General features: G+C 42.7%; 2 protein-coding genes and 1 long non-coding RNA gene across 3 annotated transcripts; 1 reads left to right on the top strand and 2 right to left on the bottom strand.

Annotated features, from left to right (window-relative positions):
• Positions 1–7,652: 7,652 nt before the first annotated feature.
• ANKRD13C (ankyrin repeat domain 13C) lies at positions 7,653–54,435 on the bottom strand. The gene is made up of 13 exons (XM_084637116.1): positions 53,917–54,435; positions 41,140–41,181; positions 37,628–37,732; positions 35,691–35,776; positions 29,766–29,811; positions 28,672–28,738; positions 24,654–24,798; positions 22,553–22,684; positions 19,989–20,150; positions 16,266–16,345; positions 14,547–14,645; positions 13,498–13,598; positions 7,653–11,970 (listed from the first exon to the last, which is right to left on the bottom strand). The coding sequence occupies exons 1-13, from the start codon at positions 54,269–54,271 to the stop codon at positions 11,840–11,842; spliced, it is 1,551 nt and encodes a 516-aa protein (XP_084493242.1). The 5' UTR covers positions 54,272–54,435; the 3' UTR covers positions 7,653–11,839.
• A 9,158-nt stretch (positions 54,436–63,593) lies between these two features.
• Positions 63,594–104,840, top strand: CTH (cystathionine gamma-lyase). The gene is made up of 12 exons (XM_084637117.1): positions 63,594–63,916; positions 68,288–68,369; positions 68,827–68,922; positions 77,514–77,623; positions 78,333–78,464; positions 80,679–80,736; positions 82,392–82,469; positions 85,140–85,292; positions 85,551–85,672; positions 87,475–87,527; positions 96,725–96,863; positions 103,936–104,840. Exons 1-12 carry the CDS (start codon positions 63,749–63,751, stop codon positions 103,960–103,962), a joined length of 1,218 nt encoding a protein of 405 aa, XP_084493243.1. The 5' UTR covers positions 63,594–63,748; the 3' UTR covers positions 103,963–104,840.
• Positions 65,469–68,344, bottom strand: LOC311525205. The gene is made up of 3 exons (XR_014712716.1): positions 68,258–68,344; positions 66,758–66,822; positions 65,469–66,179 (listed from the first exon to the last, which is right to left on the bottom strand). It is a non-coding gene; the product is annotated as an uncharacterized lncRNA (long non-coding RNA).
• Positions 104,841–105,183: the final 343 nt, after the last annotated feature.

Raw genomic sequence — 105,183 nt, 5'->3', positions numbered from 1 at the left:
TGTGGTGGATACCCCTTCATCAGCTGGGGCCAAATATAAATGAGATGTGGCCTAGCAAGCTTTTAATGTCCCCATGCATTCAGGTACACTAGGTCTATGATTGGTGGCAGCTACTCCTGAGCCTTCACTGGTAGCTCCGCCACATGTGAATTGCCCCCACTCCTCTTGATGGAGTGTCAGCTTTGAAGCCTGAGAAATGCTAACATTCAGCATTTTACCAAAATCACTAACTGTGCTTATGTTAATCAGAAAACATACATTCTTCAAGTATATGTCCATATGAGTGCTCCAATGTAGGATGGATAGGCATCCATGCTTTCTCAGGCCTGTGCAGAGCAGCACCTCAAGCCTTCAGATGAGGCATGGACCCACCACCACTCAGTTCCTTCTTTACTGCCTGTGACTTGAGATGAAGCAATTGCTTGTCTAGTGCTTCTCAACTTCCTGCCTTGCTTTGTATTCTGATTTTTGTCCTTATTTCTTTAATGTTATATGGTTGTGTTTAGAAAGGGTTACTCCCATCCCCACCCCCATCTTCCCTTCAGTCCTCTACCATTCTGGTTTGTGCCAAAGACCCAGGGTTCAAGCCCTGACAGACCTGCCCAGAGTGATGGGAATTCAAGCTTGCCTTGTAGTGATGGGAATTCAAGCTCTCCCCTGCCTCAGAGGCACCCATATCCCATCTGCAACTAATGTATGTATGGAGTTTAAAGATGGGTCTCAGAAAGAGGCTAGACTGAAGCATCTTCTACTAGAGTGCTCACTAGCCTCAGGAGGGCTCCACTTTCCACTTGTGTACATCAACCTTAAATTCCTGCACTACCCCATGGCAGCAGCACCTTCAAAGGCTAGAATGTCTAAGAAGACTACTTTCTCCTTCCAGGGTATCCAAGAGGGAGAGGTCACCTCATAAACCCCCCTCTAAGACCTCATATCCCCCAAGGGGTGCAACTAAGGCTCCATCTGAGCCTGGGTACCAAGCCCCTAGTATTGCACAAGAAGCAGCATGGTACTGACATTTCCAGGCACTAAGATCAGGCACAGGCCTCCTCTACATGACACAGGAGAGTTATGTCCCTTACATCAGGGCTTCAAGATCAGAGAAGCTCTTCTACAAGCCTCACCAGTACTGTGCTCACCATCTTTGCAAGGCCAGGTCCCAGCACCAACTCAGTCTTCTGGACATCATAGGCCTCCAGATTTCTTTTCCCAGGGGACTTGTTTATACCAGTGGTACCAGAATCTCTCCTGCTATGGTCCTTTACCATGACCCCTTCCCTGGTACTGCTTAGATTGAACGTTGGCCAGACCTCCAGCCTTCAATACCCATGTCTGATGCTCCCTCCTTCAGCCCAGGGGATGATACTTCTCAGAGTCTGAAGGCCTCCATAGAGGGCTCTTTTTCATCACCTTGCTACTACACCCTAACGAGCCTAATTCAGATCCCCCCCAGACATCCTGGAGACAGCTTATGACTATCCGTGGGGACCCTTCCCCTCTCTATCCCCTCAGTGGGTTTACTAGAATTCCTAGGTCACCTTAGGGAACAATTTTATAAGGGTTCCAACCAGAAAGAGATCCCCAGTACCAGCTGGTACTGTATCATTCACAGGCATTGACTGATAAACCTTGGGTACCCTAGGATCACCATTTGGTACTCCAGTACCTTATGCACCTCAGCACTAGGAGACACCCAGGAGCAGTTTTCCCCCCTCCAAAGGAGGGAAACTCACCCCCATCAGCTAAATCGTTTTCATCCCTGGATGAGGCAGTAATGCCTCCACAACTTTCTTACACCAATGACTCTGGGGCTTTCCAAGACCTCATAAAACATCTGACAGAATCCCTCCGGATCCTATTAGAGGAAGTCTAGGACTCTCACCTGCTCACAGAGACTAGTAAACAAGTGCCATGGTCCAAGCCCTAGCTGTAGGCAGATAAAAAGTACTACATTCCAGCCAAGAAAAGGGAGCATTTATTTTCCCACCCTACTTCTAATTCACTGGCGGGTGGATGTGGCTAATAAAGGGTAGAGGCAGGTCTATTCCAGACCCTCTCCTTATAAGGAGTCCAAAAGTTTAGACTTCCAGGGTAGGACAAGGTACTCCTCAGAAGCTGTCCTATTTTGTGTTGCAAACTACCAGGCCTTGTTGGCAAAATGACTTCAACACATTCTCCTTTTATTTGACATCTGCCAGAGGACCAGATGGAACAATTTCAGGCCATGATTTCAAAGGGCCAGTTATAGCCAGAAACTCCCTCCAAGCTGTTGTAGATATCCCAGACAGCTTCTAGATCCTTAGCCACAGCACTGTGGAGAGCATCCTATTGTCTGGTCTCCCAAGAGGTGCAGATTATAGTTGAAGGTCCTCTTCTCCCCCTCTCCCCTTCGAAGAGCCCAGCTCTTCAACTCTGACATGGATGCCTCCCTACACATACTGAAGGATTTGAGAGCTACCTTACAGTCACTGGATATCTGAGTTACTGCAACAAAAAGATGGTTTGGTAACTATAAATATAACAGCCATTTAGGCCATTCCAGTACACCAAGCAACAGGCTTTCTGAGACCTTCCTACTTTCAAAGGAGGAGATCTGTTCCTCAGAATAGGGGACTACCACTTTCTACAGCAATACCTGCACCTCCCTCTAAGAAATAATTTTGATGTCTCGGTTGAGGGCCTCAACCAAATGTACCTACCTGGATCCTGTGTTGAATGATTCCATTCATCTCCCCTTCGCTCCCCCCCTGAGATCAGCTATCCTACTTCCTCCCTGCCTGAGCACAAAGTACCTCAGACAGATGGATTTTGGAGGTGATCAATGTGGGATACTCCATCCACACTGTCCCTTCATCCGTATTCCTCTTCAGGAACTCCTCTCACAAAGATCTCTTGAAACAAGAGGTCCAGTCTCACGGTTGGGGATGATTGAGCCAATTGCCCCAGAGTTTATCAGAAGAAAGTTCTATTCCAACTATTTCCTAGTTCTCAAAAGGGGTGGAGGATGGAGACTAATCCTCAACCTAAGAAACCTGAACCTCCTTTCCCAGCACTTCAGGATGGTGACGCTAGGCACTATAATCCTGTTCCTAGATTCAGGAGACTTGTTGGTCACCGTCAACCTCTGTGATGCCTGCTTTTGTGTAGCTATCCACCCATCCCACAAACAGTTCCTACGGTTCAATTTAGGTTTAAAAGACTTACCAGTAACAAGTCCTTTCTTTCAGGCTCTTCACAGCATCTATGGTCTTTACAAAGCTTTCAGCAGAGCGGCCCATCTACATCAGTGGGGCATAGAAATCCTCACCTGGATGCTTGGCTCCTCAGGGGTTGATCAGCTGTAGAGATCCAGTCTGCAACCTCCAGGACTCCCTCTTTCAATCTCTAGGCCTCAGCATCAATAAAAAGAATTCTACACTGACACCTGGAGACTAGACTTTATTGGAGCCATTCTAGGCTCCCTAACTGCCAGTGCCTCTTGCCAAAGAGAGATTCTCTATCAGGTTTAATCTTGCCAATACAACATAGCTTGCAAACAATGGCAAGAACCTGCCTACAACTTGTATGCCTCCACATTTGTCATGCCTCATGCAAGACTGCCCCTCAGGTGCCTTCAGATATGACGTAAGGTCAGAGCAAGATCCCAGTCTTTATGTGCAGCATTGCTTAAGCTTTGAAATTGGTGCATGTTCTGTTAGATAGCCAGTTGAGATTTCTATCTTCCAGGATGCCAGAATACACATTCTGACTAGACGCTTCCTTCAGGACCACAAATGGGAGCTCAACAATGCTGTCTTCCTTAGCATCTGCCAGACTTGGGGGTCCCCAGAAGCAGACCTCTGCCACCTAAACAACATGAAATTCTGTCCTGCTCCAAGGGAAAATGTCTGCAACTCATTGGAAGATACCCTCAACACTGGCCATACCCCTGTATCCTAGTACATACTCACCTGAAGATCTTACTCAGATTGCATCAGGAAAGAGCAAGGGTTTATCCTCGTAGCATCATCCTGTCCAAGACTTGAACCTCCAGCTCAGGCTTCTTCTCCGGAAGGATCTCCTGTCACAGAACTCAGGGACCATGATCCATCCCAACATTCTCTTTAAATCTGAGAGCATGGAACTAACCTGTTCGGAGTTCAGTCAATTATCCTATCTAGCAGGAAACATAGCACTTGCAAAACTTACATTCAACAGAGGAAATGCTTCTACGACTGGTCTTCCATTCACTCTTCTGAAGCCTTAATGGTTCTGCTTTCCAAAATCCTGAACTACCTCTTAGATAAGCCTTGTCTTTAAATCCATGAGCCCAGAGCACATCTGGCTGCTATAACAGCTTTCTTCTCCCCCATTAAAGGCTTCAGTCTTTGCCCATCCTATTACAGCTAGATTCCTACAGTTTGCCTCCTGTACAGAAAGCAGCACCTCCCATGGGACCTCAGTTTGGTTCTCAATGCCCTGAGAAAATCTCCATTTTAACCAGTGGCTACCTGTTCTCTTTCCTGCCTCTCCTATATGGCAGCTCAGCCCTAAGAGCACTGAGCTCTTTCTTCTAGCTGAAGTGATAGCTAGAAGAAAGAGCTCAGTGCTCTTAGGGCTGAGCTGCCATATACCACTTTTTATAAAGACATGGTTACACTGCATCCCCATCCTCATTTGCTCTCAAAGTTCTTTTCAGAATCGCACATCGATAAAGAGATTCATCTGCCAGCGTTCTACCCAAAACCTCAGTCCTCTAGAGAGGAGACCAGCCTACATAAAATAGATGCCAGAAGGGCCGTTGCCTTCTACCTTGACAGGACTAAGACCTGACAGGCACCTCCTATGCTATTTGTGTTGTTGCGGGGAAGGATGAAGGGTTAACCTATTTCCACTCAGATTGTCAAATTGGATTTCAGGTTGCATCTTAACCTGCTATGAATCAACTGGGATACAGACCTCCCTCACAGAGTGACAGCACGTTCCACTCTAGCTCAGTCCACATCTATCTCTCTCCTGAAGGTGTTTCCATAACTTAAATTTGTAGGCCTGCAACTTCGTTTCCCATTTTTACCTTTGCTAAGAATTACATGATCTTACCTGCGTCCAGGGATACTACCATCTTTGGTGATGCAGTCCTCCAAACTGTCTTGGACTTACCTCCTCAGCAAGATACTGCTTGGGTATCTTCTGTGGTAAAGCAGCCACAGGGACATATACTCAGAGGAGAGTTACATACCTTACAATAACTTGAGTTCTTTGAAATGAGTCCTCCTCCTCCTCCTGCCCTCTTTCCCTTTTAGCTCTGGAGGCTCTGCTTTGCGGTAGTGAAGAAACTGAATGGAAGCAGGTCTGTGCCTCCTTATATGCCCTTGTTTGGAGGCACAAAGTGCTGCTCTGCAAATGTGCAAGCCTGTGGCCACTGCTTTGCATTCTCTGGTTGAGCGTGCCTGGGTGCACATATAGCCTACTGCAGAGCACCCATATAGGGACAAAAATCTCAACGAACTGTTACTTTAAAAGTAAGTAACCTCTCCTTCCCTTCCCCCTAAATCCCTTCTATTCCTGTCCACAAATGAGGACTGAAGAAGAGATGTATTCTTTGTGGTGCCAAAAGTCATGTGCCATTGCATTGAGTAAAGAGCTGTCTTCTGCTTAAAAGAAAGCATAAAGTATACATAAGTGTGTGCAGTGATTCCTCGCGGTAGCTCTGCAAAATTCTCCAGTTGTAATAAAGAGTTAGATTAAAGGCAGGCCTTCATGTCACTTTGACACCTTTGCAGTCCTTATCTGGATAGCATGGAGATTATATTTCGGAATTGCTGCTTGCAATTAAATTGGATGCACCTCAGTATAAGAAAATGGTGTAAGGAGATTATTTCTTGACCTCAAGTGTATATACTTAGTGATATAAAAATTGCAGTAATAACATCCTTAACTTATATTTAATACAATCAACTTGTTCTGTGCATACCTGAGACATTCTGAATAGCACTGATTGAATTTTCCATTAGAACATCTGTAAGAAAATGCCATTTCATTGAAAACAAAACTTGGAACGCTTTGATTTCAGCAGTTTTGTTCGGGGAGGGAGGGTGGGAAGCATTAGCCAATCCAAATGTTTCAAACTCTTGAAATGAAACACTTGCTTTTGTGGGAAATTGTTTCCACTCACATTTGGCTTTGTTTTGAATCCGAAATAGTTCTTGCACAGCTCTAATTCTGAATTAAATATAATTCACCACCAGGAACTGATGTGTAACTGACATTTCCCACATTCTCATTAAGGTAAGAGTATCTCCAACTTGTTCTGCCCTGCCCCTCCCAATAATCAACTCTGTTTATTCAGTGCTGTGCTGAAAAATTGTAAATGGAGTCACTAGTTAATAAAAATGCGTATTACAGATAGCCAACATGCAAGGGAGCTATTTACTAACCTTGCACTAACTAGTAAAATATTCAGATTAAGGTCCAACTTTAAGCATTTCAGAATAGTTATAGTTGCACTTTTCACTGCTATTTTAAAAAATACTTCTCATAATTAACATACCTAGGGTTACCATACGTCCGTATTTTCCCAGACATGTCTGGCTTTTTGGGTCTTAAATTGCCATCTGGGAGGAATTTTTAAATATCTAAAAGCGTCCGGGAGTTTGCCATTATTATTTTTCCCCAAAGAAGAGTTGATCATTCAAGAAAGAGAGTGAATGTTGATCACTCAAGAGAGTGCCCGCTTTTTCCCCCTAGCTCCCAGCGTTCATGCCACAAAACAGTTGTTTCACCTGGCTGGGAGGGAGCAGGATCGCAGCATGCTCAGGGGAGGAGGTGGGGATTTGGGGGAAGGGGTTGGAATGGGGGCAGGGCAGGGGTAGAACTGGGGGCAGGGCATGAGCAAATACCCCCCCCCCCATGGAGTGTCCTCTTTTTTGAATGTTCAAATATGGTAACCTTAAACATTCCAGCATTTTACCGTAGTGTTTGGCTTGCAAAGGATCATCTTGGTCCCTGCTTTTGCTGCTTTGATGTAAAGCTTGTAAATTGCCTGCTCTGTATGTGTGTGAGGTAACGCCTCTGGCTCCTTTAAGATGTTAAGGAATCAGATAGCCTTTCTCCAAAGTGGTGTTGAAATTTACATCTATAAAGTTTTAAGCAGTGTGACTAAAAATCATTTTTCCTCCTCCGGCACTGTCGCTCTAGTCTTGCAATAAAATGGTTTCCCCTCGACATTCTAGGGTTAAGCTCTACACATTTTTAATGTGGGTTTTGAAAAGACCCATTTATAGGCTTCATGTCTTGAAGGCAAAAAATCAAAGGAGAGGTGAGGGGGGACACAAGTCCATGTTCTCTTTCATCCAGATCCATTTTAAATGACATGCTTCCAGTCATTTGTGGGGGCGACACAATTGCATACACCTAATCAGGCTCTGAAAAAAAAATCTGAAAAAATAATGGGAGGCCAGGGTTTCACGTATTAGACTTCACTTTCCATTCACCTACTGTTAAGTGCAGTGGGTTGGACGCAGATCCTACAAACAAACTGACTTTGAGTGGAATTATATCTGCTCAAACTAATACAGGTATTTTCAGGATCTGAACCTTACTTGTGAAGGTAACTTTTATTCTGAATACAGTATAGCAACAAAATTCCACATGAGAGATGGGAAGGAACAGGGTTATATTGAAAACTTCATATTTTATTTAAAAACTGACCAATAAAACATCCTTACAGAATGAGCTGAAGCACTCCAGCTTTTCAACTCAATCCTTGCTCAAACATGTACAAAGTGCCTACAATGTACATATTATGTAAAGTACTGTACAGAGTTATAGTTAAAGTTTTCACATGTTCAGTTTCAGAATCAAACAGCATCTTTTGGTCTTTATTCTAACAGATGATACAACCTAAAAATTACTATTAGTGAAGGTGAGTTAAGAACACAGACCACACAAATAGTAAAATGCAAAAAAGTGACCTTAAGTTTCCATGATAATTACAAATATCTAAAGAAAATAAATGACTCTGCAGCATTACAGGAGATTTGTTAATAAAGTTTAAATAATGTAATCATCCTTGCATGAATTAAAAAATCAAGAACAAGTACATTTAAAAATTGACAGTTGCTTTGAATATATTACCAAACTTAAGGAGGGTTTCCAGGAAAATATCAAGTTTTGTAACCATCTGTTGATAAGTACATATATCAAGAACTGCAGCTATAAAAGTGAATAGAGTGACTGGAACAGCAGCTACTTAAAAATAAAATAAAATGCATTCCCTTTTACCACAAATTAAAGTGGTGTTTTGGAAGACCAGTAAAACTGAGTTTGGTTAAGGAACAGTTCTAGGACTTTGCAAACATTCTGTTTCAGTTTGAGACTTAATGGCTTTTTTTTTAATATTCTGAATCAAACATTTCGATCCAGATCCAGATCCAACTGCTAATTTTTAAAAAGTACCTAACATTTAGGCTTTCTTCAGTCTTGCTGTGAGATGCCTCCTCCCCACGCAGTGAGGAATCTTGAAAATTTAAAAGCTTGACTTTCAAATGGACATGGAATTATTCATAACTTGCATCTCTAAATCTTGTGTGTTTTAGAATGTCCATGATAGTGGAAGATGAACATTTTTGTTGTTTTCCCAGCAGTATTAAGCTCTAGTTGATATTATACTAGAAATAGCGTACTTCCAGAAATGTCATGCTTTTTCAAACAATCAGGTAACGGCCTTTTACATTCCAGTGTATCTTTTTGTAACAAATCCCTTTACATGCATATGTAAAGTTTTCAAACTATTACATGACATGTTCATTGTTATGCTGCAGAAGCAAGCTGTGCTGTATGCGTTCTGTAAAAGTATTGTGGCTGCATACTCAAGAGGGGACAAAATTATCCTTTACAGAGCAGGATGGAAACGAAAGAAAGCTATGCCTGTTTACTCCTGCTACACTATAGATGCTGGTCTACAACACCGATCTCCTGTACTCACACATCATCCCTCATTTGCTAAGACTTATGTCTGTGTATTGTTTAGGAAGCCACTCTTCAAAGTGCACATTTCACTAGCTGCGTTTTGAAATTCATCACTGGGAATGTTGAGACAGATTATAGTATCCCCAAAGGATTTGAGATGCAAGCAACTCTGCTAATTCTTACTTAAAATTTGATTGAGGCTGTCACTGGAATCTAATAGCAACTGGTCTGAAACAAAAGCTGGTTACAGTCAAATGATTCCTAATTGTGTATCAGGAAACATATTAATGAATGTAAGGCTTGATCCAAAGCGCATTGATATCATGTTTCCATAGACCGCAATGAGTTTTAAATCAAACAGTTCATTAGAGGAAAAGGTAGTCCTCTCTTCAGGCCCACTACTGATCTCACCACAGGTGGATTGTACCCTCTATTTTGTCTCAAGGCTTATTTAATGCCCCTGCACCCACCCCAAATAATCCAATTATATTGCCTTTAATATAAAACTCAGCTTCCAGCATCTCTTCCTATGGATGCAGCTTTTATGATACAGGTTTGTGCATGGGTTTGGTTTTTTACATCAAAGTACTAATTCCTTTCTTGTAATACTAAGAAAGATTTGATCAACTATTGATGTCTGTCATTGAGAAATATCCCAATTTGTCTTTGCAGAAATTGCCACACAGTTAAGTTCTGAGGTGTATCCATTAGTTTCAGAAATACAAATATTGTAGGAACAGATTTAGGATTTGTCACCCATGCTGGACTGACAGTACTGGATACTGAAGCCCTCTCACCATTATCCTTAGAACAGTTATAGCTAGGGTAGCAGTGTAAGTTCCTACAGTAGGCCCTATGGAAGCTTAACCTTGACCTACAGCACTGACAAGATAATTCTGTCTCCATCTACATAATTGTGTCTCTCTCACTGCTAAGGATTTCAGCTGATGCCAAGGGAGGATGCAAGGTAGGTACCAATTCATGTAATCAATGTCAAACCTGAGGGACTCATAATTAGCTGGAAGAACAATTCACTCCTACTAAATGTTCAACAGCTGTGACTGGTTAGGTACTTTGGGAATAACTACAACAATTTTACAATTCACTAGTGCTTTTTATTTTCATTCAGAACTGATTGATTTTTCTCTCGTGTATCGGTCACCAATCTGCAATGTAGACAGGCAAGTGTTAACCTTTTACAGGTTTAAAACACTACTGGAATGAAGCAACCATCCTTCTTTCCTCCTGTCAGTCCATTTAGGCAACTGCTGTTGAGGGTGAGACGATGGATAAACTGTGGATATTGTAATTCCCTAGGGCAGCCTCTTTAGATTTTATATAGACAGGGGCCAATGCCCTTTGAAAGAATTCTACTTTAACCATTTCGCAATAAAATCAATGTGGTTGACAAGTCTGCTTTTACTGTATCATGATTTAGCTATCTTATTTCATCATCCACCTGATTAGTAAGATTGGTTACCTTTACTAAGCACTGATGGTTCATTATAGATATTAAAGTTTAACATTTACTGTGTTGATTTCTACTAAAAGTAGTTTAGCTCAGGTGCACAAAACAATTTTGAAAATTTACATTTCTGTACACTTGCACCACAGCACATACAAACAAACAGCCAGCTGCACACATTCTTTCTAGCAAAATAAAGCTAGATTACCTTCAAATTTAGGACAGTGGAATGAATACGTTAAAGAAGCCAAAACAATTCCTGATTTTAAAGCCTATTTTAAAAAATAAACAAACATACTCCATTATATGGCAAGGGAAGTTACACCCTTAGTAGTGGAAAAGTGCACGTTTTAAATTTTTCCATTGTGAGTCCTATTAAATGTGCCCTACAATTACACTAGGTTTTCAAGAAATAAGTTTTATTTCACTTAGCCTCTTTAACGTCTGAGATTGTGTCTTAATGCATCCAGTATGTTCCAGTGTGCTGCTCCACATCAATATAAGATAGGTGCACATCAACCAGGGTATTATGGAGCAAGTCTCCTAACCAAGAGTAAAATAATGCAAGTGATGCAATTTCTAGGTAGATAAAGAATCTCCAAGAATGCTAATCAACACCATACCCATGAACACAGCAACGATTTTTAAACCAGTAGAGGAGTGAGAGGGAGGGAGTATTTGCAAATTCTTTGAAAGGAAAATTAGTAAACAACTTGCAGTGAAAAAATTAACAGTTCAGATAAAAACACAAATAGCACCACAATGGATTGCACTAAGGTGCTAAAGGAGGTACCTTATTCCCTGCAGAGTGAATGCTATTTCTGAAGTGTATTGCAATCTGTAAATGCAATTGTGTAACGGTTACCATTTGGTTCATTCATCTACAGAAAATGCATTCCTTCTAATATACGTTCAACTAACATTCAAATTACTGAACTATACATAATGTTACATAGTTTACAATTTATGGAAACAGCTTGAAAGAATATTATAAGGTCACCTTGTATAAAATGGGATGTTTAAAGGGCTAATATCCAGCTAAGACATTTCAGTTTTTGCGCTAATGGTCCAAGAGTGCTTTTTGTATCACCAAGAACAAACGTAAAAAATTTATAAACAAGTGACAGTCCTCACAGCTGTTAAAATATCCTTAGAGTCACTGAGGTGTCAAACTATTTCACTTGCAGCACTGTATGTATAAAAGTGTAAATGACACATCAGGAGACTTGCTGTAATTCAGATACTAGATTAGATGACCATTATAGTCAATTTCAGTACATCAGTCATACGTGTGTTCCCTTTTCTTCTGGATCATTTAAAAAAAGTTTCTCTCTTCCATTTTGACCCATTTCTATATCTGTGGGCTATTTGCATACACTTGCTTTCTCTGGGGTATGCTGGTATTGTTATTAACTTTCCAGTAAATCAGAGATCAGGAAAACGGCTGGGGTCCTCCTTATAGTCATCAGGAATAGTGAAGATGGATTCGTCAAACTCATCATAGCGAAACTCCTGAAACGTCACAGTGGCCGTGATGGTGGGAAACACAGGTATATCTGGAGAGAGCAGAGTGGCACAGTAAAGAGCAAAGAGACAAAGGGTTACACAGTTATTACATTATCAACTGGTTTAATAAAGTGTATCATATTCTTGTGATTAGGGAATCTAGTTTTATGTTTCTGAATTTATTAAATATTTCGAACACATTACTGGCTTGTCTAATGAAAATTAATCCAGAATAAGGCAGAGTGTGAACTGAAAGCAGATTAACTATTCCTGATAAAATAGAGTAGATTAATCTGAAATATTGCACTCTTACTGCAGAATAAGAACATCCCACACATGGAGTCAATCAGGAATAGCCACTCCTTGTGTAGAAAAGCCCTGAATGACTTGCAAAGCTCTAGAGGTTTGGTTCAGATGACAACCAAATTCCCAGTGCTTTGAATAAACATCTGAATTTATTAGATGAGCAAAATTGTGCTGGAAATCTCAATAAGAGGCTCTTGCAATATTCAGGTTCTGGTCTCAGGTGGACAAAATGAGTGCACAGGTGCCAGAATGGTTAAAGAAAATTTCAAACATCAAGATGACTCTGCCCAAAATTTAAACTAAGTCTTAGAGATGGGCAAATCAGTCTGGATTAAAACAAAAAAAAAACCTAAATAGTATTTAAAAGCTATGGACAAATTGGCACAAGCAGTTCCCAATGAATACTGTGGGGTTGTGATGTATAACAGAAGGTAGGATTTGGTGTATTAAAAAAAAAAGTTCAAATACACCACCACCCGGGTTTATAACAAATAACCCTAGAGCACCAGAGACCGTTTATTCTTGGATCTTTGCTGCTATTTGCGTGGGTGGGTTTGCTTCTTTATGGCCTAAGGTTTTGCTGTGGTTATCTGTCCATGCAAATTAGCAAATATGTTTTATCCCTCTGTTGCCAGAAACTGGAAACCTGCATGTAGTTTCTCATAGCTGATTTACAGCAATCACTGGGTGCAAGAAATAGTAAATGTGGAATATATTCTGAACAATCCTTGAAGAGAAAAAAAAATTAGCCATATGAGGATGTAGGGTTAGGGGTCCTGGCAACAGTCCTGATTAGAATCAGAATTTTCACAGGACGAACATTAACAAAAGTGTATTCCTTTACTCAAGGACAAGGTCATCCCTCAATTCAAGTGATCTGCAGCTTCCCTGGGAGCACCACACCATGCAGTCTTCACTTCAGAATGAGCCCCAGCACTAGGAAAGGGTAATTTTTTATAATCTGGAGCTTCCACTATTTGATCAAGCCCTTTAGTGACTAGTAAAGCAAGTGACTTCTTTGTTGTTGACTCTTCTAATCCCAGCTATAAATATTCCTCAGTCTTTCACTAATCTAATAGGATTCTGTTTCTTCCATTCACCAAGGACTAGACTATACTCCTCTAAACGCTGTGGCAGCCTATTGTAGCAGAGAATTAAGTTTACTTTATATAACCAAAAATCAACAGTTTTACACAAATTTAGTCATTTCAATTAAACACCTCCACTTCTTGGGAATGGAGGATCTTAATAGAAGCTGAAAGTCACCTTACCTAGCTTTACAGGAAAGCCTGGTGGAAGCTTCATCTGAACGAATTCTCTAAGTTTGTTAAAGTGCTTGAAGGGTGCAATTACTTCTAAAACATTCAATAATCTGAAAAGAAAAGTGCATTTTTATTAGAAGCTCTTCACTTTTGCCAGCTTCATTTTTGTTCCAAGAAAATTTAAACTGATGCAATGGATAAGTAACTAAAAGTTAAGGGACTGAAAATTAGTGCTCTAAGTTCTGTTATATATACACACGCACCACACACCCATCACTCCTGTGATGAGAGCATTGGTGCTTTGACTTAAGTCTTAGTGACAGTTTTAAAGTCCAATTTCTAGTAATCCACATCTTAACATATGGCATGTAATAAAGTGGGTATGAACGCTTTTGTTTCTAGCCTTGGTGAATCATGAGAAATTGGATCTTAAAATCATGTTGCCAATTACTATTCTTCCCTTCTCCCAACACTTCAAAAGTTGAATTCTAACATTAATCTGGCATCATTTATATGGAGACCTAGAACTAGGAACCTAAGCTTTAAACTATCACAAAGCTTAAATACTTAGCTTTCACCCATTATTGTCTCACTCACTACCTGTATTCAATATCAGCTGCTAAAAAAACCTGAAGCTGCAGAAAGTGGGGAGAAGTGAGGGGCGGCGTGTGGGCAGTATGGACCAATCTGGAAAAGGTAAAGGCTATTTACAGATTGGGTTTCATCCCATTAATATTTTTCCATATTCACTGATCATTGCTTTGTACAAATATCTGTCGTTTTAGAAGAGCTAACTCACTCCACTGTGGATTTCTGAGCGAAAGTTTGAGAGAATGAGTCAAACTGCTGTTGATAGCATAAACCATTCCTGTTTTCTTGTCCAAGAGGCAGTACAAGAAGTCAATGACGTTAAGGGGGAAAGAATCAGAAAAATAAACATGCATACACCTAAGTGGAATACATGTCTGCATCCACATCTCAAAAAAACAGTTGCAGTACAAGTAACGTAACTGTTTAATTCCACCACATATGAATGTTTACAGACAACTCTGACTTACGATTCAATTCCCAAGGGAAATTCCTGGCTCATGGCTATTGTGGCTTTAAATGTTTTCTTGCTTTCTTTGCACACCAGCTCTCTACCCAAGTGAGGAGCTCTTTAAACAAATAAACAAATAGTTAAAAACACTTGTCAATGGGATGTTTGTTTTTATGAAATAAATAAGTCAGACCTTAAAAAGAGTTAAGATGTGAAAAACATTATTTATGTTTAAGAGAATTAATATGAAATAAGAGCTGCACCTAGGAGAGAAAAGGACAGCATCTTAATTTACCTTACCATAAGTTCTGGGGAATTCACAGAAAAGCAACAAAAACAATTAAGTAGCTGACATGAAAAAAAAAATTAAAATAGCTGAATACGGATAGGTTGTGCTAAATGAGAACTATGGGGGAAGACATGAAAACCAGCCAAGATCGTATGGGAAAGTGTTTAGGGTTGTCCATGGGAGTATAAACAAGAAATGCCATAATGAACTTGGACAGGAAGAGTTTAGATAGAATATAAGATTCCTGCTACGAGATCCATCAGACAGTACAATGGGCTCACAAGAGAAGCCATGGAAGTTCTTTTGCGGTAGTCGTTTAAAAACAGAATGGATGAAACACTGGAGAACACAACATAGAACACAATTTTGTACTGGAACAGGACAGATAGAAAATAACAGGCCTTTTCTATCTTTAAGTTATATTCATTGGAAATACAGATTAGACATTCATATCCTCTCATGTTTGTACTTTTGAACATGATTTATGTTTGGAATATGCAAAAAAAAATCTAACGTTTAATCATTTTCTTTCCCCATATTAATAGATAAGTGTGTGTGCGCAATTATTCATATCCTTCCTTATATACTTACTTCTGCTACACCTCTAAATGTAGTTAATACCTAAACAAAATCAAGATGTTCATGTCTTATTGAATAATCACATATTGTAAACCTTGCTCTGTATATCACCCTTACTGTTCTTCTTCTAACATCTGAATATGTATTGTGAACTCTTTGGAACAAGGTCTGTATCTTTACTAGTTTTTGTGAAGCAACTAGGACACTTTTGGGTGCTCAAACATCAAATTACGGAAAGTCTAATCCTAGGAAAAACCATTTTTACTCAGCTGCTGAATTTACACAATCTAAAACTACAGTTAACTAGTATAAGAGGCAACAAGTAGCTAACTATGGTGTTAGATGAGGACTGCATTTTACACAAAACATGGCTGCTACTGAGCAGTTTCACACATGGTTTCAGAAAATGTGTGCTTCTGGATGTAAATAATGCGTTTGGTCATAAGCTATTTATTACATCTTGCCTGAAGTCAAAACTGAGGTCTATTAATTGGTGCTAGCAATTAATTTGATACTACCTTAAGCATAAATAGGATTGTTGTACATAGAAAGCTTTACTAAAATGTGTTAAACACAGAGCTTAATCTTTTAAGTGTTTAAAGTTTAGGCTTCAGATATCAAGTAGACCACAATCTTACAAAATATTGCTGTATTTTCAGTTAATTGCAGTGCAAGATTATATTGTCAAATTATTTATATCTTTACTGCTACACAACCCCTTTTTTACTCACGCCAGCCTTGTGAAAAGTGTGTTTTACAGGCCAAGGCAAGAAAAATACAGATGCTATGGAGCTGTAAAAACATAAGCTAAAGAAGTAAAGTATCTACAGCTAAAGACTCCTTGTCTTTAAAAGAAACTGATATACTTACTTTCCATTTTCAGCAGATATGTATTCTTCCCATGTAATTGTGTTGGGTGGAGGTGGAGTAAGGGACTGTCGTCTGACAGGCTGTTAAGGAAAAACAAGTGGTCACTAGCTGTAAAATATTAAGTTATTGCATGGTACTATATTGCTTAAAAGATAAAATTTCACTTTTCAGTCTATAAAACGCATCACTTCACCCCATCCAGTATGAAGCTAGCCAAGTTTAACCGTTTCACCTAATATCTCCACTTCCTTCTCTTCTCTCCCATGATTTTGAACTTTGCATGTGGACACTTGGCTCCAAGCACTAATTCACACAGAAGTCTGCTATTTTAGTGCTGCAATAATCACGAACATCAGGATGACAAGTGACAGGAAAGAAGAGACTGATGGAAATTATGGCTAATGTATACTACAAATAAAATCTTTATGCTGATTGTTCTCATAATACACCTTTTCCTCTTTAAAATAAAAAGTACCCTTTAAACTAGATGTTTGGACAATGCTATCATAGGATATTCTTAAAAATAATCCAAAGACTTTAACTTTAAAAAACGACATTGAGGAGAGACTCCTGTACGTCAAGAATATACTGCATAAAGAATTATTTGGGATTCCAAGAGCTGGTAAAACAAGGAGATATGTTCCCTCTCCGACACTGATCCCTGGCGCTAGCAGAGGACCAGCACTGACCCGTGGCACCGGGCCTTCATCCTCAATAACCGGCACCAGATACCCACTACCGGTCCCCATTGCCTGATCCCAGGCACAGGTCCCCAGTGAGATTGTCCCAGCACCAGTCCCCCACCTTGTCACGGCACCAGCCGTCGGTGCATGGGCTCTCTGCACTGCCGTGGTCCTCACAATTGGGATCTGCTTCCTCCGAGTCTGATGCCGACTTGTACTAATCGAGGCGCATTCGACATAGGTCCGAGAGGCAATGAAGGAGGGAACCACCGGCCTGGCAGCCACAGTGGCCCCCTGTGCTTATCATCAGGCCCAGGGTACCTTTTAAAGGGGGTCAAGATCAGTAGCATCGGAACACCGGCCACCTGACACTCTTAGGGACAGGCCTATGCCTCAGGGATCCGAGGCCATTCTGTCCCAACCATCCCTTCAGGCTCCAGTCCTGGCAGAGGCGACCCCAACACAGAACCAGCCACAGAGTCAGGCTACAGCGTCCCAGGCTGTAATCGTCACAGGGGCTTGCACCGACCAAGAGGAGGTCAGGGACCTGAAGGAGCAGGAAGACCCAATACCCCCTCTGGCCACCTCATCATCTTCCCCTGATGAAGCTGTTGCAGGGGCATCAGCTTCGGGCCCTCCTCCGATTGACCATAGGGCACATTAGGACCTTCTTAGGTCGACTGCCCGCAACTTGGGGTTGCAAACAGAGGAGGTGGTCGAGCTGAGGACCCCATGGTGGATACTCTCACTCCCGAACATCCATCACGGGTAGCTCTGCCTTTGATCAAAACTGCTCAAAACAATATAAAGACCCTATGGCAGACCCCGGCCTAAATTCCACTGACTGCCAAAAGTGTGGAGCACAAATACTTTGTCACTTCAGGGCTATGAATACTTATTCTCACACCTACAGCCATGCTCTTTGGTTGTGTCAGAGGTTAATGAGAAAGAGCGTCAGGGATAGCAAGGACCAGCCCCCAAATCTAAGGAGGCAAAAAGGATGGACCTATTTGGTAGAAAGGTCTACGCCACTTTGGGCCTCCAGCTGAGGATAGCTAACCAGCAAGCTATCCTCAGTAGCCGACCCCTATCCACACCCCTGCCCTCTATCCACCCCCCCCCCCCCCGAGCACCGGTGGCTGGCAGCACAGTTGCACCAGGAGGAGCAGCTGCGCCATGCAGCACAGAGCCCCGGGTCAGGCCAGGCTCTGCAGCTGTGCTGCCCAGGAGCTCGCCCCTCCTGCTGCCCAGAGCGTTGCGCTGGCAGCGTGGCGAGGTGAGGCTACGGGGGAGGGGCCGGGGGCGACCTTCCAGGGCCAGGAGCTCAGGGGCCGGGCAGGACAATCCCATAGGCCAGATGTGGCCCCCGGGCCGTAGTTTGCCTTAGATGGATTACTGTCTGGCTGATTTTAGAAGGTAAATCTATTCCGAGATCAGTTCTACTGTGTTTATGTTTTAAAAATCACCTATTCTCACCAATGTAAGTGCCTGTTAAAGCAATAGAAAACTAGTGAAAATGTAAAAGTGTCATTAATTCCAAATAAATAAATTACCACATTTATTGTAGGATTTGAGAGCTTTCTATCTACTGAAGTTAATCTCTTCCAATGGAAACTGGACATGCCTGAAGCTTGCTAAAACATTGCTTGTGGATCCCTGTTCCAGGATGATGGTGGAGGGATGCTACTCTCCATTACCATATGTATTCAGAAACTGAATGTACAATTAGTAAGTTAGGGAAAGGTTTTAAAATTGGTAGTAAATTCTCAAAACCCAGTATTTATATATCTACTGGCAAGATTTTCAGAAACAGGTGTCTGATGTTAAACATTTAAAAAAAAAAATCCTGGCTCTATATTCTTAGCACACAAGTCAAAATGTACTAGCATCCTATTCTCTGAAACACTGTGGTGCAGAAAGACAACCTGGCACAACTGCACAGTCCTTCCTTACTAAGATTGAACTCACTATCCGTGTAAAAATAGTAAGTTGCTTGGCTGCTCTAATAAATCCCCCAAGCAGCAAGTCCACTGTGACGAGTTACACATTAGTAACATCAAGTAATTCCAATGCTCCCCCACCTCCACTGCCTCCCCACAAGCATAACATCCCTGCAGTCATTTTATGCTGGATGATTTTAACACACAAAAAACTCGACAAAGAGAAAATATTAAATCAATTCACCACATAGTTGAACTCCTCATGCTTTGACTTCATGTAGCAGTTTGCTTTCTTTACATTATGATCACTGAAATATTTGCTATCTATTGAAAGTAACCACAATTAACTCAAAGATAGTAAAGTGATATCCATGCCTTCCTTATATTACCACATTTTACCAAAGAGTGTAGGCCACAAAAGTTGGAATGCATAAAGTTTACCTGAAAATTATGAGACAAAGACTAAAAACAAAAAAGTACATTCAAACATTTAGGATAGTGCAAAGACAGTAAGTCAGTGGTTCTAACTATTTGGTGAATCGTTTCCCAGTTCATGAAGGAAAGAGGAAAACTACATCCGATGAAGTGAGCTGTAGCTCACCAAAGCTCATGCTCAAATAAACTGGTTAGTCTCTAAGGTGCCACAAGTACTCCTTTTCTTTTTGCAAAGAGACTAACACGGCTGTTACTCTGAAACCTACATTTTAAGGCTAATCCGGCCCAAAGCTCTAACCAATTGGCCCGATAAGGTACTTAAAAAAGGAACCACCCAGAAACCAGGTCTTGGATAAAATCTGCCTGCCACCTCTATAAAGTGCTCTAGAGGGGAACAGCACTAACAAAAAGATGACCTTCAAAGCAACATTCTAAACTAGAACCAAAAAATCCTGCCAAATAGAAAATGAAAATATTCTGATTCAGTCAGCTAGAAAGAACTCCACCTTATTGTAAAAGCCATCATGAAAGATCAAGGGATCACTCACTGAAATATTCAGTATAATCAGAAGGAATTTTACAGGGGAAAGACCATACTGATTAGAGTTATAAACCAGTTCAGATGTTTTAAACTAAGATTTATACAGATAACAAGCTAACTATACCTCAAAATTTTGTTCCATCAAGTTACCACCTTTACTCAGGCTTTCCATGATGGCCTTATTTCGAAGAATATCCTCCTCACTGAGATGTTCTCTTCTTTTCCTAGATTCTAAAACAAGTCCATTGACCAAGTAGAAGTCTGCCAAGAAGTTTCCTACTCTTTCCTGTAAGATAGATATTTGAATTAATGAACTCAAAAGCTATGGTAAAATAACTTAAAACAGGAATATTCAAAGACTAAAACGAGTAATACATGAAAGGAAATAAATGTAAGTACATAAGAATGAATGTTATTCTTTAAGTCACCTGTACTGACAGAGGACTTGCATTAACACTGAATATCTCCAACAATGTAAATGCAAGTGCAGCAGAAACACTGATTGCCCTTGCAAGGATTTCTTTGGGGATAAAAACTTACGTTAGCAAGAAACATCTATTTATGTCAGCATTTCCCAAAGAGCAAATCTGAAGATGGCAAGGGGAAACATGGTTTTTCTTCTGTGCCTGGTACGTTCTAGAACAGCTGACTGTGTCAATTGATATTTTATACAGAACTTATTTTTTGCATATAAAATGGAAAAAAGTAAGTTATAAGAACGTGTTCAGATAGGAGCTAATTTTTGAGTGACATCACCTAATGCTTCAAAAGAAGGCAAAAATCTTACCCCACACAGGAAGACAACTGGCAGTATATCTATACCTAAGGAGGAAAAACATTCCTTTCATTCCCTTACAAGTGAGCACTAGTACCTCACAGACAGGTTGGATTCTCCATGTGTCTAGGTTGAATAGCAGGAAGTGTTAGTTTATTTAATCCTTTAAAAAAACACTGCTAAATTATTTGCCATTACTCTTGGTATTACTGTATACAGCTTGGTAATTTAAAATTATAAATGGCATTACTTTCTACTTTACAGCTTTGAATGTCTCTACTCTTATAGAATGAGATAAGAAATAGTAGCCCCACACAATTTTTGTTAACTCCTTTAATTGTTTATAATTCCTCAGGGCCTGATCTTAGGAAATGCTAAGTACCACCTCCTGTGTTCAATGGAACATAAAGCAGCTTGTAGAATCAGGGCCTCATTTCCCATATTTTAGCCTCATCCCTCCCAAACTGCCTTTCTGCACTAAATAATCCTAGAGTAGGTCATCTCCAATATCACAGGTAAATCCCCAACCCCATCTCTCTGACCACTGTTGATATTTTGTGGGCCTAATCTATCTCTGCTTTATCCTCTTGGAGATGACCAAACCTGAACAAGTATAAGGTACTGGCATTCTGTATTTTCACAGGGTCTACAGCTGTAAGAGCAATAACAATTGTAGAGAGTTTGGGGTTTTTCCTCCTGGTTAATTCAAATTAATGTAGATTTCTGCAAGCTCTAAATGTATCTTGGCAAAGTGCAAATACAGTGAGCTGTATTTTGTGTTTGTACCTGACAATGGTGCAGTCTAGTGTAGATTTTGGTGGAATCAGAAGACACAGGGGCATAAAGTGTATTGAGCTCAATTTCTACCCAGAGTTCCAAATTAGCAGGTGTTTCTTCAAAAATGATCAGCCAGAGCACAGTTAAAGTTGGTGCACCAAAGAGCACTAGGTGTCTGAAGTGCCTACTAACTAAGCTGACTTTTAACTGTTGCATTTTGCAGGTGAATCCCATGGGATTTTTACACTGTATGCTTTAAAAAAAAATTAATTAAGTTCTATTCTTGCATAATCTTTGTATCTGCCTTTGCTGTCTGGGATCTGGAATGTCAGAGGCATGGGCAGAGCACCTAGGTCAGCTGATTATTGCCTCACCTTTCATCTTGCCTGCCCTGAATGGGGAGCTGGTAGGAGAACTAGATGAAGCAAAGACTGGCTGAAAACTGCATGCTGGCAAGAGGGGAGTGGTTTGACAAGGGACCTAGCAAATGCTGTCAGCTATCAGAAATGGCCCTTGGGAGTTTTTAAGTTGAAGTGTTTTCGTTAGCCAAAGATAATAAAAGGAGTGCCTGAACAATAACCACTATGACTTCTCTTCATCCCATCCTCTGAAAAGGAATTAATATACTTTCTGCCATTGTTTTGGTTTCTATCTAATGTTTTAATATGTCAACTATTACTGTGGCATCTATAAACTGATTCTGTCCAAGCTATAGCAACATGTTTAAACATCTTCATTCTCAAGTCTTCATTACAAGATCTTGAATTTGCCTACTCCTCTACTTCCGACTTCAGGTCTTCATAATCTCTTGTTCACTCCCTACTTCTACTGTGGAATACTGCACTTTTCTGTCTCCTTTCCTGTCTCTTCACAATGAGTCCAAGATCCTTTTACTACGTTTCTTACACTGCCTGCACTGTCTGGCACAGACTCTGCTTCAACCACGAACGTAAAAAACCCTCTTCCTCCCTGGCTTACAACTCAAAGAGAGGTGAGATTTAACATGATAAAAATGTTGAAGACAAATAAACACTCCTTACTCTCCTCTTTTGCATTAACACCGTCTGCCAGTGCTATTTTGAGCACAGTATCAAAGAAAGGGCTGGATAAGACAGAGAGGCTCTGTTCAGACTTACTGTTTTGTCTTCTCTGAAAAGCCATCCTGTTTGGGCACGCGTGAAGGTAATTGATTTGGTTGATAATGTTGCTGAATAAATATCACTGCTCATTAAAATGTCAACTTCCTCCTCCGTTTCCATCTCAGATTCCTGGAACAAAAGAAATCCTAAAATACTGAACAGTACTTACTGATTATTTTAAACTTTCTCATTTTTACAAGCAGACTGTACATGAATAAGCCTTATACTTTAATTGGACAAATTTTTCTCCCCCAGAAAATTACGGATGCTTCAAGAACTAGTTATTTTATTAGAATAATTCAAAAAATGTCTTATAACATTGGCATTGTAGTACCTTATACAACTAGTATTACGGAAGGAGGCACATGGTCTAAAACTGTGCCAGCCAAATGTACTAATAATTCAGTGTACGTGTACAGTCTCAACTAGTTTAACATTACTATACCACCAATGGAAAAACAGATTCGAACATAGTTTGTCTGGTACTGGGGGGGGGGGGGGAGGAAACCCCAAACAGCATCACTGGTCCCTAACTTCAGTGGTTGATGTTGCGATACGTTTACAACTCTGCTCCAATTTTTCCCTGTTTCTGTGGAAAGGGACAGATAGCTGTCTAAAATCAGTTAAGAAGCTTTAAAGTTATTATTTGAAAGCACCTTGCCCCATTTTGTTGATTTTCAATCACTATCCATGTAAACAGTAGCTTAAAGTCTTTGCTTCAAGAGGCTTCAAAGTATCCAGTATTTCGCATACTTTGTGCTGATGCAGATTGTTTGCTACATACAGTGCCTAAACAGGTTCATAGGTTATAAAAGCCAGAAGATACCATTGTGATCATCTAGTCCAGGGGTTCTCAAACTGGGGCTTGGGACCCCTCAGGGGATCACGTTATTACATTGGGGGGGGGGGGGGGTCACGAACGGTCAGCCTCCAACCCAAACCCCGCTTTGCCTCCAGCATTTATAATGATATTAAATATATTTAAAAGTGTTTTTAATTTATAAGGGGGGGGTCACACTCAGAGGCTTGCTATGTGAAAGGGGTCAAAACTTAAGGGGTATAAAACTTTGAGAACCACTGATCTACCTAGTTGGACACATGACCGCCTGCATAACACAAGCCATAGGACTTCCTGAATTAATTCCAATTTAAATAAAAGCATGTATTTTAGAAAAAAACATCCAGTCTTGATTTAAAAAGGACAGTGTAATGATGGAGATCCACCATCTTGGTAAATTGTTCCAACAGTTAAATTACATTCACTGTTAAAAATCTACCCCTTATTTCTACTCTGATTTTTTCTAGCTTCAACTTCCAGCCATTGTATCTTGTTTGTCTGCTAGACTTAAGAGTCCCATTATCATATCTTGGTTCCCCATGTAGATACTTATAGACTGCTCAAGTCACCCTTTAACCTTCTATTTGTTTAGCTAAACAGATTGAGTGCTTTGAGTCTATAATTATAAGGCATGTTTTCTAATTCTTTAATCATTCTCGTGGCCCTTCTCCAAACCCTCTTCAATTTATCAACATCCTTCTTGAACTGGGAACACCAGAACTGGACACAGTATTCCAGCAGCAGTTGCACCTGTGCCAAAAACAGAGGCAATATAACCTCTATTCCCACTTGAGAGTCCCCTGTTTATATTTCTAAGGATCCCACTCACTCTTTTGACCAGTGTCACATTGAGAGCTCATGGCATGTCTGGCTGATTATTCACCACAATCCTCATATCTTTCAGATAGCATGTCCCCATCCTGTAAACATGGCCTATATTCTTTGTTCCTGCATGTATGACCTTACATTTGGCTATATTAAAAATGCATTGTTTGCTTGGGCCCAGCTTCCCAAGCAATGCAGCTCACTCTGTCAGTGACCTGTCCTCCTGATTATTTACCATCCCCCCAACCATTGTGTCATCAGCAAGATTTCCTTGTAGAACGCTTACCTCATTGCTAAGTATTACTTAAACCCTAGTTGGGTACAGACCCTGACTTTTTAGGAGAATACCCATTTAATATAAGTATTTCATGAGTGCTGAAAACACATAGGTATAAGGTAACATGTTTAATGTCATCTATATATGCAGTTGCTCACCTCATGATGTATTCGCTGGTAAACTTTTTGTTCATTGTCTAAAACTACAAAAGATTCAGAGGGTGCTGCATCACCATTGAAAATGAAGCTTAAATCCCCTCGTTGGCACTTCATGTCAGTAAAGTCTATGAGAGTTGTGTCAAGCCTGTGGAAATATACCCATGGTAAAGCACCTTTGCAAAAGGAATTATCCAGAAATGTTCAAATATACAAATGAGTTCTATTAGCATCCAAAAGCATTGCTTTTCCCCCCCAAAGTGGTATAGTAAAATCTACATTTTCATTGTTTTAATACAGTTATTATTGCAAATTTCACTTCTACAAATAGGCAACAAACTACTACTTTTTGCTTATACAATAAATTCCAATGTAATAAAGATATCTGTATAAATGCAAACTAACAGGTTGTGGCACAAATGCATAGGAAAATCTATAGCATTCAATTATATGAATGTGGTGAAATGTACAGAATTCAATGTGACTTAGTCCTACATTACAAATATGGTTCGGGGATATTTGTGTTACTTTTATGGCAAAAGATAATGCTTTCCCTTCATATTGTAGGAATACAATAGAATTACAAATGGAAAACATTTTAAGAAAAGCTGCCACTTCATCCTTTTGCCCTCAAAACTGCATTGTATCAGGATACTGACTGATTTTACCTGGCAAATACACAGAGAGGAATTTCCCTAAACATAAGTGGCCACATTCTGATACATGTTACTCAATGTGAGTGAGGATTACTGAACAGTTCACTGATTGCAGCAAGGTTGCAAGTAATGGAATCAGGATCTGGCCCAAATTGAGAAAAGGACCAGCGTGAACTTTGCACTGTCTTGTTTTTGTCATATTTAGCTAGACTATTTCTAGCCTTTTAATTTTTTTTTTTGTACTTTCAGCAGCATAGGCACAGGGAATACTTCTACTGACCTGTCAAATTAAGAGTTGAGTGGAGCATGAAGTGTTTCCTGATATAAGTCCTGAGGGCTGCCTCCAAAATACATGTTTTTATAGACAGCTAAAGCCACCAGATTTGTTTGGTCTAACAGCCACTAGATCTTAAGTTATATTTTTAAACTCAGTTATGCCATTTATTCATCTTTTTAAGTCAAGACAATATAGGGTATTCTCGTGTAGATTCACTCTCAGCTCCCATTACCATTAATGCAATTAGAATCTGCGCAAAGAGACGAGACTTAGGCCGGTCTCAGAGAGATCTGACCTAAAAAGGCAGAACATATTTCTGTGTTAAAAGCTTTAAAGAAAGCAGCAGTTTCTCTGAATAATTTATTATTCTGATTTTTTTTATTTTGGAGCTTAAAAGGAAGAGACACTTGAATCCAACAAAGAATACTACAGCTAATTAAAGAGCTGTCCTGGAAAAGTTGTAGAAACAAAACGGTTTATAATTCTTGCCTCTCAGAATTTGAATATTTGTTCTCTGAAATTATAGTAATGTTTGCCACTGATGTTTTATAGAGCAGTCACTTTTTAAATATCTGAAATCAGCTTTAATTCAAATAATGTTTAATAATATATTTAACTCACTGAGACATGAATGTGTTACATGACAAATAGTTGGGTACAATTGAACTATTTGTTCCTGGAACTGACTCAGTAAGAAATTAACCAAAATTCATTCTCCAACCATTTGAATTTAAGTTAGTTATCACTGTCTAGTTAAGTTTTAGAAGCACTTCAGTAATTACAACACATGTTAGTCAAGAGCATCATCTGAGCTGACTTCTAAGAAAACCAACTTTAACACCTAGGAGAGCAGAAAGCTGCATTCCAATGGACAAGAATATCAGAAAACACTTATTCCAAAGATTTTAAAAACACACTATGCCCTGGTCTACACTAGGACTTTAGGTCAAAATTAGCAGCGTTAAATCAATGTAAACCTGCACCTGTCCACACGATGAAACCCTTTATTTTGACTTAAAGGGCTCTTAAAATCGATTTCCTTAGTCCACCCCTGACAAGTGGATTAGCGCTTAAATCGGCCTTGCCGGGTCGAATTTGGGGTACTGTGGACACAATTCGACGGTATTGGCCTCCGGGAGCTATCCCAGAGTGCTCCATTGTGACTGCTCTGGACAGCACTCTCAACTCAGATGCACGATTGTTTGCCATTGCTCTGACGCAGGGAGGGGCAACTGACGACGCGGCTTACAGGGTTGGCTTACAGGGAGCTAAAATCAACAAAGGAGGTGGCTTTACATTAAGGAGTATTTCAGGCACGACTTCACGGAGGGTTCCAATAAGAAATGGTGCACCTAAGTTATTGTTCTTATTGGAACAAGGAGGTTAGTCTGGCCTCTGATTGATACATGGCTAGATTTACCTCGCTGCACCTTCTCTGTGAGTGATTGCAGTGTGACTTAGAGGAATGAGTCCCCTAGACGGGGGGGGGGGGGGGGTGTTTGCAAATGAGTACAAAACAAATCTGGTCTATTTCTTGTTTTGATACACTCCATCTATCTTTTACATCTTTGGCTGGCAGCAGACGGTGCAGAAGGACTGCATGCCATCCACATCTCATGGCTGCTCGGCAGAAGATGGTACAATAGGACTGCTAGCAATCCATATCACCTGCCCGTTCACCATAAGATGGTTCAATAGGACTGACTGCAGGACTAAAGAGAATGACTTGATCAAGTCACTCCAAATTTAGTCCCTGCGCCCATGTTTGCCCAGGCGCTCCTGATCGACCTCACACAGGAGCACCTCGGACATCACAATGACGGCTACCAGTCCTATTGCACCGTCTGCTGCCACAAGGCAATGGGTTGCTGCTGCTGTGTAGCAATGCAGTACCGCGTCTGCCAGCACCCAGGAGACATACGGTGACAGTGAGCTGAGCGGGCTCCATGCTTGCCGTGGTATGGCATCTGCATAGGTAACTCAGGAAAAAAGGCGCAAAATGATTGTCTGCCCTTGCTTTCACGGAGGGAGGGAATGGGGGCCTGACGATATGTACCCAGAACCACCCACGACAATATTTTAGCCCCATCAGGCATTGGGATCTCAACCCAGAATTCCAATGGGCAGCGGAGACTGCGGGAACTGTGGGATAGCTACCCATAGTGCAATGCTCCAGAAGTCGACTCTAGCCTCGGTACTGTGCAAGCACTCTGCAGAGTTAATGCACTTAATGAACTTAGAGCATTTTCTGTGGGGAGACACACACTCGAAAATATAAAACCAATTTCTAAAAAACTGACTTCTATAAATTCGACCTAATTTCGTAGTGTAGACATACCCTAAGCTGCCTTTGGAAGTATTTACAGAATTGAATCAAATAAGAATTTAGATTTGGCCCCAAAGAATCTAAAAGGCAATAAATGGAGACGATTTATTCAGATATCTGTGTCAAAAGAGATTTTTTTCATTAGAGTGTTCTTTGATGCTTGGTCACTTGAAACTGGATAAGTTATAATGCACTTCACCCACATCCTACAAAACACTGTTATGCAACAGGTCTCTCTATTTACAGATTTTCCTTGACTAAATTTCTTCCCTTAATTTTACCTTATTACTCCTAATTATACCCCTAAGATAGAGTTAAGTACAGTCAACAATAATAGCCCACTCCTGTTTGATATTCGAATAATTGTAAATGCTTGTTTGATTCACTTCCATACAGACCCCCGAAACCTAACCATTACATAAAGAAATTTTTAATTTAAACAGAACTAAACCTTTACAACTAGCTCAGAATGCAGATCTCAGTTATTTGCAAGGCAGTTCTATTCTGTTAAATAAACAACAGGTTTTTATTGTTTTTAAAAAGGACAATGTGCAACTTAAACTCCTTCTACCTCCCACGCCCTTTTAAACAAAATCATGCAAGCATAACACTGTTTCAGAAAGCTCTACAGGCTGGAGCCATTATAGCCTTCAAACCGCTACCAAAAGTGATATTTCAGTTGCACTGCTGGAGTTCTGTAATAAACACTTAGTTTTATAACTTAAGTTTACAATAGTACAAACCAGTACTGATATTACTTACCTGATATTTATACCTTGTTTGTATATTTTACACGCATCGGAAGGCAGAATTCGGGAAAGTAAAGGCACTATATGTGTAAAAGAAAAGTATTAATACTGAACAAGACATAAGAAATATAACTAAGTACTTTTGTGCAACCGTCTCTCAGCAATATACATTTAATAAAACACTGCAAATTTCACCCATCTTCAGATATTGCTGTATTTTAAGTATAGAACTATGCCCATTAGTTACACTTATATCTAAAACCGCAAGTGAACATTAAACCAGCAGTGAAACTGGGCATCAGGACAGTCTTATAATATTAATATGTGAGAAGACAGATATAACACAACTGACTGCATTTTTAAAAGCATCATTTGTTTTACAGCCGTAAAAAAGTTAATGGTTAAAAATGCCCCAGAATGTTCTGAGTGGTGTTATAAAGGCACAAAACAAATTGCAGAGTCAATTGAACCTACTGAGAAGAGGAATAATTGCTCTGAAATGCACTGTCCAGGATGTTGTTCTTCTGAAACTGGATTTACACAAAGAGGGGCTCAACCATAGATCAACAGAATGGGATGGTTTAGGGAAAGTCATTAGAGGATGCACTCCACTCAAGGCTGTGCTGCTCACCATTGTGGGAGATTGGTGGTGGAACCACAATACAGTTCTTGCTATACTCCTGGTTCCTATTTTCCCTGGCAAAGGCTGACTACCATATCAAGGCATAGTGAACCAGGCCTCAGCATCACCACACCAAGAAGGCCCAGTTCCCTCCCTGTCTGGCCCTTTCTGATATTGCACACCTATACAGAAAGGTGCAGTGCCAGCTCGACAGACAGAGCACAATTTACTTTGTAACATACCAAGTTGTTGCTACATGTACATCTGCTCAACAAATTTTCGTAGCTCAGCAGATGCTTATTTTTCCATGCTTCAATTCCAAATTGGCTTTGAAATTCTGCACACAACATCTAAAAGGAAGGAGGGGTCTCCATGGGGTTTAATTTTTTTCTTTCAGCAATGCTGAAGTCTAATTTTAGGGGGATACTACAGATTCCCTTTCTGTGCACCTACCAGAACATAAAGATAGGTAGTATAGCTCTTACCCCAACTTTGAAAATCCCAGTGAAGTTCTAGATAGAAGTCACCTAGCTGTGAAAAAAATATGAATGTATCATTAGCTTGACAGCTGTTTAACATTTCTGGGAAGACACGCAAAATGCAAATTTCATCTTGGGAAAGGCTAGATAAAACGAAGACAGGGTATCAGTGAAAAAAAAAAAAATCTAGCGTTCGTTCCTTCAATGTTATCATCTGAAAAACAATTAAATTAACATTTCTTAATTCCAACTAGAGCAGAGTGAATATGATGAAATTACAAATTGAGAGGCTAAACTGCCCATTAGTACCTTTATTTCTGAATTTCTTTATTTGCAATCATTCAAGCTTTTCTTGGCCTGGGGACAAGCAATTTGTTGTAAATATCCAATATTAAAAATTCAGGCTATGTCAGCTACTTTGACTGAACACCCCAGTCAGGAAGCACTGCTTGTCCCATAATTAGGGAAGTATAACTCTATTATGGTGAGAAATATAACTCTATTATAAACATTCATATTTACAAGTTCAAAATTGTGCTTTCTTCAAATTTCTGCATCAGAATAGTTGCAGAAAGCAAAAACAAAAAGGGATAGGAGTAAAGTACTTTTTCAAGCATTTTTTTTAAATAACGACTTGAGATATTCATCCATTTCTAATCTCAACATGGAGATTAGAAAAATGATCTTGTGTTAGCGTGAAAGAGGAATACCCCATGTGACAGGGTCGGGCCGGATGGCTACAGGAGAGTAATTTTTTTTTTTTTAAAGCAGAAAAGAATTTTATTTGTGTAACACTTACAAAAAATCACCAAAAGGGATAAAGCAAAACTATGCAACAAAACAAAAGCAAATGCAAGGTATGACACAGCAGCCTTCAGGAGGGAGAAGTGTTCAGGCTAGCCTGGGCCCAGAGTGGGGGGGCTTCCTCGACACTCATGGTCTTCCACTCACCTGAGTTACCTAGTGCCACGCCCAGTGTCACCAATTATTCCTCTCCTGAGAGTTCCTAACAAGATGGGCATGGCTGCGGGGTGGGCGGTTTGGGGGTGGGGAGACGTACACCCACATGTGATAGGACCCCTCCTAGGTGACAGTGATGATGGTATCCACAGCGGCAACGGCTGGGGCTGGGGTCTCTCGCTCTTCCCCTCAATCAAAGGGTCAGATGGAGGGAACTGGACGGGATCACCAAGCAAAAAGCCTCAGACAGCGCCCACCGCTCCTCGAAGGCGTCAAGGGAGTCAGTGGACGCTGCCCAGAGGAACCCCGCCCGGATACTTGAATGTACTGAGGATTGGAAAATGGCCCTACAGTCACAGGACGCTTCATTGGCCAGCCTCCCCTCTCTGGTTTTATAAATGGCTGTTTTAGCTAGGGCTAGGAGGAGGTTAACCAGGAGATCCTGCGACTTTGTGGGGACCACGGATGGGGAGTGTGTAAATAAAAAGGTGAGGGGAAAAGTGTAGCCAAAAGCGTAATAAAATATTCATGAGGAGCCGGAAAAGGGGCTGCAGCCTGGCACATTCTAAATATACGTGTGCCGGGATTTCCCTCACGTTGCAAAAAGGGCAAGTATCCGGGATGGGGGTGAACCGCGTCAAAAACACGCCTGTGCTCACAGCTCTGTGAAGGAGCCACCAACTAATGTCCCCGATGGGCCTCGGGACCAAGGTGGAATACAGGCTGGCCCACCGGGGCTGCTCACCCTCCAAAGGTGGCAGGAGGTCCCTCCACTTTGTATCGGGGCTGCACACCAGGGTGTGGGCGTGAAGGGTGTGATGCGTGAGTGTGTATAGATGTTTCCGTGGCACAATTTGGAAGCTGACCGGCTGCAGTTCATGCAGCCGGCTCGCAGTGAAAGGGTGAGGGGTTTGTTGGGATCTACGGGGTAGGGGCCCAATTGAAAGCTCCAGCGGGCCTGGGGTAGAGGGTGGGCGGGGTTCGCCCTCACGCCCGGCTCGATTGAGATAAGCCCGAGCAGCGGGCGTCAAGGCGGCCTTCACCTCCTGAAGTATGAGCCGGGGGGTACAAGGTCTGGAGAGCCCCATGCGCCAAGCGAGCGTCAAGGGATCCAGCCAGTCTCCCCGGTCATAGTCCAGGAGGTCTCAGACTCTCGTGACTTCTGCCAGGTCCAAACTCTGGCGCATCGAGCGGGACTCCGCCACCTGCAGACGAAGCTGGGTGTTGTATAGCAGGGGCTCCGCGAGGAGATCTGCTCCCACGGTGGCCGCCACGGACCAGGTCGTTGAAAACAGTTTCCAGGTCCAGAGGAGGTCCTGGTAGAAGACCGGCAGCCTGGAGAGGTCTCGCGGAAAACCTCTCGGACAGAGATAAAAGAGCTGCCGGTCGTATCGGAGCCCTTGGAAGCGGTGCAGGAAGGCGTGCGCCAGTATGCTCCACGTCGAACTACTTGCACTATAAAGGAGCCTCTGCAGGGCCTGGAGGCGGAAGACACAGACCTGAGTGTGCAGACACTTCAGGCCCTGCCCTCCTTCCTTCAGGGGTAAATGAAGAACTCCAACAGGGGCCCAGTGCATTCCTGACCAAAAGAACTCTAGAATCGATGTCCGGAGGTTGGTCAGGAAACCCGGGGCCGGGACCAGGGTGTTGAGCCGGTACCAGAGCGTGGAGAGGACTAGTTAGTTAAGCACCAATGCTCTCCCTCGGAGGGAGAGACATTGGAGTAGCCTCGTCCCATTCCGGAGCCGCTCTATCACCCCGCCTTCTAAATTTTGCCAGTTCTCTGGCAGAGAAGGGTGCGTGGCAGAAAGGTAAACGCCTAGGTAGAGCAGTGGACCCGCGCTCCACCGGATGGTCTGAAGCGCGGGCGGGAGGGAGTTCACCCGCCGCCAGTCCCCCACCGCCAAGCCAGAGCTCTTAACCCAGCTGACTTGGATGGAGGAGGCTGCCGAATAGATGGCCTGGCAAGCCTCCACCTGTGCCAAGTCGCCCGGGTCCTGGACCATGAGGAGCACGTCATCGGCGTACGCCAACAGGACCAGCCGCAGCTTCGGCTCCCGCAGCACCAACCCTGTCAACCTCCTTCGGAGGAGACAGAGGAAGGGCTCGATCGCCAGAGTGTACAGCTGGCCTGAGGGGGGGGCACCCCGCCATACTCCTCGCCCGAAGCTGACCGGTTCGGTCAGGGTCCAGTTGAGTCTAACCAGACACTCCGCGGAAGCATACAGCACCCAGAGAAAACTCACAAACTGAGGTCCGAATCCAAACACCTGCAGAGTGCCCAGGAGGTACCCATGGTCCACTCTATCAAACGCCTTTTCCTGATCAAGAGACAGGAGGGCAAACGACAGACCGTCTCTATGCCTGAGTTCCCAAAGGTCTCGGACTAGAAATAGGTTGTCAAAAATGCTGCGGCCCAGGACAGCGTAGGTCTGGTCTGGGTGGATCACGTCCGCCATCACGGACCCTAGCCGCAGCAAGATTGCTTTCGCTACGATTTTGTAGTCCATGCTTAGGAGCGAGACGGGACGCCAGTTTCGTAAATCGCAGAGGTCCCCCTTCTTCGGCAACAAGGCGAGCACCGCTCGCCTGCACGAAAGAGGGAGGACCCCGCCCTGCAAAGACTCGGCCCAGACAGTGGCTAGGTCTGGGCCAAGGATGTCCCAGAAAGCGTGGTAGAACTCCACGGTCAGCCCGTCCATGCCCGGAGATTTATTGGTGGGCATGCGACGGAGGGCTTCCGAGAACTCGGCCAGGGTGAGAGGCAGCTCTAGTCGGTCTCGGATGCCCACGCTGACCGTGGGGAGTTCCTCCCAGAGCACCCTGCAAGCGCCAGGATCGGTCGGATCCGGGGAGAAAAGGCTTGTGTAGAAGTCACAGGCCCTCCCACACATCTCCACCAGATCCGTGAGGGAGGTGCCATCTTCTGCTAGAAGGCAGGTGACGTGTTTCTTGGCCCCCCTCGTTTTCTCCAGGGCGTAGAAGAAACGGGAGCCGCAATCCATCTCCCGAAGGAGGCGGATGCGGGATCGAACAAAGGCACCTCGGGCCCGATGGTCCTCGAGGGCCCGGAGCTCCTCCCGCTTCTCCCGGCACACTCCGCAGAAGAACGGGTCCTCGGGGCTGGCGGCCCGACGCCTCTCCATCTCTAAGACCTCCCATTCCAACTGCTCTATCGCAGCATTTCTCCGTCGGCTGGTGCCCCAGATGTAGTCATGGCAGAAGAGCTTGGCGCACACCTTCCCTAGATCCCACCATCGCCACGCCGAGGAAAAGGCATGCCGCTGCTCTCGCTAGGCCAGCCAGAACTCCCGGAAGGACGTCATGAAGCCCTCATCCTCCAACAGGCTGTTGTTAAAGTGCCAATAGGCCGGCCCCGGCCTCTCTGCACGGAGGGAGGCTGTTATGGTGGCTACATGGTGGTCGGAAAAAGGGGCCAGCCGAATGTTGGAGGAGCGGGCTTGTGAAAGATGGAAACGGGATAAATAAATACGGTCCAACCGAGAGTAGTGTGACCGATGGGCCTCCACCCGGACAAAGGTGAACGTGGAAGTGTCATCTGGGTGGTGGTCACGCCAGACGTCCACTAGGGAGTGATGTTCAACTATTCCTCGGAGAATGTTCAGCTCGGCCCCTGAGCGGTCCTGCTCCTCGAGGGTGGTGTTAAAGTCCCCTCCCGGGACTAGGCACTCGTGAGAATCTAGGGTGCCGAGGAAGTTGGACACCTGCTGATAGAATTGCGGCCGCTTCGGGCTCGTCGTCGGGGCATAGATGTTAACGAGGTTGACCACGAGCCCCTCCATACGGACTCGGAGATGCAGCAGGTGGCCCGGCATGGCCTCAGTGACCCCTAGCACCTCAGGCCGTAGGTTGGGGGAGAACAGGGTTGCCACTCCAGCTTGTCAAATTGCGAAGTGGCTAAAGTAGACCCCGTCCCCCAAGCTGTCCTCGGCGGTTGGATCCGTATGGGTCTCCTGCAGGAAAACCACAGAGTACCCCCCCTCCTGAAGGTAAGAGAGCACCTGGGACCTGCGGAGAGCCATCCTACAGCCCCTAGTGTTCAAAGTTGCGATAATGAGAGGCGTCATGCAGAGGGCTGGGGGGTGGGGGTTCCTTGTTGGCGGGGGTGTTCGCGGCCCCCAGCAGGTCGCGCAACAATCCATGACCCATCCCGTAAGTGAGTAAATCATCACGGAAGCTGCAGGCCTGCCCGTAGGCCGCGGCACCGTGCCTTCCTTTCCCTCTACCCTCCTTTATAAGGCCCCTTGTGGCCTGGAGGATTTGATCAAAGTCCCCCCATAACTGGAGAGCTAGCTGAACCCTGTTGCGGGAGCCATGGATGTCTTCTAAAAACTCCCACAATGCTTTTCGTAGCTCATGGGGGGTGGGGTTGCGATTTCCCGGTTATTCCCTGGTGGGGCTCTTGGTACAGCCTCGTGGTCCACTGAGGCGGGCAGGCAGGGTGCGGACCACCGACGGGGCGTCTGACAGGCTAAAGATATTAGGTCCATCTCAAGCCTTGGGGTAGAAGGGGACGGCGGAGGGAAGATTGCAGCTCCTAATGGACTGCGGCAGGAAAATGCAAAGGCTGCTCCTTGGGGGGAATCCGCAAAAAAAGGGAAAGAAATAACCCCGGGGCAGCAATAGCATTGCAGGAGGAGGTGGATTGGGCAGGGACAGGGGTGGGGGCGGGGGCAGAGGCGAGGCTCTGGGCTTCAGGAGGCAAGCAGCTGAAAGGTGGCACCTCCCGAGCAGATTCGAGGATTAAGGGGGGAGAAGGGGGCTCCCAGCTAGGCGCAGGCTCTGTGGTGAATTTGGCAGCCACTGCATCAGGTGGTGGACCACCTTTTGTACCGGGTTACGTGGTTTGAAATGGGCTCTGCTGCAGAGTGGCAGGGACACGATAGTGTGGCTCAGTGTCAACATCATAAAAGAATAATTGTCATTTATCAATAGTTTCCTTAAGCTTACCTCTTTGAGGGCTTTTAATAATCGAGGTCGCTTTTCTTCAACACTTTCCCTGGACTGCTGCTTCAGCTTCCTTAGGAGTGCTGTAACTAAACAGAAGTGTACCGTAAATCAAATATTTTGCTCAGATTGTGAACCCCTCAGGGCAGGGACTCATCTTCCAGAGCTTTTCAAATACTGAAAAATGTAAGCAAGTGTCTGTTTCATCAGACATTTTAAATATCTCATTTTTATATATATATATTATTTGAATCACAACAGCAAGAAAGCCTCAGTAATACTGCTTTGCAACAAAATCGGTATCTGTAAATTCATGGTAACATTTCTAGCTGCATCCCATTTTTGCTGGCACGCTACTGGACATGTGTCAGTGGAAGACATTAACATTTACTTCTGTGGGGAGACTCCCTCAGCACAGAGGAATGCCTTGTGTTTAAAATGCTGGTAGTATTTACAAACAAGCAGCAAAACATTAAGGGCATGGTTACACTGGAAACTTCAAAGCACTGTCACGGGAGCGCTCCCGTGTTTGAAGTGCGAGTGTGGTCACGTGTGAGCGCTGGGAGACAGCTCTCCCACCGCTCCTGGTAATCCTGGTGATTTTTCACCCCCCTGAGCCAGCAAGTTAGAGCGCTATAAAATGGAAGTATAGCCAAGCCTTAAGTTGTGTGCTATGAGAAGCAGTAAAAAAAGCAAATAGTGCAGTACTTAACTGCTATCTACTAACAGGTGGCAATGGGCTAATTTTGACCCTTACTGCTTCACTTGAGAGCAGAATGGATAAGTAACTCACTCAACACAGTTTGTGACTTAGAACTTGTCTACACTGGCACTTTACAGCGCTGCAACTTTCTCCCTTTGGGGTGTGAAAAAACACCCCGTGAGCGCAGCAAATTTCAGCACTGAAAAGCACCAGTGTAGACAGGGCACCAGCGCTGGTAGCTAGGCCCCTCATGGAGGTGGTTTTTTGAGAGCGCTACATCAACCAAGTAATCAGCTAAGGTTTCTTACTCATTTGTCTCTCTCCCAGCGCTGTGCCGCGATTAAACAGCACTTTAACGTTGCCAGTGTAGACAAGCCCTTAGTGTGTCATAGTCCTCCCCCCCCCCCCCCCCGGGTCAGCAGAGAACCAATGACAAAAGTAGTATCCCACTGCCAGTGGTTACATGTTATCTGCACACACATTCCCCCTCATTAATCACAACTAGAAACTGCACTTGATGTATTTAACACATAGCTGGTTGATTATTAACTTTTAAGAGGCATTAAAATGTCCCAATGGTCCACACTGAAGGAATAGCAGAATGTGAGTGAATCACATTGCTACCTTGGTTTATGATTTCACTCTTATTTAGAAAAGGTCAGTTTGTGGTTTTCACATTCACTGAAAAACAAGGTCTTAAACATACTTAATTTCGGTCTTCATTTCAATACAGTTTATCTTACTACCATTCTGGTGCTATCAGGACTAGGAAAACTGTTTAGCAGAGATATTAATTAACAGGGCTTTTAATAATCGAACAAAGGACAGAAAATGCATTTTAAAACACCACAGTGTCCAGGGTAGACAAAGGCAGTAGCATTTTAAATAAATGTTAACTAGTTGCAGTCAACCTTAGAGGGAGCCTTAACAACCAATTAACACTGTTTTTGTCCACAGGAGGTGCCAAGTAATACACTTCATGACAGCTAAACAGACTTCATTTCCTAGGCTAAGTAAGGTTTCAGAGTAACAGCAATGTTAGTCTGTATTCGCAAAAAGAAAAGGAGTACTTGTGGCACCTTAGAGAGTAACCAATTTGATGAAGTGAGCTGTAGCTCACAAAAGCTTATGCTCAAATAAATTGGTTAGTCTCTAAGGTGCCACAAGTACTCCTTTTCTTTTAGGCTAAGACCGACCTTTGTTTACATCAACCAAGTAATCAGCTAAGGTTTCTTACTCATTTGTCTGTCTCCATAGCTGATGGCTTCTGCAAGAGGACTCCATCCCTGAGCATTTTTCACCTTTACTGGAGCATTGTGGGCCAAAAGTAAGTGTGCACATTCTGTAACAGAACAAGTTTATTTATTTAGAGCAAACACTATAGTTTCCTTTAACTATTCTGTAAGGGGTCTTTAAAAATAACCCTTATTCCTCTTCCCTTCAGCTGTCAGGTTTTATAGGGAAAAAAGCTTGTGACAGTCTTTAGATGGTAATAATTAATTGTCCTTTCCGGAGAAAAGCAGTTGAGATGGGCTGGAACTGTTGCTGTTAAAGTCTGATCCAGATTTCCCCCCCCTCCCTTCTCTCTCTCGCGCGCACACACACACAAAATAACAGCAAGGACAGAAAATGCAGCTTCTGTCTCTGGTACTGACTTGTAAATGTTTCTTATTTGCAATCTCACTGCTAGAGAAACACGGGCACAGCACCGATCTTATCAGCTACTCTGAGACTTGGCAAACTTGTACTAGTGTCAGGCTGGCTGTTTAAAACATTGCTGTTAACTGCCCCCTAGTCACAGGCTCACTGCAGTGCTGAGAGACAGACAGACTTGGCCAGCTAAAACTTTTATTAAACAGAAGGCACAAAATAGAATAGAAAAGAAAAGGTGGGAAAGAAAAATGACATGAGAGTGTGGGGTGACAGCGGGAACCAAAGTCTCATATTCCAGGTGGTGTTCAGAATGCAGACAGAGCCACTGGAGGTGAATGTCATTTAAGTCCCCCTTTCTCTCTCTGACCAGATCTGATCAGATCATCTCAGAATTACGCTGACGGAGACCTAATGGTGTCAAAGTGCATCCCAGGGTACCAGGAGATGGTGAGGGTGGCAGCCATAATGGTACAGATCACTCCTTTCAGTTCAACCTCCTCTCCCCATCTGCAAGTAGGAGCAATGGGTGAAACAGCCAATCGCTAATTTTGTTCACAAATCAGACCTAGTTTCCAATGCATCAGTTTCACAAAAACAGTGTGTCACCCTTGATGACCAGGAATTGTCAAGACTATAGCTTTCTCTCGCCTCAAAAGCTATAAAAAGGGCATTGGTTAAGAGAGAACTTTGCAATCTACTGAATTACCCAGACCACTTTCTCTAGACCCCTGAGGTTTTCTTTGTCCCATTCAAGTACTGACCAGGCTCAACCCTGTCTAGCTATAGAGATTTGAAATCACATCTCATGATTGAGAGCATACCCAATTTAATTTAAAACCAAAACAGCTAGTTTCTTCAAACTGATGTTGTTCAAACCATCATTTTACATTTACTCAAGATGAAGAGACTGTACACAAACAGAAAGATTAACTGCATTGTGCCTCTAATGTCTATTGATCTAAAACCCAGATTCCCAATGGGCATACTATCATGTTCTTGATGGTTATGCTTCTAAAGACATCTGTCACTTCTGATGATAGAGATTTCTCTGAGTTCACTTCGCTGATGTGTTGAGCACATCCTCTTGCCTTAAAAGCAGTCTTAGGAGATAAGAATCACAGGTACCCACCTCTTACATATAAGCTTCCAGTTTAACTGGTACACCAGCAAAAGCCTGCCAAAATAACTATGATAAATGTTTCAATGGAAAATTTCCAGGGTGTCTTAGTGACAGCACAATGCTAACGTCATTTGAACCATATTTTTAGTCTTATGCTCCAAAAGGAGCATCCTGAAAAGGAATTCTTTCCAGTTCTACTACAATGCCCCTACTGTCCAAAATAAAAGGGAAGCAGAAATGCTCTTAAAATGGGTCTGGTTTCACTTTGGTTGGAACTATGATAGCTATCATGCAATATATACTTTAAAATGGACAAAGGCTAATTGTGTTATGTTTGCCATTTCTCATTATTTACAACAGACACTTTGGGGTCATTTACAGGCAGTATATATATTGAGAAGAGCTACTAGACACATATATAAAAATGAAATTGAGAAACTAATTTTGCCCTTGGTTTTCAGAAGCTGAAAAAATATTTTTAAAAGCATTCACACTTCAATAGCATGGTCACACAGTTCATACAGCCTCCTCCTTCTACTTTCTACCCTTAATTTTGCTTTCATTATTTACTCAAACCTATGTTTGAGGCTTCTCTCCCATTAGCATTCCATGTGCTTAAATGATTAAATACCACAAACAGGTGCAATTATGATGTGTTATACAAACACCAAACAAAGAAGATTAAAGTTATGCAGTCACCTGGTATATGAGAGCCTAGAAATCATGATCTAATGGACAGAGCACAAGGCTATGAGCAAAGCATTCTTGAGTTTAATTCATGCTATGATTTGCTATGTGGCCCAGGGCAAGTCACAAACTTTAAAACGGTGACAATACCTACCTACACAGGGATCTTGTGAGGATGAGTCAACATTCATGGAGCATTGATTATTAACAATGCAACCCAGTGTTCAACTACCAAAAAAAATCTTCTTTAAAGACATAACCAGATCAAACTTTAGAAATTGATTTAATTTTAAAATTGCCAAACTGCACTGATATTTACTCAAATAATGGTAGAGGACATAACTATCTAGAAACAGGCTGGGTTAATACCCATTTATCCCACTGAGATTATCTTAGTATACAGTGTACTATTTATGGGGGAAACTTTGATAAAAAGCTTCCCTAAGAAATTTTGGGCTACCTGTCACATACAACATCTTCAGATGTTGGTATCAACAATTAGTACACATGTATAATGGGATTTTAAAGCAACTAAAAGGTTAATTTCACCCAACCTACCTAAAAATGATCAAAAGCATTAATCTCAGCTGGTCCTTGATTTTTTTCCCCTAGTTTTGTTTTGTTTTTTTTTAAACAAGAGTTTCCCCTCTCCTGATTTCTGATATACAAGTAGACAGCTGGGAAAAACACCCTGGCGTCTGTTGCTTAGCTAACTCATGTGAAGCAGCCCACCTGTTTCAACAGCCCTTCCTCTTCCTGTTCCCCTGGAGAGGTTTAACTATGCAAGAAGAAATGGCAGCACCTTTTCCCACCTGCTAGGAGGACTACTTCCTGTCTTAGTTCAGGGTGAAGATGGAAAAGCACCTCTGGTCATGCCTTTTTTCCTCTCACCTTTCTAATTCTATGACCCTCCAAGTCTTACTGTTTTCTGATAGCTCTGTAAGAAGAGGAAAGCCTTCTCCACCTATTCTCTAACTAGACTCTCAGAAGAGTGCCCAGTGAATGCCCACCTATTATAGCTCATTTTCCTGTTTCCAAAGACCTCCAACCTGCTCCCATTCATCCCTCAGCTCCCTCCTACAACCGTGGTTTCGGCATCTTTACCCCCAGTCTCTCAAGTTTTTTTCTATTCTCATGTATCCTCTTTTTTTCCTGAAAGCCTCCTCAACTTGTAACTGAACACATTCAATTAAAATCGTTTTTTTAAGTCAACTTTTTGAACCATTTCTCTTCCCTAAAATCTTGAGAGAAATCTGAGAACATATGATACTTAAAGTAGTTTTACCAACCTTTATGTCCCAACATCACAGCAAGATGTAACGGAGTGTTTCCTGCAGTGGAAAAAAATGGAAATCATTAGATTCACAGTACGAGAATCCATGAGAGACTTTCTTCAGGAGTTGGCTCTTGTGTCTCAAGGAAGGCTCATAAGTAACTTAATTTTAACAATGTGAAAATGTAACCTATGATACCATAAATATATAAAAGTTATAAGGTTATTCTTTTTTAATGAATGATTCCTTTGATACAAAAACTGTAAGGTGTTAATATACATCAACATCAAAAGTGTTTCAAGAAGAGAGTTTTCTGTGTCATTTACACCTTGAAATTTACTTCTAGCAATTCAAACAGGAAAAAAAAGTCTGATTCTATTTTTAGGAAAGTAAGAACTATAGCCCAAACCAAAGAACTATAGCCCAAACTTATTTGTTGAAAAGTCTCAAATCTTATCAAGAATAGCAGATCTAGGGCAACAACTACACAAAGTTATTCTGATAAAATTTTAAAGAGTATGTGTGATGCTGCCAAACAAGGTGCCAGATCATGCCAAAGCCCCTAGGCCTCCCTGAACGCTGACAAATGCATAGCTGGAAATCAGTCTGGTTCACCTGTGTGTTAGTACTGTTACAATAGACGTTAAGTTTATAAGAATGTGTTTAGACTTTATGAAATGCTTGTAGGAGGCTGCATCTAAAAATTTGGTACTCCATGTTAAAGGTTACATTAAGTGTTTGCACTGTAATTGTGTCAGTCATCTAACAGGAAAGGAGCATTAATTAATATCGGAATGCTGGCTTGCTACAAAGGTGTTCGGTCCTGCCCATGAAGAAGGCCCATTGAAACCAAATGAGATACTGTGAAACGTTAAAGAACAGAGGCTTTGTTGATTGCTCCCCCAAATACCCATAAAGAGGAGACTGCAGGTGGACAAGTCCCATCAACTTGAACTCTGGGGGAAGGGAATAAAAATTCCTGGCAAGAAGGAATTGTATCTCTATGGTGCTTGAACTCTGAGGGAAGAAGATTTCTAAGCACAAGCCAGGGTTAGCCCTAAAGAACATATAGGGCTTGCATATTACAGCAACTTCTATTACCCTTTTGGAAACTTAGACTAAATCATTTGTGTATTTTTACTGCATTAAGCTTGTAAATAACTTTTTTCTTAGTTAATAACTTTAGTTAATTTATGATAGGATTGGCTACAAGCATTGTCTTTGGTATAGGATCTAAGGTACAATTGACCTGGGGTAATAAACAGCAAGTAACCTGAATATTGTTGTGATTTTTGGGGTAAGGGACCATCTATCACAAAGGAAAGCTTGCTTGGATAGCAAAATAGACCAGAGTACCCAAAAGAACTCTCTGTGACTCCATGTTAAGCCTGTTATAGCGCTTGAGGAGTTCACACTTGATTGGTGAAATCTACATATAGAACTCAGTTTGGGGTTTGTGCACTGCTTCTTCAGTCTGTCCTGAGATTGGTACTCACTCTTGTGAGCAACTTTAGACAGTCTGAGAGCATGTTTTATTTTTTTTTTCCAGACATGAAGCAATACTAAACCAGTTTTACTAGTATGGAATTAGACAGCTAGTGAAATGTAATACTCCACCCTTCAGTATAAAGGCCATGCGACTGGTTAGAGCAGAGGTCCCCAAACTACGGGGCACACCCCCATGGGGGCACAGAGAAACATTTGGGGTGTGCAAGGAAGGAGCACCACCCAGCTCCACTCCTGGTCTGTGCCTGGAGTCTTAGCTGCCCTGGCCCTCTTACCACGTCCCCTCCCCTCCCCGAGCCTCGGTGGGGGGAGGGGCACGACAGGATAATGGGGGGGGGGAGGTAAAAAGCTTTGGGACCACTGGGTTAGAGCAATATCTGTTATTTTTAAATTATATATATTAAACCTCCTTTAACATGCAACAAAAAAAGTCTCTGTGGTCAAACAAACATAGTTAGACCATCAACAACACTTGATAAGTCTCAAATCCGCATAACTTCCTACTTTGGGATGAGGGGAGGGGAGGGCAGGGGAGACAGTATTGCTAAAGGCAGTCAATCCTTCAGGTTACTTAAAAGGCTTAAAATAGACTCGTCACTAGATACTTTACAAGAAAGCATAAGAATAAACTGCTACTAAAGAACTGGAATAGCAAGTACAACATTTCCAAAGAAAAAGGGAAGAGAGAACTGTAATTAGACCTCTGGACAGTTCCAACAACAAAATAAACACAATTGTAATTTTAAGTATTAAAAATTCCCAGTTCTAAATTTACACTTTGACAGGGATTTCTTAAGTATTGAAAAATACCAGGGTAAGGAAGATACATTATCTTGAGTGCCTCTAAATATGCCACTATATACATTATTATACATACAAAATTTCCCCTACTATGTTGCAGAGTGTAGATTCTAAGTGCAGGCACTGGAAATGTTTACCTTCTAGAAAGGCAATGATCTTTATAACCCTTTGAGACACTCTACACCCCAAGGGAATGCCCCGTAACCCCCAAATTCATCATTTGTATATAACTGTGATATTGCATATAAAGCATGCCTTGTAAGGTATCACGGGAAAAGTTACAATCTGCTGAAACCCACTGTTCCATCTAAATATGTACATCATTAATGCATATGAAGTTATGAGATTGTGTTGTATGGTTCTCACTAAAATATGCTGTGGGTCTGCAAAGCGCCCAGATACTAGCTCCCCAAAAACAAAACTAGGGGGATAACCAATGACTGGACAGGTGTTCAACAGCCATTATCCACCAAGGGAGCTACAATGCAATGAGTCACTTGCACAAGGCCACACCAGGAGAATCACTCAACCTTGCCTAGTGGTGACTCAGTAATGCCCACCAGACATGCCTGGATTTGTGTTCTCCAAGCACATGTAGTAAGGGTATAAAACAGAACACAGGGGCCTCATGCTTGGCCTTTTTTCCTCCCCCGATCTATGCTGCAAGCAACAAGGACTCTCAGAAGACTAAAGACTCCAAGAGAGGAGACTAGCCCAGGTCTGAAATATGAACTGCAATACCAGTGGGCTGAAAAAAACCCGCTTAATCTAGATGTTGCCCAGTCTCATAGGGTTGAGAGTTTAGACGAGGGGTCTCAAACACGTGGCCTGCGGGGCTATTTCCTTCAGGCCACCAAGCTCCCCGCCCCCCACCTACCTCCGGGCTGGGGTGGGCAAACTGCAGCCCACGGGCCAAGATTGCCCCCCCCGGCGCTGCAAGCCCCGCACTGCTCCCAGCACCATGTCCGTACGGGGCGGGGCAGGGGGAGGGGCACACAGAGGGCTCCATGCATTGCTTCCAGGCACTGCCCCCTGCAGCTCCCATTGGCCGGGAACAGGGAACCGCAGCCAATGGAAGCTTCGGGGGAGGTACCTGGAGGAGCAGCATACGGAGCCCTTTCCGCGCCCCCCGCCAGAGCAGCAGGGACATGGTTCTGGCTGCTTCCTGGAGTGGAGCAGAGTGGAGCGGGGCCAGGGCAGGCCTCAACTCCCTGCCCTGAGCCCCCTTCCACATCCCACACCTCTCCTGCACCCCAATCCCCTGCTGCACTCCACACCCCTCCCTGGGGGTAGGGAGAGGGCGGAGTTCAGGTGGGAACTTCGGGGAAGGGGTTGGGGTGGGGGCATGGAAGGGGTGGGGGCGGGGCCGGAGGCAGCGAGGGGAGGGTGTCAGTAATGCAGCCCTCGGGCCAATGCACTAGTCTTCATATGGTCATTTGAGTTTGAGACCCTGGTTTAGACTATGTGCTTATATTTTATTTTGGTAACCACTCTGACTTTTTGCCCATCACTTATAATCACTTAAAACCTATCAATAAACTTGATTAACTCTTTATCTTTAACGGCGAGTTTGTCTGAAGTGCTTGGTAAATCTGCTCAGGTTTTCAAAAGCTGGTGTATATCCACTTTCCACTGACGAAGTGGTAAACCAATTAATAAACTTGCATTGCTCGAGAAAGAAAATACTTCCCTATTTTTCTTATTGCTATACACATTTTAGTGAGAGTAGAATTATACTATCTGCTCAAGAAAGGGTCTTGAGCAGCGCAAGACGGTATATTCCTAGGGTACAAGGCTGGGAGAATTTGGCTGGTGACTCTCTCTGAGATTCATGAGTGACTCTGGGAGCATTCATTCAATCTAGCTGGGTGTGGGGCTCCACATGCAGTTGTACTGAACAGTAACCGCACCTGGATGGGTTTGTGCTTGTTACTAGCAAAGCATTGAGAGAGACAACCCAGGCTGGAGAGTTAAGGGGTCACAGCGCTCTCACAGTCCCAGGCTGCACCCCGGAGATCCTGTCACACCCTTAACCTCCCATACTCCATCACCCTAGCTCTATATAGCTAATTCGGATTGTAGTATCCTCTGGGTAGGTGCCTCACAACTTTTTTTTTGGGGGGGGGTGGGGGGGGCTGTCAAGTATCACACTCACCTATGAAGCTGTATAACCAATACTCTAAATACACTGTGTTGATCTAACAGGCTCCTGGAATCTCAAATAGCTGAATAGTATTTATAAAGCTTTGCAGAATGATCAAGATGATTACACCAATGAGTGCCAGCAAAATGCCTATTAAAAAAAGGGATGCAACAATAGTTCAGGTCTCAAATGTAGATTCTAAGTAGTTTATAAAACTTAATAATAATAGAAATTTTCCACTAATTCGAAGTCAACACTTTTTTTCATTGAAATTTAATGTCCTCCAACAGTGTTTGCTACCCAAATATCGCACCTTTGTTAGTGCATAAGAACTAGAAAGGGAGACCAAGAAAAAAATACTTCCCTATTTTTCTTATTGCTATACACATTTTAGTGCCAGTAGGTCTCAGCACTTTGCCAAGCTATAACAAAATGAAAACTAACCAGAGTCTTACTACTTTACATAAGTCCTATTCAGAACTCTGACCAATTTCATTCTATCCATGACTGAGAAAGCTCTCAGCAACAGATGCAGTCACTGGACATAGTCAGCAGGGAAATGGACTTAAAAAATAAATTAAAAGATCATGGAAGAGTAGAGTAGAGCCTCAGTCAGGGACCAGGATTGTGCTAGGCACTGTACAAGAACATAACAAGTGGGGTCCCTGCCCCAAAGCTCTTGCAGACCAACTATAAGACAACAGAACAGGTTGATAGGACAGATGAGGGACAACAAGGAAAAAATGAGATATACACATTACATTAGCCAGGAAGCTAGAGGAGTGGTAAAGTAACAGATTCTCAACGGTAATTTCAAAAGTCAGAAGGTTCTAGTGTGAGGAAAGTCTGGAGTAAGAAAAGAGAAGGTTCTCCTTTTTCCCCAGCAGCCAGTTTATCAGACAGAGGCTGAAGTTCCTTAAGCAAAATCCAGGAACAGTACTCTAATAGGAATCCCAGCACCCTCACCTTTGACAGCAATTTGTTCAGAAAAATATCTTTGCTTCTCACCTGGGCATTGCCTTTGAACAATAAGGCCACCATTCTTTCACATTGGTCCTTAGTCTTCTTTCCATTAGCTGCCTGGCCTATGTTTCTGTGAGTAGAGGAGCATGGAGGGAGAGAACGCTGATGGGATAAGTTAGAAAAAGTTTGGTAGAGGGGGAGAGTTATGAAGGAGAGAAGTAAGGGGAAAATGGGGAAACAGTACAAAGCACAACATAGGAAGACACAGAAGGTAATGAAGAAACATTGTGATCTATTATGAGAAGAGTGAAAGCAAATGGAAAGGTAGTATAAAAGCAAGAAATGCAAGTTACATTGTAAAAAAATTATATCCATACCTAACAATGTAGAACATTAAATGAAGTGCACAAACAGGACATTATTTTACTACTGTAAAGTGAAAAGGGGTTGCTCGAAGATGGGATAGGAGTCTGCTGGCACAGGAATCTTCCACACTGAACAACAGTTGAGAATTTGTTTTTAAAAGCCATGGTACTAACACCTTAACATTCAAAAGTATGTTGATATATGGCCAAATATTGAGGGCCTTAACTCACCCTCCCATCTTTTATTTTTTAAATCAAGCCCATTAAGTTAGATTGTTAGTTTCCTAAACTTATTTAAGAATGTGAACATACTGCTTAAAAGTGCAAGGAATATTTACTTGAAAAATGCTTTAGTTTGGAATTAAGCATTCATAATACTATATTATGCACACAGCACTAGTAAATGAATTAAATCAGACAAAAGTGCTTTTTTAAATGTTAAAAATACTGAAGCATCTTCTACACAATTATCACAGGATAAGACACTCTCAAAAGGGGCTGTGGTGATGAATCGGTTTGAAGAGGGCACAAGGGAAGAGGCTGTGGAGTAGAGTAGTATTTCAAGACTATAATATCAAAAAAGACATGGCTGGCCCTGGACCGGATTACGCCAGTAGGGGCACTGAGGTTGAGACAGCTTGAAAAGATAGCAAGAAATTTTTATACTCGTTTGCCATTTCAAATGCAAGCTCAATCATATGACTAATGGAATGATATGAAAAACAAACTGACTTATTAAAATTGAGTCATGGGTCCTGAATAAGCTATAAACATTGTAGAAACAGCCAAGAGAGCACTGAAGACCAAAAATAAAACAAAAGCGCATGCATGTTGTAAGGTTTTACTTAGAAAAATGCTTTACATAACAGCAAGAAGGTGTGTAAAATTGTTCACTTGTTATTGCCTGAATGTAAGTGTTCATGCAAGGTTCTGGGTGGTAGTCCTAAGAGCTGAAGTCTTCTATTTTGTTCACCACAACACAAGTTCAGTACAGGAAATGGCAAACTTTTCCCATGCTTCCCAGTCAGTGTTCTGACCTGGAAAGACCTCACCTAGTGTTGAAAGGAGATGTCAACCAACAACATGATTAAAACATTTATATTGTGGTAGCACCTGAAGGCCACAGCTAGGTTTGGCCCTATTTTACACGACACTGTACAAACACAAAAGTGACTGTCCCTGCCCCAAAGAACTTAATTAATCCAAGAGATCCTGTTTCTCCCTCCCTTACCCCAAATATGGATTTCTTAAGTAAACTTAAGCCTAAAGGATCTGAAAACAAAATTAGAAGCAGAGGATAACTCAGCAATCAATGGATCCTAAGACTCAGCAGATACAGATGAGATAAGTTTCCCACTAGGGAATGAAAAAAAAAAGCAAGAAGCAAGTTTTGAGTCCCAGAAACTAAAATACTTCAGCTCTGTATCAAAAAGAGTGAATACATGTAAATTATGACCTGATCGAAACAGAACAAGGTGTGACCAATAACCTGAAAGAAACTAAGAATTCGGTTTGATTTCAGCACGAACAGTGGAAAGATGATACAAAAATCCTTAATTGTAGTAACAACCCATAGAAGAACTAAAGAAAGTAAAGTTCAAGACAGAAACTTGCACCCAGTGACAATACACACTTACAACAATGTTTTAACGGAAGGGCGTCTAACAAATATTCCCTCCGCCCTAAAAAAGGAGAATAACTATTTCAATACGAACTACGAGTGACTAGTTTGTAACAGATTATCACTGAAAACCAATCATGGCACAACTTTTTGCAGAGCACCTCCACTAGCCAGTTTAGCCTAATCTAAGAAACCTACAGGGCCTGACTTTGGCTTGTCAGCAATCCTAGCATACAACAGTCTTATTGAACTCCATATTAAATGTGCGAGTCACCTTAGGCTTATTAATTATGGCACTGAAAATAAGGCTTCTCAAGAGTACTATCAAATATTATGTCTAGGGAAGCTATAATATAGATTTTTAAAAAAATAGTGTTAGGATTGCTACAATCTAATTACAACTAAATTAAATTACAACTACAGTTGACAACTAAAAGTCTAAAATTTTACCCATTTTTAGAAATTCTAATGCAAAATTAGTAGCAATCAGAAACCATCTGTAACAGCCATGTAGTAAGATTAACTTTTCTTACTCTTACTTTTTGTACACCGTAAATTATGACACGACTAAAACCAGCTTTTTATGATACTTTACTGTAAGGAATTTTGATTTAATGCTATTAGAGCACTAACATATGCAACACTATTGTAAAATCTGTGTTATAAGAGAACCCCTTTTATAATAGAATCCATTCTACAACAGAAGCACCACGCAAGTCACTTATGAAATAGGAAGTTACTGTAAAAGGCTGTAAGACCTTGCTTTTTACAGTGCTTGATATCACATACACGAAAGGACAGAGATTAAGCAGCCTATTACTGGAGTAATACAAAAAGAGGAAATGGAAGTAGTACAATGTAGTATATATAAATGAAGGAGGAGCCTCATGCAACATCCTTGGACTTGATGCAATTTAGAAGAAGCAGGAGGTATGTTTGGAAGAGAATGAAATACCGAACCCGTGACAACGTCATAGTATGGAGTATTGTTGTAACTGTATTGATACCACAATATTAGAGAGAAAGGTGGGTGAGGTAATATCTTTTATTGGACCAACTTCGGTTGGTGAGTCAAACAAGCTTTTAAGCTTACAGAGCTCTTCTTCAGGGTCAGTTACTTATGGAAAATACAGACTATCAATGATCAGGTTCATTCTCATTCCACACTTTACTTTTGCAGCCACCACCTTAGTTTGTCCTAAAAACTGTCATGTATACCATGCATCTGATGCCACAAGTTCTAATTAATATTGCCAGCTTTGGAAAATAAGCCACTGGATCATTATAGTTTTGCAACTATTAAGGGTCTGACATGCATAAGAAGTCAATTTGTACTAACAGCTATTTAAATGATTATGAAAACGTCAAGTGGCTGTTGTGCGTATTAGTGCAAGAGTTTGGAAAGAGAGAAAATCAAATTAGTTTGCAACCTGTCACCATAAAACAACTGATGACAGACCAGATTAAGAGACTGAAGTTCACTAGATATTGAGTTTTTGCACATTTAGGATCCGACTTTCACTGGGGGCTCATCCAAGCTAGCACTAGTGCACATGCATGTTTTAAACGTGTTTTAGGTTCCAGGGTTTACATGCACAAAACATTTTTATAAGCACATATGCAAAATCCAGCACCTGTACAAGCAGAGATTCAAAGGCTCTAGCTGCAAGTGTTTGTACACTTTTGATTCACTATTATGAAGATGATGGAGTCTAAAAACCAAATTAATGGTTTTCATGGAACAGTTAGTACAAAAATCCAACTTTTCCCTTAACATGATGCCACAATGCATATACAAACAGCCATAAAGCGAGTGTGGACAACAAGCTTCTGACAACAAATGAAGCTCTTTTGGTATAGTAAAACCTATTTTACACAACTATCCAAGGAACCAGAAAGAAAGTTACTTAGAGTCTGTAAGGCTGAATAAAGTTGTAGATTAAAATTTGTATATATAGAGTCATCCTCCCTAGAGGCACGTGCAGATCTTGTAAGTGCAGGCAGATCCCTTCCCCTTCTTCCCTGCCATTTTTCCAGATTTATCCTCTATTTGTTTAATCGGAAAACTTCAGGTTTAAGATAATACTGGTATTTTAGGGACCTTGATCAGGCTTTATGAATTAGGGAAGGAGGCAAGTCTTTGCCATTGCTCTTGTACATCTAGAAACTGTATTCTTTTAGGCTACATCAGTAGGGCAGTAGTACATTTGTTTACATTATGATAGCTGTATCATAGCAAAGGAAAGATTTTTTATTTAAAAACAAAATGAAGAATTTGCAAAGTGTACATCACAAGTTACAGGCCCTACACTTGCATTAAAAAAGAAATCCTCATATTTCCCCCCACATATCCTATTTTTTCCTATCCACAACTTTACAGAATCTTTTTGGAAGATTTTTGTTTGCAAGAGTTTACATTACAATCACTCATCCAGAGTGTCCTTCAGCTGGGAAAAAACTCTGCTCAAATCCTTCCACTCAAGTCTTAGAGCATGCGTGGAAGTGATTTTTCAATCACTTCTGTCTATTTTAAAGTTTTTTCCCAGCCAAAACTGATGAATGTCCAGAGGTGAATTTGCACAAACATAGATCGTCGGCAAGTTATGAGCATGTGAAAAGATGTTACATATTGGAAGCTTTTACAGCCTTACACTACAATGCAGCTCACTAACCTGTGGTTTACATCAATAGTTTCAGGATGAAAGGCTTCAATCTCTGCTGTTGTGGGGCAGAAGGAGGGAAAGAATGAATTCTACTTTTGCAAAGAGATAGAAAAATCATAGTAAGCAAGTCTATCGCTAACTGCCAGGTTCCACACAAGACTACCACAAATAGAGATAGCAGAAGAATAGTGTCAGGGAATCCACTTGGATAAGAAGTAGGAAAGAATCTGGCCCCAAAGGATCTATCCTGACAAACCGTAATAGGAAAGCTTGAAAGGAATTCACTATAAAGGGGATAGGCAAGATGATGAGGGCCTCACCACAATGGAAGGGAGATTGGTTCAGTAAGAAGAACTGGCCGTAATTATTCTTCTACTCAACCCCATGGCTTCTGGCTAATCCAGTGCTTCTGGATGAGAGGAAGGCCTCCTAGGGAAGCAATATCCCCAGGATTCTCCTCCAAATTCTGAACTGTCCCAATCCCACCAGTCCTTAAAGTGGGCATGCAGTAGCTGTACTCTTATGTTCACCTCTTTTACAGGATTATAATAAATTTGGTGCAAAGTATGCCTTGTGAGGTATCATTTGAAAACTCATAACTTGCTGATCATTATTGTCCAGGTAAAGTATGTGTGGTAACTTTGCATGTAAAGTTACAGGATTCCTCTGTATGCTATTACTCGACATGTTCCAAGTCTGGGGGGAGCACCCAAAACCAGTTCCCCAGAGACAAAAGGCTATCCAGTGCCTCAGCCAGGTATCATCAAAACCAAATGGACCATCATCTGGTTAAGTGGCAATACTTTGGCAGGAAAGAGGATGTGGGTGAAAATCTACATCTTGACAAACGAACAGCTGGGGGTTCCAATCCACATAGGCTGTCTCCTGAACCACAGCAGGAGATGATTCGCAAACAAGAGAAAGAGCTAGAGAGAGGAGATGAACCAAATTATTTCTCCTTTCTCTCTACCCACGGCATCCAAAACACCTAAAGAATAAAGGAAACAGCTTTGGACTTGGGGAGGGATCCTGAATGAAAGGTTCAGCCAGTAAGAATGCTAAAACATGTGGTGAGAGAGACCTTTGCTTTGATTTCCTCTAGCTTGTTAAGTTAGGCATTAGTTGAGATTTACTTTTATTTTCTTTTAACCAATTCTGACTTTTATATTTCATTACTTATAATCACTTAAAATCTATCTTTCTCTAGTTAATGAACTCGTTTTATTGTTTTATCGAGACAAGCGTGTTTGGATTGAAGTGTTTGGGAAGCTCCATTTGGGATAACAGGATTTGTGCACATCGTTTTCTGTTAATAAAATGATGGACTTTATATGAGCTTGTATTATCCAGAACAGTGCTGGGCAGTACAAGAGGTACATTTCTGGGGGAAAGTCTGGGGCTGGGAATTTGCTGGTGTTGCTCTGCAGTGTGATGCAAGGGTTACTGGCTGTAGCACTTTTGCAGTATAATTTATTGAGGGAGACTGTGGCTTTGTCAACACTGGACTGAATAATAAAGACATTTATTGTTCGGGGTGTGAAAAAAACCACCCACCTGAAAGAGAAAAGTTTTGCTGACGAAAAGCTTTGAAGTGGTTTGTCAAAACTACCACCGCTTGTTGGGGGTGGAAGTTTTCTGTCTGCGGGAGAGCTCTCTTGCCAACAGTGGCTACACTGCATGCCTTTTAGCAACACAGCTGTAGCGGCACAGCCATGTCGCTAAAATGTGTGCAGTATAGACAAACCCTTAGTGTGACCAGACCAGGACTGGTAGCTCTCACAGCAAAGCAGTGTAAAAGGCAAGTTAGACAACTGAGAGGGGACAGCTGTTCATCAGTCCAGATTGTAATGTAATGTCACAGGGTGTCTGAATAAAGAGTCTTCCCCCCAGAGTATATGGGGAAGAAAATTAAGAAACTCACTGTCATCTTTCTGACTGATTCTGTAGTTTCATATATGGGAAGGTTTTTTCCCCCAGAGAGGGGAACGGAAGCCAAGATAATGTATCACATAGGTAAATGGGAAGGAATGGGGGACTCTCTCTACAAGCAGAGTGGGGTGGAAATATCTCCCCACCAATCCATCTGATGCATCCCATGGATGCAGATCAATGCTGAGAGCCTCATCCAATGGAGAATGGGATAGTGGGGAACCTTCCCAAGACCTTACCAGGGTTTATCATATAAACCTTTGCCCTGGGTGCAGATCACTGTGGAAAATTTCCTCCTAGAAAGTACTGGTAGTTGGGCAGGGGAGAAAATGGAAGGGAAATGTCTCTCCCTGGCACTGTGGTTATCATTCTGCACTATGCTCCCAGCTGTGGACCACCGTTTGGGGGAGCTTCAAAGAAGAATCACCCACTATGACTGCTTTTCTGAGGTGCAACCCCAAGAAATAGGAAACGTGGCTGTCCTTCTGACCAAATGTCTGGGGTCTGGATAAGGGGGTTCCTGAAAGTAACTTGGGAAGCAACCTATGTCCCACTGCTCATGGCCATCTTTCTGGGAGATGCCCTGGCTGTAGATGACAGATGGGTGGGTTCGGGAGGGTGCACCCACTGGGCTAGCGGGGAATTCCCAAAGAAAGTGGTCAGCCAGCCTGTCCTTCTGGCAGCTCGAGGGCGGAGCACAGGGACGGCGGCGGTGGGCTCTCTCCTGGGAGCGGAGGGTGAGGAGAAGTCTCTGCGAGGCCCTGGCTGCTGTCCGCAGGCGCGGGTCGGGGCAACACTCACCATGACTGTCCTTCTGGCCGATGCCCTGCGTGCGGATCAGTGCCGAGAGCCGCCTCACGTCCCCCTTGAAGACGCACTCGTGAACCGGGAAGTGTCCCGGGCACTTGTCGGGCTCCGCGGCGGGGCTGACTCCCCCCGGGGGGGCGGGGGCCCCCTTCAGCTGCAGCCGGTGGTGGTGGCTGCTGAAGATGCGGTGGCCCCCCGCGCGGCCGCCCTTGCCGCTGCTCCCACGGCCCCCCGTGAAGACGCCTCCGGGCGCGGGCGCCGCCTCCTCCTCGCCAGGCTCCAGCAGGTCCCCGTCCTCCTTGCTGGGCTTGTGGTCCCTGCGCAGCGAGCGCAGCTTCTCTCCGGTCATCGCCAGCGGCGGCCCCGGGGACCGGGGGGCCCCGCCGGGGAGACTCGCCGGAGGCGCTGCTGGGGGGACGAGGCACTCAGAGCCGCGGCGGCGAGTCCCGTCCCGTCAGCATCCCCTACGGGAAACAGCCCGGACGCAGCAGGCTCAGGGGAGCCGACAGTCTGCCTCCCCCCTCCCCCCTCCCCCCTCCGGCCGCTCCGCTCAGCGGCTCGACCGCGCCGCCATCTTGTCGAAGCGATCTCGCGAGAGCCCCGCGGCCCGGCTGGGCGCGGAGAAGTTGGCGTGAAAGGAGGAGCAGCGGCAGCCGGCGAGGGGCGGCTGAGTCGTCGCCGCCGCCGCCGCCGCAGGGAGCGGGTTGGGCGGGGCGTTGAGCGGTATGGGGGCTCCCGCGGAGATAGGCAGGACGCACGCTGCCGGCTGCGGCCCCCGTCATGGCTACGGTAGTCACGGCTCAGCCGAGCGGCCATGGCCCTTGTAACCCTGGGTGGCGCCCCCGCGGTCAGCCTTGTTACAGCGCCAGCCTTCCGCAGCTCCGGCTGTCCCGGCTTCAGTCCGGGAGGCCCCGCGGGCAGTGGGACTCCGTCGGCCTTGGGATCGCTGCGGGGCTCAGACCCGAGACAGCTCGCAAGGCCCTGGTAAGGGGTGATCCAGGGAGCCCCGTGCCCGCTCCACACGGCCACCGGCTCCTTAGGTAAAGCCGCTGATGCTCTTAGTCCAGGCTGTTGCCAGGTCAGTCCCTGCTGTGGTAACCTAACTGGTCACACTCCTACTAAAAAAAAGGTCCTACCTCGTAGTTAGGCCTGGTAACCTACTTTGCCTACAGTAGGAGTTTAACACACTTATTAATACAGCTTCTCCCTCCTCTAGGCATGACCTGTGGGGAGAGAAATAGAAGTGTAGGACTGTAAGGGACCTCAGTACGTCAGCCAGTCCAGTTTCCTGCGCTCAGCAAGGCCTGATCTACTTATACATAGTCCCTCCTGAGCAGTGTTCCCTCTAATTTTTGACAGGCCATGTGTGCAAAAAATTTCTTCTATGCAAATTTTTGAAGCAGAGTTCAAATTTGTGCGCCATGCGGCAAATGCACCCAAGCAAATAAAATGCTTATACATTTAAAAAGTTTTGATTTGCAATTTGTGATAATAGTTTTACACCATGTTATTTTATGTCATTTTTAAATACTTAGAAAAAGGAAATTTAACTTCCTTTCCCCCTCTTGCCAGGTAGTAGAATCTGGCTGTGTTGATAGATGGCGGGCAAACAATCTCAAAAGTCACCCGTAAATGATATTTTGGCCTGGCTCCGATGTAGTATTTCATTTTTTGTGCGTGCGGTGTTTCTTTCTGTGTGTGGGGTTTAGGATCTGTGTGCGTGCACATATGTGCACAGCTTAAAGGGAACAGTGCTCCTGAGAGGTGTTTGTCTAACCTCTTCTGAAAAACCTTGGTTTGGCTCCCTTTTTCTTGCTACATTTGCAGAACAACAAGGAGTCTGGTGGCACCTTAAAGACTAATCTGTTGTCTTTTGTGGATATAGACTAACACGGCTACCCCCTTATACTTGACATTTGCAGAACATAACTGTCCGCATTCCCCTCAGCCAAGAGAGGGGGGCACACTGTGTTCCACTTCAACAACCACACCACTGGTTTGGGGCTGATTTAGAGCCAGTGATTGGAAGCTATGCTAAATTACGTTTTTTCCCTTTAAGGTTTTTCCTCTTCTTTTTAATTATCAGATCCATTCTTTTATAAAAAAAAATTCGGTAAAACTTGTTTTACAACTTAGATAGAGATAAATTTAGTATATGCATAAATGCATAATTATAAGCTGACCTATGGAAGTCCCTAGAGCAAGTTTATAAAAAACATAAACCACATGCACCCAGGGAAAAGCAGCCACCACTGGGGTGCTCTTCAGCAGTAGGCTAGACAATAGCAGATGTGTCTGCCTCAGTTTCCTCTGCTGTTTGCCAATGAAAAGAACATAGTTTCCCATAGTGCCTGTTACAAAGCCCATCTAAGGACATTATTTATATATACCAGTACAAAAATTACCCAAAGACCTTGTAATAAAACCATTTTCTAATTTCCACAACAAATATTCAAAGATACAACAGTTGTCTTTTTCTGTCCCTTCTGTAGGTCATCCACTTGAGAGTCAATAACAGCACTTTGGTCCCAGTTTCTTTTGTCCCTGATCCAGGGACCCAGTATCTAGGTCTCCCTGTCCTCTCACTTTTCCTACAGCCCTTCACTCAGATCTGCACCCAGAGGGCTCCCCCTGCTGCAGTGTGACATTCCTCCAGCCCTCCCTGCCTGGGAATCCACCCTCCTGCAACAAAAAGAAAAGGAGTACTTGTGGCACCTTAGAGACTAACCAATTTATTTGAGCATGAGCTTTCGTGAGCTACAGCTCACTTCATCGGATGCATCTGTAGCTCACGAAAGCTCATGCTCAAATAAATTGGTTAGTCTCTAAGGTGCCACAAGTACTCCTTTTCTTTTTGCGAATACAGACTAACACAGCTGTTACTCTGAAACCTCCTGCAACAATAATCTTGCTTCTAGGCTCAGCTTTTCCTGACTGTAGCGGGGTAATTACCCCGCTCCTGCCCTGAACGGTTAAAAGCAGCCCCAGGGGAGGGCTGTGGCTGGGGAAGGCTGAATGGAGAAGCAGCCTCAGCTGTGGCCACAGCCCAAGCAGGGCCCAGCTGGCCCTTAAAAGAGGGCAGTGGACCAGGAGCAGACAGTCTCTGTCAAAGGGCTTGGCTGTTGGGAAGCTGAACAGAGTACCTGAGGAAAAGCCCCAGGTTGTAGCCTTGTCAAAGGCCAGAAAGGTGCAAGGGTGCAGCCCAGGGTAGGCAGAGGCACCCAGTCGAAACCCCCCTTGCCTGTGATGATTAGCTTATACAAACTGCAGTTAGCTCCAGTGAAAGGGGGCTAGATGGTGACTGGCAGTAGTCAGTGAGGCAAGATGGGGATAGTGGGTGGGGGTTCCCCTGGGTGGGGAGACCCTGAGAGCAGGTGTACTGCCAGGGGGCAGCGCCTGAGGACAAGGGGCATGGGTCCAGGAGGGACATGGGGGCCAGCAGCAGCGAGGCACTAGCCTGCAGAGGGCACTCCAGGTGAAAAAAGCTAATTCCCAGGATGACTGACAGGGGGGAGTCTTGCCAAGACCAAGCTGGATCTTTCCCTTTTCCTAGTGGGCCACTTCTTGAGGGGACCTAGCTTTGGTCAGTTCTCACAACAGCTTTTCTCTAAGCTCCTCACTAGCAGCTCATAGTTACTGTTCTCCTTCAGACAGTTCTCCACTAGCCTTTCCTTTGGGGTCCAAGTGCCATCTGTTAAGCCTAATTGAGGTTCAAGTGACCAGTCATAGGTGCACTGGCTTCTTCCCTCTAAAAGGGCCACTGTCAACCTGTGACACACCCTAAGCAGGAATTTAAATTTATCAGTCATACGTTTTCCTATATGTCAGAGCCCCCACCTCCCTTCAACAATTGCATTTATTTTTAAAACAGTGCTTCCCAACCAGAGTTCCCAACAGGAGCAGCAGCAATAATAAATCCTAAAATACAAAGGTGGATTAGGGGCTTGTGGGGCCCTGGGCCACAGCAAGTGGGGGCCCCTCCCCACCTCTTGCGCCTGCAGTCCCCTCCCACACCTCTCTCTGGCACTCCTGCTGGGGAAATGGCATCAGGGCACAGGGGCTTGCCCCACCCTCATGCTTGGCACTCCTGCTGGGGAGTGGGGTTGGGGCACAGGGACTTCCCCGGCCTGCCTGGCACTCCTGCTGCGGGTGGGGTTGGGGAGAGCGGGGGAAGCCCCTGTGCCCCGACCATGCACCTTGGCAGGAGCGCGATGCACTGGGGTGCCCCAATTGGCTGGGACCCCTGGGCATGGGCCCCATTGGCCCAGTGGCTAATCTATCATGGCTAAAATCAGACTGAGGAAGATAAACTAAACAAGGGGGTAAGGTGGGGAGAGAGACACACAATTAGACTACAGAGAGAAGACTGACAAAAGGACAGGGAGCTGCACTGGTCATCAGTGTTTTTGCATATTCATTTGGGACCAAGCTCTAAAGGGACAGTACACCAAGCCGTAAGGGAGAGAGTACCTCGTGGCTTTCTTAAAGAGCTCCTCTAGCTGACTCAAGGAGTAGCATCCAGCTCTTTTTGACTGGTAGGATGGTAGTGATAATGCAAGGCCCATAAGATGGAGGAAGAAAGTAAGACGATATGGAATTTTGGAAGATACTCTGTATCACAGCAACCGTCTCTCTGGCCAAAGAGCTGGATGGGGGAGATGGTAGAAAAGTTTGAAAGTAAGAGCCAGTAGGGAAATGTGAAAATAATTGAAGAGATCTGGGGAAATGCACCAAAACAAGGTAGGAAGCGAAAGGCAGGCAAGAATAAAGAGGTAAAAGAAAAATTGCACAAAATCCAAAGCAAGAGAAGAACAACTAAATTATTTCATTAGTGTATCTGGATTTCTTTTTATTACCAATCCAATTAATAATAATATTTACGCTCAAAAATAAAACCTTCCTACTGAAATATTGGAAGCCTCCTTATCTGAAAATATGTAAAGAGATATGCTACCCTCCCACCTGCTTCCTCCCAGGCACAGAAAAACACAAAACTAACCCCCTGAGGATAGTAAATGGAACTAGCTAGACCAGCCTGATCTAAAAAATTTAATTATATTTTGTCTTAATGTTCACAGTGATTGACTTGATACAGATGAGACATATTTCTCAAGAGGAGAAAGAATAACAGCTGGAGAAAATTAAGCTTGAGCAAAATCAGGTAATAAAGAAATTAGAACTGACAAAACTCCAGGATCCTTCTTAATAAGAAGTGTTATATAACTCTCTCCTTTCCTTTGGGGCTGTCACTGTTTCTGAAGCTGTTTGTTTATAAATATTTGTATTTGCTAAGAATTCTCCTTGTTCTGAGGTTGCTCAAACTGTAGTCCATGGAACCAGGACAGAGCCTCTTCTGGTGTACCATAGAATGAAAAATGTTGAGAACCAAATATTAGGTTATTGGAGTCTGAAAGGAGTTACCACACTAAAGGTGATCCTGTATATTTCGAGAAAGCCCTACGGAATCCCTCCAAGAACAGAAACAAAATAATGTGATATGGTGATGTGTCAAACTGGAGGTAGGGAACGAGATTCTACATGGAAGAAATGGAACTTTATTTTCTCCTTGACCTCAGTCTACCCACCCAGGCCTCTCACAATATAAGAGTGACCGTAAAGGAACAAATGAAAGGTCTGCCTATGATCTAATGAAATTAGTAGGAGTTTCGCATGTTCAAGAAATGTGGAATCAATCGCTTCTTCTGGTGTCCTATTCATAAAAGTAACCATGCAAAGCGTGTTTTTTTAACTCTGAGATTTTGACAAAATGTAAAAAGATTTTCTGCTGACCACTGAAAAACATATTTGTGACCTAGGTACTACCTAAGTCCTTCCTACATCTCAAGTTCCTACCATCTGCTGCTGAGGTGGGCGGGGGTGAGAAGGAAATGTTTATAATGACAAATGTGTGGCGGCAGTTGTCTCCCACTCTTTTCAAACTTCACCAAGAAATATTGAGACCAAAGATTGAAAATTCATTGTGAAAAATAAAAACTGGAGAAAGTTCTAAGTACTCGAAAAGGGTCTTGGAATAGAAACCCTTGTGTAACCTTCAATATAAATGTTCTGATGTGATCCACCTATAATAATAGATCAGCTGCAGTATGAAATAGTTTCATTTTTCTGAGTCACACAAAGAGAAGAAGACTGACTCTGTAGCAAGCTGAGGCATTCGTTAGAAAGGTGAGCCAGCTGCTAATGCCGTAAAACAAAAACAGCCTCCTTCTAAGCTCTGGCAGTGAGTTGCATAGCAGCCTGGGAAAGAGAAGCTCACTCAAATGAATGCTTCATATTTTACTTGGTTCGTAAGCTCATTCTTCTGCAGTTGTAGAGCATTTGTGTATGTATGGGCCTATGCTTGGTTTATGGACCTAGAATATTAAAATAATATGAAACCACTTCCTAGGAACTCTGTGTTTGGTAGGATCTCATATCCTCCCCCATTAATGAGGCATATTCCCAGTGCACTTGTATAGTTTATCTTCTATATTGTACCATGCTATGTGGAAGATGTACTGTCTGTTGGGGAGGGGAATTCATTGGGCACCCTGCTTACCTTTGGAGTGGAGCAGAGAGATACACTTCAGACCACCTAAGCATCTTTCTTCCTCTCCCTTGCTAACCTGTGAAACTGAACTGCTAGCTTTCAAGCAGGAAGTGCCCAATAAGTTTGGTCATGGCTCCTTCAAATTTCTTCCTCAAATAACTGATATTCAGTCAGTGAAGGAAAGCATAGTCTCACAGTAGGACATTAGGGGGCTCACTGAACATGTTTGGGGAGGACTTCAGTGTCATCCTAGGGGCCAGATTGCCATATACAATGATAGGATTAAGGGGCATCACAGGCTGAACCTGGGGATGTGGCCTGGGCTAGAAAGGTACACATTCTTCCTAGAGCCAGTAGTCGTTCAACCTCATTTTAGCTGGAAAGGGCCCAGTATTTAAAAGGGTAATGCTACTCAGAATTGTCAGCCATGACAATAAACAGCAACTCTACCAATACAGAGCTCTACTGCATCTTTTTTTACAATTCAGCGGCAAAACCATCCTGCACATTACTGTACAAACTAGCTGAGTGAGTTTTTTCTCTAAGAACCCCTATTCACAGAAATAAGGTCATGACTATTAATGTCAGAGAAAAGTCCGCTCATTTCCCCCAACCTTGTTAAAAACACAAGCCAGAATTTCCTTTTGCATTTGTTCTACACCATGGATTTACTCCAGTGTAAGTGAGAGGAGAATCAAGACAATGGTCCTCATTTGCACTTTAGATTGGCCCAGAGCCATGTTTTGTAACTAGGTTAAAAGTTTGGTGACAAACCCCTTTCAAGGATAAAAAAGATATTTAGGGAAATGGATACAATGAAAACAAGCAGTAATATATTCTTACTGGTAAAAGTACCTTTTGCGCTCTGTGTGTGTGTGTGTGTGAATTAAATGATACAAAGGGATATTAATATTCCATTTGTCCCATCCCCCACTCTCAAGTTTTGCCTTTTTCCTGACTATGATTCTATATCCTCATTGCTGTATCTCTTTCTTTTATTGTTTATATTGCAGGCACCCAGTTTAGACTGTAAACTCTTTAAGTCAATCCCATATCTAAGTTACATGTTATATAAATCATTACGTACATCTTTGATGCTGTGGAATTAATAAATACTGATTAAAAGATGTCTACTTGCTAAAGGTGCAAGGAAACCTAAAAAGCAGGAAAAATAGAGTGGAGGCTAAATGATGAGGAAGGAAGATTTTCAGATCCCAGTAGAAACACTGGAACTGTACAAAGTATGACAGGTTTCAGAGTAACAGCCGTGTTAGTCTGTATTCGCAAAAATAAAAGGAGTACTTGTGGCACCTTAGAGACTAACCAATTTATTTGAGCATAAGCTTTCATGAGCTACAGCTCACTTCATCGGATGCATACTCTGATGTAGCTCATGAAAGCTTATGCTCAAATAAATTGGTTAGTCTCTAAGGTGCCACAAGTACTCCTTTTGTACAAAGTATATTGTCAATGCTCAATGAGAAACAACTACCATCTAGAATCATAGGTTCAAATTACAGAAGGACTTATTCATCCCTTCCTTCTCCTGCAATAGTTACATTGCGTTGCATGCTGTGTGAATGCAAAGGGTGGGGTTAGATTTCTTACAAGAGATCAGGGCTTTTATTTATTTTTTTTTAAATGAGACACTATGAATAAATAGGGTCTGTTCTGCATAGTCACCAAAAAGATCACATGCTTTTTCCTAAGCACAGTATTTTACCCTGGTGTCTTTGGCCACAATCCTCCCCAATTATTATTTATATGATCATGGTGCCCATAACCCCTACTCATGGACCAAGATCCAAATGTGCTAGGCACTGTACAAACATGGAACGGAAGCAGAGTCCCTACCCCAAAAAGCTTACAATCTAAATATAAGACGAGACAACTGCTGGATAAAAACAGATGGGAAAGTACAAGGAAACAATAAAACAGTATTAGTCAGCATGACTGGCAATTGGGTCAGCATGCCAACAGCCGAACTGCTATAAAGTTTGTTTGTAGGCACCACAGAAAAGGCACATTTTAAGGAGGGATTTAGAAGAGGACAATGAGGAAGCTTTATGGATATTCATGGGAAGTTCTCTTAAGTGTAGCAGCATGGAAAGAAGCACAAAGGTGCTTGTGTGAAAATGTAACTGGTGGGTGATGGAGGCTGGCATCATTGGCCAGTTGGAGGCAAGGAGTTGCCATCTCAGTGGTGAAGGAGAGAGAGGCTGTGAAGGGCACTGAAGGTGAAGACAAGTAGTTCTGTTTGACACACGGAGGAGGGGGAGCTAGTGGACAGATGCAAAGAGAGGGGTGATATATTCAAAGCAGCAAGTCTGCAGAATGATCTTTGCAGCAGCAGCATGCTGACTGGATACAAGTGGGGCAACACTGCATTTGTCAAGGCTAGAGAAAAGGCTGCTGTAGCGATAACCACACAAGATGATGAGAATCTGGCCAAGAATTTTAGCTATGGATAGGAAAGACTGTGTATTAGAGATGTTGTGCAGAAAGAAACGTGTTGAGGATTGCTATGGTCAGTTGGATGGCCGCCTTCTGCCCCAGAGCCAGCTGCACTTCAAGGGTGCTGTAGATACAGAGTGGTTAAAATAAACCGAAAGAGGGCAAACTCTGAGAGCACCAAGCCAGGAGGAAGGAGCGCTCTGCTTCACCAAGCCAGGGCCAGGTGCGGACTTTGTGCATTAGCAGAGCCAGGGGAGTTCTGCACTTCACTCCCCTTTCTACCCAGGTTATAGTGTGGGTAAGGTGCTTTGGGATCCCTCAAGTGGTATGGAACAGTAAGAGGGTGCAATGGACCCGACAGCGACTATTACTGTGTTATCCCCAGGGAGTGTCTGTGGCCTGGGCCTACACTGCTGTCTCCCTGGCAAGTTCTCGTTTTATGCATGCAAACGCCTGTTCATGGGCCGCGAATGCCAGTGGAGCAGCAATGCTTCCTTGGGCAGCTTTAGAGGCACGTCAGCTCCCGCCCGGCTCCCCAGAGGCCGGGGCCTCCCAGGATCAGCAGCCGGGGCGGGGGTACGCCACAACGCCCTCCATCCTGCGCCAATGAGGGACAAGGCTCAGGCGGCGGCGCCCGGCCTGGTCTCCTCCCCCAGCCGCTTTGTGCAATGCAAGGCGGGGTTGCTGGCTTGCAGGCAGTCGCGGCTGCTGGCACGGTATATTACAGCGGCCGGCTGCACCTACCGCTGAGCCAGCCCTGCTTCCTATCCTCGCAGACGCCAACACCAGCCGCTTTCCTCGGTCCTCCTGCCACCACAGCTCCCCATGGAGAAGGCTGAGGACGGGTCCCAGGGCTTCCTGCCGCCCTTCGAGCACTTCGCCACTCAGGCCATCCACGTTGGGCAGGAGCCGGAGCAATGGACCTCCATGGCCGTGGTGCCCCCCATTTCTCTCTCCACCACCTTCAAGCAGCAGGCGCCCGGCCAGCACTGCGTGAGTGGGGACTCCTGCGAGGGAGGAGTGGAAGGGGTGATGCGGAGCGAAGGGAAACGTGGGGAGTGAGCGAGCGGGTCACGGATGCTTTGTTTTAGATGAGAGGAATGGAACAGATGGTTTCAAAGGCTCTCTTCGCCTGTACGGAAATGAGGTGGGGTAGAAGGTTTACTCCCCTCTAAAGCAGAAACGTGCGTCCCTGTAGGTCCAGCTCTGACCCTTACACAAATTATGCACATGTAAACACACGCACATTTGTAAGGGAAACCAGTTTGTTTCCTGTCCATTCAGACTGGAAATAGTGTTTTTTTAAAATCCAGTTTCGGGGCACAAAAAGGATGTAAAGCAGCAAACTATTGACATCTGAAGAGTTTTTAAAAAGTCCCAACAATTTTTTATTTTGCAAAACAAACTTATTTTCCCTGGAGAAGGCGCTTTCCAGTATGCCAAGTTTCAGCCAAAAACAAAAATTCTCTATGATTGGCGTAAATAATCCTCCTCTCTATCACAAAAAGGTTGAGGGTGGAAATGCAGACTCATTTTTAACTCTAGAGATTCCAGGGGATATCACAGAACAGAAATCCTTTGTCACTGCACTTTATATAAAACACAGCTTGGAAGTTTCATAAACCAGGTGGCAGCTGCCCAAATAGCACCTGTCCAAAGCAGTATATCCATCATTAAATACTCAGTGCAGAGACATGTTATGCATTTAAAAATCAACATTTATAATGTTTAATAAAGTTTTTAACTCTTTAACCATTTAATGCATGAAAGTCTAGCAATGTCAGAATGATGAAAGAAGGGGCTTGGCTGCCCGAGGGAGGTAGTGTGCAGTAAGTTAGTGTAGAGTAGGTAGTGTACTCTACATTCTTACCCTGTCTCTCTGTGTGGACACCCTTACTGTGCATTAAGTGTACCCTTAAGTAGTTTAGCTTAACTTAATTCAGATTGGAAGTATGTTAATAGGCACAGGGGCACTTTCAGTGCTCAGTAAGGGTATCCACTTGGGGGGGTGGAGTTAACGCAGAATAGCTAGTGCACAACGGCTACTTTAGACTTTCTCCCTGTGTAGAGAAGCCCTAAGTAAAAATGCAAAACAGGCTGGAAGAAAAACATAATTCCCTCCCTTGTTTCTGCTTCGTTAGCGTAGAATTGTAGCATGAGTCAAGAGAAGGCAAACTTGTTTTCCTCTGAGACTAGTCAGCTTGGAGCCTTAATTTCTCCCACAATTAGCTGAATGTGGATCAGAATCAGGTCATTAGACTGTATTTCTGCCTTCAGTCTGATTTCCCGGTAGTATTAGTATGGGAGAAGAGTAATAGAAAAAGTTCCTTGATAGTTTGTAGGCATGGATATATGGTCCTTACAGGTTTCAGAGTAGCAGCCGTGTTAGTCTGTATTCGCAAAAAGAAAAGGAGTACTTGTGGCACCTTAGAGACTAACATTTATTTGAGCATAAGCTTTCGTGAGCTACAGCTCACTTCGTCGGATGCATCCGACGAAGTGAGCTGTAGCTCACGAAAGCTTATGCTCAAATAAATTTGTTAGTCTCTATGGTCCTTACAGTTTCTCTTAACTGTAATACTACTAAAAAGTGGTCATACTGCAGAGCAGAGCAAAAAGCAATGCAATACACCATAAACTACAAATTATGCTAGAGAACGGGTTGTACTATAGGCTGAAAGGAAACAATGCTTGCTGGCAGAGTTCAGAGACTGAAATGCCATTGATTAGGATCCAAGATCTTTACCTGATTAGTGATGTTTTGGATGCCCAGCTTGAGACATATTGAAGGGACCTGACTTTAAACAAGTGCTGAGTACCTGCCTCCTGAAAATCAGAGCCCTCTAAGATGTCTCAAATTAAGCACCCTAAATCAATAGTCATTTTAAAAAAATGACCCATGTGTGCAGGTCCAAATATTACTATCCCTCCCTAGTACTAACTTAAGTAAACAAATGAAGCCAGCAACATCAATCTTTTCCCTCCACGTAGAGATTTCCCCATGATCTGAAAAAACATACAGCCTCTGAGGGAAATTTTCCAAGACAAACTAAAAGTCAGTTGGAGTTGAGTACCTAACTCCTCCTCTTTGTGCCTTTGACTCTCTGTTGATACGTTGGTGTAGATTCCATGAAGTGCTTTTGACATCAGGAAACTGAAAGCCAGATGAATGTTCTGTCATTTATCACGTGGTCTGTGGGCAAGCAGAATACTACTTCAGCTGAAATCTGATAGCAGAATGTAATCTGGGTCCATACTGTAATAAACAACAACCACAGAAAAACCTCCTCAGTATTGTTAAATTAATTTGTTTCAATTAGAATATAAGAATGGCCCTACTGGGTCAGACCACAGGTCCATCTAGCCCAGTATCCTGTCTTCCAACAATGTTAGCAAACATTTGCTGCTCGCTTTCCATAAATATAAAAGAGAATACTGGCAGAAATTTTTGTGGAAACTAAGAATTAAGCAGACTTTGGGCAATAATTGTGAAAAATAAACTTTTGAATTCATAAATGTGATATCCTCCCTGCCGCTCCCCACCAAAACCCTGATTCTAAGCATTACACTTATTTAACTAAGGAATGGAAACGTACCATGTGATCAGTGTGTCCTCTCACTGTCCTCCTGACAGAATTTAAATTTAAATATCAAATACTTGTGAATGAGTGATAGACCAATAATTATTTGCCAAATTTGAGTTAAAATAGGAAATAATCACAAGCTGTTTACAGTCAATTGGAGAAGAGAAATACAGGAGAGCTAATGGAATATACTTTTTATCCAACTTTCTGAGCCACATTCTTACTGCAAGTTCAAAGATAACTTCTTTACCTTGTGTGAGCTTGTATCAGAATCCAGAACAGGATGAAGAATCTCTTTATACAGGGATTCTGAAACTAGAAAGACATCAGAATAGTTAGCCAGACTCTTCCCCACCCCCACTTCTTCTTCTTTTTTTTTTTTCCTTTTCCCTGTTGAGTTTCTTTAGACAGAGCTCCAATGCCCCTTTCAGGGCTATTGGGCTTATTGCACCAGTGAAGGTCTTCCCAACATGCCAGTTGGAATTTAGGATGACTTGTGCCAAGAAAATACTTGTTCTTCTGAGGATCATAATTTTTCAGACTGACTTGGTGGCTTTCAAAATCTACTGACAAGCTTTCTGCAGCACCTGCCTTGCAACTGGCAGAGTGTTGTGTGTGTTAAAAGGGAAGCTCATCTTTCCCTTTGATTAGCCCTGGAGGTTTTGGATTCAGTTCAGTTTATTATTGCAGATAGGTAAACATTTGTTCTGAGGCAGCTCATGTGACTACCAATTATACATTTTGGCATCCCTGTGTGACACTCATGCATTGCTGAAGACTTGAGACAGCACTGCATTCCAGAATTGTGGAACAGGATTCAGGACCTGGTCTTTCACCATTTGAAGCCAGTAGGATCTTTACCATTAATTTCAATGGATGCAGGATCAAGCCCCAATTACGCAATATTTGAGCCTGGGCCTGAAATACTGATTAACTCCAGTTGACCTCAATGGGAGGCAAAGTGCATGGACACTTTGCAAAGTACCAGAGATTATTATATCCTATTTGAATGTCCATGAGGGAGTCTCATAAAATTATTGCTAGAATAAGATGATTAAAATCAGCTGGTGCCAAAAATGGAGTTATTTTTAAAATGGTAGCAAATTAATTTATTGTAAAATTTTATCTTCATTATAATACAGCCTGTACTTTAATGAGCACACACTGCATCCAGATTTCCCATACTAACCCTTAAGTTTTAAAAGTTGTATGTGACTTAGACGTACAGGCTAGATTCTTAGTTGATGTAAATTAGCATAGCTACATGAAATCTGTGGAGCTGTACAAATTTACACAGCTGAAGCTCTAGCTTCAGTTCCCAAAATGGAGGGATAAATGTTAATGCTTGGAATTGAACTATAGAAGCCCCTTTTAGTAAAAGTAGTCTTTCAATGTGAGACTAATTATCAACAAAATATAACAGGACATATTAAAACCTTACCAGCGAAATTTAGGTTATGACTCAGAGAAAAGACTTACTAGAGCATATGAGAGTGCTTAGTTTGACTGCAAATAGGTTGTCTTCTGTTCTGACAAGCAACAGGTATTGGATCCCTGTGGGGGGGGGGGGTGTCCACAACAACTTGTGATAGCAGGTGGCTATTTTTTTTGGATGCATAACTTAGTGTTAGGAATATGGATCTCTTGGATGGTCTAGGATTTTACCAAATTTTAAGACAGGTGATTGTCAGTACAAGTTTAGCTAACTATATTATTGTACAGCACCTCCTCCAAAATCCCCAGCACTTACTGTTGTTTTTGTATCTTATTTTCATCACAGGGTTTCGAATATAGCCGTAGTGGAAATCCTACTCGGAATTGCCTGGAAAAGGCTGTAGCAGCACTGGATGGAGCCAAGTACTGTAAGCTCTCAGCATTTTCATTAAGAAATATGTCAGCATGTGTATCTTCAGAGTGGACTACAATAAAAGTATCCTAAGAGGGTTGGAGCACTGGAGTTTGACCACTAACAGTAAATCATTTAACTCAGCTTTTGCTGTCAGCATTTACTTCAAGTGTCAGCTTCTTCACTGGTGTGATCTTTTTTTCTTAGAATATACCTGAATTAATATTCTTTAATCAAAAGTGCTAACAATGGTTAGTACATAAATATCAACTCCACTCTGCAGTTCAGTGGACCTACTCATGCAGTAACTATTCAGTTTAAGTAAGAGTCTGGCCCTTTATAAAACATTGACACTAAACAGGAAAATGGGGGTGACAGAAATTTTATGTTCATAACATGATGTAAAGACATCTCTCTATAAAATATAAATGTGTCTTTGTTCTCTGCCACAGTGATTCTTTTTTCTGTTCTAGGTTTAGCTTATGCTTCAGGCTTAGCAGCTACTGTGAATATTGCACATTTGTTAAAGGTGGGAGACACTGTTATCTGTATGGATGATGTTTATGGAGGTAAGTTAGCACCAATATATGTTAGGTCTTAACTGTGTTAGCTGTACACCTCTTAAATATATTAAATAATTGGAAAGAATACTTCATGCAATGAAAAGTCTTCTGTGATAACAGACCACTGTTTTGTGACTTCATTGGCCAAAGGTGGAGATGTGAATGTTTGTAGAATGGTTGCACTCATTTAAGCTGGAGAACTCAAAAGGTGTGGCTAACTGGTGATGTCTGCTTCTGAGAGGAAAAGTCCCAGCCTCCTAGCTGTGCACAGATAAATGTTGATTCTACTTAGGAATCCAGTAGCTGCTAAAGATCCAAAATGGCCCCAGATTGCCAGTGTTCCAAAAAAACAAAACAAAAAAACATCATCTCTGTCATTTCCTCTAGATTACCTGTTCTACTCACCAGCATCACCTCAATCCTGTCTGGATTGAGTTTCAGACAACTCTCATTCCAAACTATTATCTTTACCAGGGACTGTGGAAGCCTTGTCTGAGTCTGAGCTGTGAGTTCTCCATATATTGATAACATTGCAGCCCATGTTCTCTTGTGATCTTCTCTAGAGGCCTCACAAATGTGAACAGGAGTGGTGATGCATCCTTATGGAGCCTTACATGGGGGAGGGGTGACATAACCTTATTGAGCCTCCATATGGTAGAGAATTGTTCATATTACTCTGGGAACTTTTAGAGGAAAGAATGTATTAATGGAAGTGTGACCTTGTACACTTCTACCAGAGTCTTTGAGAAAGTAAATACTATCTCAAGATTCCTGTTTCTTGGTCTGCAGAGAGAGCTAGAATAATCAGCATGGTCAACAGCTGACCTTTGGTTGTTCATCACTACAAGGAGATAATCAATCTAGCTAATATAGCCTCCAGATCATATACAGGTCTTGAACTAAATTGAAAAAAAGCAGAGGAGTCCAGATGCCACCAGAGTTGATTAGCTACCTCTTCAGCAAAGGAAAGGTTAGGGAAAGGCCAACCACTGGCAATATTTGTTAAGATGTTTTCTTGAGCAAGAGCTGGACAGTATGTTTGAAGGAATTCAGCACCTTGCCCTCCATTATCCACAAAGCAGTTTCTCGTAGTAAAATAAAATGTTGACTTATTTTCCAAGCCACTTAGGTTTACCTGGCTGGCCAGTACATGAAACAGTGTTGCTGACTTAAATTTACAGAGGAAGTGGTGGCATTTACTTCTCCACTACCAAAACCAGCATTGCCCGAGACTTAAATGCTCCACACTACCATCTTTCAGGCTCTAGCCTTTCAACAGTGACCACTGGAGACTGGGGATACTGACCCCTGCCATCTAGCCTCTATTGGCTGCTGTTACAAGTGGGTCATCCATATACCAGGATGACCTGTGGGAATAGCTTAAAAAGGGGGGGTTACTAAGGAACCAGTGTGTCAGAAGGTGATAAATCATCATAATGTCCTAACCGGCCATCAGTAAAGTAGGCTGCTGGCTGTAGAGTATTTCTCCACAGAAGTATACAATCCAACCTGGTCCATTACTTTCCCAGACAGAATAAATAGAAAAAAGTCTTCTACCCTGATGAGAACAAAAATGAGCCTTGATCTCCACCTGAAAAACATAACGATAGCATGACAAGGGTATGATCCTCACATTCCCAACCCAGAAATAAGATCTAAAGAGAGTCTATTTATGTGTATCGAGCCACAAGGTATCCAAGAGTTAAATGTCAGATGCTTATGTGATCCCAAGTTGACTCAGAAAACCCATTCTCTACATGGACATCAAAATTGCCTTTGTGAGATTGACATCTCTCTTTAAATTGGTTATTTCCAGTGTTTAAAAAAAAATAAATAAAAAATTACACTGGATATGCCAACAGCACTTGGTCATCGCTGTAGGCTTTGTGGCTATACCTCCGAGTTAATGAGCTCATACACTGGTAAATGAACCCTAATTAAGGTAGAATAGTAGACTAGAATAAAAATTTGGTGGGGCCACTCTGGAAGAAAATCTAGGCCTTTTTTTAGGAGGTGCTCAGCTGCAATGCACTTTAGTGGAAATTGTTTGCATGCAGCGCCTTTGAGTATCAGGCCATAAACCTTTTTGTACTGATGCAGCTTTCTTAAAGAGAGGCATCAATGTAAAAATGGCATTTGTCAGATTTTTTTTTTTAACCCCACTGTTATTACAAGGGATGCCTAAGATTACCTCAGAAAGTTCAGAAAAGTAATTTCTCTGTTTTCAGTTTTTCTCTGTGCATTGGACTGCACTCTGTATGGGCCTTTTGCACAGCAATGGGAAAAGAAATTTTTTTTTGAAAAACAGATAAATGATCAGATAAATATAATCAAAAATTGTCCCCACTGGGGATTCAGGGCCAGGTGCAGTATCTGTAATGTCCTTTTAGGTGATTTAAAGAAAAACAAAACAAAAACTAGATTTCAAACTGAGTGTGCCTCTTTCATGCTGTTGGTGGCTAAATAAGTTAGTGCTTCAAGGGAATGAGATCCATATGGTTATCCATGCATTTATTTTTAATTCAGACAGTAGATTATCATGGCTTGGTGTTTTCAGATGCATGTTGTAAGGATAACATAATTACTTTTGTTTTCTGTTCTCTCTCAACATTTCCTGTGAAAGAATTATAGAAGAGCTTAACTGAAACATACCAAAGAAAGAAGCTTAGGGGAATATCCGTCTCCTTGCTTTTGTCACCACCGACTAATGGAATAGACAAGAAATATAATAATTGTAATCTCTCTTCCTGCTTCTTCCTTTCCCTCCTAAATTCTTAGTTAAGCCTACTAAATAGACTCTGAAACGGGTGGCCACTCTGAGGCTGCATGGTAGAAACACATGACTGTGAGGAGAATTAGGACAGGTGGGGGTATGGAAAGATGATGTGGAGAGTAGAACTGCCAGGGGCTGTAGGGAAGGGAGGAAACAGGCAAACTCAGGGCATGGCTACACTTGCAGATGTAGAGTGCTTTGAGTTAAACCAGCCTTCATAGAGCGCAGTAGGGAAAGTGCTGCAATCTGTCCACACTGGCGTGGCCACATTAGCTGCTCTTGCAACCGCCACAGAGAGCAGTGCATTGTGGAAGCTATCCCAGCATGCAAGTGGCTCAACGTGCTTTTCAAATGCGGGTGGGGTGGAGTGTGACAGGGAGTGTGTTGTGTATGTGGGGAGAGAGAGTGGTATTCTAGCCTTCTGGTTTTTTTTTTTTCCCCTCCTCTCTTCAGGTCTCAAGTTGGAAACCACTATGGGTGTCCACGTTGGGACCAGTATAAAGATTTACTTTTAATCCTGACTTTCATCTTCCTTTAGGAGAGACCAATGTAATATTACAAAATAAAAAGTACTTAAGAAATTTATATGAAACAATAGCCCTAATGGTCTCCCATTACGTCTAGAGCACTGTTTGAAAATACAACACTCTGCAGCCCAGCATCTCCCATAATTTTGCTGTGCATGAGCTAGTCACCTCCTGTGTGCAGTTCCAGAGGCCGTTCAAAGCGGCAGCACTCCCCCCCCCCCCCCCCCATTCTCTGGCTGCCACCAGATTTTCTGCTTCCCTGGTAGCAGTCAGTTGTGGTTCTCTTTTCTCCTGCCTTTCCTCTGCCTTTTTATTTTCTTCATTTTCAGGTAGCAGTGAACAGCCTTCTTTGTTTTTCTTCTCCTTCTCTTGGACCAGGTATTCAGCAGTGCAACAGCAAAGCTGCACAGAGTCTCAGCTTCGGTGTCTCCCTGCAGAGCTCTTCTGCCCCCTTTCAGAGATGGCAGAGCAGCCATGCAAATACAGTGCTAGGTCCAGATGTTGCTCCATCTGGGAGGCAACTTTAGCAGACTCCATGGAGGGTGAATTATGCACTGCCTAATCTACCAGTGCAAGGGTCAGCCAGCTGAGGGCACAGAGCATTTAGCCAGCCAGACATGTTGGGACCTGATCTCCCCAGGAAGCCGTGACTATACCACAGAAAAGCCTTATGAGGCGACCTAGAGCAGAACTGGGAGAGGCTCTAAGGACCAGGAGGACTTCATTCAGCCAGCCCAGTGGGGTAAATCCTGGGGCAATTCAAAATCATGAGGATAAGTCTGTAGCGGGGCTACCGTTGCCCACCCCACCCCCCCACCTCAGTCCTGAAATGGGTCCAGAATACTCTGGGGAAAGAATCTGGGCTCACAATTCAGCCCCCTTCCCTTTCAGCTTGAGTCAGGAAACTCTGGCAATGAGTCCCCATCCCCCAACGTGGGGGAGTGGGAGCCTGTGGGGGAGGACTCCCAAGGGAGAAGTTTCCAGCACTGTCAAGAGCCTATGCAAGGCTAGCCGCAAAAGACTCTGCCCAGGGCATAGCTGGCTGGTCAAGCCTGAAAAGCACGTGCCCCACTGCTCTTCTCCCCTCCCATCTCTTGAAAAAGTAAAGAACAAAAAGAATAAGAGAGCCCCAAAAGTATTTTGTCCTCCTTCTCTACCAAGGAAAGAGAACTATCAGACTTTGTTTCTGAGCAAGACACTGATAAAATGCAACAAAAGTGTGGGGGTTTTTCTGTGTTGTCCGTTCCCACCCCATCCCCGGGAAGTTTTGAAGACGTGGAAAAAGTTGTCTCCACTATACAGATCCAACCTAAGCAGGCCCATGAGGACAAAGCTTCAGAGCAAATACTGCCTGCTAAATCCTCTCTATTCTTCTGTATGTATCCTTGAGGAAATAATGAGGAAGGAGTGGGAAGCTCCTGAAAAGGATAATCACTTAAACAAGTACATGCTCAGATTCTACAAGCTCCAGGAGTCAAAAAATGCCATCACTGACATGCCTAACGTCAATGCTGCAGTAACATCTCTAGCAAGGGATATGGTTATTCCAACCAAAGAAGACTTCTTTCCCAAAGATCCAATGGATAGGAAGGTGGAAGCCATCCTTAGAAGGGACTTCAGTGCTTCCTCAGACACCCTTGGAGCATCTCTGGCAGCCACTTGCTTTGCTAGAGCCACAATGTCATGGCTGGAATAATGTAAAGCTCTTAAGGGCAGAAACCAAACCAACTTTAATTCTATACTTATGAAAATCTCCATAGCAACAGCATTTGTGTCAATTGATGCTATGCAGTTTTGTGCCATGGCATCTAGCTCTGTGGCCAGGAGGCATGGCTTTATCCCTATAAAGTAATTACTCTCTTCAAACAAGCCCTTTGCTTCTCTAAATTCACAGGATCTCTCTTCATTGGAGAAAAGTTGGATAAGATAGTGGCTGAAAATGCAGGTAAAATCAATCAATCCCTTCCTTCTCCACTTAATGCTCTTAAGAAGGGACTACAAACTCACATGGAGACAGACACTCCTTTCATCCATTTTCTTTATGGAGGTTCCAGAGAAAAGACAACAGATATGTAAGGAAAAACCTTGGAACTGAGGAGTGAGGGGAAAACCTCCATCTTTGGTATCACAATGAGCAAATGTACCTTGGCCCAGACCTGAGCTTTGGAGACAGGATGTACTATTTTCAAGACCAATGGATTAGTTCAACTGTAAACAAGTGGATTTGAGAGAGAACATGCCAGAGTTACTCTCTTGAGGTAAGGGCTCCACCACACCCCTTCCTCTAGTTTCCAGTCACCTTGGATCCTGCCAAGCGCAGGTTGTTCCAGAATGAGATCTTCTACCTATGAACATGGGAGTGATAGGATTTCCCCAAATGAATGCTTTTCGGGTTTTACTCTGTTTTCGTCACTGTTCAGAAGGGCAGAGGAAGAATTAGAGCCATCCTTGACTTCAAAAGGCTCAACAAATGGATGAAGAAAACAAAGTTTCAGATGGAGAGCCTAGCTTTGATAATGACGTCTGTCTCAAGGGAACTTCCAGACCTCAGTGGATTTGGCAGACTCATACCTCCGCGTTCTAGTGTGCCCATTCCAGGCTTCTGAGATTTGCTTATGGCACAGGTCACAACCAGTGTCAAACATTTCCATTTGGTATCTCATCAGAATCTGATATCCACACTGGTCAAGTGCAGGTGCCCAACTATTGCTCAGTGCCTTCAGCCACTGGGCCTCCTGGTCACATGCATAGGGATCACCCCAATGGGTGAGATCACATATCCACTGTCTTCAGGCTTTTCTTCTGAAAGGATGGAACCACTCCTCAGAGTGCATTCAACTTGAGGTACATGTCATCGACGTCTTGAAGCGGAGGACAGTCTGGGAAAATGTCAGCTGGAGTCATTCCATGTGCTTTTCAAACCCTCAGATCCTCACCACCAGTGCCTGCATAGCGGAATGGGGATCACATCTAGGACCCAGAACAGTAAAGGACATCTGGAGCTCTAGGGGAAAAAAACCACAGATCAGTCTCTTGGAACTCAGGGCAATCAAATTAGCTCTTCTTGGTAGCTCTGGAATCTCAGAAGGAAATCACATCCTGGTCCAGTCCAACAATATGACCGTGAATGCATACATTAAGAACCAAGGAGGAACCAGATGCAATGCTTTACAAGTGGAAGTGATAGAGAAAATGGAGTGGGCAGAAGCAACTCTCCTTTCTTCAAGGCAAATCACATAAGAGGGAACTAAACCAAAAGGTAGACTCGCTCAGCAGGCCCATTGTTAGCAACTCGAAATGTTGCGTAAGCCAGAAAATCTTAAACCTCCTCTCACAGTTCAGTCTCCCTCCAGCTGACTTGTTTGCCAATCACAAGAATGCAATGTGGCTGAAATACTTCACCAGGGAAGCAGATCCCAAGGCTATGGGGATAGATGCTTTGTCACACAGATGGCTTTAAGGCCTGCTATACACTTTCCACCCTTTCCTCTCCTAAGGAAAGTGATCCATAAGATAAGGCAAGAAGAAGAAAGTGATAAGTGTTAACTCCACACTGACCAAGGAGACTCTGGTTCTCTGACCTGATAGAATTACAGCCGGAACCACTATTGCACCTACCATTGAGGCCCAACATCCTTTATGAAGGACCATTCCTTCATCTGGACCCAGACTGTCTTCATCTAGCAGCCTGGCTACTGAAAGGGAAGTGTTAGCTGTGCTCGGCCTATCTTCAGAAGAGATAGGAGACTTAGCTCTCCTCTAGGAGAGCTTGCATTCCAAAAGCCTAATTTGGACTAATTCAGCCTTTGATGTTGAGCACAGAGCAAACCCAAAAGATCAGGGGATTGCAGTTATTCTAGACTTCTTCAAGGGGTGGATAAGGAATTAGCCCTCTGTAGTGTACTGTTCCCAGAATCTTCAGGTTCCCTGGCTGAGAACCTTCAGGTTTCCAGGCTTCTCAGAGCAGTCAGACTGGCGGTCGGACTGATCTTCTCTAAATGGGATCCAACAAAGCCCTAACAACTCATCCTTGTTGAACCCCTGACTTCTGCGTCCTCATACTATCTTTCCATCAAAACCTATTTTCTGGTGGCCATCACATCTGCTCTATGAGTTTCAGAACTGGCAGCTTTATCTATGCAGAAACCTTACTGCATGTTTCACGATGACAAGGTGGTGCTAAAAGCTCCAGATATTTTCTTGCCAAAGATGAACTTTCCTTTCCATGCCTCGCGGAAGATTGCCCTCCCTTCATTCTGTCGAAAGCCACAGCACCTCACTGTGAAGCTGTGGCACACTTTGGATGTTAGAGCACAAAAGATTCACATCAAGCATACGAAGTCCATGAGGAGTCAGGCATCCTGTTTGTCTCCTTCCAGCTAAACTCTAGGACTCAGAGTCACCAAGCTCTCCCTTGCTAGATGGATCAGATTATGTATTGTTGAGGTATACAATGCAGCCAATGTTCTGTACCAGAAGGAATCAAGGAGCTCTCCACAACATCTATGGTGACCTCATGGGCCAAAAGAGCATGTGCTTGCACCACAGAGATCTGCAAAGCAGCAATATGATCATTGACTAAAACCTTTGTCAGATGCTACAGAGTGGACTTTGTCTTCTGCAGAATGCTCCTTTGGCAGGAAGGTCTTAAAGGTGGTGGTCCAGTAATAAACATGTTGTTTGAGCAATCTTGTAAAAGGCAGAGGTCTTTTTGTTTCCTGTGTGTGTTCTGTTATCCCTTTCTGGTCCTGGTCACTGCTTTGCATGCATAGCAGAACTGTGGGAGACAGTGGGCTGCAGAACAGAAAATTTCTTACCCAATGATTTCCTTTCTGCTAGCACAGTCTCCCACAATTCTGCCCACCCTGGATGGCATGTCAGTCAAGGGTCAACATGTGCTTTGGATAAGTTATCATATAATCAAGGTCTTCTGTACATAGTTACTTGGTTGGCATTGGAATTATTGTTAACTATATTTTTTTCTACAAGTTTTTACTCAGCTGTGGCACAAATCATCTGATGGCAAGTCAAGAGAAAAGGGGGAAATGGCAGCTTGAATTGCATACAGGAAGGGAATAGCCCATCCAGTCACTAAAACATACTTTAAAAATACAAAATTACTAGTCTAACTTTTGCGTAAAGCATCCTGCCTTGTCTTCCTTCCACCCTCCCAAGCCTTTCTTACCCATAAAATGAAAATAAGTGAGTGTGCTCTAGTGTTCATGAAAAATTTCTCCCCTCTTATAAGTGTAAAGCAGAAGCATATCTTTCATAGTACAATGTTCCTCCTGTCTTAGGTACAAACAGATATTTCAGGAAGGTAGCCTCCAAAATGGGTCTGAAGATTACTTTTGTTGACTGTAGCAAATTGGAATGCCTGGAGTCTGCAATCACACCAGATACAAAGGTAATGGAAGAATACTCCTGAATTCCATTTGCAGTGTGTCTTGAATGATTTTATTTTGTTCCTTTTACAAACTGTGTAGCAATTCTTAGGACAGGTTTTTATTTATGGCAGAAAACATAAACACAGATCTTAAAAGTTCTGAAGTCTCTTCTTGGGAACACTCTGCATTTGGATGGCAAATTCGGAACACTTCAGGGGCCATGCAGAAAGGGATATTTTTTTACTGGGCTAGTAATAAATGTTTGTTCAGAGGTGAATGTTGTAAAGGGGCTTCTGAGTTGAGGAGGGAAGGTTTTGCTGTTGACTCTGTTAATGGTTAAAAGCTGCTTTTTCATGGGTTTTTTTTTTTTTTTTTTTTAGTAATGACACTTTTCACAGCTGGATGGGAACATGGCATTTGGCAAACTAATATTAAATACAGCTAATGATTTTTAAGAGCTTTTCTTCAAAATAAGAAAAATTCACTATTATATTGGTAAAGTTGTTGCTAAAGGAATTCTAAGAAAGGAGTGTGTGTGTGAGTGAGATCCATAGCATCAGGCCCAGATCTAAGAATGTGAGGCTGTCATTCTGGTGCTCTCTTCAGAATATATGCAAAAGAAGAAAAGGAAAAAGTGTCCTTTTAAAAAAAGAAAGTTATAGGTGATGGTACCTGTAAAATACACAATTTATCTAAAACTAATGATTTCTGTTCATTGAAAAATTACAGCTTGTTTGGCTTGAAACTCCCACAAATCCCACCCTGAAGATAATTGATATTCAAGGCTGTGCAGATGTCATCCATAAACATAAAGACATTATTTTAGTAGTAGACAACACTTTTATGTCAGCATATTTCCAGGTAAGCTGACTGGGTGTCTGAAATCATGGGAATGTTGGTACACAGTGATTTATTTATCTTTTTTAATGACTTCTAATGGCAGAAGGGATGACCAGTGAAGCAGTGCTCTTGGCCTCCGGTTTGTTTTAAAGCTTTCACGCTGAAAAGAGGATGCACAATTGGCTCTTTAACTAATACAGATCTCATCCAAAGCACTTTACACCATTTAAAGAATGAATTGGAAAAAGAACCAGCTAGCCATATAAAGATGTGAGATCTATTAAAACAGAGGCAAATTAGTTAATGGTTGCACTAAATCAAAACAATTATCTAAGGCACTAGCATAGTGGTGAAGCTAATTTTCTACCTTCTTTAACTGTGACTTAACATGACCTTTAAATGGATTTTCTGATTTGGTTGCTTTTATAGTTAACTCCTCTTTATAAAACTGAATTCTTCTCCTGTCTTGTTTGTTTTTTAATCTAGGACACCTTTCTGGGCCTTGCACTGTGTTTTTAATTGTTTTCTTTTAAAAAATGTAAATCTTTAATCTCATTTGATTTTGGAGAACAAGTTAACAAAATATTTTAACACTATAACCTCAATGTATTTGAACACAGTATCTTGGAAATATAGAAAAAACTGTTTAGCCTCTCAGCTACACAATCTTTAGTTATTATTTGTGGTAATTTTGGTGCTTATTATTTTGGCCACAGAAAGCTCCCCTATTTTTTCCATGTGTGCAGTAGAAACATATGCAGCAGGAAATAATATTTCAAGTTTAAAAAATCCTGAGGTATAGTGAATAAAATTCAGACAAAGTATAGTTTCCAGTTCATGCAAAGCCACACACATGCACTTATCGGATTTAATGAAAATTAGATTAATTTACTGCATTTGGGGAACCGGAATTGTCATGTTTGGTTTGCTTTTTACTTTCTTCATAAATTTAGGAGGCGCTACAAAATAAAAGATTTGTATGTGATTAAAGTAGATCTGCACAAATACAAAGCTGTAAGATTTGGCATTGTCAAGGTAATACCTCATATTCTTCCTAAAGGCACTAGTTCATCAAAGAATATAAGCAAGTACTTAAGGTTTAAGTGTGTGCTTTTGAGTTGGGGCCCTAGTTTGAAAAAAGTTTAGTGATCTTTTTTTCTAATTTGGCTCCGAGTTGCTTCTGCAAGACTTGGTATGGAAATGTGTTGAAGGAGCAATGTATGCAATAACTTGTCTAGCTAGTATGTCTGTTAACTTGATCACAAGAGAAAATCTGTTTCAATTATTAACTCTGTAGGATTGTCTGACAAGTATTAAAACGTAATATATTAAACACTTGAAGTTTTGCTACTGGGACAGTATGCTAAGAGGATAACTATCCCCATGAATTTATTATTACTTCAATATGTTGCATGTAGAAGAAAGCACTAGTGCTTTCATTACTATTCCACTAGTCAGAGATGACAGCAAGACCATCCAAACTTCCGTACATAGTCGGACAGCAAGCTTTTCTCCCTTCTTTTGTTCTGAGTCTATTAACTACATTGGCCTTTTAACACACTGAACAAACACAGTATAAAGGTTAAAGAGTAATAATTTGCAGTCTGTAATTTAGTGACTGATGTAAAATCAGATCATTTGTTAGAGAAAGCAGCTGTTTGTCTTGTCATTTCCAATTACTCTTTCCTTGGAAGAGCAATTTGAAAACTTACGCAAATGTGAAGAATTCTGTTTCAGTTGCTCCTGCTCTAAACTCTTCAATTTTCCTGAGGCAGTGTCATTAAGGTGAAAGACAAATCCAGACATGAATGTAAAAAAAAAAAAAATGCAATGAACAAATTGGCCTGGTTACCTGGGTTTTCTTTGAAGAGGCTCAGGGTTTTGAGTGGCAGGGGAAGTTATTTTGTATGTGCAGTTAACATTGATTAGGTTGTAAGAATGTTGAAGTGGTTACTATTCTGTATGTGCCTACAAGCTGTCTGGTAGGTGCATTCTGTAAATGGAAATAAAATTTTAAAAACTAGGGGTAGGATTTTGAGAAGTGCTCTGCATTGCGTTGCCTTAGCTCTTCTCCCACTGAAGTCAATAGGAGATAGACAGTGCTTTTGACACTCCCAGCCCATGTGTCCTGTTACCTGAGTCTTCTGCTTTCTGTGGGATGAGGTGAGAGTAGTTTGTGATTTGAAAATGGTGAAAGAATGTTAAATCAAATCTTCTATTTTTATTCTGTTTCAGCGTCCTTTGTCTCTTGGGGCAGATATTTGTATGTATTCAGCAACCAAATACATGAATGGTAAGCGTCTGAATATTATATAGCTCAAATGCTCTCTTGTGATTTTGTTTTGTTTAAAACCAATAATAACCGCCATAAAATATCATTTTCTATTGCTGCTTGATGCTCTTTGTTCTCCATATCTGTCTAAAGAGCTCTTGGAAATCCTTGCTATGAGGAAACCTATAAATGGGTGGTTTCTCTACCCAGTTCCTGACCACAGCGCATACCCAACAGATATTCTCCAACTGATTTTGCCTTTATTTAGTTAAAATAGCAAAGCCCGAAAACAGGACTATACTTTCAAACCTAAGCTCTTTCCTGAGCAAGGTGACTAGGATTTCTCCCTCCAGGACCTTCTGCCTTTTTCTCTCTTGTCTGTGTTACCGAGAGCCATTGGTTGTAATGACCCTCAACTGATTGAAAAGCACCTTATGTCATTTGCAAAAATGCTGAGTGGAACGCCACAAGTGACTGGCATTAGTTCCTGAAATGTGTAGGGGTAAATAATCCAGTGGAAGCTTAATAAACTGGGTGCTGCTGTGGGTGGAAAACACTTTCACAACAGATAGTGTGAACTCTGACTGCTGTCTTCCTTGATAGCTCTTAGCTCTGACAGCTCCCTCAGCCAGTGTATCCCTTTAGATCATGGATATCCCCTTCTAAATCCCCACCCCTCATTTACAAACCCTCTTCTGCTCTGTAGGTCCTCCAGCTATGCATCACACCCACTATGTCCTTCAGCAGTGTCCCCCTACCCACACTCTGGTTGGGCCACTCCCCAGCCAGCAACTGCAGGCAGCTCAGTAAAGTGAGTGCATCAGTCAGTGACTCTCAGATGGATTGCTGGCTGGGGCTGCAGTAGCTGGTACAAAGCTGGTAGACAACCCCTCAGCTACCAGGGAACATTACTGGAGGTGAGAGATTGATTGTTTGTTTGTTTTCTCTCACCGCAGAGAGTGTATTCTGGCAATTTCAAGGGCTTCTCTGAGCTAAAGAGATCAATCAGTAGTACAGCAAAGGGTCCTTTATATTCCTGAATGGAGCTAATGATCTGATTTCCAGGATGAGTCAGAAAAATAGCTCTGTACTTCCTTACAAGACCGACAGCCTGTCATTCAGATGCATATAGGGTCATGCAGCTGGACTTCTGGTTACAATGCTCTATAAACACTGGTTATGAAAAAAAATCAAGCTTTGTTAAAGTGAACAGAAGCCACTAACGTGTAGTGGCCACTACCACTAAAACTGACTAAGAGCAGTATCTACTGTTGTGTCTGCTCCATAGCAACACATGAACTGCTAGATGGAAGTGTTAGGTGCTGGTGTTTTTACCTGTTTTCTGGCAAGTAGAGAGCAGGGGTGTCACAAATGTCAGGTATTCTGAGAAGATGGAAGATACCAACTGCTCCACTGTACAAGCAGGCCCTGCCAGCAGCTACAGAGCATAGCAGTAACCATGATCTTGGAGGAGGATAGTCTGGATCTTGGCCTGAATGTCAGTGCATAGATGACGGAAGCAGTGAGGAGAAATATCCGATGTCTTGAACTGCAAAAACAGAAAAGGAAATGTATAGTAGCAGCACCAAGAAAACACCCCCCCCCAACTCTTTATATATTGAAAGCTTCCTGTATACAAACAAGTTAACAGTTTACTGCTCTTCTTTCATCTTCAGGGCACAGTGATGTTGTAATGGGATTGGTTTCAGTAAATGGTGATGATCTCTATGAAAGGCTCAAATTCTTACAAAATGGTAAGTAGCCAATACAGGAAATTCTTTAAAACTTATTGGATCCAGGTATGCTTGTACACAGCAGAAAGCATTTGGTGTATTTACATATATGAAATCCATGTATTTAGGCTACAAATATGACCCAAGAGTTTAAATGGGATGGACTGTGGCCTAGTGTCCATATCACTGCATTAGCACTCAGATCTGGGTTCTATTCCTGTCTCCTACAAGTCTACCCAGGAGGCTGGTGGCGAAGTCATGTTGCTTCTGTGTGCCTCGGTTTCCCAAGCAGTAAAATGGGGATAAATGATACTGACTGCCTTTGTAAAGTGCTTTGAAATATGTTGATGAAAAGCTCTGTTTAATTCACTATTTGTACTGCTTATACATGGAAAGATTTTCATACTATTATTTTCAAGTGTCCGAACAGGAAGCAAAAAGAGTGGTTAATTGTCCTTTTAATTATGAGGGTCTGGATGTCCCAGGAGATTAGTAAAGGCTTCTATACAAGCCTCTGTTCCTTAGACCAGGGGTGAGAACCTCCATTGAAATCAATGACAACTTCCATTGAGTTCAATGGGTCCAGGACTTCACCTCATGTGTTTAAATTCATCCCGAGTCATCTATTGGCCAATATGAAATGACTTGATAGTGTCAGTTTATTGCCAGGTGTCACAGCTCAGAGCAATTGCACGTGTGATCCAGCAAGGGCAACTACTCTCAGGCTTCCAGCTCCCTAGCCATTGCCTTTCTTTTGTAGACACCCATGTCTCACCCACTTCTTACTGGCATATTTCCAGGCTGCACTGTTTCCTGCCTTCACTGTGTTATCCCTAGCAACGAGAGGTTGCCCTTGCACTCTTGCTTGCATTCTCTACAGAGACTGATCAGTCATAACTTATCACACAGCTCTTTCTGCACAGCCTATTTTATTCTTAAGGTAAAAGCACTGCAGACAAAACATTAAAAACAATAAAAACGCATACTACTAAGCTTACTAGTGATCATCCCAGCCCTAATACAGGATCTTCAATACTCTACCCAAGGGGTTTCTTGATGTTTCAAGTTAATCACAGCTTCAGCTCAGAACAGACACCCAGTCTAATGGTGCCTCAGTAGGCCAAGTCCTTCCAATCCTTCCCTAAGGATTAGGGCCCTGTCCATTTGCTGGATCAGAAAGAAGACCTTGAGCCAATTTGAAAGCAGGCTATTTATCCAAAAACCCTTTCTTTGTCTGTTGGTCTTGGAGAATCCGTCTGAGTGAGTATATATGTGCACCTTGCCAGGGGAGTGGCCTCAAAGGGCTGATAGTGGAGGAATCACCTTTGCAATCCCTTACTGTAGATACACTTCCATAACAACAGAGACACAATTACATATTTAATACAATGGACCCTAATGGTATTAACCCCGATTCAATAAGCTTTTACTTTAAAATTTATCTTAATTCCTTAAGGTTTGTCCAGGATATTGTTAGTCTGTCACACACAGATGTTTGTGGTTTGGATTTTTGTTGTTGTTGTTTTTTTTGACCCATCATAATTACCTTTTTAATGGGGACCAGTTCAGCCATGACCAAGGACTGAATATAGAAATGCCTAAAATGAGATTCAGATCCTGGAAAGACTTGCATACATGCTTAACTTTTAGGCTCTGTGAGTAGTCCCACTGACATCAATGGGAGTACTCAGTATATAAAAATAGGTATGTGTATAAGTCCTTTGCAGGATCAGGGCCCTAGATAGCAAGCTTTGTCAGGCAGGAACTGTCTCTTAGTGTGTGTTTGTACAGTGCCAACAGAATTGAGCCTCTAGCCCCACTGTACTACAAACCATTAATAACTGCCCTCATCTGTTGGAGGTAGTCCTTTCAGATCAGGATTGAAGCAGTATCTGTTCTATGGGTAAACAGAGGACTTGTGGCTGCAGGGCTGCCAGGATGGTACCTTTCTAAACTTATTTAAGTATTAGTTTTCTCCTCCTTAGTACCCTGCAAAATATCTCCTTACATGTTGTAATGGGATTAATTTCTTCTTACGTGTGTGTGTGTGTGTGTGTGTGTGTAAAAGGAGGCAAATAATTAATAAACTCTGTAGCTGGTGTTCATTTTTAATTAGTTTTCCTTTAGACCCTTGACCATATCACTCAGCGTGCATGATAAATGATAATTTAGAAATGATAAATTAGATGATAAATTAGAAATCTTTTATGTTTTGGCAGCTGCATATTTTCTGTCATCTGTGTATTTTTATGAATTCATTTTTATCCATTGAATAAAGAACACTTTTCGTATTCGCCCTGCCTCATGTAAGTAAAGTAATCTGAGGGAGTGCCTTATGTCTGATAAGATTCATCCCTGAGTCTTCAGTGTCTGAGCTCCTGCCTGACTCTTCTATCTTGGGCGGAGGGGAAGAATATACAAACACATGTATTTTTTTTCTCTCTCTCTCTCTCTCCCTTATCTTCTTTTAAAGTTTGATACCACACTCAAAATAGTCTAAGTAATATGTTTGAATTTCCAGATATAGGACCAAATTCCACCCTGGTATAAACAGGAAAGGTTCCCATAGAAATCAATGGGAATTGCATCTGTTAACATCAGGGGTCAGTTTCTAAACTAAGAACTTATTCAATAAGGCAGAAGAGGTTTGGTTTTGTTTTTTAATATTTGTAATATTGCATTATTTCATAGCCCTTGGAGCAGTTCCATCTCCTTTTGACTGTTACCTTTGCAATCGGGGTTTAAAGACACTGCAGATCCGGATGAAGCAGCATTTCCACAATGCACTGGCTGTTGCTCAGTACCTTGAATCAAATCCCCGGGTAGAAAAAGTCATTTATCCTGGTAAGTTGCAGGATTTCTGAAGAGAAGAAATTTTTGTTCTGGCTCTGTTTGATATAGGATACTGCATTCCTAAGTGTTGCTGATACAAATCAAATTCTATGGATGTAAGTTACTCTGGCATAGGCATTTATCTTGTAGCTGATTCTATGCTGCTTAACACTTGAGGGTTGCTTTTTATGTGCCTTAGTGTGGCTTGCTCTTTAATGCAATTTTAACAGTCTGAATAAAACAGCTTATACAGTATGTGACTAATTTCAGGACTGCCCTCGCATCCTCAGCATAAGCTAATGAAGCGTCAGTCCACTGGCTGTCCTGGGATGGTCACCTTTTACATTAAAGGAAACCTTGAACATGCTGAAATCTTTCTCAAGAATTTAAAGGTAATTTCCCTTCAAATGAATGTAAACTAATTCTGTAAGAGAACCTGATTGTGACTGAGTTAGTTAGGGTTCTGGTAGTGTGGTGAAAGAGGAAGTGGTTACCTTCAAAGCAAGGACTATCTTCCTATGAGTTTGGAAAGCTTCTAATATATTTGGGTGGTACCACAATCTAAATAATGGATAATTATGAGATGGGACACTAATGAGAAGGAAGAAAAGGAAGTATCAGCCCATTTGAAGTGTTTACAATTATAGCTGGGGCTTATATAGCTAGTTTAAACCATGTGTTGCTACTAAAAGTATTTGCATATCTTTCGACAACTGTTAATACAATTTAAAAGCAGAAGAGCAGTTGCTGATGTAACAATGCTAGAACGTTTTAAAATACTTGACAATGGAAAATGCCTTTTGAGACTTCTTCATGATCCACTTTCCAAAAGGTAGTGCTGCCTCTTTCAGGCAGATCACCTGACAGGTGTTCTCTTAACATGAGCATTGTTTAGCTCCCTTTTTCTTAAACTTCTTTTTCATGGCTATTGTTCTCTGGACATGTTTGGGTAAATTTTTTAAAACGGAACCAATTGGTATCTAAATTGATAGTCAGATTAAGGATTTCTCTTCCTCCCATACCATCCCAACACCACTGGCCCTCACTGCCCAAATAAAATCACAACTGAAATTTCACATAATCAGATAACATCCCACAAACAAAGGTTTGAGTACAAAAATGAGCCTTTCATCCTGTCCTAGAAGGTCAGTCCTCTCTGCCTCTGTTGGTATAATAGGGGGAAGCAAATTCCAGAATCGAGGATTCACCTCCTTCTGAGTGTTTTCACCTCCAGCCCCTAAGTGTCCTGGCTAATCAGTTGTTGGGCTGATGCTTAAGGAAAGAGGTGTTTTCTAAAATAGACTGTCTGGATATACAAGGAGTGGATTACTCCTAAATGCGGAAGAGGAACAATAGCAGGCATGCTGATCCTGACAGTAGCTGCTGCACCCTCAGTAGACACACATCTAGTTTCTGAATGCAGCAGAGTATGTGGAGAGCCTTTTGTCATCTAGTGCAAGAACATATGTACGATTAAAGAGCAGTGATTAAAGGTCTTCACTAATGCGTGGAGGAATCCATTCCTCCAAGGATCAACAACTGAATTCTGTTAAGTGCCCAGCAGTTTGGATTCTCCTCCAAATTTCTGGGTTTGCAAAATCATATGAGTAATCTTGTGAGAAAAGAATCTCATGACTTTTCTGTTTCTAGTAAGACTGCAAACACAAGTAAAATACCTCTGAAACAGTGTTCCATCAGTTCTGCCCTTGATTGGGCCCAGAAAGTATAGGAGTGTGTGAAACTAGAAGAATTAATAGGACAGGAGAGGGATAGGGTAAAGAGAGAGGAGGGAGTAATTTCAATTGAAAGTTTTTAGTTCTGTTCTTATTTTTTTTTCCAGAGATTCACCTTATCCCCACTCTGACTATACTTAAAGGTCAGGGGTGCACCCTGGTTAGCCCTGACAAAAATTTCTGCCTTAAGTTGCTTACTTTCTCTAGCCTTAACTTGCCTAAAGAAGAGAAGGAAATGTTTTCAGACCCAGTAACTTTTTCCTAGTAAACTACATACCAATTGTTGCATCCAGTATTTTTTCCATGGTATGAAAGTTTGGGTTTATTTTTGTGGTTTTCTAGTTCAGTGAATTCCACTTCAAAATTAAGTAAATTATAAGACATAATTGCCTTTTTCTCTACAATGTAGCTATTTTAAATCCTCTTTGTTTCAAAGTGAACTTTTGTATTTCCCACTATAGCTTTTTGCGCTGGCTGAGAGTCTGGGAGGATATGAAAGCCTAGCAGAACATCCGTAAGTCAGTCTTCCAGTAGAGATAGAAGATGAAATATTCTTAAATTGCACATACTGTGGAAGAAAAGCTTCCACTGGATTTTGTGGCCATCTTGAAACTGCGTAGTGTTTAAAATTTGAATGTTTCACTTTGTGATAAAGCACTATAGAGCTAATTTTTATATCATGAGCATTTTATGGCTGGTCAGGAAATGAGCAGTGATGTGATCTTATTTTAGAAATTTAAACAATGGAAGACTCTTGCTTTGAATGGTAGAGTATACTGTCTCCAAGACCTTCCCATGATCTCTTCACCTAGCATAAAGTGCCCCTAAAAGCCCTGATTCTGGCTGTTGGAGAATTCCCCTATTTTAGGCATTGTGGAAGATGGCCATAAGGCTGCCTTCTAAGCAGTAGTGCAAGTAGAAATCATTTCTTGCCAGTACTGCACTCATGGGAGGGACGCGGGGGGGGGGGGGGCGTGACCTTCCCACATGGCCCTCTCTGACTCCTCCTTGCCCAGCCCAGGGCCCCCACACTCTCCCAATCCCCTCCAACACCCCCCTTACCTATCTAAAATTTTACAACTGTTAAACAGATTGAAAGCTTCTTAAATGAGAGAGGGATAATCACCCTACTTTCCCTTAACACACTATCAGTGCCTCCCTTATGTCCAAACTAAGATTATGCCAGCTTGCCTGTATCTAAGTATTGCTCTCCGCCAGGCACTAGGGCAACAAAGAAGCTGCGCCATCTGGGTTTGATGGAAAAGAGGCATAGAACTGTGTGTCATTTGTATCTTAATAGAACTACAGCCCAGATTGTCTTATTATTTTCCTCCACATGACATACAGGAGGGGCAATCAGAATCAGCCTGGCAGAACATGCGTGAGAAATATTTCTGGACAGATAAGCAACTAATCAAAATCACATTCTCTGATCTCTTGGGGCCAAATCCTGTTCCCATTGAAATCAAAAGGAGTTTTGCTATTGAGTTCAATGGGAACAGGCTTTGACAGTTGGAGAGGAAAGAACAAAACCACGCAAGCACATATGCCACAGGTATCAAAGGCTGTTGACTCATGTGCGAAAGTCAGCAGACATCTGATATTTGTCCAGTGCAAGGGAGAAACCAGCAATCAATGAGGCTAGAACAGTCTCTGTACCATATCCAACTCATAAGTCCATCTGCAAAGGATCAAGGAATATCAAGGCTCCAGATTACTCTAAAGTCCTCAGTCCCTTGGTTAGAATGGACAATGAACATATACTAATGGGAGCAGAGGCTGGAGCAGGAAAGAAGCAAAATGGAGATGTTTCCAGGGTCTTTTAGCTTCTGAAAAGTGAAGGGAAATTTGTTCTCACTGTGAAAGGTGGTATTTGGAATCGCATGGGCAAGTTACATGACCATCACCCCCATCCATTGTGTAGTTAGAATGTTCACAGGAAAAGTCCATTAAGCGTAGACAGGCATTTTCCAGGGTCCATTGTGAGCTAAGTATTCCTTAATGGGCCATTCAACTTGACTTGTCCCTTCACATGCTGGCTAAATACCTTATGGGCATTACCACAGGAGCAAACATGTAGTAAACATAGCTAATATTCATAACTTCAGATACCAAGCTGAATATACATGCATAGAAATAGCATAATCGTAAGTACCAGCTATTTCATGTACATGACTATTCCCAAAAGAGATTCTGAAAAATCACATCACGTACCTGAGACCCTATGTGCCAGCGCCATGCCCCACTGGAGTTTTGTTCTCTTATGTAACAGAGATGGAGCCAGTGATATGTCTGTTTAGCCTCAAAGGGAAAGGTTAATTTTTAGCTGTTCAGGTGTGACTGAGCCTCGTCAGTGATGGCTTACTGGCACACATTCAGGTTAATGAGCTTCACTGTTCCTTTGCAGTTACCAGGTTTATGAACATTTAAAGAGTTATGTGATGAGGTGGTTTAAAGCACAAGGTTTTTTAGCTTTGCAAATCTGTGAATCTCTGCCTCTTTGAGACTTTATTATTATTATTTTGCTGGTCACACCCTCCCACATTATCCTCTCCACCCTTTGCTCATGAGATTATGCGTGTGTCTTGTAGCACTCTTCTGAACCAGTTGCAAGGATTTTTTTTATTATTATTATTTTCCAGTAAGTGTGGCCTGATTCTTTTCTCTTAAAAGGCCTGTAATTTTTTTTCAGGTCCACAGTGATTAACACAAAACAATTGGGGCTGTTAATTTTCTGTGGAATTTGAAGAAAGTTTAAGTTCAACTGTATCTTTCCAGGGCAGTGATGAAAGGGGTGTTTTGTATATACAAGACATCAACATGCTTAACTCCTCACTTTTTCCCCCAAATATGTAGTAGTCAGTCTGTTTATATGGGCGTTGGGTGAGGAGCCATTTCAGCGTATGTATGATTTATTTAAAAGACAAATTTTAAGTAGAATGTATCCTAAACTGCATTATGCTATTGTACCCAAACGTATTTCAAAGGGGGAGGGGGGGGAATTCAACTTCCTTTATAGGAACAGACTCCTGAAACTTATCACAGAAGTGGTCTATAGTCATGCAAATAGTCCCATTGTTTTTAATGGGATTGATCAAATGATTAAGGGCTTACAGCAGGGGTGGGCAAACTTTTTGGCCTGAGGGCCACATTGGGGTTGTGAAATTGTATTGGGGGGGAGGCCTAGGGAAGGCTGTGCCTCCCCAAACAGCCTGGCCCACTTCCTGCCTGCCCCCCTCAAAACTCCTGACCCATCCAACCATCCCCTGGAACCGCCCCCCCAGGACTCCCATGCCTATCCAACCCCCTCTCCTCCCCCCCCCCCCCCACTGCTCTGAGCAGCAGAAGCTTGCAGCTGCAGGGCCCAGCTGGAGCCAGCCACACGCAGCGCAGTGAGGTGAGGCTGCAGGGGAGGGAGGACAGCCGGGGAGGGGCTGGGGCCCAGCCTCCTTGGCCAGGAGCTCAAGGGCCAGGCAGGATGGTCCTGCAGGCTGTAGTTTGCCCACCTCTGGTTTACAGGATTAGGTTCCAAGTTTGTAAATTGTTCCTGATAAAATGGACAATGCCTGAGCTGTGAGATTAGGAGCTTCATTTGAATAAAGGTGGACAGATGTGTGATAAGTCTTAGCACCATTGCTAAGATGAGGAATATATTTTCAGCAAAGTTTTTGGCAGATTCCTGAGGCAGCTGGTTTAAGGCTGTCAGTGTCCAGCATTATAATCTTCCCTTGTAGTTCTCTCATCCACAAAGCTGGAAAATGAGGCATTTGTTTTCTTTGGTTTGCTGCTTGTTAGACAAATTTGGCTGCAAAGAAGAATTCTGTTTAATTACACTGGAGCTAACATCACTGATTCCTGTCAGGCTGTAGAACTAGGCTGACGTCAGAATCCAAACATCCTCTGGCCAGTACAAAGCAGAGGCAGTCCTCTAATGATCTGGACTTGATGTGATACAGTATTAATGGCATGAATAATTCAGACCAATGAGGAGAAAAAAAATCAAAAACGCTGTTTAAATAAAACACATTCCATCCTCCCCTCTCGAGGACTCATGACCAATGTAAAACAGCAATACATATGATGATAAACTTAAATAAAGCCTTTAAGTTTAGCATACATATTGTGCTGTTAAAGGCACCTGAATGAATGCCCTCCTTAGCTGCAAAGGAGCAGAGTGCAGCCTTGCTGCCCACTCAAGCCACCCCAGCCTGCTAGAAATCTCTTGCAGGTATGGAGTACTGCCCTCCTGCTTCCAAGCATTCCTGCCTAAGTCCTGCTGTAGGTGGCAGGGTGGGGCATGGAGCAGGAGGGGAGTCACAGTTCAGAGCTAGCTTTATATCTGTTCCCTCTTTTGGGCTTCTTAGTGCACACCCTCCAAATCTTAGGTCTCAAGTCTTTAACCTTTGTGTGGTGGAATTCCCTAATTCTTCCACTCTCAGTGCCCTGGGTACCAGACATGACTGCAGGGCTGGTGCAAGGATGTTTCACACCCTAGGCAAAACTTCCACCTTGCACCTGCTGCTCCTCCTCTCCTCCCCCCTCCCCCTCTCCGCAGCAGCCCTGTGGCAGTTGTCTCCCCTCCCAGCCCCACAAGGCTGGGAGGCAGAGAAGCAAAGCAGGGTGGCATGCTTGGGGAGGAGGCAGAGCAGAGGCAGGAAGCAGTTCCACTTCATGCCCCCCTCACTATTACTTGCTGCAGGCAGCCCTCCCCGCACACCTCCGCCTCCCCGGAGCACAATTTTGTCTGCCCCCAACCACTTGGCGCCCTAGGCGGTCACCTAATTTACCTAGTGGTTGCACTAGCCCTGCATGACTGATCAGTAGATCCAACTGGGTTTTGGCGACCTGCTGTTCTTCCCTTCATGAGCTGTGATCAATGGTGAATATAGTGACTCCACACAGCCTTCATAAAACAAAGTATTATTTAATCTTAACAGTAGGAATGCAGCATAGGATATGAGAGGGGATTTTTTAAAAACAATCTATGTACATATCTATCTTACCCTGACCCCTGGAGCCCAAGGGTCAATTAGCTCCCCAGCAATGTCTGGGTCAGCCTTCCCCTTAACTGTCAGATTCCCTCAAAGGAGTACCTGTGTGGTTAAACCCTTTGAGGCTGTTTGACCCCTGCCCTCTCAAAGGGGCTGAGTCCCTCCTGGTGGAACTGGTCTGGCAGGCCCAGTAAGTGGGGGCTGAGCCAAGGCTTCGAAGTAAATTGCTCTGCATTGTCCAAATCTTTGCGGAAAGATGTGAGTATCAAGAACCACACCTCCTCTTTCTGGGTACATTTCCTGACAAAACTCTGATTCACACTATCTGCATGCAACAGAGATCAGTTCAAAATACCACATACACGAACTATTACAGGCAGCTCTAAATCCACCACCGGGCATAATGAGCTGCAGTGTACACAGCACTGTGGAGATTCTGGGTGGTGCTGTGACCCGCAGGGTAGCCCTGGAAAGCTGGTGTAACTTACACAGGCCTCAAGGGCTTGGAAGGGCACAAAATCACTTTTGCCTCCCCGAATCTCACCTAGAGAGTATTTAATCTCTGCCTCCTATTCTTAACTTTAGAAACTAGCAGCATTAGTAAAATGGTGAGTGAAGTGAAAACAAAATTCCTCTCTCAAAAATAGTACATTTTATTGTGTCACGGGCTGAAGATGGTTATGTTACTGGCATTTGGATCAACTGAAACTGAAGAACTGCCCCGTCAGCCACCATAAATCCAAGGAATATCCTTCAGTTTCTTCCACAGCATCATCATTGGCTTTTTTGCAGCCCACTATTGTTCTTTGGCCTGCCTTCTTCAAAGTGGGAGTCTGAGCCACAAATGAAAGTATGGACAATGGATTCACTAAATCCACATCATGTACAGCAGAACCTCAGGGTTACAGACACCTTGGGAATGGAAGCTGTCTGTTACTCTGAACAAAGTGTAGTTTGGGCTCCAGCAGCTCACGCTGCAGGCCAGGCTCCAGTAGCTTCTGAGCTCCCTCCTCAGTGATGGCAGCTTCCTTGCAGGCAGATTCTTTTTCGGGGGCAAACTGAATTGGCAAGCTTATCACCCTTCTGGGTGGGGGAGGGGAGGTAAAAACAGCAAGTTCCCCCTCCTGGCCAGGGAAGAGGGGGGTGAAAGCAGCACAGATGCCTGCACAGCTCCTGGTCTTCTGGCTCTGGCTGCTTGGGGTGGGAGCCCCGGCATCTTCACTTTGTAGCTGTAAGTGGCTGCCCCACATATGGCAACAGGCAGCCCTGAGATGCCTACCTTTAAGATGCAGTACAGGCACAGTACTTGGTTGGGGTTGTTTTGTTTTGTTTGTGTTTTGGTTTGGTTTGGTTTGGTTTTTTTGAGGGGAAATGACCAAAGCGCAGCAGTAGATTGGTTATTTCCAGTTTCACAGGGTGTCCCTTTGACTGGTCAGTGCATAACTTGTGTTTCTATCTTTGAGGTTCTACTGCACTTGTCCTTCAGTTTTACTAGTGTAAAAAATGTCTGCTATTCTAACTGCTTACACAAGAGGGCATACTCGGCACACAAAATTAAGTGCACCTGTTTTTCATACCCAGTAAACTTTGTATTTTAACAGAGGGATTGTAAACACTTCATTACATGGCACTAGATCATTCTGGGCTTATCTGAAGACTTTAAAGATAAAATGGCTATTGAGTCTTTCACGACCTGTGCTTCTCTGCTAATGCCATAGCCACTGCAGCCAGTAGTGAAAAGAATGTAATATGGTCTGTCAGTCAGTTAGGGGTGAGGAGAATACAAAGGAAAAATTGGCCATTCTCTGCATGTGTATACCCTTGTCGTCTTCTGCCTCTTGCATCTGGGATGAGCTCCCACTTAAGTCAATTGGAGATTTCACTCTGTACATAAAGGCAATACTGAGTCTGTAAAGCTCTAGCCTTAAGGTAGAAGAAACTTGCTGATTAGTTGCTTGAAGAGAAGCCCTCATGAACTATTTCCTATGTGACCCACTTTTGAATATCTAGGAAAGTTTGTTGAATTCACTTCGCTTCTTGACTCCTTTTCTAGTTTACATGGGATCGGAGTTGCCCACAATTCTTTATCACTCCTCCTGGTCCATGGCACAAGTTTGTAGGCCTTGGAGTTCCAATCCTTTTTCTCTTCAAACCTCTTGACGGTTGTGGGTCCCAGGGGAACCGTACTGTGTTTATTCTGTTAGGGCAGATAATCCCCAAAACTGGTGAATATTCCAAAACTTAGATTTACCAAGCCAGCACAAAACAATTTCTGTAATACCTTACTAGTTACCTAGAAGCCAAAACACCGTTCCCTTTTGGCAACCCAGCCTTGGGCTTCTACCCAGTCACCCAAGTCAAATATGATGAGGATTACTGAAAGAATCTTTTTTCAGAGTAGCAGCCGTGTTAGTCTGTATTCGCAAAAAGAAAAGGAGGACTTGTGGCACCTTAGAGACTAACCAATTTATTAGAGCATAAGCTTTCGTGAGCTACAGCTCACATCTTAACATTCTACCAATCCCAAAGGATCAGAAGCATTACCTCCCAGGTTAATGAATATTTCAGATCTTACCCAAATACATGCTTATGGCCAATTCTTAACTAAAGTAGTTTTTGTTTTTTAAAGTATTGGTTAAAAGATCAGTATACATACAGACGTAGGTATACTAGAGATGGTGAGTACTGTAGTTGCAAAGAGTTCTATCAATTAGTCCATAGGCTATAGTCCAATATTCATATTCAGGGTGATCGGGGTAAGACAGATCTCCAGTCCCATGACTCAAGCTTCCCCTGCATAACGCATCAAGCAGATCAGAGATTTAAAGCCACCGCCCCTCCCTCCCCAAACAAACCACCCTTGGGTCCTGATCCTTTTCATTTGTTTAACTACAGTTCCAGGCCTTCTCTTGATAGCTCAGAATTGTTAGGTGAACAATAGGTAATTGAGACTGAAGTAGACCTATTTCCTAAGCGTCACCGGTAATTAGTTACATGGATTAACATAAGGCAAGTGCCTGTTTTCCACCATTTGCAGGTGATTTGCTATATTCTTCAAAGAGAGCAATACAGTGATATCACTATATTTACAGTTCACGTAAATGTAGGCTCACCCTTTGATCTCTGAATTAACAGAATACAGCATAGACAGGAACTGTTTGGTTACATTAACCTTTAACAATATATGTGAACACAAAAATACAGTCTACGAATATGTCCCTAAAGCAGAGGTGGGTAAACTACGGACCATCCTGCCCAGCCCTTGAGCTCCTGGCCAGGGAGAGTAGCCCCGGCCCATCCCCTGCTATCCGCCCTCCCCTGCAGCCTCAGCTTGCTGTACCACCAGCACTCTGGGTGGCAGGGCTGCGCGCTCCTGCTGGGCAGCATGGCTGGCTCTGGCCGGGCAGCACAGCTGTCAGTCCTGCTGCTCTGAGCAGTATGGTAAGGGGGTGGGGAGTCAGGGGGGTTGGATGAGGAGCAGGAGATCCCAGGGGCAGTCCAGGAATGGGGCGGGGGGGGAGGGGTTAGTCAGGGGGTGGGAAGTGGGAGAGAGTGGATGGGGGTGAGGACCAGGCTGTTTGGTGAGGCACAGCCTTCCCTACCCGGCCCTCCATACAGTTTTGGAAGCCCGATGTGGCCCTTAGGCCAAAAAGTTTGCCCACCTCTGCCCTAAAGGTTGAATTTGGGTCATTATCCTGCAGGATTCTTAATCCTGTCTAGCAATGTGTCACAATAGTCTTTCCATCATATCCTTGATCTTTACCTCCTTTCTTGCTGACCTGTTCCTGCCATTCTCTCTTTGCTGGTCATTTTTCCTTCCATGCTTATTTATATGTCCAGCCCACCTCAAACTTGCACTCTCCAGCTGGTCATTGAGAGTCCCAAGTTCATCTTCCTCCTAATTTCTTCCATGCTTTACTCTGTCTACCCTCCTCTAGCCTTCCATTGTCCTCAGTATATCATTTTCTACTACTTGTATCTTTTCTTCCTTCTCTGTAAGACGCACAATTTCCAAACCATAGATCAGGCAAGGACTGACACATGCAGCATATACTTTTTCTTCTCAGTTTGTAACTTAATTGTTGGTCTCACAATACTCCTGCCACCAATGAGCATTGGGTTTTTATGTTCAGTTTTCCAGATCTGTCTCCACTGGACTAAGTATACCTTTCCGATTCAGCTTCTCTCCTGAAACTTCACTCAATAGTTCTTCTACCTTCCTTACTTGCATAACCTCAGTTTTCTTTGCTGAAACATAGTCTTTAAACACAGATATCCAGTTCCACCAGGAAAATTTTTAGAATCACATGTTTAGAAAAATATAAATACAATAGAAAGGTTGAAAGAAAGTAGTATAGGATTTTGCTTCCTTTTCCAGATGAAAACTTAGAGCTACAGTGTCCAAAGTACCCACTGTTTTTCTGTAGCAATTATAGTCAGGCAATATTGTACCAGATTCTCAGCTAATACAAACCAGTGAAGTCAATGGAACTACGTAGATTTACTCTAGCTGATGCCCCATTGACTTAATTGGAGCTATGCTAGTTTGCACAATCTGAGGATCTGGGCTTTTGACGTGTAGATTAAGTAGAGAATATCACAAAACTACTGTTCAGAAAATAGTCACACTCCTACAGAGCTGACCGGTAAAGGCCAGCTAAATTAGTTATTTAATAAAACCCCTAATGGGTCTGCAGAGATTATTTTTCTTTTCTTTCAGGGCCATTATGACTCATGCTTCAGTTCCTGAAGAAGAGAGAGAGGTTCTTGGGATCAATGATACTTTGATTCGCCTGTCAATTGGTTTGGAGGATGCACAAGATATACTGGACGATGTGGAGCAAGCTTTGAAAGTAGCAGTAAGTCATCTAATACTTTAGTGCTTCTTGTTAATAAGTGATTTTCCCCTTGCATTTTACTTATTGCTTTTCAAACTAATGGTGTATGGGATCATTCACCATTTATCATCTTACTTCTTAGTTTAATATTTTAAATCTGACTGCATTTTGGGTTTTTGAATTTCCATGATTAGTATCCTGTTTACATATCCTCTGCAACATCCTGTTAAAAAAAATGTATAGATAGATTGATGTGTATGATACTTAGAAGCTGGCAGGAATAGAAATGACTTATGATTGGTAACTCTTAGGCAAAGAAGTGGTTAACAAGTTTATGCACTTCTAATAAGGACAATGGCTTCTCCCTGCAAAGTAATCTAATGCAGGAAATACTTGGCTGGTAACTTTTTTTTTTGTTTAAGCTAGTGAATTTATTCTTAACTCTTGAAAATTAAGATCTATGAAAAGTTGAAACCTTACATACCCCCAGAGGTCTTTTAAAGAAATTTAAGATTTTTTTTTTTTTTTTTTTTTGCAATATCATGCCATTTGCATTCCTTCAGCATAGGTCCTCTAAAAACACACAGAAGGAAAAAAGGCAACAGCAATTGATAAATCTGTCTTACTTCTATGAACTTGCACAAAATTGTACTCTCCAAAGCATGGTTGGCATGGTGAATGACACCTGCTCTCAACAAATAGAGTTCTCTGCAAGCTCTCCTAATAGAATAGACCAGGCATAACTGCCTAATCTAAAGCAGAGACACTTATCTTTGAGTTAGAGAACCAATCTGGAGGTGCATAATTAAAAAAATTGCAGCATGAAGTCCTAATATTGCATTTTAGTGTTATGGTGCAGGGGCGGAACTCAGCTGGTCTGTTTTGTCTCACATTGCTACAACATAGGAAACACACAGCTCTTAGGATGGCATGCCCTGACACCTTTACGCTCCTATCCTATGGAGTAGCAAATCATAGAAGTGTGGGGCTGGAAGGGACCTCAGAAGGTCATCTAGTCCAGCTCCCTGTGCTAAAGCAGGATGAAGGAGACGTAGACCATCCCTGACAGGTGTTTGTCTAGTCCAGTGTTTATCAAACTTTGTGCTGGTGACCCCATTTGGACTTAGGAAAAAAGTGAGCCCCTACTTTCAGCCCTGCTGACCACATCAAAACAGAAAAGGAGTACTTGTGGCACCTTAGAGACTAACTAATTTGAGCATAAGCTTTAGTGAGCTACAGCTCACTTCATTGGATGCATGCAGTGAAAAATACAGTAGGAAGATTTTATAAAGAGAGAACATGAAAGAATGGGTATCGCCATACACACTGTACTTACCTACATGCCTCCAGCTTTCATCCAGACCACACGATCCATTGTCTACAGCCAACCTCTACGATACAACTGCATTTACTCCAACCCCTCAGACAGAGACAAGCACCTACAAGATCTCTATCAAGCATTCTTACACTACCCACCTGCTGAAGTGAGGAAACACATTGACAGAGCCAGAAGAGTACCCAGAAGTTACCTACCACAGGACAGGCCCAACAAAGAAAGTAACAGAATGCCACTACCGATCACCTTCAGCCCCCAACTAAAGCCTCTCCAGCACATCATCAGGGATCTACAACCTATCCTGAAGAATGACCCATCACTCTCTCACAGATCTTGGGAGACAGGCCAGTCCTTGCTTACAGACAGCCCCCCCACCTGAAGCAAATACTCACCAGCAACCACACACCTATCCTTGCAACAAAGTCCGTTGCCAACTCTGTCCACATATCTATTCAGGGGACACCATCATAGGGCCTAATCACATCAGCCATACTATCAGAGGCTCGTTCACCTGCACATCTACCAATGTGATCTATGCCATCATGTGCCAGCAATACCCCTCTGCCATGTACATTGGCCAAACCGGATAGTCTCTACATAAAAGAATGGACACAAATCAGACATAAAGAACAACATTCAAAAACCAGTCGGAGAACACTTCGATCTCTCTGGTCACTTGATTACAGACCTAAAAGTCACAACATAACAACACCACCACACCTTCAAAAAACAGACTCCAACAAGAGACTGCTGAATTGGAATTAATTTGCAAACTGGACACTATTAAATTAGGCTTCAATAAAGACTGGGAGTGGATGTGTCTTTATACAAAGTAAAAACTATTTCCCCATGTTTTTTCCCCCCCCCCCAGTACTCCTCACACGTTCTTGTCTACTGCTGGAAATGGCCCACCTTGATTATCACTACAAAAGGTTTTTCTTCTTTCCTGCTGGTAATAGCTCACCTTACTTGATCACTCTTGTTACAGTGTGTATGGTAACACCCATTGTTTCATGTTGTGTATATAAAATTTTCCACTGCATGCATCCAATGAAGTGAGCTGTAGCTCACGAAAGGTTATGCTCAAATAAATTTGTTAGTCTCTAAGGTGCCACAAGTACTCCTTTTCCTTTTTGCGGATACAGACTAACATGGCTGCTACTCTGAAACACATCAAAACAGAGTCACAACCCACAGTTTGAGAACGTCTGGTCTAATCTATTCATAAAAACCTCTAATGACCAGGGTCCTAACAACCTCCCTTGGAAGCCTGTTCCAGTGCTTGAATATCCTGTACTTAGTTTTTTCCCTAATGGAAAACTTACATCTCCCTTGATGCAGATTAAGCCAACTACTACTTGTTCTCCATGTTTACTGAAAGTAGGACCATTGACCACCATCCTCTTCATAAGTTCCCTTATCATATTTGGTGTCTTATCAGGTCCAGGATGACCAGATAGCAACGGTGAAAAAATGGGACAAGGGGTGGGATGTAATAGGTGCCTATAAGAGAGTCCCAAAACGGGACTGTGCTTGTAAAAATAGGACATCTGGTCACCCTACCCTCAATCTTCTCAAGACTAGACATATCCAGCTTAACCTGATCTATGAGGAAAGGTTTTCCTAAACCTTGTAACATTTTTGTTGCTCTCCTCTGGACTCTCTCTTGTGTATCCATATCTTTTTTAAAGTATGGCATCCAGAACTGAACACTACTCCAGCTGAGACCTCTCCAGTGTGGAATAGAACGGAACAGTTCCATCCTGTGTCTTACATATAGGATTTCCTGTTAATACACCCCAGAATATTAGCCTTTTTTGCAACTGAATCACATTGCTGGGTCTTTTGAGATCCACTATAGCTCCCAGATCTTTTACTGCATTACTACTACTGCTGCCTAGACAGTTATTCCCCATTTTGTAGTTATGCATTTGATTTTTCCTTCCTAAGTGTAACGCTATGCACTTGCCTTCATTGAATTTCTTCTTCATTTCATACCAGTTGTCCAATTTGTCAAGCTTGTCTTGAATTCTAATCCTGTCCACCATAGTGGTCGCAACCCATCCCAGCTTGGTGTCACCTGCAAATTGTAAGAATGCTCTCCACTCTTATCCAAGTAATTTAATGAAAAAGTTGATTAGTACCAGACCCAGGACTGACCCCTGCAGAACCCCACTAGATACATCCTCCCTGTTTGACAGAGAACCATTGGTAGCTACTCTGAGTATGGTCTTTCAACCAGTTATGCACCCAGTTTATAGTAATTTAATGTAAACCACATTCCCTAGTTTTTGTGGGACTGGGTCAGAAACCTTACTAAAAATCAAAATGTCCCACCTACTACTTCCCCCCCCAGCCATTACGGCTAGCAACCCTGTCAATGAGGTTGGTTTGGCATGATTTGTCTTTGACAAGTTATGTTGGCTATTACTTAAACCCTGTTATCCCCTAGGTACTTACAAATTGATTTGTTCAAATATCTTTCCAGATTTCAAAGTTAGGATGACTGCTCTATAATGGCCTTGGTTTTTTGTTTTTTTTTGTTTTGTTTTTTTAAAAGATAGGTACAATACAGTAACGCCTCACTTAAAGTAGTCCCAGTTAACCTTGTTTCATTGTTACTTTGCTGATCAATTAGGGAACATGCTCGTTTAAAGTTGTGCAATGCTCCCTTATCGTGTCATTTAGCAGCTGCCTGCTTTGTCCACTGCTTGCAGGAAGAGCAGCATGTTGCAGCTAGCTGGTGGGGGCTTGGAACCAGGGTGGACCGGCAGCCCCACCCTCCCCGCCATCAGCTCCCCAATCCCCTAAGTTCCCTGTGCGGCAGCCACCCAGCAGGCAATCAGTTGCCATCAGTTCAGCTGTCCCTCCCCCCACTGCCATGTGCTGCTCTTGCCCTCTGCCTTGGAGCTGCTTTCCAGAGCCTGCTGGGTGCGGGGGGGAGGGCATCTTAAGTCAGGGCGTCCCCCTCCCCCTGGACCCCGCTTACCTCTCCTCCATAGATCGGGGGACCACACAACAGGGCTCAGGACAGAGGGAGTCTCTGGCAGCAGCTGCTGTGGTCTGAGCTTGCTGATTAACAAGGTAGTTTCAGAGTAGCAGCCGTGTTAATCTGTATCCACAAAAAGAAAAGGAGGACTTGTGGCACCTTAGAGACTAAAGTGAAGTGGGTTTTAGCCCACGAAAGTTTATGCTCAAATAAATGTTAGTCTCTAAGGTGCCACAAGTCCTCCTTTTCTTTTAAGGAGGTAGTGTACTTAAGAGTGGTGTCAGCATACTTAAAGGGGAAAATACACATCTTTCTCTCTCACACACAGAGTGAGTCTCTCTTCTGCCGTGCAGTCTCCCTTCCTGCCATTCCTGCTACCTTGTAGAGTGTGAGGCTACAACAACAAGTTAACCCTTGAGGTTTCAGGCAATTGCTAGATCATTTACTAGTAAGGCATTCCCTGGGAAATATTCCACCCTCTGATTCCACCACCTCAACCAAGCTTCACAATCATCATTGCTGTGTCTGTATTAAATTGTTTGTTTAAAACTTACACTGCATGTGTCTTGTCTAGCAAGAAAATTTTTCCCTGGAACCTAGTCCCCTTCCCCCCATTTATATTAATTCTTATGGGGAAATTAGATTTGCTTAAAGTCTTGTTTTTCAGGAACATAACTACAACATTAAGTGAGGAGTTACTGTATTTGCCCTTGTTGTGGGGCCAGTACACCCCATCCCCCTGGAGGTGGGGAAAGGGCAGGGTATGCCTGTGGTTAAAGCTAATAGACTCCTCTGGATTGCAGGGAAGCTTGGCCCAACAGCCAAAGTCAGTAGGACTCCCTTAGGCTGCAGAGACACATGGCCTAATGGCTAAAGTCAGTAGGGTTCCCCTTGGCTGTGGGGAAGTGCAGCCTAATGGCTAGTTAATGGGAGCTGGTTTGGTGGGCCACCCCCCAAAGGGGGCAGCCAGGTAAGGGGACCTAGGCCCTCCTTGCTCCACCAGGTCCCAGCTCAGGGCCCTGGTAATGATGAATGGGTTCACCACTTAGTCAGCGGGGAATTGGCCCGCAACATGCAGACTGCTGCTAGGATACTGGCTAGTCCCTCCCTGGGCTACTTCCTACCATGACTCTTGCAGCTGAAGTCATGGTGTCTTGGGAGTCTCTGGGCTCCTCAGGCAGCGACTGCAATCTCTCTGGGGTGTCCACAAGTACCTGGGCCCCTGCATCTCCTGTGATCTGGAATCCTGGCTACTCCTCAGTGTAATTCAAGTGCTCCTGATGCAGCCACATTGGTCTCTGGCAGTTCTTCCGATCTTTCCCTTGTATTGGGATAGTTTGCTGTTGTGACTTTAACTTGTCTCTTTGAGAAACTGCCAGTTCTCCTGAACTCCCTTTTTCCCCTTAGATCTCTTCTTCCCCCCAGAAAACTTACCTACTAATTCTCAGGGGGGGTTTTTTGTTTGTTTTTTTTAAAAAACAGACAAACACCACACACCATTAACTTTATTCTGCCGCTCTCACCCCTTCTTTTACCCAGCCGCTCTCACCCCTTCTTTTACGCAAATCGCATTCCATCTTCAGTTTCACAACTAATTGTTCTGTTAGTCAAAAGCCAGTCTTATCTGGCTACCACTCCTTATTTCAGATAGTGGAGGAAATAATAAGTTGTCCCCAACACACTCCAAGATCATATTGGAATTTTTTGCATTTTACTGTAGTACTTTTCCAACAGATATCTGGGTCCTCTGTTAGAACCAGGTCTTGTGTTCTGGATTTTTTGATCTAGAAATGCCTCATTCACCTCCTCTTCCTGATTTGATAGTCCATAGTACCATGTTATTGGCCTTCCACACCCACCCTCGCTTTATCTTTACTCAAACTTTAAACTGGTCTACCTCTTTCTGAGCCTCAGAACATTCATATATTCTGGAGGATGCCTGTCTCCTCCTGTCTGTTGTGGGTAGAGGAGTGGAAGGAGACAGATGTGCTCCTAACTGAGCTTGTGGACTCAGGCCCCCATTCAGCAAATAATTGAAACCTGTTGTCATTAGGTGGCTGGCCCTTTTAAGGGGAGATGAGCCAGCCCCACTGCACCATAATTAATTAGCTGCTTCTCAGCCTGAGGAAGTGTAACTCTGGGTATCAGAGGATAGTTTAATGGACAACTGGGCCTCGTAAAAGAGCAGAGTGTAGTCAGTCTGGGGGGTGGAGCCACAGGGAGGTGCTTGTGGAAGACTTTGAGCCTGGTCTTCAGAGCAGGCCAATGGAGAAGTTACTTGCCTCAATACAGCAAGACACTGGCAAAACAAGGACTAGACCCATGCACTGTCTTGCTTCTCTGCTCCTCACCCACAGCACCATGCTATTGGTGTAGTAAAAAGTGCATAAAAACAACCAAGAAACTTGGGGTAGAGAGAGGATCACTTTTCCATGTGTGCAACATGACATGGTTTGATGACAGATATAAACTCTGCAATAATTGTAACAGATTTAAAATATCATGAATTACTGCACTATACAACTGAAAATAGTCTCTGTAAAACATATGCTATAGTTGCAGATTTGAGAAACTAGCCAGAATTGAAGTTTTCTGAGCATTTTTTGCAACAGGCACGTAGCCAAACTTATCTGCAAAGGCCTTCTAGGAGCATGAATATATCTATTGCTAATATATGGCCAGCTTCTCTTTGTGCTAAAATAAAGAGCTCTGCAATACTAGAGAACACTACAATATAATTATATCATGCTTGTCTTCTGTTACTGCAGGTCCCAGAGCATATGGTTCGCAACTAAGAATCTAAGACCTGAAATTGGAAGCTGATCACTACCCAGCTAAGACACCCAAAGAAGATTAAATGAAAAGCTAAACCACTGATAAGTTTCTTCAGATTTGCCTTTGAAAGTGAAGGGTTTCAGAAAAAAAAAACCCACACCCTAAACTTATATTCAATCAAACTTTAGATACCTAAGCAATCTTTTTTAGCTTCACTCTCCAGTGACTCAACATGGGTCAAACTTATGCACAAAACTTATGCTTTCAGGTGTGTCATCCTCTTGTTCTTCCTGCTCTTATGACTTGAAACATCACTCTTTCTGAGAAAAGCTTGTTGATCTGAGAGCAGCTGTGATGTACATGCAAGAGTATTACATCCAGATCTCAATAAATATTAAAAATAGGGTGTTATGCTGTACAGTGGTGAGTACATGCTGCAGTTATGTGGGTACAGCCTGTTTTTTCCATCATCCATACTGTAGTTTTTTTTTTTTTTTAAATCACATATCTAACTGAAGGTAGATTTTGAATGGTGTAGGATCAAACAGACTTTTTGAATGAGAATATCAAATCTGGTTTTATATTGTGCAACACTGAAAATTTAAAAGTCCTACCTGATACTGTAATTTTCTGAAGATTGACAGGCAAGATAAGCAGAATTTAGTCTTAAATTTTTAACGGAATGGGTTATATTTGAGAACAATTTCAGTCTTAACTCCTGTCTTATCAAGATAGAATTTGTTTCTGTGTGCTTTAATTTCTAAAGTGGATAATTTAATGAAAGGGGAAATTAAATGGATCATTTGTCAGACAGACTACAATAATTTTAAAAACATTAAACAGTTTTCACAAATCAAATGAAATTTAGACTTTTTAAAAAGAAAAACCTATTAGATCACATACTGGTTCTCTGGCTTTTTAAAACCCACTATTTAACATTCTTAAATTGTTTAAAATGTTCTGTATGAATTGTAAGTGAAACATTAGTGAATAAAATTAATGGCACAAAGCTAATGTTTTGATCAATGCAGCCTTTTTATAGAGGTAAGCTCTTACTGATTTTACTAGGTTGTCATTTAATATTTTTATTGAAATCTCACACCTGAGTCCTCACTATGGAGTGACAAGATGTTGGAAGTTAGGATGGAGAAGGGTTTATTCTGATGCATTCCCATATTGTGAGTAGATTAACATTTACCTTTTAGAAGGTAGCTAGGTTTTTTCCAAATAAAAGCTTACCT

The sequence above is a fragment of the Lepidochelys olivacea genome (assembly GCF_965140295.1).
Source record: "Lepidochelys olivacea isolate rLepOli2 genome assembly, chromosome: 8".
NCBI lineage: Eukaryota > Metazoa > Chordata > Testudines > Cheloniidae > Lepidochelys > Lepidochelys olivacea.
The sequence above is the reverse complement of the archived record's forward strand: the minus strand, read 5'-3'. Positions and strand labels throughout refer to the sequence as shown.

Bases quoted from the DNA above. Each gene is read 5' to 3' on its own strand.
- ANKRD13C (XM_084637116.1), bottom strand. From the start codon at position 54,271: ATGACCGGAGAGAAGCTGCGCTCGCTGCGCAGGGACCACAAGCCCAGC. The intron at 29,812-35,690 runs GTAAGCTTAAGG...TTTTTTTCACAG, and splicing joins TATTAAAAGCCCTCAAAGAG to CTAGGTGACTTCTATCTAGA. The intron at 14,646-16,265 runs GTAAGTATATCA...ATTTGTTTAAAG, and splicing joins ATATCTGCTGAAAATGGAAA to AGCTCCTCACTTGGGTAGAG.
- CTH (XM_084637117.1), top strand. From the start codon at position 63,749: ATGGAGAAGGCTGAGGACGGGTCCCAGGGCTTCCTGCCGCCCTTCGAG. The intron at 78,465-80,678 runs GTAAGCTGACTG...ATTCTGTTTCAG, and splicing joins TTATGTCAGCATATTTCCAG to CGTCCTTTGTCTCTTGGGGC. The intron at 82,470-85,139 runs GTAAGTAGCCAA...ATTATTTCATAG, and splicing joins GCTCAAATTCTTACAAAATG to CCCTTGGAGCAGTTCCATCT.